Genomic DNA, 144,179 nt, shown 5'->3' with positions numbered 1-144,179 from the left:
CTTGCGTCTTGTCGAAGAACATTGTAGCCGGAGCTACTTCTCTCTGTTTATGTCTATGAAGAATCACAAAGGTACCGGGTTACTCCACCGCGGTACCCCCGAAGCAATCTAAAATAGTTTGAATATAAACACTTATTATAGATGTACCCTAGTGATTCAGGATAGGCTAAAAACACGGTTTGGAAAATGGATTCATGGTGTACTCATTTATTATATACAATTTGTAAATCTTGAACACAAAAAAAGTTACGGACCGCAGCTCTGATTGGTTGTTTCTTACCGGGAGTGGATGAATTTCTGCAAATGGCAATAGGACCACTAAAAAGCCAGAGGAGCTTGATTTTTTCACAGATTATCTGTCTCATATTCTACTGTCAGGACATAATGACAGGTTTCACAAATACATTTTTACAAAAGTTACCTACTTCAGCTTTAAGTATGCCAGTTAGTACTGTAAGACTTTGCATGTTAAAGTGCAAATTAACACCTGACCACTCTTGTGGGTTTGCTACGGTTACAATTAGAAAAATCATAGAAGAGTAGAAACATTGGTATGGTGTAAACAAAAACAACTACAACAAATAAAAACTGATAATGGGTGTGTTAGATTTGTAGTGTGCGAACAATTAAGCATTTACAATAATCAGTGGTATTGGGGGCACTGAGGGGCCCCCAAATAAAATTCTGCTTAGGGCTCACTAAAGGCTTTGGATGGCCCTGTAACTACAAAAATGTGTGTGTGTGTGTGTGTGTGTGTGTGTGTGTGTGTGTGTGTTTTAATGAATGTAATGAAAACAACAACAACAAAAGCTGCATGACAATATCTCAAGTGAAAAGGTGAAAAATAAAAAGTATACAAATAAAAAAATAAAATAAAAGAGATGCATCCAAACTTAGATCAATCCAAAATGCAATATATCTAAACTTTAGCATCTTGCAGAAAACTTATGAAAACATACATCACATGGCATTTGACATTGCTCACCTGGTTTAATATATCATGAGTTTAAAATTAGTATGATTTTTGAAAGACAATCATGAGGGTAAGTAAATTCTGACAGACATTTTATTTAAAGCCTAATAGTTCAAACAAAAAGCACCCAATTACAGTTCTAGAAAGTTTAAAACAGCTTAACTTTTTGACCAGGCAGGTCTTATTCTGGCATTTCATGGGTGAAAGCCACATAAGCTTTATCCTCCCAAATCAAAGGGATAGTTCACCCCAAAATCTGCTTACCCCCAGGGCATTCAAGTATGTAGGTGATTTGTTTCTTCAGTAAAGCACAAACGAAGATTTTGAACACAAACCCCTGCAGTCTGTCAGTCTTATAATGAAAGTGGATGGGAATCACAGCTAAAGCATAAAAAAAGACAAATAAACCTTGTGGCTCAAGACTATTCATTGATGTGTAAAGACACAAAACGATCGGTCTGTGCAAAAAAACTGAACAGTATTTATATTGTTTATAACGTATTACCTCTGATTCACACAATGTCCGAGCATGTCCTCCTTAGTATGTTCTCAACAGCAGGTGTGTAAGGTGTCTTCTCCTTTTTTCTTTACGGTGGATCGCAGACTTATAAGTGCATTACCGCCACCTATCTCTCAAGTGGACCATTAACACTCTATTCTACAATCTCAATAAGGAGTGTCAAGAGAATGCGCTCAGGAGAACATGCTTAGGAGATTTCTAACAGACATTGCGTGAATTGGAGGTAAAAAAAAAAAAAAACATAAATACTGTTCAGTTTCTTGCACAGACAGATCGTTTTGTGTCTTTACACATCAGTGTATCGTCATAAGCCACAGGATTTAATTAGGTTTTGTTTGGTTTTTGTTTTAGCTGTGATTCTCATCCACATCCATTATAAGTCTGACAGACTGCAATGATTTGTGTTAAATATCTTTGTTGGTGTTCTACTGAAGAAACAACCTACATCACCTACATCTTGGATTCAGATAAACACAACATTTACATTTTTGGGTGAACTATCCCTTTAACTGACCTGTTCACTCCCATCCACGCAGAGGCTGTTAGGCTGTAAGCCCAGCATCAGGCATCTCCAGCGGGGCTCTACCATTTGCATCAGCATCACAGAGAGTTGGGAGAAAAGAGCTTTCCGAGGTGATCCGAAATGACAGTTGGGGAGCCAAATTGATTTTCTATCTCTTTGATTAATTTATCTTCCCCTTGTTGTGCACGGGGAAATTGCTGAATGGCATTCCGTAAGATTAAAACCGCAAACCATACTTTTCATAATCTGACAGATAATTGGCATGGGGGTTGGCTTCTAGATGATTGCCCCATTACGGGATATCTTTGGAGACTCACATGGATATGTGCATGAGAGCAAGCACGTACATTCACATACACAAATACGTCATCAAAAGCCATGCTGTCAATACACATCTGTCTATAACTGAATAAATAAATCGCACTACACACACACATTATTAAACTTACATTACAATTGTCTGGCAGCCAGATGTTTTAATTGAGTTGGTCATGATCTGGGAAGACTGTTGGGGAAGAAAGTTTTGACAGCCAAGACTGATTAACGACACTGCGTGTAATGGGATAAGAGAGAGAGAGAGGATGCCACAGCTCGGATGTGAGTGACTGCTTTCAGTAATCCCTGATCAATAGCACAATAAAGAAGTGTTCATTAATATGCGTATATGCCATCTTTTCATGCTGCTGTGCTAACAGAGATGAGAGGAGAGGTGGTATTTCACTAATAGATTAATTACTCATCTATCTCCCTGAGGGTTGGTGACATTTGGGCAATGCCAGGAACAGACAAAGACAATACCATTCCATTAATTCTGGACTACATTATTTGTCTGGTGGAAGACCATTTCATACAAAGGATGTCCATCTCGGAACACAAATGAAACAGATGGGAGCATTTATCAAATAAGTACAGTAATTAAGCTGGATTGGTGAGAAATAAACAAAAGAAATGTAATTGAGAAAGCAAGAAAGAAGATAAGGAGAGAGACCAAAAGAAAGACTGACAGACAGAAAAGAAAAGAACAGAAAAGAGAGATAAACAGAAAGAAAAAAAAGATTGTTCTTATGTTTGCAGCACTGCACCAAGTATGCTTCTAACCCATAAGGCGCAATGCAATATTTAAGTCTCAATTCAGTGCCAAGCCCGTTGTGAATTTAAAATGCTTTACTACAATAATAACCTCCCATTTTGTAAACATCAACAAAGACAGCAACCAGAATGCAATATGTAATATCACCTTAAATAAGAATGTGATAATCTGTTCCCTCTCAGTTTGTGTATGTATGCTTTCTTAGGCTGTTCTTTTAGTTTAGACATTCAGAATGGAAATATTGCTCCTTTTTGCACAATAAATATTGATTCAGTGCTCATAAATAACAAAATGCGGTGCCCAGTCAGAGATCAAGAGAATAAATCCTCGACTGCTGTGTTTTACAGTAGGCCTATATATGCTAAATTCCATCTTCTGTGCTCACAAACTGATAAGCACTAGAATGGCTTGAGAATGATTTATATAGCGCTGCTAACCTCACGTTTATGGCCCACAAACCAACCCAACATGCACCACCAGGGAAGGTATGCTCAATAAATAATTTTTTTTTTCAAGGTTATGTCACAAATTACACTCATTACATGTGTTTACATTATGTGACGCGCTATTTTGTCAGTAGCCATTTGCACCCATTTGTTTCCAGCAAGAGTGTCATCAGAAATCCTCTGTTTGTCCATGTCCACTTCTTGCTGTGGCACAGCCAAACACCCATACTCCACTAGCTCCCCTCCAAACAGCCTCGGGCTAGCATTGGAGAAGAGCTTAGCTGTTCAAAGGCAAAACAAAGTGAGAGTCGGCCTGGCTGTCGTTAGTTATCCTCCATGGCTGCCTCAGGTGACTGCCGTACTTCTGAACCCCCTGTAATTTTTACTTGGCCTTCTTTGTCTGGGAGTTTGTCCCGCACGAGGTGAGAGCCAATGAGGCATGTCCACAGTGATGGATTTCCAACCCTAGTTCTAACGGGGCCGATGTCACACATTATCTCCAGGCCCAGAGATGCAGACAGGAGTGGGGACATTTTGATGCTGCACAGGTGGGAATTCTGACATGGGTCTCTAGACAGGAACTACAAGTGGGGAGGGAATCAAAAACATGGAAAGAACAATCATGCTGAACCATCAGAAAGTAAATGGGAGTCAAAAGCAGGGTTATTCTAGTATCATTGATATACTATGACTATGAGTTTTTGGAATTATTATTATTATTATTATTATTATTATTATTATTATTATTATTATTTTAAATAAAAATTCTGTTTTTACTTTTAGTCATGGTTTCATTCATGTCTATGTAGTTTTCATTTTTATACAGTTATAGTTATTTCAGTACCTTAAATAAAAATGCTACATTTTGCTTTGGAGACTAGCTTAAAAATAAATAAATAATAAATAAAATAAAAAATAAAAAAGTTTAAATAAGAGTGTGTGTGTACTTTATGCTACATTGTGGGGATCAAATGTACCCACAAGTATAGTAAAACATTATTTTTTTGACATTGACAAGGAAACAATACTTACTGGTCCAGAGTAACAAATAATAAATAATACAAAAGACTGTAAAATAATAATAATAATAATAATAAATAAATAATGTGCAGAAATGCACTGTTTACAAGCACTAGTCAACAGTGAGCAATTGTTTCTTCAGCTATATATATAAATGTAATGAATTCATGATACCATTTTTTCTCAAAATGCAATAAATCCATTGAATAAATATGAAAGTTATTTTTCATATTGAAACTGATGAAAATACACAACATAATAAGCTGATCTACATATGACAGCCTCTGAACTTGTATATAACAATACTAATCTTATATACAAGCACTGGACTCAAAATACATTCATCAGTCATCACTTCCAAAATGAATTCAACGGGTCATCTTGTTAATGTTATAAATTAATTACAGCAGTAAAATAAAAATTTTACCATAAACAAGAACATGAACAACAATATCACATTAGACCACAGAAATTCCAAAATGACATTTCCCTTAAATTCAGCTTCCCAAAGTGCATTCATCTTTGCCATATTATATTAATTTAGTTGACTAGTACTATGTCAGTGATCTACGGCACTGTGTATTAAATGCATCCGAATAATTTCCATCTGAAAGCACGTGATGGAGATTTACCAGTACTATACCACAGAACTGGCATTGCTGATGAGATGCGCATGGCAGCCACATACGATTTATCGTGTAGTCCTTGTTTATTGATCACAAAGAACAAAGTAGATGAGGAAAACTAGGATGCCAGGTGTATTCAAAGCGTCACCATTGCTGTCTACAGTGCATGGAATGGTGCACTGTGATTAGTTGAGAGGATATAATGCATTCTGAAGAAAAGGGAGACTGGCATTTGTCATGGTTTGGAAAAAAAGGGTTAAAACATGACCTAATAACTCTGCGAATATCGCATTTTGTGTGAAATTTAAAATTGACTTTTAAATACAGACCAGACACAATACTGATTTTGACGGAAAAAAGGGCATTTATCGCGTTTTGGAACCAAACTCTTCATACATATATAAATTCATTTATTTATTTCCCCAGTAATTAAACCGATTATATTAATGACTCATGGAGTTCACCCTTACACTTTCATACAGTCAGCATTAAATATGTCCAGGTATAATTTATTCACATTGCACATGGGAATTTGTGGTGATTAGATATGGGAATTAATAGAAAAAGGATAATAAAAAAAAAACTGTTAGGCTATTCTAAAATTACGTATTAACATAAGCTAAGGAAAATATGCATTGTTAGGATTAATAATGGGAATACCATATTAGTTATAATCTGAGTATTTATTATTGTGGACTCTAACTTCTTAAAGTGACAATAGATTTTCACTCAAATAAATGTTTGCATATAAATGGAATTATTTGCAGTTGTCAAATGCACTATAATTTGCTTATGTCAGGGTCATATATATTTCCAGCGGTTTCCAATGACACACACATATGATGATGCTATCTATACATGTAGGATGATTAATATTACATAGTGAGAGAGAGAGAAAATTGGTTCATCCAGGTCAGGCTACCCTGATAGTACAGCTAATCTCAATTCCAATCTACGATAGTAGAAGAATACCTATGTAAGGGATAAAGGTGTGAGAAAAACAACTTACACTTCTGAATCGATTTTAGGATTTTTCAGAATCAATTTTGAGTTGAGTTCTTAACCGCAGATGTATTCCTCTTCTCAATTTCACACCCTCACAAACAATCTCAAGCAAATGTCTAAACATACCTAAAGTTCATAAAGGTTGAAGGCGAATTATAAGGGCAATTGTTTGCTTCACTGCACAGCATATGTGAGAAATGCATACTTCTCACAGTGTTAGCCACAATGCACTGTCTCACCAGTATTTCAGTGCTCCCCCTTTCAAATTCCATATGAAGGCATTAGTAATGCCTTTTGGAATACAGAATAAAATCAATACACAAAACTTGTTTATTAACAGATTTCATGTGCTCACAAATCCAGTTGTGTAAAAGTGGTTAAATGCTCTTTCAATATGAACATGATATATATATATATATATATATATATATACACAGTATATATTAGTGGTGGGCATAGATTAACTTTTTTAATCTAGATTAATCTCACTGTGATCTTGAAATTAATCTAGATTAATCTAGATTAAAATGGCTCATTCGAATTCTGCCGAAGGCATTCAGAATATGTGTGTTACCCAAATAAAATTGACAAACAGTAAGTCTTTGAGAAGGGGTTTATAAAGCTAGGTGGTGCATTAGAAAAGGGGCTCATCTTATGTTTCCAAAATGCATCACAAAGTGCTTGAAAAAGCTGTAAACTAATTCCACATTGCACAAGGTGCAAACAACCTTACGCCTGTTTCACACATACTCCGTCTGCAGTGTGTATGCGTTGCATTTTTTTTTACGCACCCATGGTTAACGGATTGCAGTTGCGTTCCAGTAGCGTTGCGTCTGCAGCAGTGCAGCGATCGTTTACGTATCGAGTAGCAGACTGCAAACGCGTCCTGTGTGAAAGCACATCGAGTCCGTGCTGCACCACATACGTAACGCACACAGACTGCCTACGCACTGCAGACGGAGTATGTGTGAAACAGGCGTGAGCAGGGCCGTAGCTGGGGTCAGCGGGGACCCGGTGAAGGTTGTACCAGTGGGCCCTGTTTGAAATTGTTTAATTTGTATGTTCGTTTATTTTTATTTATTTGTGCTATTTACACAGTGTTTAAGTTATTTCAAGTTTGAAAGTGTCAAGGTACAGAAACCAAATAATTAAATGTAAAATAGCACTGGATTGTCTTCAATGTAAAAATGAAATATACAATCAAACCTACATTTATTCAGACACCTTCAACATTTTTCACATAATTACAGTTTTGCTATATATATCAAAAATTATATCTGGTGTCTGAATCATTTTTGGTTTGACTGTTAAAACTACAAAGTTATTCAGTCAAGAGCAGTGAGTGATTTTCATTTTCTTGGATTAACATCACAGCAGCCAGTAGCTAAATTAGACGCGGTCACTTTAAGAGACGATGAACGCATCCAATATAATACACATCCCATTTTTTTCCTCAACTGTTTACTTTCACTTAAGAAATAACTGACAGTTTTTTCGAGCATAATTTCCAAGGTGGATATTTTGACATATTTTGTATGTATTTGTCGGCACAAGAGCAAAAATAAGCAAATTCGATGTTCAAGTGTTTTGAGACGCCATTCTCTGCGTGAGCCCTGAACACCAGAACACCGCGAGTACTGAATTGGACTCTTTCACATATTTTTGTTTGTTCAAACTGCGATTTGTATTTGTTCGTTCAGGTGCAGGAGGGACTTCGAGGAGAACTTCACAGAAGAGAGCTCGGTTCAGTGTCGCTGTCTGTGGCTCTCTCTCTCTCTCCGCACCGAACACAGCGCGCGAGTAACCAGCTACACTGTTCAGCTTTTCCGCGTCTTGTTTTTGGATGCTTTAATGTTTAAATCGACAAGCGGTAAGGCTTAAAAGTTAAAAACACGTGAAAAAGATTAGCTTTTGTGACGATGCGCAGCAGTGGCCCGTCAACTATCCTGAGCATCTTGTTAGGCTGGCCTCAGCCAGTCTGTTATATAAAATATCAAGGTGAAAGTCATCATAGCTTGCTTAGAGACCCAGCTCCCAACCCAACTTTGAGAATAGATTAACGGCGATATTTTTTTTTATCGCCCGATAAGAGTCTCACGCAGCACATCAACACCGATAACGGCCCACCACTAATATATATATATATATATACACACACGCACACACACACACACAGTATCTCACAAAAGAGAGTACACCCCTCACATTTCAGCAACCACTGTAGTACATCTTCTCAAGGGGCATCAAGTTCTGCTTCACAATGTCATAGTACATGTTGTAATCCATGTTTCCCTCAATGAACCACAGCTACCCAGTACCAGCAGCACTCATGCAACCCCAAAACATGATGCTACCACCTCCATGCTTGACTGTAGGAAAGACACACTTTTCTTGGTACTCCTTACCGAGGCGTTGCCACACATGCTGGACACCATCTTAGCCAAACAAGTTCACCTTAGTCTCATCAGACCATAAAACATGATTCCAGAATTTCATAGTCTTGGACAGGCTGTTTTCAGGAAATTGTTTGCAGGCTTTCTTGTGAGCCAGCTTCAGAAGAGGCTTCCTTCTGGTTTCTCCAATTTGTTGCAGTGTGCAGCTTATGGTCTGAGCACTGGCAAGCAGACATTCCACTTCTGCAACCCCCTGAAGCAATGCTGGCAGCACTCATGCATCTGTTTTTGAAGCCAGCTTCTGCACCTGATGCACAGCACAAGGACTCAACTTCTTTGATCGACCCTTGCGAGGCCTGTTCTGAGTGTACCCCGTCTTGGAAAACCACTGTATGACCCTGGCCACTATACTGTGCCTCAGTTTCAGGGTGTTACTGATTTTCTTATAGCCTAGGCCTTCTTTATGGAGAGCAACAATTCTAATTCTCAAATCCTTTGAGAGTTCTTTGCCATGAGGTGCCATGTTGAACATCCAGTGGTCATTATGAGATAGCTGTACTTAAAGCACCAAATTTGAACTGCTCTTATAAAAGATACACAAATTTGTATAGTCCTGTCAAGCAGATAATAACATGAACAGGATGAACAGGACATGTGGCTTTGCATGATAAAATGTTGTATAGCTGTTATCACTTAGGGTGTACTCCCTTTTGTTGCCAGCTATTTTGACAATAATGCCTGTATGTTGAGTTATTTTCAGAGGACAGTAAATCTAAATCGCTATACAAGCTTCACATTGACTACTCTAAAACATATCCAAGTTTCATTTCTATAGTATTGTCGCTTAAGAAGATATACTAAAATGGTTGCTGAAATGTGAGGTGTACACACTTTTGTGAGATACTGTATATAACAATTACTTTCATGATGTGAGAATTAGAGGACAAAAGATATTGTGTCAATAGATTTGTGCAGTAGTGTGAATGCAGTCTATTTGAGCTGCCACTGTCTATGATGTCATCAATAATAAACAATTTTGAAAAAGAGAAAAGCACACTGCTCTTGTATGGTATATGTGCAGCCACTTAAAGGGATTGTTCACCCAAAGAAGAAATGAACTACTCTGCACTGTGTAAAATGTGTTTCTTTATTCTTTATTACTATTTGCTCACACATTTTTTTAAAGCTATATTCGTTTTTTAATTACTTCATATGCAATTTATTATTAATTTTACAATACTTTAATTTTTATAAACTAATCCATAAGGATGGGGGAAAAAAGTAGAACTGTTTTTAGAATCTGACTATGATTTAGAATTTTGGGTCAAAATGAGGGGTCAAAGATTCCCACCCTCTATATGGATAATTGTTGGATATACTGTATAGAAAATCTTCATGATCAACTTCCGCTGTGAACACACCACTATAACAATATACTATAAAACATGAAATAGTCTCTAAAACATGAAAATTATGCAGTTTGCAAGAAAATCACACATTCAAGAATCCCAACATGGAAACATTTCATAGAATTGTTGAATATGGCATGACAAACTATTAACATCTTTCGAAACAAACTATTAAAAATCATTTAAAAGGGACTGTATTAAAAAGAAAAGAAAAGAAAAGAAAAGAAAAGAAAAGAAAAGAAAAGAAAAGAAAAGAGAAAAGTTGTTTGGTCGCTCAGATTCAAATAAATCCTCGTCAATCTCACAGAACACGGGAAGATCTGTACAATGAAGGTCAAGACTTGCCTGAATACTAGTCTAGACGAATGACTCTTAGGACAGAAAGGATCTTTTCTTCCTTTGATGTGAGTGCACAGACTTTCATGTACATCTTATCTTGTTCTTCACTAAACTGGAGCAGTCCTGAAAAACCTTCTTTTCCCTCTAAATTTTTTTGCATTTTGTAAAAGGGGGTCTCGTCAATAACTAGCTCATCTTTTCTTTTGCCATTTTTATCAACATTGTAAGAAGAATCAAAAACAACATTTTCTATTGACACGTGTTAAAGGATTGAGAGAAAAAATGTGATGACATGGCAAGCAATGGACTGCTAAAAATATCTGCTTACAGATGCAGACTTCTTTCAATGTGTTCTCACTATTATTATTAGGTAAACTATAATTTTGATTGTGAAATGTCTAATGTTGCAAGCTATTTATACTTGTACATAAACGTGATTCTCAATATTCTCAAGAAACTTGTTAATTTTGTCCCTTTCCTTATAACTCATAAACAATAAACCAAAAGCCAAGTATTTAAAATGTAATTGACATGCATAGAAAGAAGTTAATCTACTAAAACATACAAAAAAAAGACACAAAATCTGACTTTTTTTGCATGGCTTGGTCGATTTTCACAGTGTTTCTAACAATCTTTCTCAATCTCCCCCCTGAGTGATTCCCAAGAGTCTCAGTTCTTCCAACCAGGCAGACAGGCCATCTGATTGGTCAACCAAAACCATTTGACAGCAATCACATGTTTTCCAGCTGCCCAATTACCTAGAAGCCTATTGGGTCCTTCATTACCCACAAGCCTTAGGGCCTCCTGAGGCCACAATACTCATTTCTTATAATGCAAGTCCCGAATATGACCAAAAAAAAAAAAAAACAACCTTTGAATACACAAAAATAAATCCAAAAATTTGCACTATGACCCTTCTAGATTCAAGCAGCTGTTGTCATTATTGGCTAAGGAAAGGTACACATCTGAGAATAGAAAGATAGCAAAAGAGAGAGGAAGACAAAGAAATAGAGACATCATCATGCCATCATTATCCTCAGTTAAAAGGCCAAAAACATTCAGTGCTTTCGGGTGGCAGAGAGCTGATTAGTGGCAGGTAGCCCATTGTGAGGGAAATCATTTCACAGCTGTAAAGGAAGTGATTTCATAGACTTTCTTCAAGATTACACAGCTAGGGCCTAATCAGCTGATCCTTAATCACAGGCATTGTGCACTCTCAGTCTCCAGCACCCCGCCAGCCGGATACCAATGTTTCGCTGCAATTGTGAGAGCTTCACTCAAGTAATCACCTTAGAACAACTCTTACTGATCTGCCATACAGCCCACAGTTGCTCATGATGTTTATGAGTATGAGAGTAAAATAAATAAATACATAAATAAATACATAAATTAAAAAACCTGCACAATATAGGGATCTATCATTAAACTTGATCCTGATTGTAACACTTGTAAGAGCATGCGTTTGATGAAGTCCGACTGTAAAAAATACATTAAAAGGCGAGAGATTAAAGTAAACAGCAAACAGCCCAATAAAAGAAGTGTAAGACATGTCTTGTTCGATTTAATTGCCATTACAGATACATAGTTCACCTCTTGACCAAGCAAGTTTGTTACCTGTATTTTTTTCCTAAATGAAAAAAAAAAATTTAATTTACGTAGCAGAATTTTTATGCTGTTCTTTTTCTTATAATAAACGTGATGACTGCAGCTATGGACATTGTGTTTAATATTTCCTTTGGGGTTTCACACAAGAAAAAAGGTCTTGTGTGTTCAAATGATGACAGGATTTTAATTTTTTTGGTAAACTATCCCTTTAAGATAAGATCGATGTGTTCTTTGTGTACTTCATGACTGCAGCACAGTGCTAGTGTAGTCAACATGATCAAAGACTTCAAGCAAAGGAAAGAAAAAAAAGGAAAAGCTGTTTTTTTTTTTTTTTCTTTTGTTTTGTTTTGAGGTAGTTTTAATAAAATATATACTGCAAAACATATGATGGAGAATACATGGTCATACAGAGCTCATTCTCTTCACAGCCTCTAAATGTTTATTGTTCAGTCATTCCAACCCTGTATGACTACATGACACAAAAAGAAAAATGCACCAAAACAGCCGAAGTGGGTTCCATTGAAGTTTCAATGTATGGATAAAATCATGTTTTCAGCATGATAAATTGTATAAGTCATACAGGTTTGGAAAGACATGAGTAAATAATGTCAATTTTCCATTAATAGCAAATGTTTTTTTTTAATTTTTTTAATTAATTCATTTTTTGAGGATTTTCATCAAAGAAATAAAATAAAAAAAATAAATGAGTGTTGTCTTCAACCTGCAGTTTAGGCATAATTGCTCTTGGCGCTGTTAATGTTTCATTATTTAATGGCTGTCACACAACATTCCCCCTCATTTTGCTGAAAGGAGGTGCCACGTCAAGACAAATCGCTGCACGGCTGTATGTAGAGTTGAAAAACAGTAAACAGCATGGAGTATTTCAGTATTCCTTTGCAAAATCCACTGCAGTTGCATCTGGTTATCTTATTTTGTTTTACTTTTCTGTAAAGTGTTGGCTTAAAATAATTGACAGAGTGGTCTGACACACACATACTGTTTTTGTTTTGCAGCTGTCAATGTTCAGTATAACTAAGGAAAAAGTAAAGAGAAATCTTTTTGCCCTTGTAACATTAGAGTACAGGGTGTTTACCCCACATGAGCGACGTTATTAATTGGCAAGTACAATTTTATTTATTTTATTTTTTTCCAAAGAACCATTCATGCACAGCAAAAAAAATAAATATAAAAAAATAATAGTGTTGCAGTTAAAAGGCTCTCCCGCTCACTCACATGCACACATATAGAGCTGGTAATGAGGTGCAGGTTGCCACAAAGGACAAGCTCTCTCTATGAGCAGGTTAATTATGTTATTACTGCCGTGTTGATGAGATTGTTTGATGAAATATGAATGTAATATGAGACGTGGCCAGGGGCTTTATTGAAACCAATCCCAGAAGGAGAGGGGGCCCAAATCAGTGCAATGCATTCACACTCATAAACACACACACACACATAGACCTTAAATATCAGACACGTAAAGGAATATGTGTTCCTCTTACTTATGAGCAATGTGTTGAGATTGTCAAAATGCTGGTGAGTTAGACTGAGAAACAGAGATGCAACGAGAGAATGAGAGACAGAGAGAGAGAGAGAGAGAGAGAGAGAGAGAGAGAGAGAGGTAAACAGACAAGCAGAGAAAGAGATAGTTACCCTCCTACCGAATGTTATTTCTATGCAAATGACAGACAAGGAATTAAGACCGAGGAGAATGGAGATGGTGACTACAGCCACGGATGTTGCTGTGGCAACGGAGAACTCATAACATCACGCTTTAGTGTAAACCATCAGAAACACACTGTAGAGCGAGAAAAAATGAAACGGAAAACAGATGACAGGGAAGAGTAAGAAGTTATTTAGACATAATTGGAAAAGTACCTGACACAGAAGAGTAGAGTAGTGTTAATGTAAGTGAGAATGGTAAGTGGAGGCGATAGTGATCCTGGTTTGTTTGTTTACACACAAGTGCATTTTGTCAACAAGCATGGAACCTAGCATGCCAGAATAAATCCAGGACATTATGAGATTTTTTTCCTATTCTTTAAGAAACATCCAGTTCAAAATTCCCTTGAGGATTCATTAAAATCTTAGTTTCAAAGGCATGCATCTTTTTATGACAAAATGTCAAACAATTTTCTTTGCTGATTATCAGTTTTTATTTTTGGTTCAAACATGTATTGATTACCGCATGTCTTTGAACCAACGGTGTTGCAAACCAAAAGAAAAAAAAAAATATATATATATATATATATATATATTTTTTTTTATCAAATATTGTTCCTCACCTTTTTATCTGATCAGATTTGGGATAATTGACTTAAAAAAATAAATGTCAGATTCCAGAATGTATAAAACAAACAAAAAAATAAAAAATAAAAACAACACTAATGTATATATATTATCCATTATACATACATAGGGGTGTAACGGTACGTGTATTCGTACCGGACCGTTTCGGTACAAGGCTTTCGGTACGGTGCACGTGTGGTACCGAATGACCGAATGCAATATTTTGTACGCGGAACATAGGTACGTTTTTGTGTTTCCAAACGAAAATATTAAGTGGCGGAAGTCTCTGCGTTCAGCGCAAATCCCGCCCTGCAGCTGATTCTAAGGCCGGTGACACACTGGCTGCGTGGCGTGAGCGACGAGCGTGACATTTCTGCTGCATGTCAGTTGCGTGACGGCTGCTTCAAGTTTTCTGTGTCTTTACACACCAGAATCGTGCCTGAAGCGGCGCTGGCGTGCTGCTGCTACTGTAGGTGACATAGAGGGAGGCCGCCGACAGACCAGGAGCTTGTCTTCACAACAACAATATCTATACTTCATGTTGAGCATAAATATAAAGCTTAGGCAAAATAGACTAAGTTTGACAGGTGCAATATGCCAGTGTGTCACCGGCCTAAGGTTTTCAAAAGGCATCACGCGAGTGTGAACATCACTACAACTAAGAAAAAAACGATTGTAATTCAAACGCAGCTCCCGTCGGCATTTAAACAGACCTTTGCTCTTAATTCCGATCGGTCCAACGCAATAACGAAATCTGAGCAGGTCTAAAAACTGAAACTGTTGATGCTGGAAAAGTGATATATATATTTTTTTAAATATGAGCAGGCATACAAGCTGGGATTGGTAATGCTGCACTGTAATCATAGTTATTTATTTATATTTTTCATTATATTTTATTATATGATATTGGTTTGAGACTGAGAGTATTTTATTTAGTGGAGAACTTTGCAGCAGTATTTTATTTCTTATTCTTTTTTTATTTTATATATATTTTATTAAAAAGTATTTTAAAAAAGTGTAAACAAATTGTAAAAAAAAGTTTATATAATAAACAACCTGCAGTTTAATGTTTGCATTTCTTTCCCTTACTGTACCGAAAATGAACCGAACCGTGACTTTAAATCAGAGGTATATATATATATATATATATATATATATATATATACACAAATTATGGGCGATAAATTTCAAAAATATTACATAAAAATACTAATATTTTAAGAAAATAATACAAATCACTGGACAGACAGATAGATAAGTAGAAAAAAAAAAAAAAAAAAAAAGTGAAGTGACATTCAGCCAAGTATGGTGACCCATACTCAGAATTTGTGCTCTGCATTTAACCCATCCGAAGTGCACACACACAGAGCAGTGAACACACACACACACACACACTGTGAGCACACACCCGGAGCAGTGGGCAGCCATTTATGCTGCGGCGCCCGGGGAGCAGTTGGGGGTTCGATGCCTTGCTCAAGGGCACCTAAGTCATGGTATTGAAGGTGGAGAGAGAACTGTACATGCAATTCCCCCACCCACAATTCCTGCCAGCCCGGGACTCGAACTCACAACCTTTCGATTGGGAGTCCGACTCTCTAACCATTAGGCCAGAAACTAATTGTTTCTCTAAAACAATTAGTATATAAAAATAAATGCGTAACTTTCAGAAGTGGATTCTGATTTGCCCTGGTATTATGAAGAAACACTACACCTAGGGAGATCCAAAAGGCATCTGTCTCAGTAAAACATCTGAAATATGTGAATTGCAGATGACAGTTGTGAAGACTAACTGATTAGTCTTTGCCTTCTGTCTTATTGTCATAATAGTTATGTTCCTCGTGTCACAATCTCTATTATCGTTACCACAGAAAAGACGGTATATTTCCCTTTCAGGCTCTGTATCTGAACTGAGAGTAAACTGAAGCTTTTGATTTCTCACAGGCATTCGAGATTAGGGCTGTGACTCTCTTGGGTACGAAAGATAAAAACCAAAACTTGATAGCTGCCTAAAAACGTCTAATCTCATAAGCGATGGGACCACTGACTGTGCAGCAGTGGGAAGTAAAATGACTTTAAAAGCTTTTTACATCTTAATGTACCCAGAATTGCCCTGACAGGCCCCTCCCACTGCCATGTTGTCATCCCGCCGTGACACCCTTGGGGAGTGTTGGAGTGGCCCTCTGGGTAGTGTGCGTGCAGACCCTCCATGTTGCACATTGTTACAGTGCCTGCTAAGAATGAAAAGCGGATTAATTTTTTAATATAGCCAATCTTCACTGCAATGCTTTGCCTTTCTGCCTCGATGCTAACTTAGTAGATTAGGCCAAATAGAACTGAAAGAGCTTCCCTGTGCATGTGATGGTGCGGTTTACACAGCAAACATGTGCACTGGAGTCTTGCATTAGTGTTCTGGTTGAAACTCTTGACTAGCTTGTCATTTCCGTTTAACTTGCATATATTGAAGACTAGAACAATGACAGGCTTTCCCAATTGCTAACACGCTAAAACTGATTTACTTGAAACAGACACATTTATCCAGTTTTTAATATTTAATGTTTTCTGCAGAACTTGACAAAAACAGCATCCTCAAGAGACTCCTCAAGAGTCTTGTTATTTCAAGTTTCTTACTCTGTTATTATGGGATTTAGAAGAATTTCTGTTATATTGACTTTTGTGGGCTAACTTTATGGTGAAGAATTGAAAAAAAAAAAAAGATTCTCACCAACATATTACATAAAATTTGACATTTAGCATGCTGCTAATATGCCATGTTTTTCTCTTGTCCTGAAACAGATCCCTTTATTCTTTTTCTCTCACCATGATACTGCCGGGTGCCATCACTCCCCTGCTTTAAAGAAAGTGGAGTTGCAAACGAAGTGGCACAATCAGACAAAAGTGTAATTTTACTGACATTTGACTGTAGACAGTAGAGTATACAGTATGTCATTTTCATCCTCAAAACACATGTTAGAGAATTGAGCAGGGAAATACAACGAAGCACTTCGCATTTCATGTAGCCTGTGTTCAACAATTTAACTAAGCAAGACAAGCCAAATTTGGGAGGGAATAGGCTGACATTAAATATTGTAATTATAAAGAGAACTATAATTTTAACTAGTAATACTGGGACAGTCAAGATATTGACATTACTTCTTACATGTGTTGGTAATTTAAAAATATCCATTGTGTTTTTAACATTTGCTCTCAAATTCACACATTATATTCAATATATTCTCACCCACAAAGCCACTTAATACTTAACACTGTTAAAAATAAAGGTCCCAAAAGAGTGGTTCCAACCTTTTTCAATGAACAGCTTTTAAAAGAACCATTTTGTTGCTAATCATGCTAATCATGCTAGCAACATGCTAATCATGCTAGTAACATGCTAGCAACCTGCTAGTCACTTGCTAATCATGCTACAAACATGCTAGCGACATTCTAGTCACTTGCTAATCATGCTAGAAAAATGCTAGCAACATGATAATCATGCCAGAGACATGCTAGCCACATGTTAATCATGCTAGAAACATGCTAGCAACATGCTTATCATGCTAACAACATGCTAGCAAAATGCTAATCATGCTTACAAAATGCTAACGACATGCTACCAACATGCTAATCATGCTAGGCACATGCTAGTAACATGCTAGTGACCTGCCAGTCACTTGCTAATCATGCTACAAACATGCTAGCGACATGTTAGTCACTTGTTAATCATGCTAGAAACATGCTAGCAACATGCTAATCATGCTACAGACATGCTAGCTGCATGCTAATCATGCTAGAGACATGCTAGCCGCATGCTAATCATGCTAGAAACATGCTAGCGACATGCTAGCAACATGCTAATCATGCTAGAGAAATGTTAACCGCATGCTAATCATGCTAGAAACATGCTAGCAACATGCTAATCATGCAAGAAACATGCTAGCGACATATTAATCATGCTAGGAACATGCTAGCAACATGCTAATAATGCTACGAAACATGCTAGTAAAATGCTAGAGACATGCTAGTCACTTGCTAATCATGCTACAAACATGCTAGTGACATGCTAGTAACTTGCTAATCATGCTAGCGACATGCTAGTCACCTGTTAATCATGCTAGCAAACATGTTATAAACTTTGCTAATCATGCTAATGACATTGTAGTCACTTGCTTTTAATGCTAGCAATATGTTAATCACTTTCTTTTTTAAACTTCTTAACTTTTCAAACTTTTTACATTTTTCAAACTTTCTGGCCAGGCTTTTTCAAGCCAACTTAAACTTTGACCACAAACTTTACTATCTAGTTATTATTATTATTCTGAGCCAAATTTTACACACTATCTCCTCCTAGAGCTTTCAGGCTACTGTAGAACCAGCAAACTCGGGTCAGACCTTCAGACTGGTCTGACTCGGGTTGCTAAATCTTTTCTAACTGATCCGGCTTATGGTTTTCGTAAACCAGACTACCAAAACCACCTTAAATCCCATAGACTTTCATTGAGGGGGTACAATTTTTTTTACAAAATAATACTTATAATGTATTTAAGCTGTCTACTACCATAGCAAACCTTAAAAACTCTCTACTGAGAATACAGCTAAAACCAGATTGTCAAGATGATCAGTTGTTTTGGCTAGTCTCCCAAGCTGGTTTTTAAGTGGTTTTGACCACTCTCACGCTGGTCTTAGTTGGGTTTTAGCTGGTTTTTACTGAATCCACTGGTTTTAGCTGGTTTTGGCAGGATTAGCATAGAAACATGCTAACAACATGCTAGTTACTAACTAATCAGGCTAGAAACATGCTTCTAACATGGTGGTTTCTTTACTGAATCAACTGGTTCTAGCTGGATTAGAATAGAAAAATGTTAACAACATGCTAGTAACTGGCTAATCAGACTAGAAACATACTTCTAACATGGTTTAAAGTGGTTTTGGCCACTGTCACGCTGGCCTTAGCTGGTCTTAGCTGGTTTTCTTTACTGAATCAACTGGTTTTAGCTAGTTTATCATAGAAACATGTTAACAACATGTTAGTAACTTGATAATCAGGTTAGAAACATGCTTTAAACATGGTTTTAAAGTAGTTTCGGCCACTGTCACGCTGGTCTTAGCTGGTTTCTAACTGAATCAACTGTTTTTACCTGGATTAGCATAGAAACATGCTAGTCACTTGCTAGTCATGCTAGCAACATGCTAGTCATGCTAGAAAAATGCTAGGCACTTGCTAATCATGCTAACAAAATGCTAGTCACTTTGTTAATCATGCTAAAAACATGCTAGAAACATGCTACAGACATGCTAGTCATGCTAGCAACATGCTAGAGACATACTAGTCATGGTAACAGCATGCTAATCACTTGCTACTTATGCTAACTACATGCTTGTGACATGCTAATCATGCTAGTGACAATGCTAGCAAAACATGTTAATCATGCTAGAAACATGCTAGCAAAATGCTAATCATGCTAGGACCATGCTAGCAACATGCTAATCATGCTAGAAACATGCTAGTAACATGCTAGCGACATGCTAATCATGCTACAAACATGCTAGCGACATGCTAGTAACTTGCTAATCATGCTAGAAAAATGCTAGAAACATGTAAGCAACATGCTAATCATGTTAGAAACATGCTACCAACATGCTAGTCATGCTAGCAACATGCTAGCGACATGCTAATCATGTTAGAAACATGCTAGGAACATGCTAATAATGTGCTAACAACATGCTAGTCACTTGGTAATTATGCTACAAACATGCTAGCGACATGCTAGTCACTTGCTAATAATGCTAGAAAAATGCTAGAAACATGCTAATCATGCTAGAGACATGCTAGCCGCATGCTAATCATGATAAAAAATGGTAGCAACATGCTAATCATGCTAGAAACATGTTAGCAAAATGCTAATTATGCTAGCGACATGTTAGTCACTTCTTAATCATGCTACAAACATGCTAGTAACCTACTAGTCACTTGCTAATCATGCTAGCAACATGCTAGCAACTTTGCTAATCATGCTAATGACATGGTAGTCACTTGCTTTTAATGCTAGCAATATGTTAATCACTTTCTTTTTTAAACTTCTTAACTTTTCAAACTTTTAAATCTTTTTAAACTTTTCAAACTTTCTAAAATTTTCAAACTTTCTGGCCAGGCTTTTTCAAGCCAACTTAAAGTTTGACCACAAACTTTACTATCTAGTTGCTCATTGATATTTAATATTCCTAAAATGTACCTGGTAAATTAAATCAAATTAGCTGTAAAGATAAATTCAAATGGCTGTCAGTTCTCTCTACAAAGTAAAGTTATATAAGGACTCTGTGAGACACATGACCCTGGATTCTCTTGATATCCAGATAATCTCTGCTTTACTTTTATCATTTGCTCTAAAGGAGAACCTCATCTAATGCACATGCCTGTATGGTATGGTCCGGGTACTGTGTTCCTAGGAACTGTAAGCTGATTTATGAAGCCCAAAAAAAGGATGATGAATCTGGATGAAAAATTGCAACAGCGTTGATAAATGTGTGATATAATCTCTTTTTAGATGTAAAGGGCATATGCTTTCATGACAGTGACTTTCTAAAAGGGGCCAGGCGATCAAAGTCGACAAAAAGTGCTGCTTTGGTCGGCACTTAGCATCACTTTTACATCACATTACATTGCTTTAATTTTCTTGAAATCCGCTAAAATATTTAAACCAATACAGAGTTAAAAATGTTTAAATTACATATACATTTTTCTTCTGTAACTATAAGTTAAAATGATTAATATAATACTATATTCTGAATATTAGTGAATATAATCCCCCCCTTAAGATATTTATACTACATTTTATAAAACATTTTATAATGTATCTTTTTTTTTTGTGGCTTATTCAGGACAGTACAAAAAAAAGACACCTCTTATACTGTATATCCCTGTATATGATAAGGTGGTGACATCATTATCCATTACTGACTATAATATGGCTATGCTCTTTGGTATTCCGAAAAATAAATATATTTTTCATTTAAACCTTTTTAAAGCTTTATAATGTATAGACAGGCTTTAAAGGCATGTCGATTTTCCTGTGGTGCCCTGATATCCCTTTGATAGTGCACAATGGGAGTCTTGCATGCGAGACCTTGAGAAGCTAAACAAAAGACTTGAGTTTGTAGTGGGGAGATGGCAGACAGCCATGCTGCTTTGCAATGAATTCAGCTGGACTACTGTCACAGATGTCTCAGTATCCTTAACTGTGAGCAGTACATAGCACATTCACAATAAAAAAGAAAAAATAAAAAAAGGCTAATATTGGTAACCACCACACAGATGCAATTGAACAGTAAATATAAAGACTGCAAAACAAATATTATGAAAATATTCAAGCTAAAAAACTTTAGCTCACGTTGTTTTTCATGAACTTGAAACAATTGCAGAGAATGCTGTTTAGTTGATCAAGCATTACCAACTAAGGCTTAAATGGTTTATCAAATCCATTCCCAGAAAGCCTAGTGTATTTCCATCCTCATTAAGACAGTGTACCTGTGTAAACATTAAACAATAAAATAACTAAGGACATGTAAACTAATAACCTGCATTCAGGCAAACAATTCAACATCAATTCATTTATGCCTCTAAATCAGGCACACCCAGACCTAATATAATTGCACACAAGCCATTTTGGAAATGTAAACATTAACCAGAATGTCAGAATTAAATAAAATTGATGGTTGTGTCCGATCACTTTTTGCATCCTCGCCCATGCGGAGGAGTTATGTAAACGAGACACATTGTCTCAGAGCGAACGAGCATCAATGCTTGAATATTAATTTGCCTTGCCTGACTGAGCTGATTGAGATAGCCTGAACCTCCTCACTCTCGTTAATTATACTGCTCTCCATTCAGCTGTCAGGACTGATTCTGTTGCCCTCCTGGACGAGAAAAAGGAGATACGTTTAGTTCGAGAGAGAGGGACTACTTTCAAACAAATATAAAGTGGTGTAAGTAGGCCTCTGTCTCTAAAAGACAAAGTAAATATATGAATAAAGAAAAAAGATAGAGCCTTTCTCTGCACGGCTGTAACACAAATGAAGCAGCAGATGAAAAAGGTAGCCTGGATTCTGAGGGGGATTTGTGTTTCTTTCTGATGAGGTGAAGCTTTTGGTATTGTGGTGTAATTGAGAAACTTAACTCCAAGCAGTGGCTGGTTCAAAGGTTTGAATGTCTAAGGCTTAGTCAAAGTTTTTTAACAACTCTAAATGCAATGGACAAAGATGGATCAAACAGTAACTGGCTCCAGGAGAAGTTAAATTCCCGCTTGATGACTGCAATACCAATGGTTTTCCTTTTTCAAGTCAGCATGAACTTTGCAGCGGATTTGATCATTTGACGATCAAGGCCTCTAAATGGTGCATGGGGACGCACGAGGTGAAAACATTGATTGTCTAGCCGGGTTTTGCACTGGGGGCAGTACATCAATAATCAATGAGTGTTGGATCAGAGAGATGCCATCTTCTTGCCAAAGGACCCTGTCATTAGCTGTCTGCTACGTGCCTGTAGCAACCCTGGCCCTCCTTTCATCTGTGGCGTCCTCTCTCCCGATGTTTCAATCTGCCCCACCATTTAGAGATCTATATAAGCTTCCCTTTCATGTTCTCTGTCTGCTCACCCAGCGCCTTTTACGTGTCACCCGTAGTCAAGTTCAGGCTTTTTTTGCCACAGCCATTACTGCTGCTTGGAATGGGTGAATATGTCAAAAGACCAAAGACTCCACCCAAAAGCATAAAGGAATAGTTCGCCCAAAAATGGAAACAGAATAATTCATCCAAAAATGAAAATTTGCTGAGAATTTACTCACACTCAGGTCATCCAAGATGTAGATGAGTTTGCTTCTTCATATGAAAAGACTTGGAGAAATGTAGCATTACTTCACTTGCTCACCAATGGATCCTCTGCAGTAAATGGGTGTCAGATTTTCACATCATAAGATATTTATTAATGGATTGTAGTCATATAAATTACTTGTGAATTACTATGATGTGTTCATCAGCTGTTTGGATTTTCTGATGGAACCCATTCACTGCAGAAGATGGATTGGTGAGCAAGTGACATAATGCTTAATTTAATAGGGTACAAAGGATATGGTGTGGCAAATGGACAAGAAATAATCGATCCATACAGCCCACTTTCGTATCCACTGTTGAATCTCTCACTGTTATCCATATTAATCTAATTTCTTGAATTGGTGGTCAGATACTAAAAGAAACATGCAACAGTTTAGGTTCATCCCATCACCATCATCATCATGATCACAATTAACCACTACCACTTAAGAGAATGAACATCTGCTTCCCGGAGCATCTAGCCACAGCGTAGCCACTCCGCAGTGCTCAGAAATGGCACTTGTGGGACAGAAAGTTGGTGCAGTCTGCCGTATGCCAAGTTTTAAAAGCTCTCTCTCCCCTGCACTTTACACTGAGGACAGCTTTAAAAAGGCCTTGCGAGCTCGTCAATGAACACATGTCTTCAGACACACATACGGGCGACTTCCACTTCCTTCTCAATGGCCATCTGAAACACTTAGCAGATTTTACAGCCATTCAACTGCCTCTGCAGGCCTCAGTTCTCATTAAGACTAGGCATCAGTCCACGTTTAAATGAAAAGGTTGAGATATCTGCAGAATAAGATTGGGATGGGAGATTTTTGAAGCAACTAGTAACAACCCTTGTCAGTAATTTATTATGGCTCGTTTCCACTGAGCGGTACGGTAGAGTACAGTACGATTCAGTACGGGTAACCCTGATCAGGCTTGCATTTCCACTGCCAATAGTACCCTTACTTGGTAGGCGTGGTGTATGCCAGAAAGTAGCGATTGACGATGAGCCGCAACAATTAGCACATCTGCCACTTTTTGTTAAACGTAAGTTTTAATGAATAATAATAGCCATTATAAAAGTATAAGTACAAAGTATAAGAGGCTTATATAAGAGGAAATAAAGACAAAAGCAAACCATTCAGTCAAACGTATGCTACAGAGTCAGCGCTGTACTAGGGTAAAGTTCAAATTAAATATAGAAAGTTAAACATAACTTTGTGCTCAGCCAAAACGATATGACCAGGAACAAATAATATATTTATGAGACCACAAATGCATGTTAAATATAGTTAACCCAAAACAAATTGTATTTCATGTTTAATCACTACAGAGACATCAGAGCCAACGGCAAATGTCAGGACTAGCGGAGCTACGGCTGCTCTCGGTGGATACACGAGCACTGTGTGCCCTGTGATTGCCTGGAGTTTCGAAATCGGCATAGCAAATTTTCAGATAGGTGCTATTTTTATGAATAAACTGCAGATTTGAGTTTTAAACAATTACATTCTCACCTGAAAACTCTTAAAACTACATTTCATGTCACATTAACAGTAATATTTAGAAAATTACACTGATTTTTGGGCAATGACATTTCACAAGTCCACAATAAGAGATAAGAACGCATATTGAGAAACAGCTATTCTTTATGTCTTTGTAGTTTTTTACTATAAAATATAGTTATAATTTTTTTGTTTACGCACTCTGATGCAAATAAGCCCAACACTCATGGACAGCAGAGCAGAACGAGTGGAGGACACTTTACCACATTGTATAACGCAAAAGTGACTATTCTAGTAAACCAATCAACGTTCTGTGGTGAGTTTAGCTCCACCCTTTTGGTACCCTTTTCTGCGCTGGGTACCCCAATGGAAGGGTACCAAAAAAGTAGTATGGTACAGTTTGCTATTTTGGTGCCATTTACAACTTCTGACAGTGTAAAGAAAACAGTTGTGTACTGTACGGGGGTCTCATTTATAAACGTTGCGTACGCACAAAATAGGCATATAAATTGCATACGCATTTTTTGAGCACATATCGGGATTTAAAAAAAATAAACTTACGTAAATATGTACGCACCATACGGACATTATAAACCATGCGTACAAACTCTTTTTCGTTACGTGAGTAAATAAATGAAGTTAACAACGACTTTAAACTCTGTTTTCATGACGATATACAGTACAGACCAAATGTTTGGACACACCTGTGACGATCGCGATCCAGTAAGACACAGGGAGAGAGAGATCCAAATGCAGGTATGTTTATTTAGGGTAATCCAAAGAATAATCCAACAAGCCGGGTCAAACCCAGAAAACAATCCAAAATAAAACAAACAGGGAAGGAACAGGAAAGGGAACAGGAAGACGAGGAATATCGGAGGACGAGAAGACTGGGATCACGAAAGGTAAGGACTCCATACAGACAACAGGAAAGGACTGGTAAATATAGGGAGACTAATGACAATTAAGTGAAGGCACCTGGTGCAATTAGCAGGAGTGCAATTACTGTGATGAAGCGACAAGGCTAGTGGGAATTGTAGTGCCTACGGTGAAGTGCCTAAGGGGAAGTGAGCCCACTAGTGGACACCCAGGGAAGCAGAGACTAGACAGCGTGACAACACCTTCTCATTCAAAGAGTTTTCTTTATTTCCATGACTATAAAAATTGTAAATTTACACTGAAGGCATCAAAACAATGAATTAACACATGTGGAATTATATATGGAATTATATACATAACAAAAAAGTGTGAAACAACTGAAAATATGTCATATTCTAGGTTCTTCAAAGTAGCCACCTTTTGCTTTGATTACTGCTTTGCACACTCTTGGCATTCTCTTGATGAGCTTCAAGAGGTAGTCACCTGAAATGGTCTTCCAACAGTCTTGAAGGAGTTCCCCGAGAGATGCTTAGCACTTGTTGGCCCTTTTGCCTTCAGTCTGCGGTCCAGCTCACCCCTAAACCATCTCAATTGGGTTCAGGTCCGGTGACTGTGGAGGCCAGGTCATCTGGCGCAGCACCCCATCACTTTCCTTCTTGTTCAAATAGCCCTTGATGCCTTCAGTGTGACTCTACAATTTTCATAGTCATGAAAATAAATAAAACTCTTGAGAAGGTGTGTCCAAACTTTTGGTCTGTACTGTACACATTTTCATTAAATATTCCACTCGTATTAAAAGAGATTAACACTTACATAATTCTACAAACAACATAATTGCATAATTTCATTAACAATAAACGATTATCCTGTGACATGTTATTTTTATTAAGCAAGGAGTGCTATAGGAGCACAATAATTAATCTTTAAACTACAGACCACGTTATGAGAAATATTTTAGCGAGAACAATGATCGATGATGCATACCTACTGCGATATTATGGCGGACACTGCTGGATTACTGTACAACCACAGCTGCACAGAGGTGTTAATGTCATGTAAAGTCAACTCTACAACATTATGAAAAATTCCACTATATTTGAAGGACATAACTAGGAGAAAACGGTAAGATTTGCATGTTTCCTTTTTACAATACTTTGTCAGTGACGCGCCGAATCAGACAATACACTGCAATAATATGCATTTATCTCTCACCACTAAAATAGCTAAAATATGTTTATCTAATCAGCAAAACTGCATAAATTTAATTTGAAAAAATCGAAATACTATATGGCCAGTGTAAAAGATTGAGATAATCTAAAATATCTGAGAACTATTTGAAACCATTTTATTTTTATGGATATTTTCATGTATTTATTCTAAAACATAACAGGGATACTATTTCCCTACTGTCTCTGTGTTAAACATGGTGTTATGTGCATGGGAATTCGCATGTAAATGATATGCAGATGAGGTTATGCATAGTAAAACAAGGCGTTGTAAGCTCCATATATGGTGATTTCGGGGAAGAAATGAGGTGGAAATGCACGTACACACAATCTTCCCCTGACTGTGATTTATAAAGAGATTTTTGCGCAGGTTCTGGCGTGCGCATGGTTTTAGAAATCTGAAAACTTTTGGGCGTATGCAAAATCTAGCTTTTGTGTCTTCGTAAAATTTTATGATGAAATCTATGGAGAGTTTTATAAATGAGACCCCTGAACTGTACTGCTCAGTGGAAATGAGCCATTAGAATCTGAAAGGAAATACTCTAGATGTTTGTGTATGAATATTAAAGAAATGTCCAAGGGACATTAAACAAGTTGGGGTTAAATCAACAAAAAAATGTCATTGTACTAGAAACAATAATTTTTACCTTGTCCCTAGATTTGGGGGAAAAATGCAGAAAACGCAGAATAAATTGTTGAATAAAGTCGTAATTTTTGTTTTCTTTTTGCAAAAAATAGTATTCTTGTAGCTTCATAAAATTAAGGTTGAACCACTGATATCATATGGTGATTGTAACGATGTCCTTACTACCTTTCTGGGCTTTGAATGTGTAAGTTGCATGGCTGTCTGTGGAGGGTCAGAAAGCTCTCGGATTTAATCCAAAATATCTTAATTTTTGTTCAGAAGATGAACAAAGGTCTTACGGGTTTGAAAAGACATGAGGTTAATTAAAGGCAAATTTATCATTTTTGGGTGAATGAACCATTAAATATGATTAAGATGAATAACGTGATAGAATCACTTACTCTCTGTATCTGTATAAAATCACTATTTTTTCATGACAACAAAATGCTGGTAAACCCTGAAAGCATGGAAACTTCCACATGATATCTGCACATGTGAAAGCTAAGCATGTGTTTTCCAGACAATTGTATTGAATCAGCAGAAGAACATAAACATGTCTCCATCCTGTTGTCTACATGATTTTAGAATGTTCAATGGCAAAAACAAATTTGAAATAGTTTAAAAGCCTTTACCTGACACAAGGTACATGACAACATGCCTCCGTTGATCTGCTGGATCAGGAACAGGAATTACATGACTGATATGTTCATCCAGCAAGAACATGGCACCGCACAAAGGACAATCTACCGTACACAATTTTACAGCTCAAATAATATATGTTTTTATAGAAAACATTCGTTTCAGCATTTAAGCCCTGAAGGCTGCCATGGTTTACTTTTATAATTCAGTAAGAATCAAGAACATTCCAATAATTCAGGTCTGCTGTGAAATGTACTGTATATTACTGTATATTTAGATGGACAAAGATTATGAACTTTTTGTAAAAAAAAAAAAAAAAAAAAAGTAACATAACCATCATATTAGTACAGTTAAAAGTTATGAGACAAAGATTTTTGAGTCGGCGCTGGTCTATTCCCCACTTGTGCAACCAGATTTCAAATTCAATCCGAGATATGCAATGGAAGTTGAAGAAACAGCCTGAATGAGTAATAAGAGAAGAAGAATAAAGAGAGAGGAGATGGTGAAAGAGGTATTCTGATCTCTCTGAAGTTCCTGTTCCCTCTCTTGCTCTTTCTCTCATTCCTCTCTTTTCTCCATCTCCCACTTGAGTGTAGGGCAGTCCTCAGAGTATTAAACAAACATTACCAGAGAATGGACTTCAGAAGTTGAGAGGTTGATAGCAGAGGTGATAGAGGAGATGGGGAGAGAGCAGAATGACAAGTGGGCAGGAGTCAGTCCAGGCAAAAGAATGTAATTCTAAGCCAATTTTGGAGTGGAGAGGTTATAAATATCCTTCTCGCTCTTTTCCGAAGCTGTTCTCTGATTGGCGAAAAAATGGAATCAGATATTTGGAAAAGCAATTTTTCTCAGACAATTACCCATGGATTGGATAAGTCCTGTTGAATGGAATGACACATGATTGCCCACTTCTCAAACACACAGTAGTGGGAGAACATAACTTGTGTCCAATCTCTACAAGAATCAGTACACACTGTCCTTTTATACTGTATAGATATCAACAGTACTGTGCAACACTTAAATAAAAAATAAATAAATAAATAAATAAATAAAAAAGCATATTGATATGAGACTGAGGGATATGTTTGTTGTTTCTTCGTCAGGGCAGCTCAATTATTGCATGTGCTTGCTAAATTCCACCACTGGCAAACTATACATTTAATTTAATGAGATATCGATTACATGGACCAGATGTGCTTGTGGAGAAATTTAGATTTAACTTTTAAATTATAAAAAAATACTTCAGTAAGTGTATTTACGCCTGTCTGCAGACTAAAGAAAATGAATTCTGCTAAGTCATAGTCTGGCGTTACGATTATTGTCAACAGTGATGGATTAGTAAATGTTGTGCAATGAAAACAGATTTTGATTCAGCAAGCTGTAACTTCTGGGCCATGACTGATGACTGAAAAAAAATAAATAAAAAAATTATTTTCTGACTCCACACTTCTACTTTTGCTCATATGCAGTCTTCTTGTAAAACTGGCAAATAAAGAATCTGTATGCCAGCATACATTATGAGAAGGGTTGTTTGCGCAATGCATGCCAGAAAAGACATCTTTCTTCTTTCGCCTTCAAATAAGTGTCTGTTCTCAGCTGGTAGGAAAGCCTAATCATCAGAAGTGACTTAAAAATCTAACTGAATTGGAAAATAAAAAGAAGCATGCTAAGCATTGTTTTACTCCATATCACTAAATTTTAGATTTCACAGATGGGGAAAAAAATGGAGGGGGTTCTCTAATTAAATGAACTCCAAACACTTCACAGAAAGTCTTAGACCAAGGAATTATAGGTACAGCAAGTAAAGGCAAGAGAAGAGAGCACTATCAGAAGTACTAATGTAGTAAAACCTTTTTTTGGGCTCAGATAAATATTTTGCGCTCATTAAGTCAATAGTAAGGCGTACGAGAAAGTACACATTTTGCGTGCTAATCATTGGCAGAGTTCTTAAATGTTCCTGCCACTGAAAAAGCTCTAAGCCTGCTTGTTTACTAATGTGAAATGATGTGCCCTTTTGACTAACACTGTCAGCACCCATCCAATCCAACTGCAGTCAGGCAGGTGACATTTTAGCAACCCAATTTGACTCTCAGATTCTTACCTATGGAAAATAATGAAAGCAGAGCAGCTCCTGAAAAATTCAGTTATTGGATTGACCTGGCAGAAAGATCTAAAGTTGTCAAAGTGTTTCGATCTGGAAGGCTAATGCTGGACTGTCAGGTACAGTAAGAAGAATTCAGCATTCACATCTTTGAAAGCTCTTAGAACTACTTGCTGGTGGAGCCAACAATATCAGGGAGACGGGCTCTTCAAGAGTCCATCAAGTTAGGATTGCTTTCAAATCTGATAAGATGAAAAACAGACCTAGCAAAAAATACAAATCCAGTAAAACATGACTCAACATTTTTTAGTGTTAAAAGCATGTGGTTACAAAACTTGTATGAAGTTGAATGTTGCTACTTATGCTCTCCACTAAAGTCTAGTATTAGAGTGTCTCATCTGTCCATCTTTCCATTTATACCTGGTCTGATTCCCTAATCATTCCCTGAATTACATATTGTACCTTCATTTCTGCACCTCTGCAGATTACAGATAAATTCATGTCATGTTTTCATACTTTCGTAGAGAGGTTTTTTCAAGATTTGTCTAGATAGCTTTTTATTTTGACTCCAAAGCAGCCACTAGGCTCTTGCCTAACCTTACCCCCATCTACATCGTTTGAACGATGCTCAATTGGTACTAAGGCACCCAAAGTGCACCAAGAAAATATCCTCCACACCATACACCACCACCACCACCAGCCTGAACCACTGAGACAAGGCAGCATGGATCCATGCTTTCATGTTGTTTTTTTACCAAATTCTGACCCTACCATCTGAATGTTGCAGCAGAAATTGAGACTCATCAGACCAGGCAACGTTTTTCCAATCTTCTATTGTCCAATTTTGGTGAGCCTTTGTGAATTGTAGCCTCCGTTTCCTGTTCTTAGATGACATGAGTGGCACCCAGTGTGGTCTTCTGCTGCTGTAGCCCATCTGCTTCAGGGTTTGTGTTTGTGCATTCAGAGATGGTATTTTCTGCATACTTTGGTTGTGATGAGTGGTTATTTGAGTTACTGTTTACTGACATCAACAAGGCATTTTCGTCCACACAACTGCCACTCACTGGATATTTTTCTTTTTTTCTGACTATTCTCTGTAAACCATAGAGATTGCTGTGAGTAAAAATCCCAGTAAATCAGCAGTTTTTTTTTTTTTTTTTTTAATACTCAGACCAGCCCGTCCTGGCACCAACAACCATTCCATGTTCAAAGTCACTTAAATCCCCTTTGTTCCCCATTCTGATGCTCGTTTTGAATTTCAGCAAGTCATCTTCACCACATCGAGATGTCTAAATTCATTGAGTTGCTGCCATGTGATTGGCTGATTAACAATTTGTGTTACATCAATATTTCAATGTTTTATTAGGTGATTTATCCATTTATATATAAATGCACTTGCAATTTGCACTTTTGAAAAACATGCGTTGTTGGTCCCCAAAACGCTGTCGTCATGTGAACGAACAGGCAAAATGCATAAAAATGTCCAGTTTTTGGCTTGAAACATTGTCGTGTAAACGACCCCATAATCGGCCCTGCAATCAATCTCTAATCAGTATGCTGCAAAGGAGAGAAGCAACGAAGAAGTAGCAGCAGAAGAAAAAAAAAAAGACATCTTAGAGGTAAGTTAATGAAAGCAATTTTCTGGAACGGAGTAAAATCCCATCAATGATTTCAATATTAAGTTTCAAACTGATCACTTTTCTAAACTCAAATTTCCCTAACAGAAAAACAAGGCTTAATAATGATGAAAACGACACAACGCCAGCACAGAGAAGCAGCCTCCATCACTGCTGGTGTTTCCAGAGCAGCAGCTAGCAGAAACTGGAAATACAAACATACTCTCCACCAGTTTTATTCCAGGATTTATATTTAAAATGGGTTTTCTGAAGATCTAGTAGGAACATTTAAGTGACAGAGCCACTCACAGGAGTCTGTTTTGGGACTCTAATGAGCAGCAGCAGTTAGCTGTGGCTCTTGTAGAACAGAGCAAACAGCATGCGCCCTCATGTCTTTCCTGCAACTCGTTCTTTTTAAAGAATTATTAAAAGGGATGTGGTATCAGAATGCCAAGCCTGTTAAAATATTGAAGCTGAGAAAAATAACATTTTGAGAAGGGTAGGAAAAAGTAAGACTAGACAGTGAATGCATCTCACTAAACAAGCAATTATCATTCCTTTTATATCATGTTTACGCTATACAGTACCTGATTTAGCCTTACAGGTCAACTCCACAGGCAGCTCACATCAGTTCACTGACTATTTGATTCATATTGTACACAACAACTGCCAGAAATCACCAGATTATTTATTTTTTTATATATATTTTTTTAAGTCAGGGTAAGATATCAAATAGAAACTGTATGCACTTTTGAAGAAAAATAATCATTGGATTAGCCAAGGTTTGCAACGTTAATGGTATCAAATCTAATCAAAGATATTTTTTAGATAATTGTGCCACTGTGTCGTTTATTTGCACATGCTATCTGTTTGCTTTAGCAGCTGATTTACTAAAGGAATTATGCAAATCAGGTAACAGAGTAAACACGTCCAAAAATTAGTTCTGAGCGCAGTTTGCACATCACATTGTCAAATATATCCTCAATTGCAATATTCTTCTGTATAGTTTGGTAATGCAAAAATAAGACAAACATAAAACTTTTTTTTTTTATTAAATACAGAAGACCGAACTTTTTATATATATCTTCAAGTTCTGTTTTGACAGGTACTGTATTAACGATATTTGCAAATACCAGGTCATTAAAATCTTCTTTTCAAAATACGTTCTTCCATGGTGTCGGTTGATGATTATTATGTGAGATGACCTACTGAAAAATGAAGAAATGGAAGATTTATCTTAAGAATGAAACCTCTGAACTCCAATTATGAAAGCCAGTAATTGTCTGGATGCTAAACATTAATTTGTTACTATAAAGACTCTCTGGAAACATTAATGTGGTGAGCAAAAACATTATGTCCTCTGTGATATAAATATCTCATAGCTCATATATTTGTTCATGCATTATATATCCACTCCATGATTTATGTAATGCAGCTCTTGAAAAAATAAGCACTGTGGCTAAAATCAACAAATTGTGTTTGAGAGCCTGTGGTACCATGAGGTTACATAGAAAACTTGTCAGAAGGTTTTGCTACACTATCAGTGGAAGTGATTAAAATTATACTCATAGCACATGTTTTGTAAGTGAACAGCGACCTTCAACCACTTCAGCCACTTAAGATATTTTTTTTTTCTTGAGATGGAAAAAGAAGGTGTGAAATATTTATGTAGTCTATCATCCCTTTATAACTCCTATATTCTTCATGCATTATTTCTTGTAGATGTTGATGGCAAAAGACAAAGAATAACTAGGATTATTATCTCAAAGAAAATAAAAATAAAAAATACAATAGATTTTAAACTATAACCTAAAGCTACCAAATTTTGTATGCCAGGTGTCTGTTTTATTTCCCATTAATTGAGCTTGGCCCCACTGTAAATAAATAGTGCTGCACACTATGATATACTTTCAAGCAGACAATAATGCTCTATGGGACCAGCCAAAGTATTCAAGAAGCTGGCTGGCATTTCAGCAAGCCAATGCTATAACACTCAAAATGCTTTTATAGACGCAAAGATCACAGTTTCTGTGTGAAAGAAATTAATAATAATTTCTTAATGTTTTTGCCTGAGGCCATACTGAAAGTATGAAGAAGGCTGAACAACATGTCTGTGTAAAAAAAACATGGGAAATTGTCTATCTTCCGACAACTGCATGTTACAGTAGCTTTTCTTCTAAACATTCCGTTAATATTTGCCTCGTCCCTCATCCCTTAGCAAAGATTTGTTAAGGTTGAAATCAATGCATAACAACTGAATAGGAAAACCTCTGCATAAAAGCAGCAACATGCATTATAAAAGAATAGTTTCTAGTGAGAGCGAATCTAAAGGCAAATGATTTGGAAGGTTACAGAGAAGAACTCTTTGAGTTTGCAGAATCAAGACAAACAAAAAATGATGCAATTTGGAATGCATTTGTGTATGAAAGGAAGAGACAGAAGAAAACAGGACGAATGGAACAAACACAGGAATTAGTGGGCGAAAACCCAGGGCTCTTTATGGTTTAATATGAAAGCACAGTGGGTCTTGATCACTAATAATCTAGAACAAGTGTGCTCACTTCTGAGTGCAGTAAAGTTCACAGAAGGTTTCCACTGGATTCACAGGTGCGCACACAGTTGTTGCCTTTTATGTAATGTTTATGAATATTCTAAATAAGAGAATGCAAGTACACTGTATAATGCACATTAAAAAGAAATAAACAATAATAACAAAAATAAATATTACTATAAATAAATATTTAACATTATTACTACAATAAAATATAAACTATTTAGGTTTAAACCTTTGTGCAAACTTTACAATTAATTCTAAATGTAGAAAAAATGGTAGTGCTAATTTATTGTTGGTTCTTTTCCAAAATATGAACAAATATGAATAAATAAAATAATGTTAATAAATAAATAAATACATAAATAAATAAACAAACTCAAACTATGTATACACAGTTATAGAATTAGACCGAGACCACTGTTTTCTATATGTCTATCTACAAAGAGACATCCCTCTACTCTTTTTTACATACATGAACACACAAACATGCTCACACACACGCGCTTACCCTGTACACACTCCAACCTAAATGTTCATACTCTCGGATGAACTTGCCAGGCTCTCACGTTTTAAAAACCCTTGAATCCAGTTACAGACATCAGTTATCCCCTGAGTTTAAACTCGCTTCACTTTCATCTGTTTTCAAAAATGTATGAATTCTTGACAAGTCAGCAGATAACACATCCTCTTACATAACCGTCAGGCTTGTCAAAGACATGTTAGAGATGGGGTCAAAAAATGTGTACATGCCTTTGTGTAGGTATTGTGCGTACATTTTCGAGAAACCTCTGCATAATTGTCCCTGTGCATGATAATGTGGGAATTTTTTGTATTCAAAATAATTTCTTCCTCTCTACTTTCTCTCATTCTACAATAAAATATAAACTATTTAGGTTTAAACCTTTGTGAAAACTTTACAATTAATTCTAAATGTAGAAAAAAAGGGTAGTGCTAATTTATTGTTGGTTCTTTTCTAAAATATGAACAAAGACGAATAAATAAAATAATGTAAATAAATAAATAAACAAACTCAAACTATTTATACACAGTTATAGAATTAGACCGAGACAACTGTTTTCTATATGTCTATCTACAAAGAGACATCCCTCTACTCTTTTTTACATACATGAACACACAAACATGCTCACACACACGCGCTTACCCTGTACACACTCCAACCTAAATGTTCATACTCTCGGATGAACTTGCCAGGCTCTCACGTTTTAAAAACCCTTGAATCCAGTTACAGACATCAGTTATCCCCTGAGTTTAAACTCGCTTCACTTTCATCTGTTTTCAAAAATGTATGAATTCTTGACAAGTCAGCAGATAACACATCCTCTTACATAACCGTCAGGCTTGTCAAAGACATGTTAGAGATGGGGTCAAAAAATGTGTACATGCCTTTGTGTAGGTATTGTGCGTACATTTTCGAGAAACCTCTGCATAATTGTCCCTGTGCATGATAATGTGGGAATTTTTTGTATTCAAAATAATTTCTTCCTCTCTACTTTCTCTCATTCTACAATAAAATATAAACTATTTAGGTTTAAACCTTTGTGAAAACTTTACAATTAATTCTAAATGTAGAAAAAAAGGGTAGTGCTAATTTATTGTTGGTTCTTTTCTAAAATATGAACAAAGACGAATAAATAAAATAATGTAAATAAATAAATAAACAAACTCAAACTATTTATACACAGTTATAGAATTAGACCGAGACAACTGTTTTCTATATGTCTATCTACAAAGAGACATCCCTCTACTCTTTTTTACATACATGAACACACAAACATGCTCACACACACGCGCTTACCCTGTACACACTCCAACCTAAATGTTCATACTCTTGGATGAACTTGCCAGGCTCTCACGTTTTAAAAACCCTTAAATCCAGTTACAGACATCGGTTATCCCCTGAGTTTAAACTCGCTTCACTTTCATCTGTTTTCAAAAATGTATGAATTCTTGACAAGTCAGCAGATAACACATCCTCTTACATAACCGTCAGGCTTGTCAAAGACATGTTAGAGATGGGGTCAAAAAACGTGTACATGCCTTTGTGTAGGTATTGTGCGTACATTTTCGAGAAACCTCTTCATAATTGTCCCTGTGCATGATAATGTGGGAATTTTTTGTCCTCAAAATAATTTCTTCCTCTCTACTTTCTCTCATTCTGAGCAACAACCATGCAATTTGTGATTCTCTGTTTGGGAGATTAATTGATTAAAATTCTGCTGCACGTCTTAGCTAAAGTGGTTCACAGTGATTCTGCATACTAAAAGTCAGTTTCAGGTTGACAGGAAAAGGCAGAAGCTTCTTACAACTACATCAGTGAAATGACCAGGACAAAAGCTTTACATCTACATTTAGGGAGCTCATTATAAGGACCTTGATAGAGAGAGAGAGGAAGTTGTTTTCAAAATATATTTCCCTCACTTTCTTGTAGCAAACAAAAATAAAATGGCTGCCCTATCATCTATAAATAAATATTAAAAATGTAAAACGAGGAGATTTGTAATATTAAAGGGGTCATAACCTATGAGATATGAGCTATGAGATACCACGACTGAGGTGCCATTGAGCAAGGCACTGAACCCCCAACTGCTCCCCGGGTGCCACAGCAAAAAAAAATGGCTGCCCAGTTTCCCCGTGCCTCACACACGAGCGTGACTTCAGTGCTAGATTTAGCAACTTTCAGATGTTTTTAGCACGCTGCATTGTCTCTCTCGTTGTCTGTTCGGTGCAGTGAGCGGCAGAGAAGGATTGCTTTCGGCTGGTCGTACTGCAGACAACTCGTCAATAAATGAGTACAAAACAGCGTTTCCAATTACCTGCTGCTTACTGACTATTTGGAAATATAAATATGAGCATAGGTCGGCTGTTAATATTAAGGCCCTTTTTTTTTTTTTTTACTCAGACGCAGGCAGTGCGCTGCATGAGACAAGTAATACAGCCAAAACCACCGCATAGTCGTTCAACATGCATGGTTAAAATGAAATTTCAGATGCAATTTCAGCACTGCGGTGAGTAGATTCTAACTTAATCACCTCTGATTGGCCATTGTGTTGAAAAAAAAAACCAGCTGAGTCTTTGATAGGCTACATTGTGGAACCCTTTAAACACACAAATACAAGTACATCTCAAAACATTTTAATATCATGGAAAAAGATCTTTATTTTTTTCAACTTTCTTATATTCTAGATTAATTGCACACAAAATAAAATATTTCAACAGCGTTTTTTTTTTTAATCCTTGGTTTTTCAGTACTTGGTTGGAGTTACTTTTGCAAAAATTACTGCTTCAATGTGGCGTGGCATGGAGTCATTTAGCCTGTGACACTTTTGAGGCGTTATTGAAGCCCAGGTTGCTTTGATAGCGGCCTTCAGCTCCTCTGTGTTGTTTGTCAGATGTTACTTATCTTCCTCTTCACAATAACCCATAGATTCTCTGTGAGGTTTAGGTCAGGCATGTTGGCTGGTCAATCAAGCACAGTAGTGTCATGGTCAGCAAACCACTTGGAAGTCCTGCTGCAAAATGAAATCTGCATCTCCATAAAGGTTGTCAGCAGATGGAAGCATAAAGTGCTCCAAAATCTCCTGGTAGATGGATGCATTGACTTTGGACTTGATAAAACACAATGGGCCAACACCAGCAGACGTCATTGCACCCCAAATCATCACCGATTTCAGAAACTTCACACTGGACTTCAACCAGCTTGGATTCTGTGCCTCTCCAGTTTTCCTCCAGACTCCAAAACATGATTTCCAAATGAAATGCTAAAATTACTTTACATATTTAAAGAATTTGCCACTGATGACTTCAAACACAAGGTTTGAGCAGTGTAGAGTAGCACTTGTTGTTTGTCATTTCTCTGATCACAAATGCAGATATGGTTTTATGTTTACACGGTGCGATACACAACGCGTAAAAAGACAGTATAAGTCATTATAATCAGTAATTATGTCCCCTCTGGATGCTACAAATGCCTCGTTTCTAATGGCTTTTATTGGTTTTGTCTTGTTTTGCCGGGACTCGGCGTCACAGTATGTTAAGGGGCGTGACATTTCCATCACACGCTTGAGGTATTCAGCCAATCACAACGCACTGGATAGCAGGCCAATCAGCGTACACCTCGCTTTTCAGAACAATGAGCTTTGTAGAAATTAACACGTTTCAGAAAGGCAGGGCTTTAATGAGCAGCAATAATGTACATTATGTTTTTTTTAACCTTAAACCACATAAACACATTACATTACACCCAATAAACAAAAGAATGTTCTTTTTAGCAAAGTCAAATGACCACTTTAATTTCATTTCAGGTCTATGCTGGGAAATAATTATTTTAACACTGGGAAAATTACAAAACAGTGTGTTTAAAGAAACAAATAATTATTCAATTATATGATTTTAAACTACAATCTAAACACATACATACATACATACATACATACATACAGTACGTACATACAGCATTTCTGCCCGGCTCAAGGGTACAACCATTATCACTGAAGCAGGGTGGTAACAGCATAGTTAAAAACTGAAATCCCAGAGATCCTTGTGAGTGGGGGTTCCAGGGTTTTAATAGAAACCAGGGGAATATAAGAACATAGATATATTCCATTTGTGCATCAGTTCTTAACATGTATTTTGACAGCAGCCAACTAACACTGCAACAAGGGAGAACAGTGCAATGATCAATGGTTCCCTCTTGGGAAAAGTCAATGTGAGGCTTAGTTAGTTCTTAAGAGTGTCAAGAAGATTGTATGCTACTGTATAGAGGGAAACTCATTTATTTCGAACGCCCAGCCACAGTAGATCAATATAACATCATGCATCCCTCTGCTCTTGCATGAGTGTCTCTGGGCTTTCATTAATGTACAATAATCACAGCTGAGTCTAATGGTTTCTCTCTCTCTCTCTTCCCACTCTCCCTCCAGGCAATGTATCTCATGCACGAGATGTGTCACACTAAGCAGAATGAATGGCCGCACTCTGAAAACACAAATTGCAAAGTAAACAGATTAGGGTAGAAGACTACTCTTCCATCCCCTTCCACGCCTCTCGCTCATTTCTTCCACTCATGTCTCCCTGGACCAAGACAATGGGATGGATGAAGAAGGGACTCTGGCCGGTCAACTAGTCTAAGCACTACTGGCTTAACCCTGAAATCAATATGCAGTTCCACTCATTTGACTAACATATGTCTGGGCTTGGAATACGTCCACATGATTGAAGTAATGGAGCATCTAGGTGGTGCACCACCATAATTTTCATTACACCCCAGCAGACACTAAATTGTGATAAAGGATTCATATTGTGAGTACATGCCTCCACTGAAGCAGAAACAAAGAGAGAGAGAGTAATAAAGAAAGAGAGAATCCTACTTTTTTATGTTTGTTCACAGTATTTTATCTTACCCTACTTGGAGCAAAACAAAAGGAGTTACCGTCCAATGAAATAACATTCATTCATTCCTCTGAGGCAGAGACTATAGGAAATTACATTTGGAAATCTATTTTTCTCCACCAGAAACATTATGACACAGCTGACCTTATTTTGCTCTCCTTGGCCGCAGTTCTACAAGCTCAAATCCAAACGGAATTATATTAGCTCAAGTTCAAACACTTATTTTATTACAAACTTGTGCAAAACTGTAATATTATCTGGAAGAGTCAAATGCTTTATACCACATATTTAGTATAGGTTTTGTTCTTTTGATAAGCAGCTGACCTTGCTAACCCATCTCAACACATTTTAATGCCTGCAACTCAATGTTTCTCTCAAACTTTAATAAATGTGTCTGCTACAGATTTTATCTGTATGGCAATTATTGTGGATCCAGTAAAGTACATCTGAAAATGTTACATCCTTGCTCGTCTGATTAGACATGATAGAAAAACTTGATGTCATATCAAATTAAACAAGAGCTGCAAATTGATATGATAGGCCTTCATGTTGTCATTTAACATCCATTAACAATCACAAATCAAATAATGAGCCAGACATAAACGTCCAGTCCTTACTCCCTTGTTTTTGCTTCGTCAAGCATTTATATTCTAATACTGACACAAGGATAACATATGATTGTTTTTAATATTATTTTATATTATACTACAATGTCGTAAAGTCATTACAGAATAAGAAACAAGGAGTGGAAAACAAAACAATAAGAACAGTTAATTTAACATGAATGAATGAATGAAATCACGTATATGTGCATACTACTGTTACTCTAAAGGTCCATATGATTAGTGTGATGTTCATAATCCATGTCTTCTAAAGATAAACAGGTTGCTGCTGAATCTAAAGAATGCTACTCACATTTGAATCTGTCGGGAACGAATTTTCATTTTGTTCTGTCTGCACAGAGCAGTGAGCATCCGCGACAGATGGAATAAGGAGAAGAATTGCTGAATAAAGTTGTTATTTATGTTTTCTTTGCACACAAACGTAATGTAAATGCAATGTTTCTGTGCCTTGATCCTGGTAGTACCTTGCTGTCTATGGAATGTCAGAGAGCTCTCGGATTTCATCAGAATGATCTTAAATTGTGTTCTGAAGATGGTCTTACAGGTGAATCATTTATTACAGAATTTTTGGGTGAACTAACCCTTTAACAAACGGTATTTACACCGCTTTCAAGCATTTGCTGAATTAAGAAAAAAAAAAAAAGTTAAGCCTACTGAAATTACATATATATGCTTCGACAAATGCACAAAAAAGTATAAAATATAGGTGTTTCTAAAAGATCAGTGAACATACAGTTGTCTTTGTAAACAATAATAACTTTCCGCAGTGGGTGAACACCCTTTTGCTCATGCTGGTGCATCAAAAAATAAACCAGATATTATAAAATTGGTTTGAGGAAAATAAAACTGGATGCAAACCTCATTGCTTCTAATGTATACTGTCAACATGGAAGAAGTAAATGTATGAAAGGGAATCAGATTTGAAGTCCTTCTCAATTAGAGAATGTCTCCCCCACCCTCCAAGCTGAAAGTATTGGTATGTAGCAGTTCCATCACAAATAAGGATTACAAAAATTGTCTGTAATATGGCCACAATCAGGGTTTTTTTTTTTTTTTTGGTGAATGAGGCAGTTGCATCACAGTTGCATGTAATGTCTGATTGGTTATCAAAGCAGTGTGAGGATTACGAGTCAACAATGAAATTTGGATATATACAAAGAATTCAGAAACAATCCCAGCCTTTTGGCTCCCATCTTCTCCCTTTGGCTTCAGCAACATGTCTGCTTAGCATGTCATTGTTTGAATCCCTCGACCCTAACCGCCGTCCACCCCTGACTCCAGTTAGGGGGCTTAAGGTTGAGGCAATACTTAAATGAATCCAATGTGGGGAATTTTCAATATACGGTTGTGGTGAAGTGAGTGACTCGTTGCCACGTCACCCTCATTACATATATGGCCAATAGGGTTCTGCCCCTTGGGGTATATAGACTCTTTGGATGCTCCCTGGGATACGTCATTGAAAGCCCGCCCCTTTGTCATTCATTCCAAGAGACCGTGGAGGTATGTGTGTTAGCCGTGTAGCCGGTTGTTTTGATGTTAGTATTAAGTGATGTTTCATTGTGCCTTCATCTGTATCTGTTTAGTGTGACACTCGGCCATCGAGGCTGTGCACGTTCTCGTGGCGACACTCACATTGTGGTAAGTTCTAATGTTAGTTTTTAACTTTGTGTAGTTTGTTTGTTTGAGCGACCTGCAATGCGTTTTAGTGTGGCGTGCCTTCGGTCTCCCATTGGTGTGACGTCTCCTCATAGCTGCGTCGGAGTATCAGCTGTTTATTGACTCACTAACATCAAATGACTGTCATATGATTTCCGTGTGCCTGTGATTGTTTGTGTGCGCGCGCCGAAATTGAATCAGGGTGAGTACATTTACGATCGTTTCTTTTAATCTGCAACTGTTTTTAATTAGATAGTTAATGAATATTTGTGTTTAGGAGTTCTCTTTTGCCCGTGTTAAAGCCAGGCTGAGCAGCTACTTTAGCAACTTGCTGTCAGCAATCCATGCTTCATTGAGCCACGTTTGCTGCTTTGTGGAAGCTGAATATCACTGCTGGACTCCACTTTATCTATTGCTCAGGCAATATGTTGTTTATGTTGTATGAATGTGGCTGGTTTTGTTACCAGTCCTTAGCCGCATGATCATCACTGTTAAATACCTGTGATTTATTACATGGAGTGATAATTAGCCTACCAAACTGGTCCCATCATTTGTGTAGGTTGGACTGATTGTGTGATTTTTGTGTTGTGACCGTTTGAATGGTTTATATTTATTTTCTTTGTCTTTATTATAGATGACTATTTATCTTATAACTTGATTTTTGTTTTCATTATTTGTCTCATTGTGATTTGGTTTATCTCTAATCATTTCTATATTTATTTCTTTTCTGTATTCTGCAGGAGCTGGGTTTTCCTGGAGGCAGGCTGGTGGTTTTAGCTGCAGGCCTTCACCCTAAGTAGGGGTTATAAGTGTGGTGTGACTTTTTTATCACTATTTTGTAGTGGAGTGATTCTTCAAAGTGTGTTTGATTGCCATATGCAGCTATAGCTAGCCTGCTTCTCTGTGGTCTCAGCCCCTGCAGTGATCATATTCTTTTTGTTTTGGTTGCCTTTTTGATTACGAAATGACACAATTGATTGTGTTATTTGTTTAATTGCTTTCTTTAATAAAAATTGCCTGTTTCAATGTGAACTCACGTCTCTTGCCTCTCCTGAGTAAACGGACTTGTGTCCTATTTATTAGATTATTTCCCCGGTAATTCGGGGTGGCGTAGTCACTACTAGACGGCCACGTATTGCTACAAGTGGCGTAGTCGGCAGGGTGTACAGAATATCTGGCAGAGACGTGAGTTGTATATTTTGTTCTAATAATTTAATTTTCTTTTTTTGTGTTTGGTGTTTCTTTTTCTTTTCCTTCAGGGAACAAAGCAGCAGACGTGTGCTCAGACGATTGCAGTTTTTGGCTTGACCTCCATTTGTTGTGGGTGCTGAGTTCTGCTAAATTAAGTAGGTACGTGCTATTAGAATGGAGGGAGAATTACAAGAACTAAGAGAGCTTGTAGCTCAGCTTAGAGCTGACAATGAGAAATTGCGACAAGAGAGGGCCTCTGAATTGCAGGGTGTCAATGTGGCGGGACCTAGCACCTCTGCCACAGTTACTGCCCCTATACTTCCAGCGGCGACTGGTAATATTCCAGTTACTGATAGGCTGGTATTTGTACCTAGAGATAGAAGGTGTCCAAAATTTAGTGGGAGGGCTGGGGTAAATATTGATGAATGGGTGGAGGAAGCTAAAGCTTGTATGAGAACCCGTCATTTATCCCCTGCGGATCAGGCCTTCTTTCTCTTTGACCACTTGGAGGGGGAGGCGCGAGAAGAGATCCGATATCGGTCAGAGACAGAGCGAGCGGACCCTGAGAAAATTATTAAGGCATTGCGTGAATTGTATGGATGTTCAGTGTCGTATGTAGCCTTGCAGGAAGCTTTCTTCTCCCGAAGACAACAGGAGGGGGAAACACTCTTGGAGTTTTCTCTCGCCTTGATGAGTCTGCTGGAGAAGGTTAAGCAACAGTCACCGAACGTAATGGCAAATGCTGAAATGTTGTTACGTGATCAGTTCGTTGAATATGTCAATAACAGTATGTTGAGACGTGAGCTTAAACAGCTGGTGCGCCGACAGCCCAATTCTACTTTATTAGAGGTGAGGAGTGAAGCCCTACGATGGGAGCAGGAAGGGATGCCGGGGGGTGTGAGGGCCCGAAGTTTATCCGTTCCAGTGGCACATGGAATTCAGTATGGCGTTCACGGAGATTCATGGGTGGTAGCTCGTAGTTCACCCCAGACGTCTGAGTTGGGTGAGTTAAGGGAAATGCTGAAAGCACAGCAAGAGCAGTTAAATCGCCTCACTCAAAGTTTCGCTCGACTGTCAGGCCCAGAGATGCGTAATCGAGTCCCTCGTAGTGGACCTATAATCTGTAGAAGGTGTCAAAAACCAGGCCATTTTGCCCGAGAGTGTAATGAGGAGCGGGTTCTTCAACGTGCTCCTCATTCCACTGTACCTATTGCTGGAGATAGGCAGTTATCTACTTCCGTGCAGTCGGAAAACTAGTGCCCATCGAGCTGCGGAGTCACAGCTCGATTGGGGACATTACCGGCTCAGTTTTACCGACGGGTTCTGTTGCGGCGTCTAGTTTAATGTCGTCCTGTCCTCATCTTGTTGTTTCCATAGGTGGAGTATCGGTGCCGTGCTTGGTTGACACCGGCTCAATGGTCTCCACCATTACGGAAAGCTTTTTTCAGCGACAATTTGCAACATGGGGACAGGAGCGACTTAAGTCATGTCAGTGGTTACAGCTTCGCGCCGCTAACGGGTTTGCCATTCCTTATATTGGTTACATAGAGCTGGATATTGAGCTCTGTGGCCAAGTCGTTTCCAATTGTGGGGTTCTTGTTGTTAAAGATCCTCCTGGTGGCTTGTGTGATCGGATTCCAGGGATCCTTGGAATGAATGTTTTAAAACGATGCTACCAGGATCTCTTTAGTCAACATGGCCCCGCTCTCTTTAACTTGCCTGATGTGTCTAAAGCTCCGCAACTCGTATCTCAAGCATTACAATATTGTAGTGTTAATGCATCTGGCACAAACCATATAGGTAAGGTCCGTGTACGGGGCCGTAGGCCTTGCCGTATCCCAGGGGGCATGCTTAAATTTGTTCCGGCAACTTGCTCTGATGAATTCTCTGCGGGAACCGTACTCTTTGAGCCTCCTGAATCCGGTTTGCCCGCTGGGTTATTGGCTTCTCCTGCAGTAGTTCGGGTGAGCCAAGGGACAGCTTATATACCTGTTGTTAATGTTGGTGTGACTGATGTAGTGCTCTATCCACGGTCAATTATGGGCACGTTGAGCAGTGTTTATGTGATCAGTTTACCCACAGGTGTTACAGAGGTCCAGCCGGTTGTTGCTCTTGTGGGGTCGCAAAGCGCAGAAGTAGCACCTACTGTGCAGGAGCAGGTGGAGGCCATGGACTTGTCGATTTTGTCAGAGGGAGAGCAGAGTCAGGTGAAGTCTTTACTCCGTAGATTTCAGGCAGTGTTCTCTACTCAGGAGACGGATTTAGGTTGTACAAATTTAATTTCACATGATATCCCCTTGGTGGATGAGACTCCAATTCGGCAGCGTTTCCGGCGCATACCCCCATCGGAGTATGAGGTGGTAAAGGCCCACATAAATCAGTTGCTTGAGGCTGATATAATTCGAGAGAGCTGTAGTCCATATGCCTCACCAATCGTACTGGTTAAAAAGAAAGATGGTGGACTGCGCATGTGTGTTGACTACCGTCAGCTTAACGCCAGGACTAGGAAAGACGCGTTCCCTTTGCCCCGAATAGACGAGTCCCTTGATTCTCTGAGTGGTGCAAAATGTTTTTCGACCCTCGATTTGGCCAGTGGGTATAATCAGGTTCCAGTCACAGAGAAAGATCGGTTTAAGACAGCTTTTTGTACACCCTTTGGACTCTTTGAGTGGAACCGTATGCCATTTGGCTTGTGTAATGCCCCTGGCACCTTTCAGAGGTTAATGGAGCGTCTGTTCGGGGACCAACAGTGTCAATCCTTGCTCTTATACTTGGATGATGTGGTAGTATTTTCCACCTCTGTAGCACAACATCTGGAGCGGTTGGAGGTGGTGTTGAGTAGGTTAGAACGTGAAGGACTTAAGGTCAAGCTAGGTAAGTGTGCGTTTTTCCAAAGAGAGGTGAAGTATTTGGGCCACGTTATATCAGCTGAAGGGGTATCAACAGACCCTGCGAAGATTGATGCGGTAGCTGATTGGCGAATTCCATCTAATGTGGCAGAGTTGCGCTCGTTTCTGGGTTTCGCCAGTTACTATCGCCGTTTTGTGGAGGGGTTTGCCAAATTGGCAGCACCCCTACATAAGCTGGTTGCAGTGTGTACTGGTTTGGGATCCAGAAAAAGAGGGGATCAGGGGTTTGCTGGTGCTTGGACTGAACAGTGTCAGCTAAGCTTTGAAGGGTTAAAGAACAGGTTGTCTACTTCCCCCGTGTTGGCATATGCAGACTTCTCCCGGCCCTTTATCTTGGAGGTGGATGCAAGCCATAGTGGGCTTGGTGCCGTCCTCTCCCAAGAGCAGGGGGGTAAGGTACGCCCTATTGCTTATGCCAGCCGCGGCCTGAGGCCCACTGAGCGCAACATGACTAACTATAGTTCCATGAAGTTGGAATTTGTGGCGCTCAAGTGGGCAATGACCGAGAAGTTTAGGGAGTACCTATTGGGTCAGAAGTGCCTTGTCTATACTGACAACAATCCCCTTAGCCACCTGACATCTGCTAAACTGGGAGCTACCGAACAACGTTGGGCGGCCCAGTTGGCCGCGTTTGACTTTGAGGTTCGGTATCGTTCTGGCAGGAGCAACCGAAATGCTGACGCTCTTTCTAGACAGAATTTGGGTTGTCAGGAGATTCGGGAGAGTTTCTTACCGGGGACCATAATTCCAGCTGTGGTAAGGCAGGTGGCAGAGGCCGAACCGGTAGTACAGGTGAATCAAGCAGTAATTGCAGCATTGCCCAGTTTTTCTCTTGAGGATTTGAGTTTGTTACAAGAGGCGGATCCGGATATTCAGAAGGTTTTGGCATTTTGGGAACAGGGTTCTTTTCCCAGCTCTGCGGTGCGCCAGCAGCTCCCAAAGTCTGTTCTAACATTGCTTCAGCAGTGGGACCGTCTTTTAAAAAAGGATGGGGTCCTTTATCGACGTGTGTCACGCCCTGATGGGGGTGAGGAGGTGCTACAGTTGATTTTGCCGGCAGCTTTAAAGCATGAGGTTTTGACTGAGTTGCATCAACATCATGGACACCAGGGTGTTGAACGCACTACTGAATTAGTGCGTCAGCGGTGTTACTGGCCGGGGATGTCGGCAGAAGTGGCACAGTGGTGTCGGGAGTGCGAACGATGCCAGCTGGCTAAAGACGTCCAGCCAACTGCTCGGGGTTTTATGGGTCATGTGTTGGCGTCTAGGCCAAATGAAATCCTAGCTATCGATTTTACCCTGCTTGAGCCCTCCAGTTCTGGACATGAGAATGTGTTGGTGTTAACGGACGTGTTCAGTAAATTTACTCTGGCTGTCCCCACTAGAGATCAGCGAGCTGAGACCGTAGTACAGGCTTTGGTGACCGAGTGGTTTTTCAGGTTTGGGGTTCCAGGTCGTATTCACTCCGACCAGGGCCGGAATTTCGAGTCTGCCCTTATGAAACAACTCTGTAGGTTCTATGGGATCGAAAAATCTCGAACTACACCTTATCATCCGGCAGGCAACGGCCAGTGTGAACGGTTCAATCGAACCCTTCATAACCTTCTTCGCACTCTGCCGACCTCCCGTAAACGGGACTGGGCATCTTGCCTTCCGCAGATCTTGTTCTGTTACAACACCACCCCTCACCAGAGTACAGGTGAGTCTCCATATCTCCTGATGTTTGGTCAGGAGCCTAGACTCCCTGTGGATTTTCTGTTGGGTAGGGTCCAGGAATCTGGAGGGGGTGGGGTCCATGAGTGGATGGTAGAGCATCAAGCTAGGATGCATGTGGCATTTGAAGGGGCACGAGGGCGTTTGAAGGTTGCCGCTGAGCGACGTAAGAGACTGCATGACCAACACGCTCGCGATGCACCACTGAGGGAGGGTCAGCTGATTTATCTCCGGGATCACAGCGTGAGAGGCCGTCATAAAATTCAGGACCTGTGGAGCTCAGTGGTGTATCAGATTGTGAGAGCTCCTATAGATGGAGGGTCTGTATATGCTGTGGCACCTACGGACGACCTGAGTAAGATCCGGCACGTTCATCGTTCGTCAATGAGGACTCGTATCCAACGAGAATCTCCAAGAGTTGTATCTTCTGACAGCCCTTTAGTAGGGACGCCGTCGTCATTGGGGGATGTAGAGGAAGTAGACCTTTGGGTGGCCGTTTCTGACAATTGGCAGGCTGGGTCAGGCCAAACCGTAGCATTACAACCAGCAGCCGTATCTAGGTGCCAGCCACCGGCATCACCGCCGCCGGAAATGGTGGGGCCACCTCCAATAGTGTCTGCTCCCTCTGTAACTGGTGAGTTGGCACCGGATGTTGATTCGAGCCAGGCAGGGGTGTCTATTCCTCAGCCAGTTCAAAGAGAGGGAGATGGTGTTGGAGCAGTACGACGAACGAGACGAGCTACTGCTGGTCAACACCCTAATATTTACCATCTTCCTCGATCAGTGGAGAGTGTGAGGGATGTCCCGTGTGTTCCAGGGTCTATATCCAGCATAACTTTTAGGTTGTTTAGGCCTTGGGACTAATACGTAGTGATTGGTAGTCTATCGTCGGGGCGACGACACAAAAGGGTGGGTAAAATGTGGTGAAGTGAGTGACTCGTTGCCACGTCACCCTCATTACATATATGGCCAATAGGGTTCTGCCCCTTGGGGTATATAGACTCTTTGGATGCTCCCTGGGATACGTCATTGAAAGCCCGCCCCTTTGTCATTCATTCCAAGAGACCGTGGAGGTATGTGTGTTAGCCGTGTAGCCGGTTGTTTTGATGTTAGTATTAAGTGATGTTTCATTGTGCCTTCATCTGTATCTGTTTAGTGTGACACTCGGCCATCGAGGCTGTGCACGTTCTCGTGGCGACACTCACATTGTGGTAAGTTCTAATGTTAGTTTTTAACTTTGTGTAGTTTGTTTGTTTGAGCGACCTGCAATGCGTTTTAGTGTGGCGTGCCTTCGGTCTCCCATTGGTGTGACGTCTCCTCATAGCTGCGTCGGAGTATCAGCTGTTTATTGACTCACTAACATCAAATGACTGTCATATGATTTCCGTGTGCCTGTGATTGTTTGTGTGCGCGCGCCGAAATTGAATCAGGGTGAGTACATTTACGATCGTTTCTTTTAATCTGCAACTGTTTTTAATTAGATAGTTAATGAATATTTGTGTTTAGGAGTTCTCTTTTGCCCGTGTTAAAGCCAGGCTGAGCAGCTACTTTAGCAACTTGCTGTCAGCAATCCATGCTTCATTGAGCCACGTTTGCTGCTTTGTGGAAGCTGAATATCACTGCTGGACTCCACTTTATCTATTGCTCAGGCAATATGTTGTTTATGTTGTATGAATGTGGCTGGTTTTGTTACCAGTCCTTAGCCGCATGATCATCACTGTTAAATACCTGTGATTTATTACATGGAGTGATAATTAGCCTACCAAACTGGTCCCATCATTTGTGTAGGTTGGACTGATTGTGTGATTTTTGTGTTGTGACCGTTTGAATGGTTTATATTTATTTTCTTTGTCTTTATTATAGATGACTATTTATCTTATAACTTGATTTTTGTTTTCATTATTTGTCTCATTGTGATTTGGTTTATCTCTAATCATTTCTATATTTATTTCTTTTCTGTATTCTGCAGGAGCTGGGTTTTCCTGGAGGCAGGCTGGTGGTTTTAGCTGCAGGCCTTCACCCTAAGTAGGGGTTATAAGTGTGGTGTGACTTTTTTATCACTATTTTGTAGTGGAGTGATTCTTCAAAGTGTGTTTGATTGCCATATGCAGCTATAGCTAGCCTGCTTCTCTGTGGTCTCAGCCCCTGCAGTGATCATATTCTTTTTGTTTTGGTTGCCTTTTTGATTACGAAATGACACAATTGATTGTGTTATTTGTTTAATTGCTTTCTTTAATAAAAATTGCCTGTTTCAATGTGAACTCACGTCTCTTGCCTCTCCTGAGTAAACGGACTTGTGTCCTATTTATTAGATTATTTCCCCGGTAATTCGGGGTGGCGTAGTCACTACTAGACGGCCACGTATTGCTACACGGTTCACACTCAACTAGTTATCCTGAACAATGAGAGCTGTAGAGGCCCACAGCTGGCCACAGTACAGCAAGACAGGGCTGCCAAACGTTTATGATAATGCCCATTCATTAGTACAATGCAGGATTAGCACCGCAATGAACTTGGAAAGTTTCCACCACAGTTCTCACTCCCTCTCTCTTCCTCACCAGTCCCTCACGAAAACCTTTATTATAAAGATTAATCTGACATAAAGAGCTATTTACAGTCAATTTGCTTAATAAAGGGTGTGTTCATCCATAGCAAAATAAACAAATAAATACAATTTCATTGTTTGCGTATTTTCAAGTGAAAATATCTGGGAAATCTTAAGATTAAACAAACAAACAAAAAGTGTAATGTATTAAGTCTCATGCTCATAGAGTGTATTTTGAATGACATTTTCTTAGATTTGTTTTTTTAAAGGGATAGTTCACCCAAATTTGATGTTGACTTTGTTTTTTCAATAGAACACAAACTGAGATTTTTAAAACAAACCGTTGCAGTCTATCACTCTTATAATGTAAGTGGATGGGAATCACGGCTAAATAATACAAAACACACACACACACACACACAAAACCAGATTAAAACCTGCAGCTTACATTAGATATATTAATGTGTAAAGACACAAAACGATCGATCTATGCAAGAAAATGAATAGTATTTATATTGTTTTTTTTTTTTTTTTTTTTTACCTCTGATTCACATAATGTCCGAACTGTTAGAACTCTCATGAGCGCATCCTCCTGTGCGCATTCCTTCCCATTGACACTCTATCTACAATCCCAATTAGGAGTGTCAATGGTCCATTTGAGAGATAGGTAGCAGTAATACACTTTTAAGTCTGCGATCCGCCATAAAGCAAGAAGAAGAAAACGCCTCAGGTGCCTGCTGCTGAGAAGGAATGTGCATAGGAGGATGCTCTCGCTCAGGAAAGTTTTGTGTCTTTTCACATCAATGTATCGTCATGAGCCACATGGTTCAGTTTTGTTTTGTTTGTGTATGTTTATTATTTTGGGTTTTATTGTATGTTTAAGCCCTGTTTCCTATCCACTTACATTATAAAAGTGATAGACTGCAACGGTTTGAATCTTAGTTTTTGTTCTACTGAAAAAAAACAAAGTCAACTACATCTTGGATGCCCTGTGGGTAAGCAGATACACATCAAATTGTCATTTTTGGGTGAACTGTCCCTTTAAGCAGAAACCTTTAAAAGTAACCTAATTATTTTAAGCATATAACCTAACAAGAAAAACAAAACAAAAAACCTTGCAGTTGGTTATATATATATATATATATATATATATATATATATATATATATATATATATATACACACACACACACACACACATTGTCATGAGAAAATTCTCAAATAGATTTATCATGCTTAAAGAAACATTTAATTAGAAAAAAGTAAATACTAATTAAGACTATTTTGATCATGTTTGAAATACATGCAGGGTTGGATGTTTATATTTACATTTGATTTTTAAATTACTTCATAGAGTTCTCTGTTGACAAGCTGTCATTGTGTGATCTGATCATACTTCTGATGTGGATTTGTGTGCACGTTGTGCATCTGTGTGTGTGTGTTTGTGAGTCTTCTTTGAGGGCTGCTGCCATATTCTCTCTGTATTTTCTCATTTCAGAGGGTGATTGGTATTTGGATGGATTTGTCTATCAGACTCAGAGAGTGATGGCTAGAGCTTTTAACAAGTTAATTTTCTAGTCCAGTTTCCCTGTGATTGCTGGGAGACAGCACAATCCTGGGAGAATTAAGTCTTGCTATCTCCAGTGCTGCATTGTATTGGAGCCCAGCAAACTGCTCCGCTCCAAAGAAAGAGATTTAGATGTTGTGTCGTTGACTGATAAAACCCTCCATCCATACAGATTCAGACAGAGAGAGAGAGAGAGAGAGAGAGAGAGAGAGAGAGCAAACACACACTCAGATAATTTTTTATTGTTCATAAAATTCTAAAATGTTGATTTTTTTTTTCAACGTATATACACATTATTGATTGATTGACCGATTTTAAATACAAATCTGTTCTAAAATTGTTGTCCGTAAACTAAATTGTTGTCTGTAAACTAAATTGTTGTATGTCTGTATTTATGTAGCACCGTGGTCCTGTGAGGCACAGCATTTCGTTCCACTGTATGTTCACACATGTAGCAGAATGACAATAAAGCTCAACTTAAACTAGATTCAATGTTAACACTATGCTATGCTATACATTGCAACAAATGACAATAAAGCACATATTGGAATTGAAAATGGAGAAGAGTGAGAGAGAGAGAGAGAGAGAGAGAGAGAGAGAGAGAGAGAGAGAGATACATCAACATCTATTGGAAAATAAATATCTTATGCACATTCTTACAATTGTATGTTAACCCTATACAGTCTTTGATGATAATTTCTAAAGCCTCAAGACTTTGCTAAAAACTGGTTGTACACAATCTACCATATGCCTTCTGCCATCTGACTTCTGCCATCAGTTCATAATTTTGGTAAGTAAAATACCATTTATTATCATTTTTAATATGCATTTCACTGTGAAATCTTTAATGATTTTTATCAAGTACATTTAAAAATAACTCCTATATTCACACTCTTTCTGTTTAAATCTAGATTAAAAACACATCTCTTTCGCCAAACATACGAATAATGTATCTCTTAAATTGTGAGTGTAGTTGCATCTGATCAAATGTGCATTTTTATTCATTAGCTTGGGTTAAACTAATTTTACTTTGTTGGATCAGCAGCTATGCTATTGATGTCTCTATTTTGTTTCTATGTTTTGCCACGGGATGTAGGATTTACACAAGCTCCAGTCTGGATCCAGAACACCTGAGAAGAGATGATGCTGACCCTCAGAGGACCCCAGATGATCCTAACCTTGAATCAACAAACAGAACTAACAATTATTGCTACATGTGTGACTGCATCATATAATAACTATTAATTAATAATATTGATAGTTCATCGTCTAGCTGACTACGTCTTGTATTATTATTATTATTTTTTTATTTTTTCTAAAATCCTGTCAAACGTGCACAAACTACTAGCTACTACTAAATATTGTAGAAACATAATTTTCTGTAAAGTTGCTTTGTAACGATTTGTATTGTAAAAAGCGCTATACAAATAAACTTGAATTGAATTGAATTGAATATTGAACAATATTTCAAGATGGACACTGGAGTCAAGCATTATAGATTTATTTTACTCTCTATTTTTTATTTTATTATTATTATTATTTTTGCAATATGATCACTCAATCACTGTATTGTATTGCATTATAGGCTTTGCCCTAAAACTTCAGAGCTTTGATCATAAAACTAATAATTCAGATAGTATTGTATTTTTATATATAAGACATATTATTGGGATTATTTTTAATTTTTATTTTTTCTCTTCTTGTTGAGTGTGAGAGCCATATACTTACTATATATAGAAATAAAATCTAAATAATGTAATCTGCTTTTTTGAACTATTATTTTGTCAGGCAAAATGTTGCATTTTAGCTTTGTAAATATTTGATATTTCATAATAGGAGGCAATGCATGCTCCAAAAGACCGCATGTAACAGAACTTTTAATAAATAATAATACAGTTTTCTTCATTTTGCAATTTTTCATTCCACCCTTCCCATTTACCTTTTTCCTGGTTCCTGGTCATGGCCATCCACCATTTGAGTAATTTCATAGAGCCAGGTCATCAATAACCAAGACAGAAACGAATGAAGACTTCAACACCTGCTGCTTCTGGTGTCCAGCGTAGAGTTTGATAGATCAGGGAATGTCTGAAGAAATCTTCCTCAGGCGGGTTTCACACCTCTCCGTCAAGAGACAGGGGTCATTAAGCGCTTTCATTTTTTATAGCAGAATTAATCTATTATAATAGGTCACTCAGTTCAGAGGCAAATATAAGTAAGGCAATGGAACAGAGCAATACATCTGCCTGCTAAACACACTAATCTCTCTATTATTATTATTCTGGAAATAATCACCTCAGCCCTGAGAGGCATACCCGGAAAAATGAGGCGATCAGGAATGTGGGGGACGAGAGAGGGCCTCTAAGCCGAATTAAGCAGGGACGGGCCCCGCAGGATTGCTGCTTGACACCGGCTGAGAGAAGATGAGAAGGCATCCTCGGGCCTCGTCATACTGACGGAGCTCTTGGGAGACAGTCAGAGACGAAGGCTGGGAGAGAGAAGAGGCTGCCGCATGTGGCCAACTGTCAAATTTAGTCCTGGGAAAGGAAAAAAGAGAGGCATAGATATATGTTAGGAAATCTTCTCCTGAAATGGCGACAAACACAATGGTAAATGACCTGAGGGGGGGGGGGGCAGGAGACACTGGTCAGGTGTGTATTTGTATATGTTGTGTACAAATATGTCTGCTGGCAAGTTTATAGATAGACCCGTAAGCTAAATATAATGGGCTTTTCACACGTGAAATCATTAACCCAGGAACTTAAACCATGGATAAATGTAATCCTGGGTTATCCTATTGCATTTTTCACATTGCTCATATCATGGGTTAGTAATTAATCCTGGGTAATCAAGTTTCCAAATTTCACACTGCGCACTCGTAAACCCCAGGTTAACATTCTAATTTGCATATTTATGATGTCAATGAAACTGTTTGGACAGTTTGCAATTGGTGTACAGCTTGATTTAATAAACATGCCTTCAAGGACTGTCTGTAAAACATTTGGCACTTAATCCGTTGTTTTGAAGTCAGATGAATAAATACCACTTTACTAAAATTAATGTGATATTTTATCAGATTTTTATTTCATTTTCACTAACATTAAAGGCACTTAGTGATCATGTGTAATATACATGAGTCACATATATTACATATAATTATATTACATATAATTATATTACATATAATCACTGAGTGTCAGTAATGGGACCAATCTAAAGATTTGTATAATAAATATTTATATTCATCAAATTTAGCATTAAGTTTAGCATTAAATTGGTCAAAACTGACAATAAAGACCTTCACAGTGTTACAAGACGATTTCTTTTGAACAGTTTCATCAGCTGTTTTTAGCTTTGATAATAGAAATAAATGTTTATTTATGTGTTTGTTTGTTTATGTTTGAGCACCAATTCAGCATATTATAATGATTTTTGAAGGACGGTGTGACACTGAAAACTGGCTGTCATCACAGGAATAGATTAAAATTTAAATTATGTTAAAATATTTTAAATTGAAAGAATATTTCATGATCAAACCCTGCTCTAGAATCTTAGAAACCCTCTAAAAAAATGCTAGGTTGCTTCAACCCAGCTTTGGGTCATATATGGACAAGCCAACTGTTGGGTTGGATTTTTAAATTACATTTTAACCCGGAAGTTGGATTAGTCCTTATTTGACCCAGAGTTGTTTTTTAGAGTGCAGTGGTAGCTCTAAAATCAGAATTGTGAAATGCTGCTCTACATAGGTTTAAAAGTGACGATTGTGAAATGCTCTTGAGAGTGCCTGTTTGAATGAACTATTGAAGAGCAATTCCCTAATAAGCAAAGAGAGAAAGACAGAGGGTGAGTGTGTTTATTTATCAGTGCACTTTAGGTCTTAGGGCTAACAGAGGTCTTGGACTGTTTCTAGGTCTGACACTGCCCTGAGCCCTCTGATGTCAATGTCCCCGTCATTTAGAAGCCAGCCATACATACACATGAGGACCTGTCGCTACTAGGGCAAGCTGTCACCTAGCAACACCTGCAGGCCAGTGACACCTGTCCTCACTGTCTACCCCCGTTTCACCCCGATGGCATGCTGTCACACCCCCGTGTCATCTTATGACAACCTTATGTCACGCTGTCATGGACGGTGTCAAGTGATGGCAGGGCAATACAGCATGTCCTAATTTGTACGGGAGCAAAGAGGAGAATCCATGGCAGAAAATGAGCTAATATCTTAAAGATGTCTCTTATGCTGCTAAAGAAGCCGGATCACACTACACTGGGGGCTGTGAAGTACTAAAACCCGGAAGAGTCAATGTCACAATATAATATTAGTGAGGATAGCTCTGAATATATAGCACCACAACTTCATCACTAGTTGTCATCTGTGATCCACTCTTTCGTTGACAGGTGCTAATGGACAAATTCGTAACACCAATGGTTCACAGTGTTTAGGATTTGCAGTTATGAAATAAGCGCTATAGACTGTCAAGAGTTGGAGTACTTATGCGGCTCAGGCACAACTTCCAGAGCGCCATCCTTCACAGAGCGCTTTCAGAGGGAATCTGCAAGGGTAAGATGTTCAGGTCATTTGACTGAGAATCCGGAGAATGATAGCCAATCCTACCCCAAAAATGCTATCAGTCTTTGTTCGATGAGAAAGTGAAGCGCGAGCGGGCTTTGGCGTGATCACAGATGCATACCGTCCCTTGTTCCCCATTGCCTCCGTCACATGGCCTGTGCCAAGCGTTTCACTTTGAAGTGCATCAAAGAAAGATGGCCCTGCCCCCACTTACAATAGAGAGGCAGCCGAGAGAAGAGTGGGAGTGGAGGAGTGTTTTGCGTAAGATGAATTTTAATTGTGTCTTTTCCCAGGGTTGATGTTTTCCGTTTCAAAACAGAAAGGGAACGGGGGAGATGTAACTGATGAATTAGCCATATGAGACTTAGGGTAGTGCCATAGCTTTGTGAGTAGAGAAAGAGAAAAGACAAAGAGAGACATTCACATTCACAGGCACGTGCACACATAGACATGAAAGGGGGCTTGAGCACCTGCCCTTTTTATTCCTGGAGAGAAAGTGCCCTTTTTTCTGGGATGCTTTTTTATTTTTGAAAAATAATATATATTTCTGTTTGCACACAGCTTCCCTGTCAAACAAATATATTTATTGAAATATAGTATCTAAATATCAGGTCAGGAGTTCTAAAGGGCTCCCTCCCTCCTACGGTTAGAATCCTGTGAGTCCATAGCAACGCTCTGTTTTTCATGGCAACGGTCTGTTATACTCCGCACAGCGGTCTGTTGGTTATAACAGACCGCATTCTACATTGGAATTCAACCAAGCCATGTAATAAAATAAGTTAATAAAATAAGCATATATCACCACCAGGTGATATGCTTTAGTTATTTTGTTTATCCTATTTACCTGCATTTCCCTGTCAATTAGATGCAAATGTGCGCATTTTAACTAGTTGACGCCTAATTTGCATACAGAACGTCCCCAGTTATTGACTTACATCAAGAGTCTTTCCCCCTGAAATTTAGAAATCTAAATTGGTGAATTTAGAAGAAATCTACAGATGCAAACAGATGGAGGATACACTCTAAAAAATGTAGTAAATCTGAGTAACTGCATCTGGTACATTAATAAATAAAACTGAGTAGAAATAAGTTAACATTAAACTTTAAAAATAACAACATTTATAAATTAACTATTTAAGTAATTTAACTTTTTGTATTTCCTCGAAACCTTTATAAAATAGTATTCCATACCACCACAAATACATACATGACATTGGCTTTTATTGAATTTTTACTCAATTATTTTGGTAAGTTTAATTTTAAAGTGTTATGTATTCTGATAACACCAAAATAATTAAAACGATGTAGTGCCTTGTGCAAAAATAAACAAATTATTAGTAAAACACGCCCCTCTGTTTGATGCAGTTATTTAGGTTATTCTAAATATGAAGAGTTCAGATGAAAAATCCAGATGAAAAGTGCCATCTGAAATTTCCTTCAATAATGATCATTTTTATCAAGCTTGTATGTTTATGTTCACTTATTTCACATTACTGGCAATGAAAATGACCTATTAATTGTCATTTAAGTTAAATTACTGAACTTAAATACGAGCTTGAAAAAAAAAGCTCATAAGAAAATTTCAGATGGCACTTAGAGGCTTTTGCATCTGAACTCTTCATATATACTTGAAACTAGTAGCATAGAAAATGTTTTCAAAACATGCACATTGTGGAATGCTTTTTTTTGCTGCTCTATAAACCTAGTGAATACTAAGGAGACCATGGTTTCTGTGAACTGATTATTTTGTAGACATCTTTTGAAAATGAAACAATTGCGTGAGTTTGAGGAAGATAAAATTAATTAACTTTTTAAATTATTTTTTTAAAAGGAAGTCAGAGTTGCGTTAATACATATATATACTTTTTTGTTTAAAAAAAAAAAAAAAACTAATTATGAGAAGTGCCCTTTATTTCACTTGAGCCCCTGCCCCTCAAAATGTCTGTGCACGTCCCTGCATGAGATTGACCTTATACACATCACCAGAAATACAAAGCAGAGACAGATTGTCAACAAATAAAGCTCAGTGACCACAACCTAGCAGACACAAACAAGCATGGCTTCAAAAAAAAAAAAAAAAAAAATAAAAAAAAATAAAAAATAAAAAAAAAAAAAAATATGGACTTTTTTCTGATTCTGTGTTTGTTTCAATAATAAAAAAGAAAAATAGGAAATGCCATAAATAAAATGAAATAAAGTAAAAATAAAAGTCAAACTTTTGAAAAGGCATTGACAATTTGGTTCCCTCTTGAAAAATAATCCCTTTCAACAATATGTGACCCTGGACCACAAAACCAGTCGTAAGTCGAACGGGTATATAGCAATAGCCAACAATACACTGTATGGGTCACAATTATAGATTTTTCTTTTATGCCAGAATCATTAGGATATTAAATAAAGATCATGTTCCATTAAGATATTTAGTACATTTTGTAATATTTATATATTCTATCTTTGTGTTTTAACACTTTGGCATTTTTTATTTATTTATGTTCCTTTTTTTTAAAGCAAGACAATCATGCCTATACAGAAATTTAAAACTGAAATTAACTGGAAAAAGAAGGATGGGAGGTAAGAAATTATCATAATAAGGTAACTCAAAAGCCAGCAGAGGGCCCACCTCCCCTGAGGACAAGCTTTTCACTATGGTCCCTCAGAAAATAAAGAGAATTAGAAAAAAAAAAAGCACAATAGGGGCTTTAAAAGCCAAACCCACCATGATAGCAAGAGGGAGGCCAGGATGGTTGATCATAGCCGCTCACATCACTTTAATGCATCACTCACCATTGTAAGCTCCTTTTAGTTACACATGTAAAGGCATAATGACTAATTAGACTGAGCACATATCAAATATCCATACATTTACAGAAATGCCATTGCCAGATGGTGCAAGTCGCAAATAGCACAGTCACTCAAAGAATGAACTCCTGACATGTGAAGATAAAGAAGAGGAACCAGGTGTTTAACCTGCACCCAAAGTTACCCAGAGCAAAACTATAAATCTGATCAATAAATCTTGCTTAACTAAACTAAATGTGACATTCTTACTCTTGGTTCATTGCTACCATTTGCATCAGCAATCACTCAAAAGTTTGGTGTCAGTGAGATTTGTTAAATGTTTCTGAAAGAAATCTCTTATGGCCACAGAATTTGCATTTAGTGTATCAAAATTACAGTGAAAATAGTAATATAGTTTTTTTTTTTTTTTAATAACTACTCTTATAACCATTTACTTTTTAAAATAGCTTTTATTTTAATGTACTTTAAAATGTAATTTATTGGTGCTCAAGAAAGATTTTGTATAATAATAAATGCTAAAAACATATGTGCTGTTTTTTTTTCAGAATGCTTTGATGTGCGTAAAAGTTCAAAAGAATAAACTATTTGAAATGGAATCATTTTGTTACACTGTAAAAGTCTACTGTCACTTTTGATCAATGTACTGCAACCTTGTTCAATAAAATCCCCCCCCCCCCTTCAAAAAAAAAATAAACTGACCCCCAAACCTTTGAACAATAATGTAAATTGAAAACATAAATAATTAATTATGGTATAATAATTATGATGCATTGTTCAAAGTAAGGGGTATGTTGTGAGTTATTATAAGCTGAGGTCAAATCCCTTACAAGATTAAATTAAGCCTTTTTTTATCTCTGCAGGTTAATGAAGTCCACCTTGCAACAACAGTTCTAATATCCTGCGAGACTCCTGCCAAAAACACACATCCAGACCCCTGCCGTCAGCTTCAGGTGTTTGTCTGTAAGCAGTGAAGGAGCCATGGGTAGGTATATGAGCTCTCTAGAACATCGTATACCAAAATGTTTGTGCACTTTCATGTAAATAGTGTGTATAATGTCCCTGTCCAATCTATCCACCAGAAACCTCAACTGTAGTTAAAGTCTTTTAATATAGAAAATTACAGTGTGTGATCTTTATATAGCAGCTAATTAACAGAGAACCAGTCCTCACTAATGAGACCCCAGGAAAGTAAGCACCCAACACAATTTAAACAATCACTAACTGAATATATAGTTTAGGACTTGCATATGCTAAAGTTAAGGTCAATTAAACTTCAGACCAACCAATCTGGATGACAATAGTACAGGAACACATACAGTTTCTAGAATATGGTAAATGTTAAGATTTGGAATGTCATCAGAAAGTGACTGTCCCAGTGTTGTTATTGTTATTACAAATATTTTTTTTCGGTAATTGGCATAAGGCTGAAATGCATCTAAAATGTGAATAAATTAAAGTTTAATATAAATATTAAAATAAACAAATAAAGACAAAGCATATTTTTATTTTATTTTAAAACAAATTAAATTACTGAAAACTAAATGAAAATTAAAATATAAAAATAAAAGCTAGTTCACAATAAGTACTATAATTAATATATATATATATATATATATATATAGAGCTAATAATACAATAGAGCTATACTGTCAAACATTAAGAGTCAAATTATTTCCAAATGTGCCCTACATCAAAAGGAAAAAGGATTCAGCTGTTATCAGCAAGTATGTTACTGAACTTTTCATAAACTACATGTGTAAATGAGTCAACACGCACTCATTTGAGTTTTTATTATAATTATTATTTTTGTATTTTCTATTTTTTTTTTTTTTAAATTAAGTCAGTTTGGTCCTAAACAACAATGACCCCATTAACTTTTATTGAATGGACAAAAAACACTGAGACATTTTTCAAATTACTTTATTTTCCACAGAAGTCATACATTTTTGAAAACAACACAAACGTTAGAAAATTATTGCATATTTGATGAACTACCCCTTTGAAAATTACAAGGGCGACTCCTGACTCGATGTAGATTCATCCAATTACATAAAAAAATAACACCAACAAGAAGAAACCGCTTGTACAATACTGAAAAGCTGTCACGCCTTTACCCAATGTAAACAATGTGTTATATATCTGAAGGTAAAGACTGTCTTCAACAAATAAAGAAGTCTTTTAGACCATCGAATGTGATGGCACATGGTTTCTAGCTATTTATTTGGAAAGGGTCTCACTGTTAATCTTTTGAAACCTGCAATGGTAGCTTAGCTTAAGAAAGAATAGGTCCAAAGGAGGGAATGCGGTGTCCTTTTTCAGATTTACTGCATTATTGGATCAAACACGTCTATCTTGCCTTCACAGTAACAAAAGAGTCCTCTATCCTCTGCTATTGAGGACGGACGGAGTGCGGCACCAGGGAAACGGGATTCCAGAGCGGCTAAACTGAGAGGCGGTATTTTATTCCCGATCAGGTTCCTTCTGAAGCACGGACCCTTGTTTGCTGCTAACCGGGCGAGAGGTAATTAGGCCCGGCTTCACAAAAGGCCCCACACTATGAGAGCAGACTGGATGACTCATTAGGAGATGAGAGATTAGATTAAGTTTAGGTATTCTCAGACCTCTGCTATACACCTGCCCGCTGGAGCACACAGCCAGGCAGGTGATCCTTCCCTCTATCTCCGTGGACTTCTGGTTACCTGACCCACAAGAGAAGGTCAGGCTCCCTTGGGGCAACTAATGGATGTTAAAGGAAGAGAAGGGCAGGCGGAGTTGAATTTCAATGCAGGCCGTCACTTCCAGGGTGGTTATTTCCAATTGTGAGAGCATGCAAAATTTGTGTCCATCAAAAAACATTAAATCCAGATTTTGTCATCAAAATTATGATGTGACACTGGATTGCTTGATTTATTTTGAGGAAGACTAGGGTTAAACAATATGACTTCAATAAAAAAAGTTGCATCTACAGGTTTTGTTTCATGTGACTCTGACAGACAAACCGACATAGGAGAGCAGCAAGTGTCAACATCTGTCATCGACAGGATTGTTAGAGAATGAAAACACTTTTTGTCTCACAGAGAACAAAGCCAGTCTTTGTGAGTGACAGAAAAGTGTTCCCATCTAGACAATTAGCCACATTGTGTAAAGGCGTCGTGTACGACCACACGCATACAACACCTATATAAGCAGGAAATAGTCGTGTTGAAAGTTTTGAAAAGACCTTCATTTTGGTTCTTTATTGAAAGACAAGAAAACATAAACAGTTTCTGTTATAAGGCATAGCGATATACTTTACAGTGGGCACCGAAGGTGAAAGTCCATTAGTGTAAATGCGATTAATAAATAAATACATAAAGGGCAACACTTCAAAAAAAGTTTCAGTTCATTTACATTAGTGAATAGATAACATGAAAAATTAGAATACTTATTAATAGTATAATATTATGTATTTATGTTAATGATATTAATGCTATTAATGTTCTATTGTACAAACTGCAAACCATTCAAAAGTTTAGGTCAGTTAGATATTTTAAATGTTAATGATGATAATATCTTATGCTCATCAAGCCTGAATTTATTTATTCTTTATTATATTTAAGTACTATTACAATTTAAACAATGGTTTATTTTAATATATTTAAAAATGTTAGTCTTCAGTGTTGCATGTTCTTTCAAAAACAATTTGAATATACTGATTTGGTGATGAAGAAATATACTTATTAATGTGGGAAAAATTATATTTCTTCAGAAGCAGTGATACCCCCCCCCCCCCATATTATTGAAATGAATAAAAAAGGTCAGAAGAACAGCATTTATTTAAAATACAATATTGTGTAACGTCATAATAAATGTTATAACTTGATAAGTTTAACGCCTTAAAACTTGATCTCAAACTTTTGAACAGTAGTGTATACATACAATTTCAACATTTCAAGTTGTAAAACTCAACATTCAATGTATAAGAAAAAATATAATGCTAGCCTATATTAAAAATAAGATGAAAAAAATAATTATTATACATACTGCACTAGTTTAATACAAAACACATTTTAAAGTGTCACCAAAAACAATTCCATTACCAATTTTATTACCAAAAACAAAATTGAGCTAAACAAACTATTTATTTATTTAACATAAATATTTATGCCTGATGATAATTTCTGTCTCAGCATGATCTTACACTAAATCACAATGAGTTTAAGTCAAAAGTTCATAAACCCTAAAAAATTATTTTCAGGTTTGTACTGAATTTCGAATCCAAAATTTAAATGTGGTCTCTCTTTGAATTTATTATCATTTATTAAACATGCACTGATCTTGTGTATGAAACTAAGCACGTCACTGAACTCTAATTTGCACAGTGTTTGCTCAGCCCTAACCCTTGCACACTCAAAGCAAGCTTTGACATGCTAAAAGTACTCTAAAAACCCGAGAACTCTTATCTCAAGACACAACAGGCAATTGGTTACCACAGAAACGGAGCATGATTTGATCAGAGGTTGAAGGGGGATCTTTGGTTTTCTTTCACTCTCCCCAGAAGCCCCTTTCCCTTCCTCTCTCCCTCTCTCTGTGGCCTGCAATCGGCACACTGCCCAGGTTTGCCTCATTTAAACTGTCTTCACATTGGCAGATTTGACAAGCAAGCAAAATGGCCAGGTTCCTCTGTCTCACCCACTGCTCAGAGGAGACTAAATGAACCGGCCGTCAAAAGCCAGTCAAACCAACTGTCAGGCCAGGCACAGTGCCTCAGCTTGCCACGTATGCTCGGGGTCCAGTGTATAGTGTGGTACCAAGAGGAAATAATGAGGGGAGAAGACTATCTCTTCGCTGAATGAATATTGCAAGAGGGGTTACGTTCAAATGCCGAAACGTCCTTTAGTTTTAAGGGTCTACAGAAGACAGAAAATTGGCAGCAATCTTTCACCATGTGGTGTATGGGGAGCCGGAAAGGGAATGATGACACAGTGTTGTAATTCTATCATTGTGGTATTTTACATATTAGTTTTGCAAGACATGGTCCATTATGTTTTTTTGTTTTTGAAAGAACACTCTTATGCTAACCAAGGCTGCAATTAGTTGATCAGTAAAACAGTAATATTATATTTAAGACATATTATTAAGATGACTCTTTTTTTTCTATTTGTAAAAGTATTTTGAAACGTACAGAACAGGTTTCTTCTTCTTCTTCTTCTTCTTCTTCTTCTTCTTCTTCTTCTTCTTCTTCTTCTTCTTCTTCTTCGTCGTCTTACTTTAATGGTAAAGCTGCATTTTAGCAGCCATTACTTCAGTCTTCAGTGTCATTATCCTTCAGAAATCATTTACATATGACCTTGTTTACATATGATGATGTCCTAGTATCATGGACATCATGATACTAGGGTTGTAATGATAAACCAGTATGACGATTTATCACGTTTTGAATGTGTACAGCTATCAAACCTTAAAAAAATAAGATAATAAATAAATAAATAAATCTCACCCGCGCACAAGCAACTTCCAAGACAGTAAGCAGTTTGCATAGCGTTTCCGCCAAATTCCGTGTGAAAACGCCATGTGGGCCAGATGTGGGCCGGTTCTGGGCCTTATTTTCTGCTCGGCCATTTCACATTCACTTGACTGCTTACACGCACGTACAGCGGCGAAAATGGAGTAAATTATATCTCATCTCCATGCCCGCCGAAAAAAAAACAAAAAGGTTACAATTTGGAGTGCAGGAATACTATATATATATATATATATATATATATATATATATATATATATATATCCACATTTCAAAAATATCCAACATGTTTGCTTATATTCGTGGACACCATCCCTCCATGCAGACGAAGGTGTGTCGTGTTAATAACAAGCTATAAGTTATGGCCGTATGAATCCCGTGATGCAGAGCAGTCGTGAACATGGGATTTACAGTATAACGAGGATGTCACGTAAAATGCAATCTGGATATGGACTGATAAATCAAGTAGATATGATACGTGTCTGTGAACATTTATGCACAAAGAGACTGCAGTTCTTTTTTTTTTTGTAGTGAAAACGGCATACAAATACTCCTTGTTAATTATAAGCACTTTTCAACAAAACAAGCCAATTTCTCAGATTTTCCAGACTTGACTTTCTAAAAGTCAAATTCAAACACTTTAAGCACCTTGTGCGAACCCTGATATTAGTTCCTGTTTCGTCTTCATTGCTTGTCTGGTCAGCATTGTAACTAGTTGTCTGATTTTTGCTCCTGAGTTTTATGTATCCTGCGAGTGAAGTTTAAGACTCCTGAGTTTTCCCTTGCCACAACGAACCATGACATGTGACCGGACCAAAAACAGATGATGGCTGAGGACAAGCTTTGGGCTTTGCAGCAGGCTGGACGGAGGTTGGACTGGTATGTGGAGGATTTCCTTGAGCTTGCTAACCAGCTGAGCTGGCACAACGGCGCTCTTGGTGCGTGCTTTCAGCGGGGGCTTGATGACGAGACGATCCGATGAAATCTTCCCACCAGCTCACCCCAAGCCAGGAACCCCCACATACCGCACCAATAGCTCAGCTGCCCAGCCCCAAAAACAACCCTGAATCCTCTGAAGCTCCATGATCGTCCTCAGCCCAGAAATGCCAGCCGCTTCCGAGTTAAGATTGCTGGCCACTTTAAAGTCAAATTCGCTGGCTGCTCCAATGTCAAACCCACCAGCTGTGGCTCACACAAGCCTCCTGAACTGCCATGGCCTCCTGAGTTCCCTACTCCACCATGGTCTCCTGGACTAGGTGCTCCTCTGTGGAGCCACTAGCCTCCTGCTCCGCCATGGCACCTCAAAATGCCCCTCCCGTCGCGTACCATCCTGGTAATATCAGTGTTGTGGACTTGTTATACCATGGTATACCAGGTTGGAGCGGTATATGGAGGATTTCCTTGAGCTTGCTAACCAGCTGAGCTGGCACGCCGCCACTCTTGGTGCGTGCTTTCAACTGGGGCTGGACGACGAGATGATCTGATGAACGATCTTGAAGTGGAAGAAATAAAGGAAATGTTTCAGTCTCATCGTCCTGCACCCTCTGAGTCATGTCGCATCTTTCTATACCAGCTTGGTAATGACGGTGTTGTGGACTTGTTTTTCCATGTTTTAACCCTTCCTTGTTCCTGAGTTTCCTTTCATGGTAATTTTCCTGTTCTTGTTCGGTCGATTGATTATTCTACGCACCTGATAGTCACGTACAGCTTTATTTTATTTTTTGTTTTTTAAATGTATTTATTTGTTTCAGAAGAGAGACTTCAATACTTTCATCAAAATGGTTTCAATTGTGTAATGAAGGATTTGTTCACTCAAATAACTTGTTCTATTTAATGGTCATTGTTACTGATAAGAATTATTGTTTAATATATATTGTGATATTTTCTGAGACGATTATCATACCATGAAAATCTCAAACTGTTACATGATATACTAAAGTTTGGAATAAGTAAAAAAAAATAATACTTTCAGCAAGGAATCACTCTTATCAAAAGAGACTACATTCATAATTTTACAAAAGATTTAGTACAGTTTCAGTAAACCAGCATATTAATATGATTTCTGAAAGATCACATATCACTGGGTAATGGCAGCTGAAAATTCAGCTTTGCCACCACAGGAATAAACTACATTATAAAAATATTGTAACTGAAAACAGTTATTTTAAATTGTAATAATATTTCACAACATTACTGTTATATTGTATTTTTAATTTAATAAATACAGCTTTGAACGTTTTAGCTTTGAACATTTAACTTTGACCGGTGTAATTGAAGTTTACTTGCTTTTCAGCTTAGCAATACTAAGATTGAATTATAGCAGAAAGTACACTGAAAGATAAACAAAAATATTTAGCAAAAATAAAACAGAACATATAAGGACAAAATATACTTTGTATAATAGATTTGTAAAATAGATATGGCTGCGTGTTTCCATTAAAAGCTAACAGAATTTTTTTTTTTTTTTTTTTTTTACGATGACATCCAGCTTCAATAAGGTCACTGACTCTGTTTAAACCTGTTAAATGAATTTGTGCTGACTTGAAATCTAATTATCAAGTTGAAAGGCTCATTTTAAGTTTATAGATTGATTGACCGAAGATGAGGCTGTTTGCTAAGTTATCACACAGGGGTCAACTATAGTTAGGTTCTACATTAAGTGCTGTATGGTTGCTACATTTTGACAAGTAAATTTACTGAACATATTCTATTCTATTCTATTAATTATTTACGTATGCCAACTTGTGGCAATGCACATGAAAAGGTTTGTTCCTTGGCAATATTAATATTTTCTGTCTACAAAAGCAGGGTTTTTAGATAGAAATAGAACTATCAAATGAGACAGAATAATGAGGGTATAAAAATATTCACTTCACTGCAAATGAAAGTCATTTTACTGATAGTAGCAGAGCATTTTCATTGATTTGTGCACTAAAATGATCACATACATGATCAGAAGATGAGCTCCAAATCACCTTCTTATGATTTAGCTTGATGAACAGATCTAGATCAGCCCTTGATGAACAAAAATGTACATTTTCAGATAATGCTCAATTGCCTTTGTTCACAGGCTCCACCTGTCCAACTCTCTCCCTTCTGTCATCAACAGTCTCTAAATCGAGCAGTGCATTTGCTCTGCAGAACTCTTACGCTTGTAGGCAATAAAACACATTGTTAAAGTGACATGTAATTACCCAGGCTCTTATGAATAATTAAGTCACTGCCTCTTATTATGTGCAAACGCATGAAGATGTCAGGTGATCAATAATGAGAGAGGATAGACATTACATACCAAGCACTTAAAATGAGTCCTGTCCGGTCTCTGCTCAAATTTACATTGACTTTAAAATGGTTAAGATATTTGATCCGCAGGAATCAAGGAAGGAAGGAAGGAAGGAAGGAAGGAAAATACAAAAAGTACAAACATGTAAATTTTATTCTAGTGGAAATTAATAGAGCTGTTAGCTAACTGTTTCCAAAAAATGATGTTCTTTTGAATTTTACATTAATTAAAGAATCCTGTAAAAAAGAAAAAAATTATAAAAAAAAAAAAATTATATATATATGTACGCACGGCAGAGAACGCAGTACTCGTTCGCTCTTCTAGAGAGAACCGAGGTTACGTTTAGTAACCGAGTACGTTCTCTTACGAGAGCTCGCTCTACGAGAGCTACGGGAACCCCGTGCGCGCAGGGATCACACACCAATAAACCTGAAGCAACGCCCAGGATTTACAGTGCACAGTCACCTGAGGGACTCACAGAGAGTCCAGGACAGGAAGGGGGGAAGCCCTCCGTCCCATATCTAGCAGCATCCGTAGATGCGGCAATATGACATCACACAGCAGAGGCAAGGCCTGACCAATGTGGCAATGCGGGGTAACCGTTGAGCGCCCACACATGGAGGGACCACCACTCCGGTTGAGGGTGCCAAATCGAACCCCTGGCCTGCGAGAGGAGGTCCCTCCTCAACAGTACTGGCCACGGGGCGTCATCTGCTAACTGCATCAAATCTGGGAACCATGGTTGGTTCTTCCAAAGAGGTGCTACAAGCAGTATTGAACATCTCGTTTCTCTCACCCGTTCCATCACCTGCGGAAGGAGGGAGACGGGAGGGAAAGCATAAAGCGGGAAGCACGGCCATTTCCGAAGAGGTCCACCTCCGCCCTGCCAAATCTCTCCCACAACAGCCGGACTGTTTGCGGGTGTAGAGACCATTCGCAAACATTGCCTCTGGACAGCCTGTCTGGACCCAGATTCTGTAGCCCAGGCACATGCACTGCCCTCAGCGAACGCACGTTGCGCTGAGCCCAAACCAGGAGGCGTTCCGCCAGCCTGTACAGGTTTCGGTGCCCGAGACCGCCCTAAGACGTGGTGGTCCTTGATTTGGGGACAAAAGCGCATCAGTGCGTTCTCCACTGCCAGCATTTCCAGACAGTTGATATGATGGAGCTTTTCCCGTTCTGACCACAGGCCAAAGGACGGTCTGCCCTCGAGCAGCGCTCCCCATCCCGAAGTGGAGGCGTCCGTCGACACCATCTTCACATTCGAGGAAGTCCCCAGGCTTACACCTGATTGGTACCAGCTGTATGCTGTCCAGGGTTTCAGGGCTGTGACACAGCTCTGATTGACCTTGAGACGCAGTCGGTCAGACACCCACGCTCTGCGCGGCACCCGCACCTTCAGCCAGAGCTGCAGGGGGCGCATGCGGAGCAGGCCCAGCTGCAGAACCGGAGATGCTGAGGCCATGAGGCCCAGCACCTTCTGACAGTGTTTGAGCGAAACGGTCGCGCCGCAGCGGAAAGAACTCGCTGCGCGCTGAATGCCCAACGCGCGCTGTGGTGACAGCCGCGCCGTCATGGAACACGAGTTCAGAACTATACCCAAAAACAGAATCATCTGACTGGGGTTCAGCGAACTCTTCGCCCAATTGACACTGAGACCGAGCTTCTCGAGGTGATCGAGTAAAACGCTCCGCTCGTGATCGAGCCAGAATCAGCCAGTCGTCCAAATAATTCAGCACTCGCATGCCTCTAAGTCTAAGAGGAGCGAGCGCTGCATCCATGCACCTCGTAAACGTACGAGGAGCCCGGACAAGCCGAACGGCAGGACTGTAAACTGGTATGCCTGGCCCCCGAAGGCGAATCTCAAATATCGCCTGTGACTTGACGCTATCTGTATTTGAAAATACGCGTCCTTCAGATCTATTGACATGAACCAGTCCCCTCTGCGAATCTGCGCGAGGAGCTTCCTGGTCGTAAGCATTCTGAAACTGCGTTTCATCAATGCCTTGTTCAGCTGTCTTAGATCCAGTATGGGCCTGAGACCCCCGTCTCTCTTGGGCACCAGAAAGTATCTGTTGTACAGCCCCCCCTCGCTTTGAGCTCGAGACACAGGCTCTACAGCCCCTTTGCTCAACAGTTTTGATATTTCGGCCCGAAGTATGTGTGCTACTTCTGCTTTGACCGTAGTTTCGACGCGCGCTAAAAAGCGCGGAGGACGTCGAAAAAAACTGTAGCGAGTAGCCTCTCTTTATAATGCCTAGCACCCAATCCAAAACCCCTGGAAGCGCTGACCATGCATCTGCATGAATGGCTAAAGGCTGGATGCGAAGCGCGCTCTGTTGACTAAGCAACGGCGGTGCTTGGGTGCGCTGCACCATGGGCGTTACGCCTGTGGCATTTGAGGCGGGGAGCGCGCTGATCACAGCGGGCAGATCGCTCGTCCTCGACCCCATCCCGGTGCTTAACCGATTGGGGGAGGGCTGAGCGGGTCCCGTGGGACTCGTGATGTCTGCGAGTAACTGTGGGCTGCAAGCGTGCACATTTACCACTTTCGACTCGCTGTCTGCCTGAGCAGAGCGTACGTGCATGGGTTTCGTTTTTACAGAAACCACGCGCCGTGTGTGACAGTGTATGTGGGCACTGAGGAGTGGGCACGTTTACTATGTGGCGCGCGTGACCGATCTGAGCCGATCTTATGTGCGCGAGCCCTGTGTGCAGGGCTGTGCTTACATGTGGAGATGGGCACTGAGGAGTGGGCATCGTCACTACATTTATAGCACCATCGGCCGTGGCCGGACGAACGTGCACGGGTTTCGTTTTTACAGAAACCACATGACGCGTGTGACATAGTGATTGTGGGCACTGAGGAGTGGGCACGTTTACTATGTAGTGCGCGTGATCGACTTGAGTCGCTTTTATGGGCGCGGGCCCTGCGTGCAGGGCTGTGCTTACATGTGAAGATGGGCACTGAGGAGTGGGCATCGTCACTACATTTATAGCACCATCGGCCGTGGCCGGACGAACGTGCACGGGTTTCGTTTTTACAGAAACCACATGACGCGTGTGACATAGTGATTGTGGGCACTGAGGAGTGGGCACGTTTACTATGTAGTGCGCGTGATCGACTTGAGTCGCTTTTATGGGCGCGAGCCCTGTGTGAAGGGCTGTGCTTATATGTGGAGATGGGCACTGAGCAGTGGGCATCGTCACTACATTTATAGCACCATCGGCCGTGGCCGGGACACCAGAAATTACACCTTTTTCGGGAAATATCTGGGTAGCCGTGATAACGGTTTTTGTGTGCAGGCAAGTGGGCAACCGTACAGGCTTGCGCATTGCAAAAGACGCTGAAACATTCACAATCCCTGGAACTGAAACAGCGGCGCTTAGGTGAGAGCCCGGCCACAGCGGAACTCGTACACCGGCGCTTCGATGAAGCAGCCATCGTGTGTAGTGCAGACGCAGCGTCATGCAGCAGGCATAGATGGCTTTCCTAGGATGGCTTCGGGGCTCCCGGCCTCACCGCAATCCTCTGCCGCGGTCCCCGCGGCGCGACGGCCGGTAGAGCGAGAACGGGGTCTCACGCTGCGTTGCTGAAGCTGTTGTGATAACGGCTTTTGTGTGCAGGCAAGCGGGCGACTGTGCAGGCTTGCGCGTTGCAGAAAACGCTTAGACAGTCACAATTCCTGGAACTGAAACAGCGGCGCGCTTGGGTGAGAGCTCGGCCACAGCGGAACTCGTACACCTGCGCTTCGATGAAGCAGCCATCGCGAGTAGTGCAGCCGCAGCGTCACACAGCAGGCTTTAGATGGCAACACCGCTTTTGCCGCCGTCCAGCAGAGGGCGGACAAAGGTGCGTCGCTATCGCCTGTTCCACCGGCGGAAGTGACTGGTAGTTCCTGTTTTTAGCATCATCCAGTGTGGAGAATGCTAGTGAGACAGACGAACAAGTCTCGTTCCCAGCCGGGAACGAGAGGGGAGGCGCTGGTGCAGACCACTCGCGGCCGAGACCCGTCGCGGCCAACGTGAGCACTCGCCCCGGCTCCTTCTCGATGTCAGCTCGTCTGCTGGGCTTCTGAGCAGAAGGCCTCACTGCCCGAAGCTAGCAGAGAGCGCGTGTCCTCTTCACCTGACGCGGCCCTGAGATCGACTTCCTCGGACGACGCGCCGGCAAACAGCGGGCGCTGTCCACCAGGAAGCGATGCAGGGGGGGCCGGTGAAGCAGGGCGAACCAGCGAGCTCGGTTGAGCTGAAGACGGTTCCGGAATCCGCTGGAAGCGACGCTTTTACGGCGCCTCAGCGCAGCGGAGAATGCAGGCTCAGAGAAAAAGGCCAGGCCTCAGAGTCACCATGGCAACAGCTCACAGTGAGGGCATCCGCCTTCAGCGAGCGCGAGCGCTGCATGATCTTCACCCAGGCAGGAGACACAGATGACATACCGGTCTCCCTTGCTGAGTGGGGCTCTGACGAGCCGCAGGAAGGCATCTTAAAAAAGACGCGAGCTCTTTTACGAGTGTGTGTCGCAGGGCGAACACACACACACATAAAGAACAGTTGGATATAACAGAATTGAAAGTATATAGTCGCCGGACAGCGCAGAAGGAACGGCAGTGGAAGGCGGCAGCTTCAGAATGGCTCGTCCCGCTGATATGCTTCTCAGACGGCGCTTGCTTCCTTCGTGATCCAGCGATGCGTGAGCTTCGCTGAAGAGATGAAAAATCAGGTGAGTCAGCCTTTTCGAGCTCCTTTTATAGGTTTGGCCACACCCATTTCGGCGGGAAGTGGCAAGAAGGGCGCAAAGCGCCCTTATTGGTCTGATTTTGCATCAGCCTGCGCTCGATAGGCTGTGCAGTTGCCGCAGAACAAGCCAATGAGCGAACGAGCCGTCTCGCCTATGGCTGTGTACTGCTGCAAATGCGCTTTACAAAAATACAAAATTAAGGATAATTTTTTGCTTCAGTATTTCGTGAAAAGAGACTTTTCCCGTAGCGTCTTAGCTAAGACGCAGTACGAGAGAGCTCTCGTAAGAGAACTAAACTTAATTTTTTTAGTGACGCTTTTCATTCACTGCACCCACTGACTTTAATGACATGAATCAGGACCATTTTAGGGACATGCTGTTTAAGTTACAATCAAACGGGTCTTGTTTCCAGAGAGCCTTTAGCTTTGTTGTACCCTACCCTACAATCAAAGTGAACAACAATTTTTTTTTTTTAAATGGCAGGTATCATATTCCCTTTCAATCTGTTCACTGTTTGTTTTCATGCCACTCCTCACTTGTTGAATGACTGAAAAGACTCATGAAAGAAAGAGAGGAGCACCAGACATAGAAAGATGTAAGCAAAGGACAAAATGAGGCACGCTTAGAGAATGAGCACGAGAGACAGAATGAAAGAGACGGGGAAACGTGTGCGATAGATGGAGACGGTGGCATAAACACAATACGCTTGGCTCTCTTAAATGAAAATCCAATTTCGAAGAGGCTCACAGAGTTTATGGGAAAAAAGCAAACAAAAAAGAGAGGCCAAAATTGGCCAGCGAGCTGAGAATACTCACACAGATGAGCTATGGTGAAAAAGCATTGCAAATCCTGAGGGCCCAGAGAGAGACAATGATCTTCAATTACCAGCTGCTCTGTTCCCAATTTCAGACAAGAGAAAAAAGGGATGGGAGTAAAAAGAACAGGGTTGAGATGAGGAAGGCATCAGAAAAAAAAGCAGGAGATTGTTAAATAGGAAATGAGACAGATGGAGAGATTGGCTGATGGTGAAAAAAAAAAAAAGGATGTGCAGGAAAAATTGTTAAAGCAAGACATGCAAATCAGACCGGCAGAAAATGGATGAATGGTATGATTTCTAATTCATTCTATTAGGCCAAAGTACCATCTCTCTCTCTTTCGCGTCCCCATCCATTCCGAGTTGCTTTGGAGCCGAAGCTCCATTTGCAGATCATATCATCTGTAAACACAGTTACACTTGTCTGTGCGCTGTGCTGTCCTTTCCCCTCATCTGTCCTCCATTTTAAAGAATACAAATAAGTAAACAATCCGTACAAGCAAGGGTATGCAAGGCTTCTACAACAATAAAGATGCATGCCTACATCCTTCACTCACTGGAGAGAGTGTCTACAATCCCTTTCACCTATAGAAAAAATAGTCTGGTAAACTCTCTGATGGAATGATTGTACAAGTTCGAAATACCTGAGCGACCACCTTTGTGAACGCTGCACGCATTTCTGGCATTGCTACACACATTTGTCATGTTGCAAAATGCTTGAGGGGAATTTGGTAAGAATGAATAGCGCCCAATGAAAGCAAAGTTTATTTTCACGCAATGTCTGCAGCATTTTAGCACCTGAATTTAAAACAGGATTTTGGGTGGTTAGTAAATTAAATATAGGATTTTGTGCTAAAAAAACTAAATTTGCCTCTATACAATATAGTCACCATCACAGAAAAAAAAAATAAAAAACACATTGTAAAATACATAACAAATAAATAAATAAAACCTATTTTGTTGAATTTAAATTTTATAATATTACTTTTTTTTTTTTTTGATCAAATGTCTTGGTGAACTTAAGAGACTTCTTTCAATAACCCAAACTTAATGTGAGAGTAAAATAAAATAAAATAAAAACATGAAATGGGGGTGATTTTTTTTTCACCAAATGCAAAATATCTTGTAATATGAAAAATATAAATCACATTAAATACATATGATACTCAAAATAACCACAATTTAACATCATATGAACTTTATTGCATATGTGTTTAGCTAATTAGAGTCTCATGAGCTAAATGTTTAGAGAGGCAGGCAGATTTTTATTAAATTATTAAACGTATTATTTCTTTAAAGGTAGGAAGAGCTTTTTCACATTTGGCTCCAAAACTCTGGAATAGCCTTCCTGATAACATGCAGGGTTCAGACAACACCCTCTCTGTTTACATCTAGATTAAAGACAAATCTCTTTGGCCAAGCATTCAAAAAATGCATCTCTTAATCTTGTACTGCAGTTACTATATCTGATCAAATGCAAATTATTATTACTTAGCTTGGGTTTTTCAGAGATATTTATATATATATATTTATTTATTTTATTTTTTCTGTAAAGCTGCTTAGCAACAATTTGTATCACGAAAAATTTGAATTGAATTTAATTATTATTTCTTTATATGTTCCAAAACTGATTTGTCAAGCATTTCCATGAATTGTTAGCTACTGACTGTTTGCAATAGCGGAGCAAAGGCGATTCTTACCTAGCATTGCAGTTTGCAGTTTCCTTACAGTTCATAAAGAGTCGAACAAAGATATTTCCTTTCTTTTACATAGCGGCTCTATTTCTGAGCTTTTTTATATACCTGTGTGTTACCAGTTGATGGTCGGTTTTGCGTCAGAAGTCTAGTGAACAAAGGCATCAAATCTGAAGCTGCTTTAAACCCTTTTCTAAGTGCCTTGGGTCATTATTGCCCTAATTAAATCAGAAAAAAAATAAATTTAAAATTATATATAAATATATTGAGATTCTGCATTTGATTACATGTCAGATGAAGTGCAGCATTTATTTATTTATTTGTCTCGCCCACAAAGGAACAAACATTGCTTAAGATTCATCAGCAACTGTCATGTTCCAGGCGCTCTCGCCGTGCCGGCTTGAAAGAGGTGCCGGAGGGCTTCCTTAACACAAGAGCCCCGCTACTAAAGCGCTTTAATCACACACACACTCACCACCGGTGTCTCTTTTCTCTGCTATTCTCATTCTCATCCTCATTTTCCTCCTCTTTGTCCATAATGCACATCGGCCTCATGTTAACTAGAGGAACAATGCTTATTTCTACTGCTTTTTTGCTTTCTTTTCCCCGTTAATTCTACTCTTGGCAGAGCTGCCAACATCTTACTCATCTCTCTCTGGCTGTATGGAACAGGTGGGAACAGAGAATCATAGATGTCGATTCTTCTTCATGTGGGTAAATGAAATGGGAAACAATCCCCTCTGTTTAGGCTTCAGGACCACTTCCCTTCTCCTCCGCATACATCTGGAGACTGGCAGCCCGCTCTGCTTGCTGGCACTGCCTCACAGCTGATGCCATTCTCTGGCCAGGCACATCCTCAGAGGAGCCCACCAATCAGAGCTCGGCTCACTCCACTCTGACATCAGACAACCCTCGGCAGGAATGACAATAAGATTCTGCCCACTATGCTAATAGGCTGCTTATTCTAATGTTCATTATTATTAGGGTGTTTTTGAGTTCAATTTCCCAGCAGTACCTCCATCAGCACATCAGAAACATTGACATAAAAACACATGGGCAGTGCACCAAATTTCGCCAATGTCACCTCTCTGACTTCTTCTAAGGGAGCGGATTTAGATAACCGCATGGCACGATACAATCAATAAAAGCGTACATTTGCAAGGTGGCTGTGAATCATCACAGCATTCTGTGTTCCCGTCGGTATACAAAATGATACAAGTTACCAGGCTTCATAACTTACTCGAGTCATTTTGAGAGCGCCGTTCGACTGTAATGAAAAATAGAGACTACAAATAATTCATCTTGCACATAAAATATACTCCGCTCGTTGTTCTAACATCAGGTCGTACCTTGTGCTGTACAACAATATTGATTCGCAGCACTTCTAAAACATCTGTGCAGCGAAGCATTTAAGATGTAAGTTTAAAGTAATACTTACAAAAATGTCTAGATCACTTCCATTATTTCCATGGCTACAGACTGATGAATTGAAACTGTCAAAAGGCCAATTCTATCTCTCTTTCCTTCTACAGCTGCTATCACAGTGATGGCATTTCTATTAGTCTGAATCTCCATGGTGATGCCTGAACAGGAACCGTAGACATGGGCATGGGCATGGGCGGCATAAAGTCTCTTTTATTACTACAAAAAGTCATTTTCTTATTCACTGTTTGGTTCTGAATTTCCAGTAAATAATAATAATAATAATAATAATAATAATAATAATAATAATAATATCTCTTCAAACAGAGGGGGGGAAAGAGAAAAAATATATTTTCTCATTTAATACTATTACTACTGCTTATATAGCAATTGTCCACTAGGGTAAATTGTTTTAAATTTAATTCAATCCTCCCACGATTCTGAACTTAACAAAATAAAGTGTAATTTACTAATAGGGTGTAATTTACTGGACGCTGTGACAAAACATTCATTATTCATTAACATCATTTGCATAATTAAAAATGTATATATAAGTTTTTATATTAAAATGATTAAAAAGTGGTTTAAATTAATGATTCAATGGCTCACTCATGAATACTTCACTTGTTTCATTACTGGATAAACAAGCATTTTTGGAACTAATTTCATGAATGAATGAGTGACAAATAACTTTTTTACCAATCACTTGTCTTCACCTAGTGGCGAAACAATGTAATGGAGGCAAACGTTATTTGAAGCGCAAATAACTTTTAAAAGATGATTTGCTCTAATTTTGATCGCTACCAAAGACATCAATGTTTATGTTTAAAAAAATAACCTTTCATTGAAAGTATTTTCGTGAATGAATGTGATGGTGTGTTTACACCAGACGCGAAGCGAATAAGCACATCACGTCAATCGCTGTAAATTATTTGTGTAATGTTTTTCATGTCACTTGCGCAAATAAAAACCACACGATCAACCATGCAGGAGATAACTACAATCGCTGTTTTGTACCTGTTGTCAAAAAGTCCCAAATACAATGGAAAGCCAAACGCCCACATGTCTGGGTTCACAGCATCATCCAGAGGAGAATGAATAAATGTTAAGATCCTGTATTAATGTGTGTGTTACATTTTACTTCTGTATATATACACTGAAATTACTATTATTTTTTTTTTTGATAGCAGCTTCTCTGTAGCCATGCTAACAGGTTGAGGCGAATATCGTGGGTTCGCGGCAAACACATTGTGCATTTCACGTTATTTGCACTGCTCGGTGCGAATTCACCTCTATTCGCATCTTTGTGTTGACTTTGTATGTAATCTACTCACACAAATAATTACATTCATGCCAGGTGTGAACACACTTTAAAGGTTTAATAGACATTGGGGAATAGTTGTCAAAAGATTGCGTGGGGGTTTGAATCGAGATAGCAATATTTTAATGATTAATTGTGCAGTTCTAAGTACAATATTCCTATTATTCTCATAAACTATCCATTTTCTATCAGTTTTTCTATCCATAAGCCTTTTTTTACAATTACAGAGTAGAGTTCCAAGAAGAGAAGTAAGTAGAGGTCTTGGTAGACTAATTCTAATGACACAAGAAATAAGGGATGATGATATGATTGCAGAGATTTATTAACCATGTTTAAGATGCCCAAATATCTTATTTACACAGCTCCCACTGAAAATAGAACATCTCGAGCTCACAAGACGCAGAGAACTCACCACCTCTTCATCTGATACCCAGAAATCAGTGATCACTGAAGAAAAGCTTCATCCATATGTGACTCAGATCTACTAAGCAGTGAATAACTGGGAACAAGTTCTCTTCTCTCCATCTGTTTGCTTGATCTTTGCTTAAAGCAATTGGCATAAATTTTACTTTAAGTTGCAGTAACTAGAACTGTCGTTGAACTATCATGAACCGTGTTGTCGCAAAGTAGGTTTCTATTTTAAATTGGCCAATATAGTCTGCAGTGGAAATATATAGCGCTGAGGAACAAATTGAATTTTGCCATGCTCAAATTGGATTTTTATATGCTAATTCACTTTCTGCAAATGATCATTTAAATCAAGCTTTCATTTAGGATATGGCAAATTTACTTTATACTATCGCACAATCTAATTTATGTGACCACAAAAAAGGAATAAATGGCTTAACAGCTTCCTATACTCTCTTCTTCTCTCCCCACCCCTCTCTCGCTGCTAGCAGACTTTGATACTGTCAAATTCCCGCTCGAAACACCTACCTCACTGTAAAAACATGAAGGCCCTCATAGGAGCGGGACCAACAGGCTTACCAACACCACAAAGCTGCCAACATCTCACCACTAGTGTAAGGACGGCAGCGTGCAATTGTTATTCCTTCATGGCATTTTCGGTTAATGCAGTTATGCAGCTGAAACACGCTAACCCTCCACCGCACACACACACACACACACACACACACACACACACACTCCCATCTGAGAATTAAGCAGGCTTTGAGAGAGATGAGTCCATGTTGATAGAGACAGCCCTCGTGATAATTGTGCACTTCGACATCCAGCTTAATGAAACTCCCGAGATTTCCATCAATCTTCTTTCCTCCACTTTCTACTCCCCCTCTCTTTCTCTCTTTCCCTTCCCTATGCTAACTCTACCCGCCCATCTCCCTGAATCCATCTCTTTCTCTCTCTTACCGCAAATCTCTCACTTCAAATAAGTCCCTGTCTACACTCCCACCTCTCTCGCTTACTTTCCTGCTTTTATTCTCTCTTCTTCCTTCTGTATAATGTCTTTGGCTCATGGTATGTTGGCAGACTTGAGCTCCAGCGTTGATCAGCTTCATTCTGTTCTCGTGAAATGGTAGCGTGCCGTACCCTTGAGCCTAGCCACAGTATTTGGATGCTTGCAAAATGAAAGAAGTCAGCTCACATGGCGTGAAATGAAAGAAAAGAATAAGCTGATGCATGCGAAAGAAAGAAAAGAGAAAGGCTGAGCTGTTCTGCATGACGGAAAGGGATCGAGAGAGGCGGGGGGAATGAGGCGTTCTGCTGGACCACAAAAATGGAAGATGATGCAATGATGCTACAATGCATAAATAGATGAATAAATTTATAAACTGTGTTTGTGTGCTTTTTTTTTTAAATAAAGTGATCTATCCATCTATCTAAGTTAAGTTAAACATATATTTTTTCCATTAAAAATATCTACATCCTTCAAACAAGGCAAAAGTAAAAGTTACTTTTTTTGTCGTTGTTTGTTTTTGGTTTATATACACTTACCAGCATCTGGTGTGGTAAAGCCTGTGTATTGAGCATAAAAAATGGCTTTCTCTTTATAAATAATTTGGCATTAAAAATTATGTGCTGTTGAATTGTATTCATTCAGTTCTACAGAATTTCATTATTTCTGCACATGACAACAGACTGGAGTTAGTTCATCTAAATGTAGCTATTACACACTTTCTCCCAGCAGGATCTAAATGGCACGTTCGGCTTCCTGCTGCTAACTGCCAGATGTGTTTAGCCATGTGCTTGGTGTAGCTTATTTTCTTTTCTTAGATTTATATTTGAAACAGACACGTGCCCATACATGAGGGATTGATGTGTTTTATAACGGCTGAATAAATAAGTGCCCTGGTGACCTTTATTAACAGTATAAAAGTTAAGTAATTAAATATAAATGTACAGTGATACATTATATGGTGCTCGATCCTACAGGGATGTCATGACATGCTTTGGAATATAGGTTATCAAGGATTTTGCTTTGAAAAAATATTTGTTTACCTTCTATAGCTGTCTTCTTAATGGTTCTACATACGGAAAATATAACAGTTTCATGTAAGTTTCTGTAAAGATGAAAACCTCATTCTTCACAAATAAATAAATAATAAAATAAATAAATAAATAGATAAATCAGGACCCGCAATTAAACAATATAAACTATAAATAAAATAAAAAAATAACTATAAAATACAAAGAAATTAAAAATATAAAAATTTTATTAAAATAAAAGATTGTAAAAATAGATAATTACATGAATAAAACTAACTAAACTATGTTTAATGAATAAAATTGGAATATAAAAAACAACCTGAAATTAAAGATGAATAAACAAATGAAATAAAGCAATAAATAAATAAAGCCAAAAACTAAAAAACACAGTACAAAAGCACTTTATGCTTATTTTATTTACTAATAAATTAAATAATATATATATAATTTTTTTTTTAATTAAGCCTCCAGCTGCCATACAGCCTCTGTGAAAACAAGCCCCAGACTCCATTAGACATCACATTATCAAAGGGATACACCTGAGACCATGGACCTAATATCCATTCAGATGACAGGTTTACCATGTTTAAACTCACTTAGCACTACATTTCCCTTCACAGAAAACACAGTTTACTGGAGACCCCCATTCATCATATTTTCCTCTCTTTCACAAGCTTTTTCATATAACCTTTTGTAAGAGTTAGAAGAGGTTGACATCGAATTTACAATCGTTTTAATATCATAGCACAGTTGTGGTGATTTACAGCGTTAAACCCATGATTAAGTTAAGAAGTTGGGAGTGCATGGGCTTAGAACCGCTCTGCATTACTTCGCACAGGCTCATATATATCAATGCAGACTGGCTTTTAATGCAAATGACCTATGGTCGATATTGCTGTGCTTGCTTTCCTTGACATCTTTCCATTTCCGCCCTCAGTTAAAGAGAGCGTGTAGCATTTGAAATACAAATCACACAATACAGACACAGGCGAAGGTGTTCACCAAGTGCACAAGCTGCCGGCAGACATTCTCCTTCTTTTCTTGCCCATTTATACTATTGATTTTCAAAATCAAAACACTCTGCCTTGAGCAACGTTAAGAATGTTAAAATCAGTGAAACTGGGTATATTTTTGTGAGCAAGCAGGAGGTGTCTATAGTGTAGATGTAAAGATCAAGGATAGGGCCTGAAACTAGGGGTCACACATTTCTAAGTGCTTATGGCTAACTCCTTCATTTAGTGGTCAGGGGTCATATAAAGAGTAGACAGTAAATACAGGTGTATGAGTTGGTCTTACTGAGCCTTAAAATACTACTCTATGTTGGAAAGCACTCTGTTGTGCGTAATGAAATGGATGACGTAGGATTGGGTTTTGCCTCCAAAGCAAACAGATGCAATGATATTAATCTATAGTGTGTGGCTGTTGGAGTAATTTCCTAAAGGGTAAGAAGATATTATTACATTCATCTTGAGTGTACGAAGACACAATACAATATGATCATATACCATGACCACAACATAAGTTTTCTTTCACCCTCTTTTTTCTATTCATTTTTTCTCTCTCTCACACTTTCTTCATAACTTTATGAGTGATAATCACATTACAAGTAAAGTGGGTTAAGTTAACAGATTACTTTTTTTTTCCTCAAGTAATGAGTGAAGCAGGGCATTACTTGTTAAATATTCTATATTAACCATCTAATTTTCATTTTCTGTTGGCCACAAAATAAGTTAAAAAAGGGAGAATTTGTGGAACAAAAAAAATAAAAATAAAACTAATAAAACTAACAACAAAAACAACTAAAAAAAAAGCACAACTAAACACAAAAACACAAAACATGCCAAGCATGCATGGCACCGTGGAGATTAATCAGCTAACGGTGAAGGAAAAAAACAAAGATCATTTGATTTATTAAATAAACAATTGTAAATTAACACACTAATTCTAACATGTTTAAAAGCAACATGCACTATACATTATGAAGTCTGTAGTGTATACACCTGTTATATGGAAGCTCCACAGTCTACGGGCATCTCAAGCAGGAATATGTCACGGCACGCCACTCCTGACCACAATGAATCACCGCTGAATGGATCGAAGTGCCAGAAATTGCTGACATTATGAAGCATAGCGTGCTCCTGGCGAGTAAATCTCGCAGAGCTTCAAAATAAATGACCAACCACAGATGACCAACCTACAGGAACAAACTCGCTCTCTCTCTCTCTCTTCCTCATTCTCAATCAACCAGTCAGTCAATCATATGCACATTTACAAACACATCTGTTTCTGGATGAAACCATGCAGATGTTTTGCATCTCGCCGTATATTTAGCGGGTTTTCGATGTTGCACCGTGAGGGCTTCTGTTTACAAGCTTTGAGGGAGATTTTCATCATAACATACATGAAATATGGCACTCTGAAGAAATTCATATACTGTACTAACAGACAATGTACAATGATAAAAAAAAAAACAAAAAAAAAAAAAAATCTAGCTCAACTACATGACCAAGCAGGACTTTAAAAGGATATATAAACCTCTGCAAAATAGTGAGATGTGTTTATCTAGAGAGGAAAAAGGCAACTTGAGATATTATGCAATAGAATTCCTTAAAAGTTGTTTCATTAACAAACAAAAAATTGTTGGAATTTGGTCACAGCTCTTATTAACAGTAACAGTCAAACAAGTGACATTTTATTTGATCTTTTTACTTGCCTTTTTGTCATTAAATACACAAACCTTTCCGTCGGCGGTTGAATTCCTCTCTTTAATCTGAGGTTCTTGACTCACTGTAATAGTATGGTAATGAGCCTTCATTTTAAGCGTGAGATGAGGTAATGAGACACCAACTTGTATCAAGCATGATGGGCTTGAAAGTCAATGCCTAATCATGTTATAAAATGTTATATTACAGCAATTAAAGAAGCCTGTTTTTACCGTGGATTCTGTCATCATCATCATCATCTTCATCGTTTGAGCTCCAAACTGACTGGAGGCAAAATCTTAAGTAACTGCTGAACTTAAAAATCAGAGTAACAGCTTTGTAATTGATAATGTCAAATGATCACACGACTCACACTTTTTCCCTCCATCCAAACAGCCATTTTGTGCATTCATTAGTGTGGAGTGCTTTCCAGACTTTCACAAGAATATCAAAGGTCACACTACATCATGTCAGCCAGAGTACATGAGCTGTACAGAGAGGGAGCGTTTCAGAAGTGCTGTGTGAAAGTCATTGGAGTGGAGTGAACTCAGGAAGGGCTGGGCCAGGCTGGAACAGACTGTGGCTGATTGACTGTGATCTGCAGGCGATCTTTCATGTGTTTTGAAGGCAGGGGGAGGGGTCTCGCTACCTACTGACAGACGGAGCAAGGCCGGCTGAAATTGATATGATGGGTTTCCCCTTTCTAGATGAGCAACTCTCTCTCCTTTTCTGTTTCTTTTCGTTTATGTGGTCTACCTTTCGGCATGTACCGCAGTTTATTTCTCATCGCAGCCAGAGCCATTTTTAATCTGCAGGCATTTGTGTGTGTTTATCTACTTCTAGAAATATGTGCACATACAAAGGTTTTCAATTGACCAAAAGTTCTGCCTCGCTGCATGGGCTACTTCATACCCCACATTTAAAAAATGTTTTTAGCTGTGTTGTGGATCACAGACTAATACAATTCTATACATAAAGGTCTCTTATGTTCACCAGTGCTGCATTTATTTGATAAAAAAAAACACAGTTAAACAGTAATATTGTAAAATATTATTAACATGCAGAATAGATGCTTTCTATCTTAATACTTTTTAAAACACAATTTATTCCGGTGATGGCAAAGTTGAATTTTCAGCAGCCATTACTTCAGTCTTTAGTGTCACATGATCCTTCAGAAATCATTTCAAAAACACTGATTTGGAGCTCAAGAAATATTTCTTATTATTTTCGATGTTGAAAACAGCTGCAGCATTGCAGCTGAAAGCAGATTTGTATTTAAAACCAACAAATTATTTTTTCACGATTCTTATATGAATAGAAAGTTCCAAAGAACAGCACTTGTTTAATCTCTTCTAACATTTATAAATATATTTACTGCCATTTTAATCCATTTAAACATGTCCTTTTTTAATAAGAGTATACATTTCTTAAATATAATAATACATTATTATTAGTAATAGTAGTAGTAGTATAAATGAAATCAACATAAATGTTTAGTGACCAATTTAATGAGCAATATTAGATTTTTTTACTTTATTGGGGATATCATGGTTATTTAATAATTTTTGCTCATTTTAAAAGCATGCAGTATTTTTGAAACTGCTGGACCATATTCCAGCTCATCCATGTCTTTGCAGCAGCTTTTGTTACGTATCATTACTCATTTTTAGGGGCTTGTAAATGCCCTCGACAACACTACTGCATATAGCCTATATCTTGCCTTGTACTCCCACATGCATTTTACCTCTTGTGTTTGATTAAATAAGAGGTAAGAATGGGGGAACAAGGCCCTGTGGAGAGCCAGGTGCACAATTATTAACCTCTCTGTCGGATAGATGTCTATTTCACCACAGGCCTGCTGTGAAGAGCCAGCCAAGGTGGACGTCCAGACGAAGAATGGGCCAGAAGGGTAGAGAGGAACATTATCCTTGTGGCTGTCTCCCCCCTCTTTAGACACACACATGCACACTTACACCTATACACACACACACACACACACACACACAGTATAAACACACGAGCAGCACCTGATAAAACGTCCTTCATACGGTGACTTTTACTGCTGTTCCTCCCAAGAGTCTGTCAGGGTTTGTCAAAGTAGAGAAGCTGGCATCAGATAGTATTCGATATGTGCCAAGTCTAATTTAAATTAAGGCATTTAACAAATCACTGGTGTGGATTTGCTTAATTATGTCGCAGATTCCATGAAATATGAATTCGGAGAGGACTTTTACGTTTTGTCTTCCTGAGCTGAGGAGTCAAAAGGTTCTATTTGCCCTTTTCTTCACACTTCTTATCAACTTCCTGAAACCAACTCTTCAGACGTCGCTATAATTACTCTTGTGGGCTACACATTGGAAAACCATGTCCCTTCACAAAAGTCACTCAAACTAAACTTCTTGTCGCCTTTTAATTAGGCTATTAATATGCAGTTAGCTCATAAAGGCCACGCCAAAAGGTATTAATGACATAATTGAGCCAGCCACATCCGTGAGTTCAGGCCAGCACAATTTTTTTGATGTCTAATAATTACTTATAAACATGGGATAAGAAAATGCAATACATAAAACTGTGGCTCCCTTCAATCCATTTGACAAAAAAAAAAAAAAAACTAAACAAAAAAATCTAATGCCACCGTGCAAATGAAATGGGAGAGTGCCTTAGGAATCGCTGATTGTGATTGACACAGAAGGTGATTTCCACTGATTTCATATAGTCATGTTAAGAAAGAGGAAGTGTGTTATTGTGAAACTGCTGAGCCATATTTAATGAGAAGCTTCAATCTTCATACTGTGGCTCCTTCTGGATACTCAAAGCTGTGAGAAATACATTTCACTGGAGACGTTTGCTGTTGAGTCCTGCTCAGATGCAGAGATTTAGAATGTTCTCAGAGATAATATATCAATAAATCATATGCCTTTGTGACCTTAAACTCAAAAATGGTTTTTAACCCTTATATTCAGTTTTCGATGTCTGAGAGACCATAAGGCATTGATCAAATGTTCTGATGTGGAGAGTTTAAAAGGAGACTAAATGATTGGAAAAGTTTTCCATATGTCACCAGAGAAAAGTTTGTTGTTTTCACTGGAAAATTTAGACATTTTGAAAATAAATAAATAAATTAGAAGTAAGTAAATTAAATTGCATATGAATGAATCATTTGCAGGTAACACTTTGAAACAATGTTCCATTAGTTATTGTTAGTTAAGGAATTAATTAACATGAACAAACAATGAACAATACATTTATTACTGTGTTTATTCATTGTTCACAGTTAGTCATTGTTAGTTCATGCTAATTCATAGTACATTTACTAATATTAACAAGCACAACTTATGTTTGCAAAATAGATAAGGTGAATTTTCATTTCACTTTAATGTAATATGCAATACCGGGCATGAAATAACAGTTAACAATACTTGCATTTATTACTCTTGGGTCTCCTTTTCAGTTTCAAGTTCTATAAATTAATGGAAATTAGTTTATCAACTAACGCAAATTAACAATTAAAAATGATCAAAAATATGTTTAGAAAGAAACATTAATATAGATTAATAAGTGCTACAGAGAAAATAAAAATAAAAGTTAGAGAAAAGAAGGGTTAAAGCAGAGAAAACCAAAGCTCCAGATTTGGAAAGAACATTTTTAGCAGCTATACCAGCTTTTGACCAATGAGAACCAGCATTTGCGTGTTGCTGACTGTGCCTGTCCCTGTCCGCAGGTGTGTGTGCTGTCGGGGTGTGGGCTGATGTATGGACAGAGGCCTTGCTCAGGTGTGAGCTAATCGAGTGTCAAATGAGCCTGAGAGGAAGCTCGCGCTGAACGATTCAACCATGCAGCTGTGGCCTCCTCCAAACTTGCACAGACACACACACGCATTTACTTTTCCGCACACATGCACAACAGACAACAAAAGAATGGAGCTGTAAACATCCTCCTGGATGCACACAGCGGTTCCAAGCTGTGTCACCACACACGTCTAAGTAGGATGGTCCGTAAGCATGAGCACTAGGAAATCTAAACAAACGGAAAATAACATTTGCGGTGAAGCGAGGCAATTTCAGATTTTTTAATTCAATTGAGTTGCTTGTTACTTCCACTTGAAGCAAGGCGCATTGTTTAAGATCTCTTTTGCCATCTTGCACTTTGTCTGTTTGGACTGCTTGTATTGGGGAGGTCAGGGCAGGTGAAGGTTTCTTCACCGGTGTGGAAGGACCATCTGTCTGCGGCTGGTGATCCGACTGGCGACGGTCTCCTTGACTAGCCAAGGATGGTTGAGAAGGGACTGAGGAGAAACAAACTTTACCCCCCCCCCCCACTTTCTTCATTCGCTCTCTCTCTTCCTCTATTGTTAGTCTACTTCTTTCAGCTCTTTCTTCTTCATTTCATTCCCCGGAGACTGAGGGACATGCAGCAGCTGTGCCCCAGCAAAAAGGGAAAGATTTAAGAAAAAGACTGAGAAAAAAAAAAAAAAAGAGAAAAGGCGGGGTGGGAGATCGACCGTGACCCCATAAGTGCTGCAGCATCGAGCGGTGCACAGCAATTCTTATTCCACAACTGTTTGTGTGGCCATTCGAGTGTCAGTGTAGATTTAAATGCGAGGCGTACAGGAGTTTGATACCTCTGTCACCCCCAGTTAATTGTGCCTCTTTCCTTCTTTAACTGTCTGCTCTCCACAGATTTGCTTTTAATTAGCTGCCACATTGGTGTGTCAGTGCAACGGGGAGAGGTTCCTGACGCACTCTCAGTCAGAAAAGGACAATCTGCATCCTGCCATGAGATGAGAAATGAGAAATACAGGAAGTCTGCAATTGTGAACGTCCTGCTTCTCACAAACGATGCCAATTATGTGCATGGGTTACACGAATGTGAAAGACGAAACTATAAGCAAGGAGTCAAAAAATATAAATACATAGATCCACAAATGCAAATATGCATGTCAACATGATTGTTTTCTTAGCAAGAACTGTCCTCTACGCATAAACAGCATTATGGAGCCATGTACCACAACCTAGCAAGCTGTCTCACTGCCTACATACTGAAGAAAGCCCTTTTTGGGGTCATGGAACAATCTACAAAAGACAGGAACTCGCATAAATAATGCTTGAGCTAAACACACAATTAGTTTCAATACGGACAACACAACAGTGAATATGCAGATACAAAATAAATGCAAATTCTGTTTAAAAAACAAAACAAAAACAAACAAACATGTAAACTGGAATTTATAAAAAAAAAAAAATGCTTTGACAGATGAATGAATTGTTAACCCAATAAAGATACTAAAACCTACAGTACAACATTTAATGATTTGTCAGTTCTTTTTGTGAAGTCTTGAGTATTTAAATGAGAGCTCTGGAAATGTGTTAATTAATTCCAAGTAGCTTCAATCTTTAGTACTGCATAAAAAGACACAGATAATATGTTCTCTGCATAATGGAAGTACTCTACTTATGATCAGAAAAAGTCACTTTTCAAATTTGTTGGTGAACTCTTTTTTTCTAAGCAGCAGAAAAAGATTGACTTATGTATATTGCCATATAAACATTTTGCCCTATCCTAAGTCTAAATGATATTTATAGCCATAGCACACTCCTGTAAAAGAGACACTTTTGTATTTTGGTGTATTCTATCAAGAAAATCAGACATTTTATTTACTTTAAATGCAGACAGAAAAAAATTAAATAAATACATACATTATTATTTTATCATATTAATGCATACCAAAATAGACAGAATTGTATATAGCACAGTCTGATTATAAACAACGTGTTTACCATTCTGTCCACATTTTTGGTCACTGAGCTAAATCCAATTAATTTTAGGACTGCCTAATATTCCACATTTGAAACTTTCCAGGAATTTTTGGAAATTGATTTGAAATTTGGGAAATTTTATAAAACTATCATATACAAAAAATTGTTTCCCTTTTTTTGTTTAATGAAAATTAAAATGAAAATTAATACAAATATTAAAAATGCATTTGGGGGGGGGGGTGTTCTGTGGAATATTTTTTTCAGGATCTGTTGATGAATGAAAACTTGTGAACAGTTTCTATTTTAAATAACCGCTGTTCTTTTTTAACTATTTATTCATCAAAGAATTCTGAAAAAATAAACACAGGTAATAAAAACATAAAAAAATAATAATAATAATATTAAACAGCACATCTGTTTCCAAAATGTATTATAAATAAGCATGATTTACATGATTTCTGAAGAATCATGCGACACTGAAAACTGGCGTAATGATGTTCAAAATTCAGCTTTGCATCACAGAACAACATTTTAAAGTATATTAAAACAGAAAAACATTATTTAAAATTGTTATACCAGTGATACCACGCAAAATTACTGTTTTGTTCTGTATTTTTTTGTTTGATGAGCAAAATACATGCAATGTTTAAAACATAATAAATAGTAAAAAGACTCCAAACATTTGACCAGTACTGTACTTCTGTATGACAAGAGGCAGCATAATTAAAGTCTCCTCCATTTGGAATGACATTTATGATTTCTTAACATGCTGCTACTATAGGCCACTCACTAGGTTTTGGAACAAAGCAAAAGAAGCACTAAGACAGCAGGTTCAAGCACGTACACGTCTTCACACCTGACCTTCAAATCTCTTTGGTGTCTTAAAACCTTGTTGCCATTGTGATTATGTACCCGGAGCGTTATGGTGAGCTGTAGAAACAAGTTATGCATGGCTGCACCACAGGTGTCCCTGCATCGAAGGATGTTAGTTTTCCTCACACATTCTCTGAAGAGGACCCTCTCCGTTCCCCGCAGTCACTTCATGCACAAACACTCTGAATACTAATGCATGATGTTCCACTCCTGTTGATCCAAATCCGCATGCAGTTTATGAAAATCAATGCATGCAACTGACCCCTGTTTGGCACAGATGGCTTGTAAGAGGTATATTGGAATTGCTATCGATGGCACCTCAGTAATTAAGCCGTAAGATGCACACCCAGGATTTTATTTAGATGTCCTCGCACGCCGTCGTCTCAGAGAGGTTGGTTTTAGAGCTCTGACATTGATACATCCACAGTTCAATCAATGCATAACAAATTATAGTTTAGATACTGTAATTAGAAGTTTTCTCTGAGCTGCATCCTATTGAGTCTGTGTTGTTGGTTTTTATTTTTCCTCCATCGTTCTCTCCCACATTGAATACTATACAGCTTTAGTTAAGAGTTCTACTGGCAATTAGTCAAGAGAGCCCAAAGTACAGGACAGAACATGTTTTAATAGAGTTTCCAATTAAGTGGTGTCAAACAACCATTTCACTGGAAAGCTCCAGTGATGGTGTGGGTATGAAAGTAAGAGAAAGAGTGAAGACAGAGGGACGTCGAGAGAGGGAGAGGGAATATCAAAGAGCGTAGACAAGGTAATTGCAGTAGTGGCCCATACACGTCTCATCTGCAGAGGGATTTAGGTTGTACTTACGACGGTGACAGTTCGCTAATGCTTTGACAGTCAGCAGCCTTATGCTGTTATGTCACACCACGAATGCTAAGGGGTAATTGAACAAAATAAATGACGATCTAACTAACCAAAGATTTTCATGTCTGTTGTTTCTTTGTGCTATATCAAAAGAGACATAAAAATGACCCTATATGGTTTATTTAATGTCTATCTTACTAGGCATTAATCAACAGTTCTCAGTATTCTAATAAAGACTGTTATATTTCAAAAACTTTCAACAAAGTTTCTTTACAATTGACATAATAGTGTGCAATAAAGCATGATAAACCAATGAAACATCCATAACTCAGACTTTTCACAACAAAATCAAATCCTGCTATACATTTTGCACTTCACTTGGAAATGTTTTGGATATTTGGGATGAGGCTTGTTTTGAGCAGTTAATATAGTTAATAAGTAAAACATTTAGCTTTATTCCAAACTAAAATGCCAAATGTATTCCTTTTTTTGCAACTTTAACCATTTTTTAATATTTTTCTTCTTCATATTTTATATTGAATTTTACCAAGAAAATCCATATAGATTTTTTTGTGCATTGAAATGTTCCATGGATGTTAAAGGTTCTTCATGGAACAACTGACGCCAATAAAGAAAGATGTCTTAAAAAAAAAAAAAGTGTACTGAAAACATGTACTGTAGACAAAAGACAAACGTACACAGAAATAGGTCACATGACGGAAAATTGAATTTTGCTTTCGTTTTGCACGTCATGTTATCATTAAAACAGCTACCACTAGAAACCGTAAATGAATAACTTCATAAAGTAGAAAGTCTTTAGTCTCTTGACTGACAAAGACTCAAACAGCTCAAATGTTGTGTGCTAAATGTTGAGAAAACAACATACAATATTAGCTGCAGCGTCATTGAAAATGAACATGTTTCACACCGACAGCAATCCATTCCTGCCATGCCTGATATGAGGCCAACTTCCAACAGATATTACCTGGGTGGGCTAACCACACCCTTTCTTGAGAGGAAGAGTCTTTGTTTTTCAGCTTGAGCCCCTGATTGCAGTGGCAAACAGAATTTTTAAACCCCAGCCTAGTGGATCTGTTTAATACACTTGGCTGACTTTGATAAAGCATTGCACAGAAAAGCCTGGCTCGCTACCCAGCTTTCTTCCCCAGTTAAATTCATGATATGCCTATTCAGCGGAATTACAGCCGTGCTTTCAGGGCAAGTGAGACAGGAACCCGGGCAGTGAGAGAGAGAGAGAAGATACAGCGAGAGAGCCTTCGGCATAGTTCTCAGAATGTGTCTTTAATGGTGTTGCAGCATGGTAAAAACTAAGCCTGGCCTCTTTTCCCCATGTTTTCCCATCATACATTGCTCTGCAGCTATGAATGGCAAATTACAATACATAACAGTGCAACGTCATGTATAAATAGATATTTTGGTAACACTTTATTTTAAGGTTACACGTTACATGCACTTACTAATTGTAATAACAAATTATGCATAATTACATGCAAGTAACCCTAAGCCAAACCCCAACCATATAGCAAGTACATTTAGTTAATAAATATTACTCAGTACTTAAATGTGTAATTACACTGTAACAGGGACACCTTAAAATAAAGTGTAACATATTTTGTATGCAGGGATTCTGAATAAAAAAGTTAATAAGTAGCCTACCTTTGGTAAAAATTAGCATCATCTACCTACTTGAAACTGAATGCATTATTTATGAATCTAAAAGTGTCCTTAGGCTGGATGGCAAACTTTGAAAAAGAATTGAAATAAATAAATTAAACATAATAAGTATTAGGCATCTGCCAGGTACCCTCTAGGTTTTTTTTTTTTTTATGATAAAGTGAGTCAATTAGAAATACACTAGGTTTATTTAATCTCATTAGCATTATAGGTACAATGCACATAATAGTGTACTTTTAACTTTTATTTAGTTATTTATTATTATTATATGTTTATTTTAGTTTAATTTATTCATGGGCATTGACACGTAAAGCATAAACTATACTATGTGTACAAACAGTTTAAGAGCTGCAGAAATCTTTACAAATGGTCTGTCCTGTTTCTAAAGACTGTTTCTTCCAGAGCTGGAATATGCCTGAACTGAAGTAACCAAGTTCAGTGCTCAGAGAGAGAGAGAGAGAGAGAGAGAGAGAGAGAGAGAGAGAGAGAGAGAGAGAGAGAGAGAGAGAGAGAGACACACACACACACACACACACACACACACACACAAATCCCTAGTCCAACAGGTTAATCAGCTAATGGAGACACTTTGTCCAAGAAAGACATTTTAATTGCAAATTCACACAGAAATTAAATTTAGATGGAATTATCATTGAGACTCAAATAGGTGTTCTAGACAGTGTCATTGTTATAGTGTAAATTAAGTTTTCCTTCATTAACTTATGTGTATGTGATCTCTCAAAAAGGTTCAGTAATTACTATAAATGCAATGATGTTAAACACATTAATAATAAAAAAAAAAACAAATCCCATTATATTATAAATGCAATGAATTTCATGAATTCAATACCATTTAACAAAGTATTTGCAATGTACATACCCTTCCATTCAATATGTCTATGTACAGAGTATATACATACATATACAAACATACATACACCAAACTTTTGAATTGCAGTGCATTTAAAAAATATTTTATATAATAAAAAAAAAAAATAATAATAATATATATATATACTCTACAAAATCCACTCTTTGAATACTGAATACTAATGAGACTCCGGTTTTCAGTTAGTTTTATCATCTCATGGACATCTGCTCCATAAATACAGCAACATGACTACTGTGAAAAGTGCTTTAGGAGGCCAGTCTACAAAGAAACAACATATTGAATAAGCATGGTAGACTAAATTGCCCATTCTGTCTTTGAACAACTTGTAAAGCATATTTAGAAATGATTAATGATTCCTTAATGGTTGTGTGATCTGTAAAATACGAGCTTCTGGTACATATACTGTATGAGGCTGGACAATTATGCCAGAAATCAAAATGGATCAAGTTCTATTAAATCAATGAGATAATTTGAATTTACTATTTCAAAATCACTGAAAAAATAAAATAACAAACTGCATACAAAACATTAGATAAAAAACATTTATTTGTTCGGTTACGGACATTAAAAGTATTTTCTATGTTTTAATTAGAATTATTTTTATTAGAATTTTTAATTAACCTTTAGAAACCGACTTGTTATATTTATATTTATATTTTTGTATGCATGAATGAGCATTGTGTAAATTGTGTGTATATGTGCACTTGTGCATTTGCACATGTGTTCAACATCATAGCCAGTGAAGAGGACGTACTATACACTTGGTCTCAGGTGTTAGTGCTGTATATAGCACAGCGAACATGTTAAATCAGGTCACCTGTGTGATGAGCAGATTTGTGTACTCACAGCATTTTTATTTAACTTTGTCTGTCAAACTAAGAAGTTCAAATGTGTACAATAATAAGCTGTTCTAAACAGTAACTTGATGTAAATTAACTAACACATATCAACGTTCATTTATTAGTATAATCAAGTGCTGGTGATATACAGTATATGTGAAAAATTGCCTTCTGGATCATATCGGCTTTCACATAAACAATAAGACCGCCCTTTTTCAAACCTGTAAACATCTGCAGGCAAACATTCTTTTTGTACTAGGTCATTTATTTATCCCAAAACTTTTCTACAGCAGCCTATAAATCCTATAGACTATGTACAGCAGTGAAAGGGGTTAGTAATCGAGAAAAGAAACTATTGCAATTTCAAAAGTTTTTTTTTTTTATTATTATTATTTTTTTTTAATCATCAGTCAGTAAATTGCACAGAGTTACTTGTATCAGTGATGTGCGGGTTGATCCAAAATGAGCAGTCACCCGCGGTTACGAGTCATCCAAAAATATTTGTAATGATATTCGGGTCGCGGTCGGTCGTGTCGTTTGAAATAAAGATGCCAATTAAACCTTTGTAATTTATATAGTTCACAATTTTGAAATACATAGGCCTACACTTTAAGCTGAGCCGCAACTCAGCTTGTGCCTCACAGATTTGAGAAATATAGGCTATATATTACAGAAAGCTTGAAATGTCTTTTAAACGAAAATATTCAAACCAAAATAAATGGGCTACTCTCTGATTATCTAATCCATATGAAATGTGCATTTCTCTCTGGCGTTCACGGCGAGTCCGCATCGTCAACTTCATCTTTGCAGCAACACAAAAACACCAGTTTATTACTAAACAATTAAATGTCTCCTTGCATATTTTCAAATCAGCAGGCCATTCTGGGTTGAGCGAGCGACACCACGGAATGAGTGAGCGAAGCGGAATATTCAGAAATGCGTTCTCTGCTCACGAACGCTGATCTGAACAATTAAAATCCCGAACCTCACTGTCTGCTGAAGTTGCAGAAACATCAAAATAGACATAGCCCGACTACAAATGTTCAGTACAATTTATGAGCTTATTGACATTTATTTTATAATTATTGACAAAATTTGAATATATTAAGTTCTATGGCCCAATGACGCTACGATGAGCATTTACTGCTTTTAAAAAATGCGGGTCAGGAAGCGGTTCGGGTACAATATTTTCTTTATCTTTTTTTGTGGTTCGAGTTGCAGGCAGGTTAGTTAAACACGTCGGTCGGGTGCGGGTTATTAATACATTGACCCGCGCATCACTGACTTGTGTGAGGAATAATATTTTATTATTATTTTATATATTATTTCTGTCACACTACGGTGAGATAAACACACAAGGAAAGATTAAGATTAATGCAAATAGTCTTTAATAATCCACAAGAGGGTAGATACAGGACAGACAGGAATGATGCACACATAGGGATGTAGTAGACTGGACCAAAACAGACTGCAAAGACTAGGGCCCCATCCACACGGAGATGTTTGTAGCTGTATATGCATACATATTGTATTGTATAGGCATTTTGTCCACACGGATCTGGCATTTGGGAGAGTGAAACAAATATTTTTTGAAACCGGGTCCCAGAGTGGTTAAATCTGAAAACACCACCCTTATGTTTTTGTGTGGACAGCGAATCCCCTATATTTTGAAACTATGACGTCATCAGCCCATATCTGGTCTGGCATGTATACTACATCATTTTGTGTCGGTTTTGTTGTTTTGTGTGGACACAGATATTTCTTGAGATGAGGGGAAAAAAGGTTCAGATAGGGAAAGCTCTTTCCCAGGACACAACCATGATGGCCGCCCATGGCTGAGGGGCTGTCAGTTTTGTCAGAGTACAGTACAGTTTATTTTTTCTTTAAGACAGAATACAAAGTTATGATTCATTTAGAACAACTTGTGAGAGCTGACAGCACTAATGTCAAAGACTAGCATTGCACTGGCCTTTGCTTTGCACCATGCAGTCATTTTAACTAATATATTAGCCACACAGCAAGATCTTCATTTGCGTCACTGTGAAACCCCTTGACATTTGTAATGATTTCTCTCGCTTTCTCCACTAACCTACATTTGAAAATTAAAAACCTATAATTATCTTCAATTAACGAGTTAAGAGTAATCAGTGATTAAGGGAATAAAGTGAAAGGGTGGGGGGACTATTTTCATTATAATTTCGCTCTCCTTTTCTTAACTTTCACCTTTTATCTTAGCTAGTGTCGGTATGGTACAACATTTTTAATTAACCTTGTAAGTGCGTGTTTGAGTGTTTCCTCTCTCTGGTGGCCAGAGCTGTCTGTAAACCTCATTACAAAATGGGTCCTCTTCTGAGGTATGAAGGGACTGGTGACAGTTGTGTCCACTGAGCATTCATTACATAGCCGCTGGGTGACCAGGAATCGACTATGCCAGCTCGAAGTAGAACAAGCTGAGCTGCAATGTAGCAAGCAGTTCCTCAGATTTTGAAAGAGAGTGTGCTGAGACAAATCATTGGGGCAGCCATCACTACCAGCTACCAGTTGTCAACATTAAAACCTTTTCTCTTTATTGATATGGTTTTTAATATTTTCAATATTATGTGATCCATCTGAAGAAAAACTTTACTACACTGAAAGAAAAAAAATATCTAAAGGAAAACATATTATTCCTTAAATTTACAGACAGTTCTGTTACCCTAAAACACAAAACAATGTGTAATTCATAACATAAGTAAAACATCTGTGAAAAAAAAAACATTATGGAAAATCCCTTCATATTAACTGCAAACTGGGTCTTACTTATAAAGTGCATTCAAAGGTTTAGGGTTTTTTAAGATTTTATTTTTTATTTTTGAAATTTTTATGCTCAATTAAGGCTGCATTTATTTAAACAAAATATAATGTATTTTTAATTTATTTTAGATCGTGAAATATTATAAAAAATGTAAATAACTGTATTACTTTTTATACATATATAACTCATCAGTATACTCAATAAAATTAGAGTGACCATACGTCCTCTTTTGCCCGGACATGTCCTCTTTTTGGATCTAAAAAAAAAATATGCATCCGGCCAGGGTTTCTGTATCGTCCAAAATGTCCGGGACGCGACATTTGCTTTCTACAGTTGCCATAGATTACGTGTGGTTTTGTATTAAAGACCAGCACACTTTTTTCTTAATCCCGCTCCTGCTGAATTTCTGAACATTACATTTACATTTAGTCATTTAGCAGATGCTTTTATCCAAAGCGACCTACAAATGAGGTAAATAGAAGCAATCAAAACTAAAATAGAATAGAAGTTTATTTTATATATATATATATATATATATATATATATTTATTTTTTTTTTTTTTTTTTATTTATTTTTTTTTTTTTTTAAATAAGACAAAGAATTGTCAGAATTAAAATAGAATACACAGTGCTAGAGGAAGAGGGTCAAAAAGATGGAACAGATGTGTTTTAGTTGTTTATTGAAGATGGCTAAGGACTCAGCTGCATTATTCTATTACATCCATTACTGTGTGCTCTTGCAAACATTATAATATTACAAACAATTTTTGCACATCAGGGAGCTGCTATCAATATACTGAGTATTTAAATCATTTTGGAAGCAGCTCAGGGTTGCCAAATTAAATTTTTTGCACGGAATTCGGCGGATTTTAAACTGTTGCGGCAGGTTGATTTTCTCCCCTGGGTTTAAGTTTTGAATTATTGTACAAATTACATTTGACCCAAGTGCTTGTATTGAAACATTTTGCATTCTACCTGTGATAAAACTGTGGTAGATGTTACATTTTGTGAAAGATGGCCACTGGTACACAGACATTTGGCTGGGTTTATACTCAATCTGCATAATGGTGACTGTAAAATTGTTGTTTTAGGTATGGCAATTATATTTTGAGTTTTGATATTTGGGATATGGTCATTGCGCTACTGTGACGAGTGGGGCGGGGCAGAGGGACATGGGAGCGAGGCCGGTGGAGTGATTGGAGATGAGCTACACCTGTTCGGCCCACCGGTCTCGAGGCCCACGGAGGAGATGGAAGGATATAAAACTGGAGCGACGACAGTGAAGGACGAGAGAGGACCAGGCCTGGGCGTTATTTTAGGTTTTGGTTTCATTTTGTGCGCACCAGTCATCCGTGAGGGGCTGGTGCGCTGTTTTGTGTTTATTTTTGAATTATTAAATGTTATTTGATTGTCCACCGGTTCCCGCCTCCTTCTTCCCGACGATTAGGAAGTTTAATTCATTACAGTGGTGCCGAAGCCCGGGAGAAGGAGGGACGCGCTGCTGAAGATCCCTCACCGCTGTGGTGAATCCGCGGTGCCAACGAGCAGGCGAGGAGTGTGCCGCCATGGACGCTCGAGGCGGTGGGCTGGAGCGAGTTGCCGGGGACGGGCGAGCTCGCCACCGGCCGCCCACGATAGGGAGGGGCGGCTGCCGTCCGTGAGGGAGCGGAGGAGTCTGCGCCGTTCGCCAGTTGGCCGGAGCCTGCTGCCATCCGCCGGAACGGGGAGGAGCAGGGAACGGGGGACTCCTGCCGGCTGCCCAAAACCGGAGGAGCCGTCGCCGTCCACCGGGGGGCGGAGGTGTGTCGTGCTATCCGCCGAGGGCCGTCCAGTGCCACCGCCAGGCACCGCGGAGGAGATCGCCCAGCTGGTGGAGGGCCGAGCAGCGGTGCGTCTGGGAACCGTGAGCGGTCCCCCCCCGGAGGGGGGGGGGGGGGGAGTAGAGCGCAGTCTCGGGAGTACCCCCCGGCCTGCGAGGGGCGATGGGGGTATGTGACGAGTGGGGCGGGGCCGAGGGACATGGGAGCGAGGCCGGTGGAGTGATTGGAGATGAGCTACACCTGTTCGACCCACCGGTCTCGAGGCCCACGGATGAGATGGAAGGATATAAAACTGGAGCGACGACAGTGAAGGACGAGAGAGGACCAGGCCTGGGCGTTATTTTAGGTTTTGGTTTCATTTTGTGCGCACCAGACGTCCGTGAGGGGCTGGTGCGCTGTTTTGGGTTTATTTTTGAATTATTAAATGTTATTTGATTGTCCGCCGGTTCCCGCATCCTTCTTCCCGACGATTAGGAAGTCTAATTCATTACAGCTACTAAGGGGGCTAATTTAACCCCTTAAACCCAACAATAACTCAACCCTCAAACCCCCACCCTCTGCATCATATCCCGTCCTCTTTTTTTGAAAACGAAAATATGGTTTACCCTATCTAAAATACCCTATGCCACACAGACACCTCAATATTTGGTACATGAAAACCAAAAACAAAATGAGAAGCAACTTTTGAAAGAGCAGAAAAAAAAGTAGAAAAAAAAGCATTCTGAGATGACAAGACAAGTCTCAAAAAAGGAATAAAACAGGACAAACGGACAACATAATGCAAACGCAGCAAGTAATTATTTCACAGTAAGTGTTTAAAGAAGGCAGTGCATGTTTCTACTGGTGCTACTAAATAATAATTAGATTTTTGCTAATATGTAATAAAAATGATTACATTTTTGGTGCCAATTCTGAAACGGAATGTATCGTATGAAAATCTTCACTGAGATGCAATATCTGCAAGCTGCAAGAAAAACTGATTAGCAATTACAATAATCAAATAAATGTATTGTTATCTTGATTAGCACACTGTATGTTACATATTCAAGAATATATATATATATATATATATATATATATATATATATATATATGTGTATATGAAAGAAAGTGCTGTATAAAAAAAAAAAATAATAATATACTATACATCTAAACAGACTCTTTTTCATTCCATTCTTCTGCAGGTGCTTCATGTGTGCTGACTCCTGCTGAGGATTAGTGCATGGAGGCTGAAAAGGTCATGCACCCTTCCTGGCATTTCTGAGTCAGCCCAGATCCAGTAAGCTCAGATGCAATAACCTCCAGTGTTAAATGCTCAGGCCCAAAGTCTTCTAAGAAAGAAGACCCCCCCCCCCACCGCACACACAAAGTGCCCACTGGTGTGCAATATTGTGACAATTTTAGGGCTGCAACAACTAATCGATAAAATCGATAAAAATCGATTATGAAAATCGTTGTCAACGAATGTCATTGTCGATTAGTTGGTCTGCTCACGTCACGGGGAGCGTTACTGATGGCGTCACTTTCATGACTACAGTCACACGCGAAATGGCAGAGTAATGATAATCGGAGAGAAATGACAGATCAATCGGCGGCAGAAAAAAGTGTGCGCCCCAAGTCTTCTAAGGCATGGGAGCATTTTACATTAAATGCAGCAAATAAGACTGTAATCTGCAAGTTATGCAAAGCTGAGCTTGTGTGGCATGGAAGTACCACAGTGATGCACGAACACATGAAGAGGAAACACGTTGTCATGGATGAAGGTGAAACATCAGAACGGTAAGCAAAAACTGTAGCCTATATTCTCATTATATGAAGATGTGAAAATAGTATAGTCTGGTTTAATTCAATGCTACTGTGTAAACAGCTTTGTTTACCAACTTCGGGACAGTCACACTAGATCTATTTTGTCTCGAGCATCAGGTTGCGCAATCATTTTGCTCGCAACATAAGTGATGGATTATAATAGCGCTACCGCAGAAATAGGTTAAATTAAATGGTTAAAGGCAAATTAAATATAAAGGCAGTTAATAACAGCAGTAGTAAAAGATTGTTTTTGTTAGTCACTGTAGTCATTGGTTTGTAGCGAATGCATAATTTTTCCTGTCCTGAGTTTGATTTAAAAACGATTGTATTGCTTTCACTTTCACTTTTTCACAGAAAATAGTCCGTTCCGTCTCTACGGTTAGAATCCTGCGTCCATAGCAAAGCTCTGTTTTTCATGGCAACGATGTGTTATATTTCGCAGCGAGCGGTCTGTTATCAAGAAATAACAGACCGCATTCTACATTGGAATTCAATCAAGCCATGTAATAAAAAGTTTTAAAAAAGTTTCGATCTACTGCGGCTCTACTACGTTCACACGCTTGTTTTCAGTCTTTCTATATTTAATTGACCAATTAATTTACCAAAAATTGTTAAAACAAATTTACACAGACATGATGTTCAGATGTAAATATATAAACCAAAACATCTAAAATATATAATAAATTCATTTTTTATTTAAAATTAAATGAGTATGCAAGGAGAGACAATTTATGTGTAAATCAATATTTGCATAACTGCAACTCTATCTGACCCATCCCTCACTCACAGAGACAAACGCTATCTTGACTTGAAACCAGACCAGTGGAGTCTGCTTGAAGAGCTTTGCACTGCTCTTAAGCCATTTGAATGTGCCACTGTTTTTATGAGTGGGCAGGAATATATAACAGTCTCTTCATTGCCTCCACTTGTGAAAGGGCTCTTGAAGTCCACTGAAGGTGCTGCCTACGATTCAGCTTCAGTGAAGTCCTTCCAAGTCACAGCAGTTGAGCAGCTTCAAAACAGATGGAAGGAAACACTCTTTGATCAGGTAGATAATCCTGTGGTTCTCTCCTCTGCTCTGGACCCAAGGTTCAGAAGACTGAAATTTCTGTCACCTGAGCAAATTATAACTGTTCAAGCTAAAGTGCAAGCTAAAGCACTTGCAGCAAGAAAGGAGATGGTGCAACAGCAAATTACCACCTCAACCATAAGAACTGCAGCTGAACCTTCAACATCTTTGCTTGTCTCACTCCTTGAGTCTGGAGGCAGCAGTGATGAAGAGAGTAGAGAGGAGAAAGCTGAGGAGGACCTCAACACTCAAATAAGAAATGAAGTCATGGCTTACTTTGGTGAGAGGCCCCTAGCCAAGGAAGAAAATCCTTTGGATTGGTGGAGAGATAATAAAGATAAATATCCCACCTTGGCAAAATTAGCTAAATCCTACTTGTGTATCCCAAGCTCCTCAACACCATCTGAGCGTCTGTTTTCTGCTGCAGGTAACATAGCTTCCAAAAAGAGAGCCAGCCTCAGCCCGGAGCATGTGGACATGCTGACATTTTTGCATTCCAATTCAAAGTTTTGGAAGAGTGAATAAGAAACATGTTCTTATGAACAACACTGAACAGTGACAGTTTTCCTCTTCTTCTGCATTCTACCTCTGTATCAAAACAGTATCAAACAGAAACATTTGTTTGTTTATTATTTATAATTTTGATATTTCAACAAAATACGCTGCTTAATATATTATTACAAACATCTTTGTGTCCTAATTTCATAATGTGAAGTTTATATGAGCAGCACAACTCAATATTTTGTTTTGTTTATTTATATTTTGGATATTTAAAGAAGTTTTATTGTTTAAAAACTGGACAAACTTTTGTGTTTTAAGGTTTAAAATGTAAAAATTAAAGATTATATTAGTAAAACTCAATGTGTGGCTATTGCACTTTTTAAAGTACACTTTTAAACATAAATACCCTGATTTAGGGTTTTATTTAGTTATAATAAACAAAAAAATCTAACTGAATAAAAAAAAATGTATCCGATTAATCGATTAATCGAAAAAATAATCGTCCGATTAATCGATTATGAAAATAATCGTTAGTTGCAGCCCTAGACAATTTCATATCCGTTTCTCAGATCCCGACCAAAACTGCAACAATATAGCAGACTTCCATTTGAGTACACAACTGTCTTACAGACTCATTCTTTAGCAGTCTACCAAAGCCTGTCAGATTTAGTTAGTGTTATTTACAAACAACATTCATATGGAGCAATGCCTCTCAGAGTTGGAGAAAATTGTGCATTTATTATTAAGCATGCAACTGTTTAACTAATGATCATAAATGATCTTGAATGAATGTTATTTTGACCAGAGGGCTTTCAAAATTGCATTTGGCTTGTGACAAAATGACTTTAAACCGTGTATTTTTATTAATAATCTGCAAGCTCAAAGCAAAGAACTGAGTTTATGTGGTTCTGCCATGAAAGCAGAGACTAAGCAAGTGTTTGCAGTGAAGATTAAAATAAGCATGCAAAGATAATCAACAGAACTAAAAATTAAATTAAATTAAATTAAATTAAATTAAATTAAATTAAATTAAATTAAATTAAATTAAATTAAATTAAATTAAATTAAATTAAATATTAGGCTGAACTCTAATTAACTGTTTAATAATGACAGTTTCAAGGGAAGAGTGAGGAAGACTATAGCTATATAAAAATATACTTTAAAACATTAACATAAGGAGATTTGGATGTTACATGGTTTTAACAAATACAGCATTGTTTGCATGTTATTAGTAAAATGCTGAAATTACACAAACTAAAAAATAATACAGACAGGGTGTGTGTCTCTTTCCATCACACACCATTACAAAGATAAGTTTGAAATTCAAGCTGTGTGATTGCTGCATGTTCAAAAACACCATGATGTGAATGCTGCTCTGCATAAGGGTTAAACAACAGAATGAGGGAATCTCATAGTATCTCTCTGTGTCTTTATTTGAGGATGCTGACAGTGGTAACACTTTGTGTAGCAACATCAGTGCTGCGTAATTTTGGTCATATTCTGATATACATACTAGCAAGATACATATTTCGGTTACAAGACATGTAACCAACACAGTGTTGTTCCTTTAATAAAGTAATCAGAAATCTGGGTCATGTAAACAGCTCATTTAGAATGTCCTTTAGAATATTACTTAACAATAATAATCATTTGTATCAGTGCAATCATTTATATATACAGTACATATAAGTTTTGGATTATTACGTATATGCATCTAATATTCCAACAGGTTCTGAAAAATAAAGGCTTACCCAGAACATGGACCTTAAAGGTGCTCTAAGTGATGTCACACATTTTTTAGGCCAAAACATTTTTTGTCACATCCAGCAAACATCTCCTCACTATCCGCTATCTGCTTGTCCCCTGAACACACTGTAAAAAAACGGGGTCTCTCTAGACACCACAGGCTCCACAAACAACAAGAAAAACAGACTGGGCTCACCCGCATCACAACTGTTCCAGCCAATAACCGACAAGAAAGATTTGGGGGTGGGGTTTGGGGGGTTAGTGCACGGATGAGGAGGAGGGAGGGTCTAGCTAGCCTCCGTTTTGTTTGACAACAATTTGAACATCAACAAGAAGTTACGACTCCCGGCATCACTTAGAGCACCTTTAATCAGAAAATCTGTATTAGAACATGGTCCCCGAGTAGAATCTTTAGAAAGATAAAATAGGCTGAATATGGCTGAATATGGCTGAACACCGACTGGAAAGACAGTTTCACAATTCACGCAACAACAGATACATTACAGGCCTGTGCTACTTAAGATAGTATAATGTATAAAAAATTCGTGAAAGTGCTTCCCTTAGTATTCACCCCCCCAGCCGTAACTCCCTTTTAGCTCTGAAGGGAAAGTTTACCCCATGTGTGCCTTGCACAAAGTCCCTGGTTATGCAAGAAAATATGAATCATTCATGCTTTCAGCCCGAGAGCTACAGCTCTGAGAACAGGGGCAGTGACATCAGTAATGAACCCAGCCACAACGACACACTCACAGAGACACAGCCACTGCAATCCTAAAATTACCACCAATTTCCGAGTTTGCATGCATGTTTGAGACTCTTGAAACGTATTTTCAATTGTGATATTTACCAAAATGACAATGTGGATGATTCAGGTGGGGATATCATTGCATTAGAAAACAAAGCAAAAAAGGATAGCAGCACAAAAATGAATGAATTAATTAATTAATATTATATTATAAATATTTTATATTTATGTATTAAATTAATAATAAGTATTATTATTATTTGTATTATTATTATTATACATTTAAAATGCTATTATTATTATTATTATTATAAAAAATAACAACAGCAATGCATATCTATTATTATTATTATTATTATTATTATTATTAATTTTTAAACCAAAACACTGAAACCAAAATTGACATTTCAGTAACTGAATTTGGGTAACTGGACTTGGTATGATGTTCAGGGTGTTGTGCACTCAGGTGAAAAATTAAACCACTCATAGAAAAGTTATTTGAAAATATACTGCCTCTTAATGTAGCAGGCAAACAGGACTATTGTAGCATATTTTTTGGTTACAGTGAAGTGTCCACACAGCTGAAATGTTTACCTGTTGTAGCTTGTTCAGTTGTGTATACATCATACCACAAGACTTTAGATGTGCTGCATGAATAGTGGATGCTAATCTTGATAGTTGTTATGGGTTTAAAAGTGTTGAAAATATATAGATGTTTGGAGCAGAATGGCCTCACTCTTCGTTTAAGCTTGACAGAACCAGTTTGTCTCTATTTCTAGTGCATAAGCTTGAAACTACTCATCAGTCTGGAAAATTGAAATTGAAATAAATTAAAAATGCCATGGCAAAAATGGCAAAAGACGTTGAGTAAGTCAACGCTGGAAAGATGGGTATTTAAGAAAAGCTGGCTGTTTATGCATTTAATATGTTTAATCATGTTTTGTTTTTTGTCAAAATCAGTGCTACATGGCTAGTGAAAACAAAGAAAATGTGATGTGGCGAAAAAGGTAGGAAAACCTCAACACCCATGATGCAATGGGGTCAATCGCACCATGAGCACAATACAGTATATGTTGAAGGTTTTTTTTTTTTTTTTTTTAAAGCCCTAGATCTGTCAGAACTCTCCCAAATGGCACATTTTACTCCTCATGAAAGACTTTTGCCAACAAATCTTGGTGCGTGTAACAGAAAAAAAATAATACTCATTACTAAATTTACTTATACTATCAACACTTTAACAATACAAAACTGATTAAAAATCTGCAAACTTAACCTTTAATAATCCTACCTAGTAAATGGGCACGCTATGCTAGAAAATTTGGGAGGCAGGCAACACGTTTTGGACAGATCCAGAGATGTCCATGCATAAACAATATCCCATTATCAGAACTGTGAAACAGAGATAGTAGAAAAAAAGACATGGAGCTTCTGGGAGCTGACGCTGCAGGCAATGCCTACAGGGCAAAAGGTTTGAAGACTGTGAGTTAGTCTCCTAGAAACAAATGCAAGCAAACACATACACACACACACACACACACACATACATACACAAATACACACAGAGGGAAAGCATACCCACATGCATTGAATGTATTTAGGCAACTTGTAAAAAAGACATTGAGTAATAATGTATACACACATTCACTCCAACTTTTTAAAGTCTCAAAACTCCATTTTAGCACAATGAATAATGAAGCGCACAGCCAAAATGCAGCAATTAGCTCAGTCGATTTGCAGCACACATCTGCGACAGACATGCTCTCCACGGATATAAAACGCTGCTTTTAGAGACTTTTACACTTCATGAAAATCCAATGCTTCACTGTGAGCACACTAAGGGGCAAAGACTCACAGTCAGCACAGCGCAGTGAGCAATTCCTCTTTAGAGAGAGAAATTGCATACGAATGTGCATTTAATCTTTATAGCGATTGGCCAAAGCTCCACCTCTGCCTTTTTTCTGATGAACACTCACTTATTGTTTGAAATTTGTCTATAAGCTGAAAAAAATTTGATATATTTTTCAGATATTTATTTCTTTATTTATGTTTGCTGTTGAAAATAGCTCTGCTGTTTAACAATGGCTCAGCATAATTGCACCGATAATGAACTTGTTTAGTGGACTGTTATACTGAGTATTTGCAAAATATTGCACATGGAAACTATAGCATTAAAAGCAGTTCCAGACCCTGAACTGTGCCATGAGTCACATTGCGCTGAGTCGATGAGCACAGCAGCTTGTGCGCATATGAAAATGTTTTAGAAGAATCGCTTTCTATGTACTTTTCTTCTAAACTGGAACAATGATGGAACCCAGTAATATGTGTATATATATATATATATATATATATATATATATATATATATACATATTACTGGGTTCCATCATTGTTCCATATATATATATGAATGACCCTGGACCACAAAACCAGTCTTAAGTCGCTGGGGCATATTTTCTTAGCAATAGCTAAAAAACTTTGTATGGGTCAAAATTGTCTTTTTTTATGCAAAAAATCATTAGGATATTAAGTAAATATAATTTTCCCTGAAGATATTTTGTAAATTTGATAAGTACTTAATTTGGACATCTTTAAAGGCAATTTTCTCAGTATTTTAATTTTGTTGCACCCTCAGATACCAGATTTTCAAATAGTTGTATCTCAGCCAAATATTATCATATCCTAACAAGCCATACATCAATGGAAGATTATTTATTCAGCTTTCAGATGATGTATAAATCTCAATTTTGAAAAATTGACACTTAAATCTGGTTTTGTGGTCCAGGGTTACATATATATATATATACATATTTAAAATGTTATGACTCAGGCAGTATGTCAAAGCCAGAGTCAAATAGTGAACACACTAGAGTCAAAATGGCTTTTGAATGCAACCAATAATAATACAAAAAACACTTAAACTTGGTTGATATGATCAATTTACACCACATTTGTGTAAAGAACTACATGCTAAATACAATTTTTTCTTCTTTTTATTTCCCCTATGGAAAAGAAGGCTAAGACTGCCACTGGTGACCAAAAAAACGAACAAACAAACAAAACAAGACACTTGCTTCAACGCATTGTGCTGTGGCAGTTAAGTGGTCATCGTGATGAGTCCAACTTTTCGATCCTCTCTACAAGAGTCCAAAATTGTTATTTTTTTATTTATTTAAAAGGCCTGTGGTGCTACAGTACAAACATTTCTCTAAAATATCACCAGTAATATTTACCTAAACATAAGAATTCAACCAACTAACACACCATCTAGCATCAAACCTTTTGAAATAAAGAGAACAGGTGATTGAGGGACCCTCTTTTCTGACTAAAGTGGTGCAATTTCCTGCTGGAGCAGCATAAAGCTGAACTCGAAGCACGACTTAACCTTTTGCCTAATGGTAGCCAGACATGCAGCAATCATCTTTTAAAATCCCTCGTGTTTATTTCAAACACAGATTATTATTAGAAATATATTTATACACAAAACTCTAACATTCAACAGAGTGAAATCAAAAAAATTGTTGGTAGATCCAACAACACTGTCACAGTCACTGCCACAGAGACAGATGTCCTCAGGGCCGTGATGACCACAAATCCAAATTTCTCCTACAGCACTGTGACTATAATCCTCACCACTCCATTAAATTCTGTTTTATGCTAATCCCATCCCCTTCATCAAAGGGCTGTGTTTTATTGTGTGTGTGAGACAGAGAGACTGAGACAGACTGAAAGGAGTAGCCATGTTAAAATAAGTGTTTATGTGTTTATTTGTTTTAGCAAGGACTCAGATCCGCCTCTATCCTTCTGCTATCCGACTGAAGCTGCAGCTCTGAACTCTGGACCGAGTACAAGCTTTGTAATCCCTACTGTCCACATAGTGACATTTCTACAAACAAACAAATGCATAAATACAGTTCCCTTTTCTCTGACTGCATTTTGCATTGCTTCGGAGGATATTTTAACCATGTGTAGTATGTGGGTCAACGATGTGACACTCATTCAAGAACACCCTGACTTTGACTTCAATCTCATTTGTGATGAGAATGTTTTCAGTTCTTGAATAAAAAAAGAATAGTGAGGTCAAGAACGTCTAGTGCATGAGAATATGTTTGTCAGTATTGTTTTAGACTGGTCATTCATTAATTGGCTATTTGTACTGATATGTCAAGATATGTCAGTGTGGTGTAACCAACAAAGCATAAAGCATGTAACGTAAAAATATATGGAAAAAGGTAAAGTTCAGTACAAATGGACTGACACAAATGACAAACAACCTTGGAAATGTTTGAAAACCTATTTGAATTTAATGATTAAGATGTGCACAATCATATGTTTTCAAGGTAAAATGTTACATTTTTTATGATGGTTACACCACTTGACATTTGAGTCACTAAATCAAAACTTTAGGCAAATAAACAATCAGTTTTACTCAGGGCTGGTCACATGTTTTTGAGAATCAAAATTCTGTCTACTTTAATGCTCACTCATCAGGTTGCTACTGCAGCCAGTCATAGTGCAACTGATGGCCAACCTACAGTATGGAGAATTATAACCTTGGACCCTGTATCACCACCAAAAACACCTATATTTCAAAACACATAAATTATAGCATGCTATATTTAGTAAGCTGACAGGTGCATGCTATATTTCATGAAGGATCTCTTGATATTGATTTTACACAGCCTGATCATGGTTTAAGGATGTCAGACACAGGCATTTTTCACCCGCTGGGTACGTCAATGATCCATCAAGCGCGCATTAATAATTTTCGTGTATAAATAATTTTCACATTCTCAGTGTGGAAATATGGTCCCACTGTATCACAAACATCTCCGCTCCGTGTTGGTTATCATAAACACATTGGTTGCCTGAAATGATCTTCTTTCTAAAATGAAAAGGTATAAAAAATATTTACAAAAGAATATACAAATGCACTTTTATTTTACATTGTTAATTTTAAATAAAACACAACGGTCTGGTTTGAGCTTTGTATTTCTCAGTATGTCAGTTTTGTACATTTTGTTTAATTTATTTACTTTTTTTCATATTCTGCCTCATCTTGGTTCACAGATTAATTTTGTTTTTATAGTTCTGTCATTTTTGCCAAAGACAGATGGTGGATGATTTGTGAAATTTTGTTTACCGTTTCTTGTTTTGCCTACTAAAACTTTTCAACAGTTACTGCATGGCCCTGTTCTTTCAAAGAAACAGTCAATAGGTCAATTTCTTCCCTGAAATACAATTTACTTTCCCTCTGTTCTTCAGTCAGCAATTGTTCCTGTTGTCAATTTGAGACTCTCTCTCTCGTGCAAACAGCTTTTCTTGTACAACAAAAAGCAAAGTGAAAGCAATACTGACAAACTACACTTTGACTGGTTGGCTTCTTCACATATATTCAGATTAGAAGACATGAGCTTGTGTCCCCAGTTTGGAAATTGCTACATTGCCTGGAAATATGACAAGAGTAAGCCGTTCAAGAAACGTATCATGCTTTAAACATAAAAGTAAAAAAAATCAAAGTTTGACTTTGACATATTATGATATTCAAAACCTAAGGTGATAAAACAGAGGTTAAGTCAGATTTTTAAACGTTTTCCACTGAAAACAAATGCTGATAGATGGAGTAGTTCTGTTTGATTCTCTTTTTATGTCTAGGTTTTTATTCCAACAGTGTCTGTCTGCTGAGTCTCATTTACTCACGTAATGTGTCTCATTTGATCATTTAACTGGTTATTACGGACTGGTATTGAGCATATAAATGTAATGGAGATGGTATCAATTACTTGCCTTCTGACATTATTATTAATGATAATTATATTAAAAATAAAATCTAAAATATGCTAGACTCCCCACTGCACCATCTGAGCTCAAACGGATTAAAATGCACATCCAAACGCTCATTTTCATCAATAGTTAATTATAAGAAATAGATATTTCACTACGTTAAGAGGCCTTCGTGGCCTTCAGTAGGTTCGTAATAAAGCCCACATACACAAATGTGGCATAAACACACAAGCACACACTTCGCTTCCAGGTTCAGTGAGATTAAACAGGAGAGAGGCACACTTCAGCAGAATCCTGGGAGGAAGCGATATATTACTTCTCTCTGCTTCCTCAATATGAGACAATAAAAGCCCGGCGTGCTCTGCAGTTTCCAGTGCTTATTTCAACCCCGAGGAACTCTGGTTCCAGCCCCAGACTCTGGCTGAAGATGAAGTACAGAACTTACAGCGCTCTCAAAGACATACTGTTATACGGAAGTCTGAAACTCTGGAAGCAGCTTATATTACGTAGATGCTCAGATGGGGAGAAATATATAAGATTTATTACTATCAAGAATCAATCAATTGAAACTTCCACCTCTCTACTCTCTCTCATATATAAGTGCCTTAGCGCATTGTTGTAACTTTCCAGACTAGGGAAGGCTAAACTGGAATTTTTCTCTACACTTGCATTTATTAAGGCTTGACTCTGCATGCAGTGAATTGTGCTATTTCAATTCTACAGGAATCGTTACCTTAAATAATACATGAATTACATTACATAAGATATTTTCTTCTCAGGATTAAGAAAAGGCTGCATTACATAGTTAACTACAGTCTTCAATTGAGTGGAATAATAATGCAGTACACTTACTGACCAACAGGGGTCAACACAAGACCCCCAGCACAGAGGAATTTTTATAAACTGCCAAAACTGCTTCTGCTCCTCAGCAAGCCCTCATTACACAATAATAAATATTTCAAACAGTAATATGTTTCATTGTCCCAAGACCCTGTCACATGTGAAGGGCATCCAGTTACTTTTGGCAGTCCAACGGTATAAGTCAAACACGCGCACACACACACACACACACACACACACACACACACACACACACACACACACACACACACAATATACAGTTCATTCATCACATAGGAAATGTAAGGACAGCTAAGCTTTAATAACAGGTAAGATTGATTATTCAAACTTTAGCCCAGCAGTGAGTCACAGTCATTTTCGGCCCACACATGAAAACCACAGAGTCTGGTTTCATTGCCCCCAGAGCTCCAAACCTGAGACGCTTTGGACCCTGCAAAGCGCATTAAATCTGTCACCATGCCAGCTTTAGTCAAACCACAAAATTAAAGAGAGTGTTATATCTCCTGATACTCTTACATCAGAGACGAGATGGAACCCTCAGAAACCATCTTGCGAGGCTTTTTTGCTAGTTTGTAAGGGGGGAACCATATGCAAGAACAGTACCAACTGAAAGCAATAGTGAAAGCGATTTGGTCCTTGCTACTGGCAGTGTGTCTAATATGATTAGACACACATTTAGCTCATTTAGCTAATAGCAAGGCCTCATCACAAATGGCGTTATTATGTCAGCCTGTTTCTCTGTCCCCATCACGCGGAGCCGCAAAATGATATACGTGGCGATCTCCAGGCAATATGCTGCCACATGTTGGCCATCAAATCCCCCTCTGTGTATGATTATTCACCAGCCTCGAACAGGTGCAGCCACACTCTGGCAAATATCAAGTGAGAAATGAGACCCGCGTTCCGCTGCCCTACCCCACGGCCCCTCCCTCGCTTTGCAGGCAGCCTGTCCAATGTAATAGAATCTGCTGACAGCAAATTGCTCACCTGCACATTTGAGGGGAAAAAGCACAGTTTCAAAATGTCCCCCATATGGCACAGACAGGTGTCGGTAAGTGGTCGACACTTGCACGAATGCTGGTGCAGATGCAATGAGGAAAAGTTTCTCTGGTTGAAGTTAAGGAGAGAAAAAGTTCAGAGCAATCTGAAGGTTTTTTTTTTTTCAGAACGTTTCAACCATTACTGGCAAGGGGAAAAGGAATGATAGATAAGTTCACTTAACATGTATTGCCCTTTTGTGAGAAAACGTTATCTTACTTTATGGGGTAAGCGGTCGCAGTTGGAACTTGACATCAACCAGCCTATTAAAATATTTTCAGCCAAATTATTATGAAATGTAAGACAATTACTGAATCTGTGAAATTTAAAGATAACTTAAAAAAAATCTGAAATATTGTAATATTACACAATATTTGACCACTTGTCCCACCCTGGGATTTCTGAAATTCCGGAAGCCACAACAACAGCCCACTACTACTACTACTACTAATAATAATAATAATAACAAATAATAATTTTAGAAACAGATGCCTCAAAAAAAATGTATTTGTGCATTTGGACAGCTGGTTCAAAAGAATAGTTACTGATAATATCATAGAACGACTTCATCTTGAATAGCGGCATCTAACTTAATAAAATAAACAACAAACAAACGGGAAAATGGGGCATGCCATGACACAGCACAAACACAAAATAAAGCCAAATCACAGACGTTCTAAGTTAGTGGTCTCGCAATTCACTGCATATCATAAATCTAACCAATAACACATATAGCCTACCTGTTTGTGTCACTTATTTTAGGGATATGTTAGTAATCCGATTCTTAATTTACACAATCGGTGTCCACCATAGACTGTATAAAAACATGGATGTAGTGTCCGTGACGTCACCCATAGGTTTCCGAAGAGAGTTTTTGAAAGTGGGCAGAGCGGGCCGTCGCCATCTTGGCAGCGCTTCACTCTGGGGTAATCAAAAATAGGCAAAAAGGCTGGAGCTGGTTGCTGAAGCCATTGCTCGACGGCGGTGACAGCAGCGGCAATCCACCTGTCACTCAAGTGACCACGCCCTTAATTATGCAGAGGTTTAAGGCTTAATATAATTTAAACGGATGAGTTATAAAAAAAATTCACCCCCCTCATAGTTGTCATGAAGGGTAAAATTAGATATATAGACCAAAATAATTTTTTTTGCACCAGGCTGTAAACATGCTTTTTTTTCTGCTGTAAAGTTGGGCATTTTAACATGGGGAGTCTATGGGATTGACTCCCTTTTGCAGCCAGCCTCGCTTCCGTATGGGCTTCACGAGAGAGAGTGAGAGGTTGAGAAATTCATCCAATTAAGTATTTAAATTTAGGAAAGCTATTTATGTATTTATTCAGCATTATGGCATTGAAAGCAATGGAAAGTAGCTGAAGCCTGTACGCTTAATAGGCTTGTTTGAGATGAGAAAAATCTGCTCAGAACTGATCACCGGTGATCACCGCAAGATGCATCCTGGTTAGAAAATTTTATGTCCGTACGTCCGTATTAAAGTAGCCTATAAAAAAAACAAAAACAAACAACAACAACAACAAAACTACAACAAGAATAAAAGGTACGACTTCTTTCTTTGCGTGAACATCTGGGCGGTGTTATGCAAATCTTCCCACATACTGACGTGGATATGTGAGGGCATGTTAGAACGAGCCGTTTTAGGGGGGCGTGGACGAGTGTTAATATTTAGAAATAATATCTCTTTGGATTTGAGACTTTAGTCTTTGCAACTTCACAGATCTTCTTTATTCACCAAGAGCTTGTAACACTCCAAAGAGAAAGGAAAATTTGAAATCACATCATATTCATATGACCCCTTTAAAAATATTCTGTAGATTCTAAAACCAGGACGTTCAGTGCTTCAGCCGATCTCTACAATTTGTATTTCAACTCCGATCAAGCAAACCTGAACCGACTAATCAAGGTCTTATAGTTCACTTGAAAATTAAGGCAAGTGTGCCAGAAGCAGGGATGGAACTGAACTCTGCAGAATGGTTGATTTCCAGGAGCATGATTGAGCAGTCCTGTTCCGGAGTATATCATGAGATATATAGCCCAGACCATTTTTTAATGATCAGTCCATTCTGTGCAATCTTCCTTAAATTGAACTCTCCACTTGATTGACTCTAGTGCCATTTTACATTAATTTCCATAGCAATTAAGATAGTGAGCGCAAACAGTGCTTAGCCATAAGCTCTTGCAGTCTAAATAAATAAAAACATCAGTCATTTGATGGTAGGACGGACTGACTTGGAGATAACTCTCTCAGGAAGCACATCATGGGAATGCATACATCTCCCGCATCTTCACTGAGGAGGATGCACTGCTACACTCCTAATTACATACCCCTCCATCCAACCTAATTAGCTGTGCTTTTGCACTGAACCCCAATCAATCAGTCACGTTTTATTAAAGTTTGGCAGAGTTTGGAACAGGCCTCATCATGGAAACGATAATTAAACTGCACAGAGACAACCAAACTTCCAATAATAGTGTTTGATGGACGCTGATGTGAGTCAAACCCTGATTTTTTAGTAAAGAAATATTAATTAATAAAATCTGCTAATGGGCCTGTGTGAATCTGCAGTCTATGGTTTGACCATTCATATATTTTAACACTGGTGACAGAGTGGAAAATGACTATTTTGATGCTTTAAATTGCATTTAATTGGCTCATGTAAACAGACTCTAATTACTCATTTGAAAGTGCGACCACTCATAATGCATATTTCCCTACCCAAACCTTACACGAAACATCTACCACTTCTGAATGACTAATGCATCAGACCAAAATAGAAAACAGATATATGACAAATTATTTTTATTTCACCCATAACAAAAAAATATTGCTCAATGCCCATTTTGCTGGCCTGATGAGAGGACTTTTCCCCAGGTTCCTCTCACAATCCTGTAATAAATCCCAGATCTCAGCTGCTGCCAAAAATGTCCTGGCAATCTGCATAGTGTTACTGTCACACTACTGCACAGCCATATCCCTGCTTCATTATTTCACTTAGCCAAATCTCCCCCCACCAGTCAGCGCCAAAGTTATGCAGACATTTTAATGAATTGTCAGCAGCTAATATTAGTAAGATATTGAGCTTGCAGATCGCTCGTACAATAGGACCTAATTAACAACAGGTCCAATCTCTAGTGTAAATCCGTTGTCACCTCCACAGCTTTTATTGAGAGCTTGCATGTGTGGAATGATTGATGGGCCGTCAAGTGGTGGACTCTGGGATTATTTGACTTCTAAATGGAATAGCCGGTGTACTTACCACTGCAAGGCTTGACCTCGGCCTTCCCAACACTAAGAACACATTAAAATATTACATGATAATGGAACATAAATTATTACAATGTTAACTCACTGAATCTATATGTACAGTCCCCATTGCAGTAATCCACCTTATTGTTAATGTAAGACCATGTGCATTTGTAACTTGTCTGGGCAAGGCTTCTAGCATCATCTGCTTGCAGTTATTTTAGCTGTACAAGAACAACCGATTATGCTGGTTGATACTGTAAACAGTTTTTTTATATATATATAAATATTGTTTTCCGATAACTTTATTGATAATTATATGTAAATATATCATTTATATTTGCTTTTGGCCATATATATATAAGTCTATAGCACATTTGAACATATAAAACATTTGAATAAAAATCTGCAACATACTTTAGTTTACAATGTTCAAAAAAAATATATATATATATATATATATATATATAAATATATATTTTTTAAGTTATGAAGTTTGGCATGAAGGTTGAAATGGATTTTTTTTTTTTTTTGAGCTTTACAGTTAATCTAGTGTAAAAGCTTTTGATGAGAGCCCAATTGTGGTAGCTACCCCAAATTGCTCCTGGGCTAACTTTTCTGTCGTCTCATTAGTTGATCTCATGATCTTACTTAAAAAGATGAAACCATCTTCTTGCACATTGGATATATTACCAACATCCATGTTTGTTAAAGTAATAGATCTTCTTGGTCCTATTGTTGTCAAAATTATTAACATTTCACTTTCCACTGGGATCGTCCCAAATTTTTATAAACAGGCAGTGATAAGCCCCATTTTAAAAAAGCCCAATTTGGATCCAGCGAAGCACTGCAATTATAGGCCAATATCTAAACTGCCTTTTCTTTCAAAAGTCTTGGAGGAAGTAGTAGCTGAGCAGCTGACAGCTTTTCTAAGTAACAGTGGACTCCTGGATAAGTATCAGTCTGGCTTTAGAAAGATGCACTCTACCAAGACTGCTCTCCTCAAAGTATCTAACGAAGTCCAAATGGCGGCCGACTCAGGAAGATACTCAGTATTGGTTTCAGTGGACCACAAAATTCTGATAAATAGATTGTACATGTAAATGATATATTGTCTGAAGCCACCCCATTCTTGAATGGTGTCCCCCAGGGATCTGTCCTGGGTCCACTTCTGTTTTTACTGTACATTACCCCTCTTGGAAATATTTTGAAACATATTAACAATGTGTCATACCATTTTTATGCTGATGACATACAATTGTATTGCTCGTTTAATGATTCTGAGTTCAACAAACTAACAGATTTATTGAATAGTATATCTTGTGTTAAATCGTGGCTTGCTAGTAACTGTCTCCAATTAAACTCGAAAAAGACTGAAACCCTGATTATAGCCCCAGACAACAAAATTCCACCAATTGTCCAACACCTTGGTTCTCTGAGCTCCACTGTCCAGTCGAACATCAGAAATCTAGGTGTCTGGTTTGACCAATCGTTGTCTTTGGACTGCCATTCGAGACTTCTGGTCAGAAATTGTTTTTATCACCTAAGAGATATTGCTAAATTGAGGATGATTTTGACGGATTCTGATCTTGAGATGGTAATTCATGCTTTTATTTCTTCACGTTTAGATTATTGTAACTCTCTTTTTACTTTTCTTAACAAATCTTCTCTAAATCATCTCCAAATGGTACAAAATGCTGCTGAAAGGCTTTTAACAGGATCTGGCAGACGGGCTCACATCAACCCTATTTGGTCCTCCCTACACTGGCTACCTATCAAATTTCGCATTGATTTTAAAATATTAGTTTTAACTTTTAGAGCTTTAAATGGGCAGGCCCCAAAATACATCACTGATTTGCTATGCACATACTCCCCAGGTCGTTCCCTTCGATCAGCAGGCCAAAGTCTTTTAATTGTCCCAAAGACTCATTATAAAACCCGGGGAGATCTGTCCTTTGCGGCTGTAGCCCCAGACTGTGGAACGCCTTGCCTTTGCTCCTCCGTGTGGCTGATTTTGTTGAGTCCTTTAAAAGACAACTCAAGACACTGTTATTCAAACAAGCTTTTAGTTGACTGGGCTTAAGTTTACTTTGGACTTTTTATTTGTTTTAATTTTATTTGAATATTAATGTGGTTGTACTTGTAAAGCACTTTGTGATTGTATCTGTGAAAAGTGCTCTATAAATAAACTTTACTTACTTACAGTTTATACAGTTTAACATATACCATAATGTAAGGTTGCATAGTATAACATAACATAACATAACAATGTAGCGCAACATAGCGTAACGTAACAACATAAAATATAAATTAACACATAACATAAGATAACGTAACATGACGTAACACAACATAACAACATAATATAACGTGACATAACATGACATAACATAACATAACATAACATAACATAACATAACATAACAACGTTAGATAACATAACTTAACATAGCATAACATATATTAAGCATATATTTAAAATATGTTTTGGCCAGGTATTGTTTGCTTGCTTATTTATTTTTTATTTAGCCATATGGGATGAAACACAAGTCTAACACCTCCCACCTTTCTGGAAATGATTAAGTCTATTAATGGTAGGTATACTGTATATCAGTCAACTTTTGTGTAAATGAGAAAAACAGAAGAGGAGCTAACCCATGACCTTGGAATTGCTAGTGCCATGCTTTACAGTTTTAGCTACTGGAAGGTGGGAGCTATTTTGCTAAATAAGGTGCAATATAACACACTGTAGAAAAACAAAACTCACCCTAGTTATGACAAAAATTGACTCTTTTAATAAAAACTTTGAAACTTATTATTATTTTCTTACATTTACAAAGTCTAGATAAAATCATTACAGATGGCATTGGATGTTTTTATCTTCTGTTTTGTTCATATTTGTCTGCTAGAAATTTAGCTAATTATCACAAATTATTTTATAAACAGATCATTTGAAAATAAAATAGTTTCGTCACTCATTGACATATTGAAGGATGTAAGTTACAGCCGTGATGGACTGGTTCAAGTCCATTATGTCAGATGATGTCTGAATATAGGTAGATGAGTACGAAAGCTAGGCCAGGGTTGTAGGGAAAGGTCACCCCATAAAAGGAAGAGTGCAGGCTTTAAATCACATCCCTCATTGTTGGCTGTCTTTTATCCAACATCCTTGGAGGTCATCATGCGAATGCGGACAGCTATCTCATAACTAATGAATATCCATTCCAGTGTCCTCTCCCTGGCGAAGCACCTCCTCACAGCTGGCTCTGAATGGAAGGTCAAGCAGCATATCACTAAAGATAAGACTGTGCGATCACAGGTGAAAAACAGATAAAGAGAGAGTGGAGGATGGAAAGGAATAAGAGAGAAAGATACCCAGGTTTGTGCCGCTAATAAGCCTAGGTAACGCTTTGATTTGATATGGGTCAGGGTCACATTGGACTCCTTTTAAGATGAAATAAAGATGGCAGAACTATTCATTTAAAAGGAAAAAAGTCAGAAAAATGAAATGCTCCCTGACTTCTGAACTAATTTGTGGATTCTTGGCCCAAATGAGAAATAGTATGCTTACGGTTGCCTCTGAATTGGCTACATGGTCAAATCCTCACATTACTGAATTAACAGCGGGATTCACGATATTGTTTCTCCAGAAGGCAATTTAGCCCAATCCTGACCGCAATCAACCACAGCATTTTTATTCTTCATACAAGAAGTAATTTGGCGCTTCTTCAGAAAGGATACAATGTAATTATGACTGGGGTCATTCCAGTTGCCAGAGAGGTGAAAGGAATGTATCCACTTAAGCATAAAATATGCTGCCACATGTTGTAATTTTACCAATCTCCCTTATGTTGTACTAAGTGCAAGCTTGGTTGCTAATTGTTTCCTGTTAATGAACCTGCAGGTTAGTGGCAAGTCTGAGCAAGTCGGCAAACAACTGGTAGTGTAACTAATTTTTCCAAGTAGCAACATATAAACCCTTGGGAGTAGGAGAAGAAAATACAATAAATTCCCTTTTTGTCTATGCTGTCCGTCTCCCTTTTCTCTTGACGCATTCATGTTTTTCTCATATCATTCTATCCTTACCCAGTCATTCGAAAATACATTTTATGGCTATATGGGTCCATATGAAGTGTGTGTGCCTTAAGTAAAAAACTTGTTTGCGAAAAATTATAGAATCAGTTTAAGTCATTAAACTGAATCAAACTTGCGAATTGAATTAACGGTTCATTTCAGTCAGTGAACAGTTCAGGGTCGTTACTGATTTCACAACTGAGTCCATTACTGAACCATACGTCATTTTCCTGTTCTAACTGTCTGTCTGTCTGTCTGTCTGTCTCTCTAAAACAGTATGATGCATGGCACAAATACAGTCAGAAACACTGACATAATCAAATTCGAAGTCATTTATTAATTTGTATTATTCACTACTTTTAAGTGGATTGCAACATGCAAAACAGCCAAAACAGTTTAGTTAAATAATCATCCTCTAAACAAATCTGTTTACAGCAGTCACTGTTAAGCTAAAGAAACCATGCCCTAAATGAAGCATTAAGTGATTCTGTATTTGAACATTTAAAAAATAAAAAATAAATTTCAGTAGCCTATTTTGTTTGTTTGTTTGTTTGTTTGTTGTTTGTAACCCTGAACTTAATTAAAGTCCCTTCTAAAGCCCACCACTCAAAACACCCTCTCTTTCATCCTCATGTCTGTAAACACCTTGACAGTCTATTTCCCATTGCACAACAACGGAGAGACAAATCACATTACTCACACTTTGCTTTGCCAGAAACTCCCACTGTCTGGTTGAGGCTAATGGAAGTCGATTTGCAGGGGTCTGGCAAAAGCCACAGAATGACAGCCAACAGAGGGTCAAGATTGAGAAGGAATGAGCATGTTTGTAAGAAAGAGATCAGAGGAGGTTGTTGTTTGGGGAGGTGGACAGTAGGAGATTTTTTAATGCTCTAGTCCTGAGTGGATGATGGCAGGCAGCGAGTCTGTCTTTAGCTCTCTGCCTGTGGAGTGATTGATATGAAAAGAACTACAGAAGCGCCATGGGGGTGGCTCCCCCTGCCCTCGCCCACACGACATGGACCGTTTCCCCTCTGCAGTCAGCCGGACTGCCCCCTCCGGCCGACAGTGATTTAGAGGAAGGGCTGGTGCGAGGAGCAGGGGGATGATGGCGGGGCATTACAGCGCTGCCCCTCAGGACAGACCTCCCTCCATCCTCCATCACAGCAAGCTTCCTCTTCACCTCATCATTCCATCTATGCTCATCTGTCCATCTTTCATATCATCCAAAGCTTTACAGAAGGATGTGCTTGTAATTATGAGGTGGAAGTGAAAGGTGGACGCTCTCTCTCTGTCAAATCATCATCATTATCATCATCATTAAGATGATTTACCATCATTATAGTGTTTTTAAACAACACTTAGTTCCAGTCTTCTAATTTGATTGGGCAAGAGGAGGTAAAAAAGTGATGATATATCGTAAGCCTACAACACAACTTTTAATAATTTTTGCATTATTAATTTTGTTGTGTTTGCAAAATTTAAAGCAGAATGCCAGTCTGTGCACTGCTTGAAAAAAACATTTATTTCACAACAGTCAATCCTGCTTTGGCTTCTGCTTAAAATACGTTCTTTGGCAGAGCAATTCTAAAGTGTAATGATATAAAATATTTATTTGATTTATTTTAAAATAGTTGGTAATACAAAATAAAATGATAAAATCCCATTGCTCCCATGAGATCAAAAGTCAAAATTATGAGATTATAAATTATTTCCCAATCCACATCCAACTTTTTAACATTTTTATCATGATTTCTACCTTTTTTTAAGTTGTATTTATGACTTTTTTATCTTATAATCATCTGAACTTATAATCATCTGAACTCATATAATCATCTGAAAATATAATAACTTTTATTATTGTTGTCTTATAATTCTGATTTATTTTTTTATAGCAGAAATGGTTTTGCATCTAATAAAGTTAAACATTTATGTCATAACTATGTTTTTTTTTTTAGCTCATAATGATAATAATAATAATAATATTAATAAAATCATTATTTTTAATTGTGGTTTCTACTTCATAATTTAGAATTTTGTGAATAATCACAGCATTATTATTATTATTATTATTTTTTTGGTGGAAATTGCCTTTCATAAAACATAAAAGATAAGATAGAAAATTAAATATAAAAGTATAAAATATTCTATAAATGCATATACATATATAAAACTGGCAGTCTTGTGGCAATAGCTGCAAAGTGTGCAGCCGGCTTTAGAGAATCAATTTTTTATTTCATTATTTTTTTCATCACCTACACTAAGAATGCCCAACAAATCTTCAAATGCTCATTTTCTCCCACTATGTGTGGGATTCCTTCCATCAGCACTGTTCCTAATCATCATACAGATATGTGCACCAGTAGGCTAATCTCATTTTAACATTACATACAGCGCCTGCAGTTATGTGCATTCCTCATGCTGCAAACCGCAAGCCATGGAGGTGGAGTCAGCCTTAATGGAGAGATAGGGAAAGCAAGAGGGGGGAAATAAATAGATGGTTTAGTCCTATAATATACACAAGCTTCGAGTGATTAGCATTGACATTTATGCACATACCTCTCAAGTCAGCAACTGACCTTCTGTCAGAGTCATTATGGCCACACACTGAGAAACGCAATAATGCGTGAACAGGTTGTCCTTTCAAAGAATATTCATAGCTTGCCATTTTCTTAGGAGGAAAACAAGGTATATCTAGAAACTCCACACAGAAGTTCCCCAGTGTCTAGGTCATGAATTAAACTTATAACTTATTCCAATATGCCAGCAGATATATAAATAGATCTTCATATTTATGCTCCCTGTAACACTCTCCCTCCTTTCAGGGACTGCTGTTTTTAATGTTTTTTGTTCATTTACATTTTCTCAGTATCTCAGTTTTTCTCTCTATCATCACATATTCGGCTGCCTTCAGACTGTCTGGTGCCAAGTGAGAGCTTATTTCAAAACCCCGTCATTAGACATTTCATTTGACTGCACGGAAGAGCCAATATTTACAGTTGGCGAGGGCGGCCACTGTGCTGTGGAGTAAAACCTCTGCTCTATTGGCCTAGAGGCTGATAACACTGACCCTCAGTCAAGCACTGCCCTAAGGGAGCCACTCAAGGTCTCTGTAAATCCTCCTCATGCACACAGCAGCCGTGGAAGGAAATAAAGAACTCTTCAATAAATAACCCTTGACAAAAAGTGCAGCAGAGTTTGAACTGCTGTTTTTTTTGTTTTTGTTTTTTACTGAATGTATCTTAGTTTTGTTTATATATTTCTCTTTAATTTCATTGTGAAGCTAGCCTTTTTGAAAACACTATTTCAAACAATAGATTTTATAGTGTGGTGGATTTTAGAGATTGCCATTGCAGATTGCTTACACTAACAAGTGAAAACAGTTACCTCAAAAATGACATTCTGTCATAATCTATGACTGGCATACATACAGTAGACCACAAAAGCCGAGAGTCTGCATCATGGAAATCAAGCCTGTGGTGACATGTTAATGTACCATATTCAAATATACACAAATGTTCAACGGTTTAGGGGCAATAACAAAAATTATTTAGATTATAATTTGGACACACTTTATTTTAAGGTCCAATTTTCGCTACTAACAAACCTTTAATTATCACATTTGCCTCATTAATCTACTAATTGAATGCTTATTATTAATACTTAATAGAGTATTGTTGTTAAATTTAGGTATTGGGTAGGATAGAATATGTGCTTTATAAGTAATAATAAACAGCTAATATGTTATTAATGGGCATGCTAAAAAGCAAAAAATAATTGGTCCCTGTACTAAAGTGAAATTATTTTAATTACAAACACTTGGTGTGAACTATCACTATAGATACTGTTAGCTTAGATTTTCTGTATATAAGCAGGGTAGATCTGTCGCTGTAATCCTGAACAATTTGAGATTGATGAGTTCCCACAAATCTCTGGGGTCCCAAGTATTCTGCATGGTGCCACTGAATAGTATGGCAGTGGGCCTGTAGCATATGAGAGACAGTTTGTTAGGGTGAGTGTATGTGTGTGTTTGGACCCTAGGCCTCATTGTGTTTATGTTGATTGATGAAACCCATGCTTGGCAGTGCCACTGGCACGTTAAGAAATCCATTGGGGTTAACAGGGCTTTATTCTCCCAAGGAACAAATGCCACACATTACGAACAAGCTGAAGAACCTTAGGAGAATTTGAACTCTGCCAGGTTTGCTAAGACTGTTGAAAGCAAAGCTTTTCAGTGGATGAGATGTGCTGAATCAGAAGTTCACTTTTAGTTGTTTGTAAAATGGTACATGTGTTCCCTAAAGAATGGACTTGAAAGAGGGAACATATTTTCAAAGCACTTTCCCTGATGGAAAAAAAGAGAAACTGTGCTAATCAAAGCTATATATATATATATATATATATATATATATATATATATATATATATATATACACACACAGAACACAGTGGTTTACAGAACGTATTTTATTGTAAAGCTATAAGGAAGGAGTACTTACAAGATAGTATTTCTTTGATTTGCTCAGCAAAAATAAAAGACAAGATTTTTTTTCTCTTTTCTCTTCCTCATTGTGTTTAACATGCGGATATTGATAAGAACATAATGGAACGAATAACGGCTAAACTCTTCAAAGCCACTGTTCTGCAAATAACACAAAACTCAGGAAAAAAAATAAAACTCATAAAAAGAGACAGTAAAACTTTAAAATAGACCAGAAGCCAGTGGATGGTTATTGATGACATTTTAGACACAGGCTCACCAACCGTGTGCCCCCAACCACTTATCCTAACATATTCTACTTTTAAAAATATTTTACAATTTAAATTTGTCTTTCAACATTTTTATTTTTTTTTATTTTTTGTTCTCTAAAAAAAAAATAGCCACGTTATAAGCATGTACATAAAACTGTACAAAGAAAACAAGGCATCACAAGCGTTCGATATAAATATAACAAACACTTAGGCTACAAACTTGTACTTCCTGTAATTATCTATTTAAACTGTGGCTGTTCTTCAATTACTTAGTGTAGAGTTTTTAATATTGAAATCATATTAAGGCAGACGCCCATAAACCGCTAAAGCGATATCGGTTCATTTCAGTGCCAAAGTCATAGTAATGAAGCCGCTCAGCCACCGCTTCACAAAATAAATTACTGATTTTGTTTTTAATCTTTTTCGAGGGGTAGAATGATGCTGTTTACTCTCTACTTCTATTATGCGCAGAGATGCATGGTGAGCCTTATTATGCACGGTGACATTACAACACGATGACATGTTCGTTCATAACTCCTAATACCTGGACAAATGCAGTGGGTGGCTCTGCTCCAAAATGAGTCCATGTGCCAGACAAAGAACTGATTCTTAAGTCACATTGGATTTGATTGATTTCCACGTAATACACGATTCAGCACAAATGAAAGAGCTTACAGTAGGATGAAATTGAACATCAGTCATGAACAGGCCCACACGGAATCTGTGCCGGCAGAAAGCTCCATAGATTTCCACAGAACTGGAACGCCTGTTATTTAAAAAGCCATACACATCCTCCACCCCTCGTGTGTTGGTTTATTAAATATTTGGCCAATTTTATAGTGCTTTCAGCTACCAATTAAGCTCTATTTAACCCATTTTACCATGTTCAAATCCATTACACAGAACCCCCCCCCCCCCCAAAAAAAAATGCAAAAAAAAAACACAGATTCTATTTGGGCCTGATCATAAAGCAGACAAGATCCAAAAAATCAATTGGTGCTTTAGGTACCAAAAAAGGTGATTGTTTACATTATTCGCTTATGTTCTGCAATACACATCATCATCATCATCAAAAAAACCAAACAAACATCAAAAAAAGTATATTTATAAAACAAATCACCATTGTCAATTTTGCTTTGAGACTGCTAATCAAGCAGGACAATTTTTTATTGTGGATAACAAAAACTAATAACTAATGAGTTTGTGTGGAATAGTACATAGCTTAAATCATAAACCTTAAAACTAATGCTATTGTGTTTGGTATTAAATAACAGCAGTTTAAAGATCTGAATGTTTAATTTTCTTAAACAATAAACAAAACCAAAAATACATATTAAAGACAAAAAATAAATAAATACACTGGTCTCTTTGATTAAGAAACTACCAAAAAAAGACAGAATAAAATATATTGCTGTCTGACTAACAAACTAACAGCTACAGCTGCAGGATGAAGAAATATATAATGCTTTTCTTGCTTTTTTTTCACCCTACGCTGTGTATAAGACATGTTATTTATTTTCCATCAGATTCTCTGCACCACTGTCCAATGTTTCACACAGCAAGAGCCATTTCATTCAATGAGATACAATTTGGCCGTTGAAAATCATAGTAAAAATCAAAAATGCACGTGTAACGTTTTAAAATTTCTTGCTTTAAAGGCAGTGAACGGATCCCTCCATGCATCTACACAGTTACACAGGTGTGCGAAGACGCACACGTTCACACACACTCCGAGTGATTTGACCTATCAGTATCTGTGACAGTTGCTCTCCAGGGATAAACTCCAGGTTTTTCCAGTGGGAGCGAGAGACTGTCTACCTGTCATGCAGCGTTTGGGGTTCATGCAGCCTGGGCAGCTTCTGTTTGTCACTGCAGAAAACACCTTAAAGGTCAGTAGTCACTGGGATGATTAAAAGAACAGGAAGTTAAATGTGTACAATAAAGCAAGAGTGTCAGTGTTCTCAAATCAACACTTAGACCGAATGAGGTCTTTCAGTATCTCCTCCGGTCTGCCCCAAGGCTGCGACAAGCTCGCAGCATTTGTCCATAGGGGGCATCACAGGGCATGCAAAGACCAAAGACCCTGTCAAATTGGAAATACTTCTTATTTACTTGGTTATTGAAGTTTGGTTTGCCAGTGTTCAAATAAGGGGTCAGCCGTGAACTCAATGAATTCACACACCAAATTGAGATATTTACCAAGTATTAAACCCAAAGCACATAGCAGTGAGAACACTGAATCAACCCCCACACAGAGTAAACGGCTAAATCACCCAAGGTGAATAGTCGGTTATAAGTGGCGACTTAGCTGTGTGACATGGTGTAAACTATAGTGCACTTATTGTGTGTAGCTCAGGCCTCTAATACTCATGATAGCTTTTGCTGACCTGAATCCCAACTGATGCGATCCCTGTTACTATCAGCCTCTATTAATAACAGCCTTAAATGAACTTCCTGTAAACTCTTTCTGAAAGACCTCGCTTTCAGTTGTGGCATAGCGCTTTCAATGAAAGTGCCCCCTGGCGAGTGCCAGTGTGACTTTATGGTAATAGGTTAGCGAGATTAAGACGTTTCTAAGCTTGCTGCAGGAGTCTTATCATGTCATATGTTCAAAGCACATTTTAAACAGAATCTCTGATGTTTTAGAACCGGGGTGCCCATTCATGCTCCTGGCGATCGACTGTCCTACAAAGTTCAGCTCCAACTCTAATTAAACACATCTGCTTTTAATTTTCATGTGGTCCTGAACACCTTAATCAGGTGCTTTAGGTGTGTTTGATTAGGGTTGGAGCTGTCAACCCTACAGGATTGGGGACCCCTGTTTTAGAATATATACTGGACTTGTTGAATACAACTTTAATGTGACAAATATGCCACGATTTTTGAACCCGTCTACATCTTGTGAGCGTTTGTTTTGACAAGGTCAGACCCACCACAGAGCAGAGCCAAAATCTCTGACAAAACCACACATCTACACAACAGAGTTTGACATGTCTGAAAAAACGAGAAGGCTAATACACAGCACATGAACAGGTTTTTTTTTTTTTGTTTTTTTGTGAAAGTCGTTTTTCCTCCCTACGGATGGGATGGGTTGAACAAAACTCACCTAAAGCCTCAGCTACTAGTAGATAGTCTTATGAAGAAGTACTAGAGTATTACAGAGGAAACGTCACAGGGAGAGCTTCCTCTGGGAACTGATGAAGCCTGTCAAATTTGTCCAAAATGGCATCATGCAAACCTGCTGTAATCCATTTTTTTCCCCCTTGGATTTTGCCCCAAATTCCATGTTTGCTTGAGTCCCAAGTAGTAAGACGACAGAGGCTCATACTGTAGATTATCTTTAGCATTCCAAGGTCCAAAACTGTTGTCCTTCTTTTACTGACAGGGAGGCAAATCCTCTGAGCAATGCCCCTTCTACTATCATCAACAGAAGGAAGCTGTGGCTCCAAGAGTCTGTACAGCTAAATAATAAATCATAGCTGTTCCATCAGATGGGTAATATTTACAACACTGTACATTAAGAAAAGAGTTTTCTATGAAAAAAGACAAATTTAAGAAACAACTACCCTTCAGAGCTTACAGAAAGGTGAATGTTTTCTTTTCAGTAAAGTATAAGTGTCAAGAATCTATGTTCCTCTTGGATTGCCAGGATTTGGTTTGCCAGTTCTTCTGGCTCGAGTTCTTGGCTACACACTCACAGAAGAAAAAAAAAAGTACTATTTGGATGTGTTTATGTTTTAAGGTAAGCATATCTACAGTCTGATCATAAGTAATATATATATATATATATATAAAAACAAAACAAAAAAATCGACAAATTAATCTGAATCAAATAGGAATATAACATTGACATTAAATTATCACAAAGTTCACTTAAAAATTGTCCTTACATTCTTTCATTAGAAGTTTACATGGGGATTGTGTACTTAATTTCATATTCACAAAATGCTTTTCTCTTTTTTTCTGATTATTATCTTCATATCTGTTTGGCTTCCAGAGCCTCTAACAATGCACAGGGCTGTGTAAAACCCAGAGGGTTTTAAAGAAGATCTCTAGCTGTTTGGTGTCAGCCATTAGGCTTGTGGCTGAGGGGATTGGAGATGCATGTTGAGATGTCTGTGTATATCGGGGTCTGGTGGTGGGGTAGAATTAGCAGGTGTTTTGACAATGAGGCCTTTTATCCTCTCACAGGCATTGCTGATCACAAGTAAATTGGATCAAATGTGGAATCGAACCTAGGCGGACGGCAGGTGAATCACAGGTAGATTTCTCTTTTGGAACCTTGGCTGGATGGTGTAGTGGCAGGGGCGTAATCGGCTGTCTGACTCAGGGGGATCTCCTCCCTGGGGCAGTCCTTGCCGGACTCACCACCTGTAGAATAGGCACTAGTGTAGGGAGGCAAAAAGCGAATGCTGGCCACTTTGTTGTTCCCACCTCCGCTCCGCTCCTCTCCGTGAGGCTTAGAGCTGCTGTCAGCCATCAGGTGCTCCTGACCCTCCCTCTCCTGGTAAGGCACGAAGGTGGAGAGCTTGGGCCCGCCCTTGGCACTCTTGGTGCGGTTGGGTGAAGGTTGTCCAGGCATCCAGCAGGAATCCGAATGGCCGTATTCTGTACACTCACGTGTGCATTTTCCCGTCATGGCCACATCAGGCAGAGGCCTCAGATCTGGAACAAAATAGAATATAATGATCAGTTTTCAAGTCTAGGTAAACATTCAGTTTTCAGTTTTCATAATATAATATAATATAATATAATATAATATAATATAATATAATATAATATAATATAATATAATATAATATAATTATTAATATTTCTGAAATATTACTTACAAAATGCATAAGTAATAGGCATAATACCTATAATATTTACTAAAAAGAGTCAACTTAAATCAGAATACACTGGTTGCACTATTTGCTTGCAATTCACAAAAAATAACCAGTAATTCATTATTTGTTCAGGAATTGGAAAACACTGATTGCGATGTGTGATTTTAATTTCACAAAAAGAACCGATTCATAAAAGTCATTTGTTCAGGAATCAGAATACACTGGTTGCACCAAATGATTTCAGTTCTCAAAAGAAATCAAGCCATGATAGTCATTTGTTTATTTATTTCTTCTTCTTTTTTTTCTTTCTTTTTTTATGTGGTGTAATATTCTATTATTAATTGCTTGATTCCTCTAGTCAACGTTCAAGGAAATTAATCAACTAATAAAAACAAATTAAACATGTTCAAATGATAAATTAAACAAATAACACAACACTTTAAATGTAGCCCTACTATTGAAAAGCATAAATGAGTATTGACATCACAATTTTATTGTGAAGCTTTACTTTTGCAGTCAATTAAAGCTGCATAAAAAAAAACACTCTACAGCCTATTCTCAACCTTGATCACTGTAACCAATCAGTGTAATGGATGCTGATCTTCACTATAAAAGGTTGGTGAAGCTGGGTGGCATCACAAGAAGCAAAAATAACAGTCTGATCCACAAAGGTCAAACTCTCTGTCTGGAAAATATAAATGCAAAAGCTGAGCCTAACCTTTCCTTTGAAAGTGACATTAGATTAGTTTGATAGTGTGCATGAGAAAAGGGGGCAAGCAGAATGGCAAGCTCTCAAGGGGAAAACATTTATTTCTCTAAATCTCTGAGCTCTATGAAAGGCCTATGATTTGAGCACTGGACAACATTATTTTATCCCTGGTATTTGACCATTATAGAACACTATACACTTTTTTTTTTTTTTTTTTTTTAGTAGATAGATAGATAGATAGATAGATAGATAGATAGATCTAAGCAATAAAACATACTCTAAAAGCCAAACTATATCTGGCCCCTTTTTGCTCTTATATTTCTATTTTACTATCACTTAGGGAAGAATATTCAAAATTGAGGCTCTGACAGACCAATAGAGGTCTTCATCTCTGGCACACAGCACCTGAATCCCTCTCTCTCCTTTTCTTATCTCGTTCCTTCAAGTTAGAGTTAACCTCAGGAGTGTTCCTGCTGAGCCTGAAGCCTGGAGAGCCGGCCCTGCACCACTGGCCCTATCACCAATCACTCCCAATCCAGCTCCCTAGCCCTTCTTTTTTTTCAGCTAATTAGATTCTGCTGGCCCCTTGTCACCATAATAGAATGGAAATTATTTCCAGATGAGTATCTGACATTTGGTGCTGTCTAAAGTAAAGAGGAAAGATGTGTTAAGTCTGGCCTCCTTGCATTTTTCAGTTCTTCTCTTCTGTGATGGAGGACTGGCACAAGAGATTTGCTTCATGTCATTTTCATTCAACTGTCATGCCCCAGGGGTGTGATATTAATGGAAATATACATACAAGGTTCAAGCTGTTTTCTCATGAATTCCATGTCCAATTGTGCAGCTGTCAAAATGTCCATTTGGCCATTTCCTTGTAGGTAAGAATGCTTATTTGACATGCCGGTAAAGGATTTTCATATGAAAGAGTCACAATGATTTGATCAAAATGACAGTAATGAATAAGAATAAGCTTTTCGTGTGTATAAGGGGATGAAAAAAATATCTAATCTATTATTTGGTAACTAACTAAACCCCTGCTATCAATCAGAGGCAATTACTTCCTAATTATCTTAAATTTTATGGCGTTCATGTGTATTCAGAGTAGACACAGGGTTATAAATTGAATATAGATATCAACTGAGGGAAAGCAAGATCAACAACAAATATATATATATATATATATATATATATATATATATATATATATATATATATATTTGCACAATGATATTATGAAGCGTCTGAAAATAGTCTCCAGCTTACTTCTAACAGTAGCATATTTTTAGGTGCTGCGTAATATCATTACACCTGCTGTACCCATGGTATGGCAGCAAAGTTCCTTGATTATTACGCCGGAATAAGAGTATAGTTCCTTGCCATATAAGCCTAGAAAATCACAACTTTTCATTTTCCATCATCTTAAACAATGTAACTACAGAATATTCAAGTTTTAAATGGGGAAAAAAAAATCTAAACTCTGGTCATTTTTGAGCGAGATGTTGACAGTCTAATCAGATTCAAAGATATATGCTAAGCTATAGCTAAAGTGCTACAGCCAGACCTGGAGATCAGATGAATGGATTCAAAAATGGTAACACAACTGTTTAACTCTAGGGGAGTTTAAAAATATGCCCATTTAAAAAAAAAAAAATGGAGTGTTCCTTTAAGGTTTCTTGGTTGTCATTTGGCAACTCAAAGTTTCAGCTCGCTTTATAGGTTTTTCTATAGGATTCAAGTCTCGAGACTGGCTAGGCCACTCCATGACCTTTATGTGCTTCTTATAGAGCTACTCCTTTGTTATTTTGGCATTATGTGTTGGGTCATTGTCATGCTGGAAGACCCATCCATGACCCATCTTCAGTGTTCTGGCTGAGGGAAGGAGGTTCTCATCAAAGGTTTTACAGAACATGGCTCTGTCCATTTGGCCCTAAGTGTGGTGAAGTCGTCCTGTACCCTTAGCATAAAAACAGACCCAAAGCATAATGTTTTCACCTACAAAGCAAGTAGAAGAAGATGATGCCTCACGCGCCTTTGTGAACGCGCTTAAGAGAATATACTTAGGAGAGTTTGAACAGTTTGCACATTATGTGAATCAGAGATAAAAAACAATATATAAATACTGTTCAGTTTCTTGCATAAACCAATCATTTTGTCTTTACACATCAATGTATAGCCACAAGCTGCAGGGTTTCATTTTTTTATTTTTTATGTTTTAACCGTGATTTCCATCCACTTACATTATAAGTGTGACAGACTGCAATGGTTTCAGTTAAAAATCTCAGATTGTGTTCTACTGAAGCAACAAAGTCACAAATTCACCTACATCTTTTGGGTGAACAATCCATTTAAGATCATTAACAAGCTCCTCCCATGTAGTTTGGGGCTGATCCCTCACCTTTCTCATAATCATCCATAATCAAACCAACAGTTTTCTCCTTCTCACCAAGCTTCTTGCTGATCGTCTTTTAGCCCATTTCAGCTTTGTGCAGATCTCCAATCTTGTCTGTGAGATCCTTTGACAACTCTTTGGTCTTGCCCATGGTGGTGGGAGAGGTTGGAATGGAAGATACAGATTGTGTGGACAGGTGTCTTTTTATACACCTAACGAGCTGTCATTAGGAGTAACTTCTTAAAGTGGCAGGGCTAATCTGTGTTGCACATGGACACATAACTAATCTGTGGGAGCCAGTAGCCAGTAGATTTGCTATATATATATATATATATATATATATATATATATATATATATATATATATATATATATACATATTAAATCTACTTTGTTAATCTACTAATAATTTAAGAAATAACAATAAAATCATTAATAATAATAATAATAATAGTAATAATAATGGTCTCCAATCCATGTTGAGGTGTAGTCATTGTAAGAAAGCAGTGTTGTAGTCAATAGCTCATTGCTCATTTATCCCAGGGCCCTCTAAGCGAATCTCTAATATATGCTGGCTCTTCACATCATTCTATAACAGTTTTAGCCAATCAATTTTCAGCTTTGGCTATGCCTTAAAGCCACACAAGGGAGCCCAACTGCTCTGGCCACAACACATAGGTTGCCCTGGGTGACAGGTGCAGAGAATAGCACTGGGAAAACCAGCCTTTATTTGACAGTTAACACCAACACTCCAACTATCCCACAATCCCTTGTGTGTGAGAGCTGGCTGATCGTGTGCATGGATGGAAGCAGACAGGCAGAGTTGATGGAAACCCACACCAGCTCGCCTCTTCTCTACCCTTCGTTCCGGTGTCAATCGTTGGGATGTCCTCTCCCCCTGACCCCCGTCTGCTTGTTTGCAAACCTCGCTAAGACTAATTAAACTTTGGCAGATTAGGACTTTGCCTTGTCAATCTTTATTCATGCTTAAACAAGTTATTACTTTTAGGAAAATTAAATTGACCAGCTATTAATTAATGGACACGCTGCTTTTGAGATGATAGAAGATGGGGAAAAAATCAAGTAAAATATGAAGTAAGGGCTTGAAACGGAACACAAAGTAAAAAGGTAGGTGGGGGGAGGGGGGATTATAAAAAATAGAAAAATATATATATATATTTAAAACAGAAACAGAATCCAGAAGGAAAAAAAGGATTAAGTGTTGTGAGTTTGTTTAATAATAAATTTCATTGAAATGTACTAACGTTAAATTGCTAATATATTGTCATATTCAGTATAATTATTAGGAATTATATTTCATAGGTATTTTATTATTGATGTATAGACAAGTGCAATAGCAGCAACATAACCTATCTGCCTATATGCAGAGTGCAATTACACTGGACAGATGGAGTGCAAAAAAAACAAGTTCATAAGCAGTGCTGTTTCCTTTGGCTGGGCTAAGAGCGGCTCACAATAACATGTGGTTGGACACAGCAGGAGGACGAAGAAGAGGCACTGCATCTAATGGCAGAAAGCAGAAAAGATAGCCAGTAGCCACAACACTAAAGAGTTACATTAGTGAGTAACCACAAAAGCAAGACTCAAACGAGATGTGCAGAATTGCACCACTCACTGTTGCATACAACATATACATTTTTGTTCAGAAAAGCCTCTTATATAAGTTTGATCTTGTTATGCAAATTCAGGGTTCAGCTATGCACCACAAACAAATCATGATGAGTCTTTATTCAAATGAACTTAAATCAAACAAATATTCAAACAGTGTTACAACGTTACACTGTTTAACTAGAATTTAACATTTAACACAGAGCAAGACTAATCCAATATAAATTCATTTGGGAATCTAAAGATTGGGTCAGGCATGCAAGTCCTGCTCCACATTCAAACATTCCTACTTTGCAGGTGGTTTGCTTGTGGCAATCAATGTGTTGATGAAGGTTTGAATTTAGACTTCCATTTCCATTGCCATTGTTCCATTGCCAGTTTCAATACATGATTTGTTGATTTATATTTATGATTTAAGATTTATATCTATATTCTGAATACTATTAAATTATTAGTTGTGGAGTGAGGGAAACTATGTAATGTACAGAAATGTTTTGTCTTATTTACCGGTATTTTACATTATTCCTGAAAATAATGATTAAAATGTGACTCACACCAGTGTACGCCATGTTATTGTTATCAGCACCTCAGTTTTGACCTAGTGTCATTTGTAATCAAATTTTACTTATTTTCTATAATAATAATAATAATAATAATAAAAACCCTGCCATACAGAGTATGTCTGATGACATGACCACATCAAATAAAAATCAATTTTGAGTAACAGCATGCTAAAGCTATAGTTCACCCAAAAATATCAGTTCAGTCATTGTTTATTTGTTCCAAACCTGTATGACTTTATTTTATTATTATTATTTTATTTTATTTTATTTTATTTTTTCTCAGTGAATCACATAAAATTATTATTTGAGAAACGTCTCTCTTTTTTGTCCATACCATTAAAGTTGATGGGTATAATGTTGTTTTGGAGATCTCTGACTATTATTTTACAGACAAAATAGTTACTTTAAAATATCTTCTGCTGTGTTCCAAAGAAAACAAAAGTAATACAGGTTTGGAACAAAATGAGGGTGAATAAATGAAACAAATGAATAAACACTTTAGTTTTACACTGAGTGTGTTGTATCCATTCATTTTGTTACATATAGACTTATTCATGCTTCATGCAGCACTGCATGTCAATACAGTCATAGCTACATAATGGCCAAAGCCTGCTAGGCATACATATAGGGGGCCTTCAATAAGGTGAGCATAAACATCTTTCGAAAGAAAATCAGGTTACAGAGTCCGTTCTTAGTAAATTCCACTTATATCATCTGACTGCAGGTGGACTGAGGGATTTCAAACCTTTAATTCTACTTTATTTCATAGACACGGTTCCTTTTTACGTGATGCTGTGTTCATTTCCACCACTCTCACTGGCACAGAGGAGCTGTTTAAACCTTTGCACATTTTTTTTCTGCTTACACTCCACAACGCTCTTCGCCAGAGCGTCACATCCCTTTGCCAAAGCTTCACTTATGGACTAAATTAATTTTGAGAGGTGTCAGAGAGTGCCATCGTTCGGACCGTGTCCCATTGGCCTACATCTGTTAAACATGGAACTTATCTGATCCGCAAAAATCAATGTCCTCGCCTGCTGACCAAATTTGCTCTACCGACTCTGCCAGCCGAGGGAAGGGACGTGTGTCATTTTGCAAACCTCCACATGTTGGCACGCTGTGTTTCAGTATGCATCAGCTGCATAGAATCTCCTCCTGGCTTAGGAAGATAAGCACATGGAGAAAGGCTGTAGCCCGCGGCTAAATCAACTAGGGTAAGCTGCATAACATCTTCCACTCATGAATGTTTTAAAGTTGAGTTTGTCTGTGCACAAGCTGAATCATTGAAGATGAAGCAAGGGTGTAACGTTTGATTGTGCTGAAGGCCTAAACAACTGCCTGTGAAGAAGAAAAGCGAACAAAAAAGCCTTCTGTAGGCTAGATACAGACAAATGGATAGATTAAAAAGGAGCAAACTCAACTTATCAGTGTCCATAGGCCATCACAGCACCCTAAGTCTTCGTTAAAATTGCAGTGAACTTACAGCAATGTTGATTCAAGAATGCTTTGGAATTATTTTGGTACATTGCAAGTTCTTGGACTCGTTTCCACAGCGATCATTGATTCATAAAACATCATGCTTTTAGCTAGAATAAGACTTAATCGCTGCACAGGAATCCAGCGCTGACTGGACAAGCCTAATGAAATTAGCCAGTCCACTGACAAGTGCGACCAGACTTCAGTTTAATTTTAGAGGTGTGATAGTGATTGGTCCGAGTTAATTTTTGTTACAAAAGTATTTCAACGAACTATGCTCTATTCCAAGTTTCATTGTGCCATAGAAAATGAATAACTGTAATTATGGCTTATGTCTAAATTACTTTTGACAGATGGGGAGAGAACACAGCTATAAATATAAAAGTCTGCCATTAGCACAGCCTCCCACACTTTTCATTGTCTTTTCCTTGCCCCCTTTCTTACCACTTTCCTTCTTGCTCATGTATGTACAAATACATTTACACTACCGTTCAGAAGTTTAGGATAAGATCGTTTATTGTTATTTTTATTATTATTATCAAATCAATACTTTTATTCAATAATGCATTAAACTGATAAAGATACATTTATAATGTTAACATATGTCTGCTTCAAATAAATGCAGTTCTGAACTCTCTATTTGTTAATTAAAGTATCCTAAAAAAATATATCAATTCTGTTTCCACAGAAATATTAAGCAGCACGACTGCTCTTCTCATTGATAATAAGGAATGTATCATGAGCATGAAATCAGCATATTAGTATGCTCTTAAGGCTAGAGTCATTTCTGCTGACAAAAAATAATTTTTAAAATATATTAAATTAGGAAACAATTCTTCAAAATTGTAATAATATTTCACTATTGTTTTAACTTTATTTTTCAGCAAATAAATACAGCCTCAGTGAGCATAAGAGACTTCTTTCAAAAACATAAAAATAAATAAATACTAACCTTATAATTTTGAACGATATTCTAGTTGGACATACAATGGATGATGAACTGACATAATAATACTTAAAAATGTGGCTAAAAGTAGTCAATCATGTAGAATATCGAAATTAATCGCAATCAATCATTCCACTCAATCCAATATACACAAGCAAAAACATTAACTGCTCCAGTAGTTCAGGAACATTCCATACTATGGAATTTACATAAGGGTCATAGTATTATTATTATTATCATTATTATTATTTAATTGTGGTATAATTAATCACCCTAATTAATTACACTAAATAAACATGTCTACTAAAAAGAAGAAAAATCTTTAAGCAACACCCCTGCAAAAATTAGATCTCACTAGAAACATACTCACAGGCAAATGTCATGCTGCACAAAAATATTTTCATTATTAATGAAGAAGAACTGAGGGAAACAGAAGAAAGAAATGAAGAATAAGAGAGAATTTATTTTTAAGGAAGGATTCTCGCTTCTCCCTCCAGAAATCAGTGGAGGAAAGCTTCAATCATACTACAAAAGTGAATAAATGTATGGCTGGAGTGAGCTGCCCTCAGGCCTGCGCTCTCTCCCGTCTCAATAAGCTTTTAGGACCACAGTCGAGAGAGAAGCGCATAGCTGAAATGAGCTGAATTTTTGAGGACAGCAGCCGGCTTTAATTTAAGAGAAACAAGCACACACATCTACATGCTCACAAACTCTGGGGAAAGATATTCTGCCTTATCTGCCATCATTAGAGACCTTTGATTTCTCTTTGAAAAGAACAGCAATATTTATGGTTTGGGGTGATTCATATTATAATATGGAGAAAAGGAAGGATGGTGGAGAATGTGGGATAAATACGGATATCCCCTATCCAGTATATTCCTTCCAACCAAGCAAAAATATTGAGCTTATTCCCATTAAATATCCCTGTTTGATTCTAGAAGAAAGTAGACGAATGATTTCCAAAATTCACAATATTAGAACAAAAAAAGAGCAAGAATAGCCACCAAAAACAGGGGGAAAACAAAACAACAACAAAAGAGCAACTGAATAACAGAATATATTTAACAGATGTCTCAGCTGAATGGCAATGCTCAATCAAAGCTCAATCATTTTGTTTGGTTGGAATATATATATATATATATATATATATATATATATATATATAATGTATATACGATAATCTGTTGTCTGTTGGGAGGCATTGTATCGTAACGCCCAAGGCATTACGATACAATGCATCCCAACAGATTATCGATAGCTTCTAGTGTTGACATGGTGTTACACACCATGACAGATGAGAGAGAGGAAAACACAAGTGTCAGGAGGCAAAAGCTGACAAATGCACATTAAAAGTTGCTCATTTTCACATACCAGTGCACACTCATAGAGATTGACTCTGGTAGTTACTGTTGAGTGTCATATTGCTGAGTGTGTTTTCATAATGCTGTCTTTCTTTCTGACTGTCATAAACCTCGAAGGACAAATGGTTGCGTATGAGGTCAGAGGTGGGGTCATTCAGAATGCCAAAATGTCACGGCACTGCCTTCCCTGAGCCCTGGTGCCTGTAAGCATATGTGTGTGTGTGTTTAAAAGTGTGTGCAAAAGAGTCATGAAACCACAGGAAGCTTTGGGCGCACTTACAAAAAGTGTTGGTGTGTGAATATGAGATTAGATCACCAGAAGGGTGACGTGTTTGTGTGTGTGTGTGAGAGCGAGAGAGAGAGAGAGAGAGTGTGTGTGTGTGTGTGTGTGTGTAACCTGCATGCAAACATATGGCTGTCGGACATCTTGTTTTGAGAGAGACCATATGCTGGTTTTGGACATAATGAGCCTTTTTCCTCTCTTTTTCTACAGCACAGCATACACAGTCTCTCATACACACACAGGATTACTATTCTACAGTATCTAGGGAGCCAACATCTATCCCTCCTCCACAGAGAGTAAGCTACTCTTATCTTAGCAGGTCAGGGATGCACAGGCTGCGATATATCCCAGACATTCACCTTATATTGATCTCGCCAACCCAGCATCCTCCTCTTTCTTTAGCTTTCCCAATGGAACACTCAAAAGCCCCAGAACACAGATGAGGAATCCTTACCATGGTAATAGTATTTTCCCCTCAAAAACCTCAAAACAGTAGTTGCTACTGTTTATTTTAATATATGAAAAAATGAAACAGAAATGTAATAAAATAGTTTCTTGCATCACACTTAGATTGGTACATTAGTTAGTCAATTTATCAAATATTATTGCAATTTTTTATTCAAACTGGGCACACAAACTCAAGTCTTTATGATTGACTGTCCATACTGCCATTCAGTAAGTGTTAAATCCGGATCCGTTTGCTCAGCAAAGTCAACATGCAGTATATCTACATTGGTGGCTATGGTAATGATGTAAGCGTCAGCACAATTCCGAGAGACTTTCTCATGAAACAACTGAGAGTAGCTGTCACTGTCAGGCTGTCAGAAAGCAAACAGGACAGAAAGCTGAAAGTTTTTCTTGTGCATACATATATGATGACAACTTGCTGTGGTGCTGAACTCAGGATGTGGATGAGAGAATCTCAGGAACAGGAACTATTTACATCATTCATGCATATATTGTGTCCCAAACTGCTGACATGCTTGTTCATTCCTATAGTGAATATCACGTAGTTCCCAATATGAGGAATAAAATGAGGGCTAATGAGTGTATTTGAGTATCTCCAGACAATAATTTGCATGTTACAAAGGTAGCATGTTCTGGGTGGCAAGAATGGTTACTTAAAATCCATTCAGAAACTTTTAATAAACAAGCAAACATACATATGTAGTTTTTGTAAAATCAAATATTTTTTTTCCCCCACACACCAAGTGGTTGTTTGATTTATAAAAGATTCACCGTTTTTGAATGAACTGGTTGAGTGAAATATTCAATTAATAACTCTTTAAAAAACTCTTCATAAATCAGATTTGAGGACTAAAAATATAAAGTGTAATAAACAGAGATAAAATGTGTTAGATTAGTAATGTTTTGTTTGAAGAGGCCCTTGACCTTACAAACAGCATCTGAAATCCAAGGGCATGAAACAAAACCACAATAACTACAATAATGTTCTCACTAAATCTACATCCAATGCTGAGACAATAGGAACAAGCTATTCTCTCATTAATTTAATCGTCAGGAAGCTGGGCTGGGATGCTTTATGCCGCTGTTGTTTAGGAGAACATATTAAAACAGTCGGCTTCCCTTCCTGCCTATAAGAGTGCTGTCATGCGGATAAGTTTTGACCTTTTTGAACGATTCTTCCCCTCAATGGGACACGTTCAGCTTTCAGAACTGCAATATGATTGTTTTGTTTGCTACACTGCTGTGTGATGTCTCTGTTGTTATCCTTCTCTTGTTGTTGTTCTTATTCTCACTCTCTTTTCCTCTCCCTCTCTCTTTCTCTCTCTCTCTCTCTCTCTCTCTCTCTCTATTTCTCTGGCACTGTAGCATCATTTCATGCTCCAAATTCCAAATTTACCATCATTATCTGAGAAAATGGAAAGACAAAAAAGCAGCGTTGCTTTCATTTAGCATTTTCTCTCTCCACACTGAACATGAAAACAGAACTGAGTTCTGCATTTGATCTGCATGGTGATTAGCTCCTGAAGACACAAACTTCAGGAGATAAGTCAGATCTACCGTCATTTTGCATACTGTTCACGTAGTAAAATGGCTTGCTGTATTAAACAGAGTTAATACAAGCTAAATATAATAATGCCTCGGGCATGTATCTCTCAAGTTAGACTGCCTGTGTTTCTTGCTCTATCTTCTCAGAGGTTGAAACGAGATAAAATACCCCCCCCCCCCCCAAAAAAAAAAAAAATATATATATACACTAAAATATATAATATATAAAAAACTGCCTCGACAGTATGTCTGCTCCCACATTCAATCTCCCAGGAATATACACTGCTCTGAGCGAGAGGAGTTTGCCCTGGGACCACAGAAGGACCTGGTGTGCCAGCTTGTACAAGGGGCGTGAACGCAGACCCCCCTGGTGATTGATATAAGAGACCACTGATGTGTTGTCGGTGCGCACCAACACATGGTGACCTCTCAGGTCTGGGTGGAAATGTTTTAATGCTCGATAGACTGCTAGCATCTCTAGGCAATTGATGTGCCATGTCAGATAGCGACCACTCCACAGACCGTGGGCAGGGTGGCCACACACATGACCGCACCCCAACCGGTGAGGGACGCGTCTGTCGCTAGCGTTACACAGCTTCAAAGAGCTCCCAGCACCGGGCCCTGATTCAAGAACCAAGGTTTCTTCTACATGTCTAAGGCACGAAGGCATCCCCGCGGGACCTTGATAACTCGAAGTGGAACAGGAGACAGATGTGCCTGCATCGTGGTCGAATTCCACACTACGCCTAGATAGGTTGTTCTCTGAACTGGAGAAAGTACACTCTTCTTGGCGTTTAGTCTCAAACCCAGCTCCCCCATATGTGCGAGAACGACATCCCGATGTCGAACCGCCATCTGCTCTGACTGAGCTAGAATCAACCAATCGTCTATATAATTTAGAATGCAGATGCCCTGCATAATGAGGGATATCAGAGCCGCATCTACACATTTCGTGAACGTGCGGGGTGAGAGTGCAAGGCCGAAGGGAAGTACTCGATATTGATAAGCTTTGCCCCCGAAAGCGAACCTCAGAAACTTCCTGTGTTGTGGAAGGATGGATATGTGGAAGTATGCGTCTTTGAGATCTATTGTGACAAACCAGTCCTCGGATCTGTTTTGAGCTACAACCTGCTTGACAGTGAGCATTTTGAACTTCAGTGGCATAACTGAGCGGTTCAGGTGACGTAAGTCTAAGATCGGACGCAACCCCCCATCCTTCTTTGGAACTATGAAATGCCAGCTGTAAAACCCGGATTCCCTGTCTAGAGGAGGGACCACCTCGATGGCCTCCTTCCTTCATAGGGTATTCACTTCTTGTTCCATAACCAGAGCCTGCCGGGGGCCGACTACTGTGAGTGTAACCCCGTTGAACTTCGGCGGTGGATGACCGAACTGAATGCAGTAGCCTTTTTCTATTGTACGCAGGACCCAATGAGATACATTTGGCAGTAGTTTACACGTTGCTAAATAATCTAAGGGAATCAGTCTCTCGAGACTGACCTCTGGTGTAAGAGGCCCCCGAAGGGGCGGCGAGCATCCCAGCTCCACTACGCTCGCGGGCGGAAACAACTGGGAGCAGCGCTCACTGGAGGCCGCTGTGCCCTGAAACTCTGGCAGGATTGGCAGACCGACCTCCTGAGGGCACTGAGGTGAGGCGGGCACCGTATAATAAGGTGGACCGCGCTCTACCCCAGTAGGGGCTACCCTCAGGATCCCTATGCCACTGGCGTCAGGATCTCTTTGTCGAGGACTTCCGGGCCTCGATAACTGTACTTAAATCAGGCTTAGATTTGGAAGTCCCCAACTCAGAGCGTCGCTGAGGCCCTCGGTCCCGACGTGGGGGAACACGAGCGGCGACACTCTGCTTTTGTGCTTCCTGATATGAGGAGCCGGCATGTGGCGTGGGCATCTCCCGCCCAGATGCACCACAAGAGCGACGAGGGAGGAAATTCTGGAACGCCACTGCCTGTTTACGTGCCTCCTGGAACCTGTCGACGACGGTATTGACTGTGTCGCCAAACAGACCAGAAGGCTGAAGCGGGGCGTCCAGGAGGCAGACCCTGTCCCTCTCTTTAATTTCTGACAGGGTCAGCCATAAATGCCTCTCCGTGGCCACTAAGGCTGCCATAGAGCGCCCAATCGGGCGAGCAGTCTCTTTAGTGGCGCGAAGGGAGAGATCAGCGGTCCTTCTAAGCTCTTGAATATCATCAGACTTGATCCCCTCCCCCTCGTCGATATCTCCCAGAAGGTCGGCCTTATATGCTTGTAGGACTGCCATAGTATGAAGGCAAGCCCCACCCTGACCTGCTGACACATAGCCTTTTCACACCAGCGAAGATGTAACTCTGAGAGGCTTGGTGGGCAACGTCGGAGCCTTTAGAGACGATGCCGACCCGGGCGACAGATAGCCCGCGAGCGTCTGTTCAACCCATGGCACCGCTCTATAACCCCGCTCTCCCAGCCCCATCACGTTGCCATAATATAGTGTATCGGGGCCGAAGAGGCGGGTCAAATATGGGTGATTCCTCGATCTCGCGATTTCATCGTGGAGATCAGGGAAAAATGGAAGGCTTACGACGTGGAGATGGTTGCCTCGGCCCCAGAAAGCGTTCATCTAGCTTACTTTTCTGCGGCTCAGTATGTTTCTCAGCGGGCCATTCGATTTTTAATCTATCAACCGCGCGAGTAACCACCTCCAAAAGCTCCTCATATTGGGGCTACAGGGGGGGGGATCCTCTGCCTCGGCAGAAGCGGGGCCAGCACCGCAGGGAACGCTGGTGAAGGCTCCCTCCTCGAAGAGAGCCCTTCGGGATCAAAGCGTCCACATTGGCAATTGTTCACAATGCGGACAGTCGGCCCCCTCGAAAGCCGACTCAGCGTGCTTCGATCCCAGGTAAGCCACGCATAAACTGTGTGTATCCCCACCCATGATGTAGTGAGGGCAGGGAGTAACACACAATCTATAACGTGGCTTGGAATCGCCCCTCACATGTTTGGTCTTTGCTTTCACTTTTGACATATTGAGCTGTTCTAGCGATCGTTTTAATGCTTAAGAGACAGACAACAATAAATAGGACCAACGGGACAGACTTTTGACATGCACACACAAAGCGCTTGCTGACAGAGGCGAAGCCGAAGCCAGCTGCACGGCACGTGTTTTTATAGCTTCCTGGTCGCTACGTCACCCCGCTCGTGACGTCACGCCCTTCCGTTGGACAGATTGCACACGATATTCAGAGTCGGTCTCGTCAGGGACGTTCCCCAAAGCGCTCGACGCAGCTCGATTATCTTAAATGCCTGATTTATTGTTTTTCAATAAATAATGTGCTCTCTCTCGCATAATCTTCTCATAGGGGCAAATTAGTTATAAATAAATGTGCAGCATTGCTTACAATTCAACTTATCTTCCTTATTCTCTTTTTCTCATGCCTCTAGGGATGGAATGGAGCTACTCGATGGTTGGAGAGAGAGGAAATAGATTTGTGTCAGTATGTTATTGTTCTGGGTCAAACCCCACGTTGGTCTAAATCAGTGGATATTGCTTCAAGACCCAGATTTTACATCGGGAATCAAGTGCTGACCCAACACACTTACAAAATAGCTTGATGTATAAAGGCATAGAAGTGTAAATGTTGCACCATGTTAAACCATAAACAATAGTTGAACTGTGATTTGCTAGCAGTAGGCTAAATATTAGCTATATTAACAATAGCATGTTACTAAGCGAAAA

General features: G+C 38.2%; 1 protein-coding gene and 1 long non-coding RNA gene across 3 annotated transcripts in view; both read right to left on the bottom strand.

Moving 5' to 3' along the window:
* Positions 1 to 53,702: 53,702 nt before the first annotated feature.
* LOC132109610 (uncharacterized) lies at positions 53,703 to 113,063 on the bottom strand. The gene is made up of 2 exons (XR_009424531.1): positions 112,910 to 113,063; positions 53,703 to 54,377 (listed from the first exon to the last, which is right to left on the bottom strand). It is a non-coding gene; the product is annotated as an uncharacterized LOC132109610 (long non-coding RNA).
* Positions 113,064 to 128,126: 15,063 nt separating this feature from the next.
* The window catches only part of LOC132109608 (protocadherin-1-like), a 151,317-nt gene continuing 135,264 nt past the window's right edge, over positions 128,127 to 144,179 (bottom strand). For both annotated transcript variants that reach the window (XM_059515831.1, XM_059515832.1), the window contains exon 5: positions 128,127 to 128,916. In XM_059515831.1, coding sequence (XP_059371814.1) covers positions 128,507 to 128,916 — 410 coding nt within the window. In that variant the 3' untranslated portion in view covers positions 128,127 to 128,506. The remainder of the gene's footprint in view (positions 128,917 to 144,179) is intronic.

This window comes from Carassius carassius, chromosome 29 (assembly GCF_963082965.1).
Source record: "Carassius carassius chromosome 29, fCarCar2.1, whole genome shotgun sequence".
Lineage (NCBI taxonomy): Eukaryota > Metazoa > Chordata > Actinopteri > Cypriniformes > Cyprinidae > Carassius > Carassius carassius.
The sequence above is the reverse complement of the archived record's forward strand: the minus strand, read 5'-3'. Positions and strand labels throughout refer to the sequence as shown.